This window comes from Archocentrus centrarchus, chromosome 13 (genome assembly GCF_007364275.1).
Source record: "Archocentrus centrarchus isolate MPI-CPG fArcCen1 chromosome 13, fArcCen1, whole genome shotgun sequence".
NCBI classification, from domain to species: Eukaryota; Metazoa; Chordata; class Actinopteri; order Cichliformes; family Cichlidae; genus Archocentrus; species Archocentrus centrarchus.
In genome coordinates, this window is record NC_044358.1 from 26,743,286 (window position 1) to 26,887,464 (window position 144,179).

Here is a 144,179-nt window from a genome sequence, read left to right on the forward strand (position 1 = left end):
CCAAATACCACCTACAAAGCTTTGATGAAATCGCATAAATAATACAGAGCAACTCAGAGTATGACTCACCAAAGAAATTATTTATGCTGCATCTTTTTATTTAGTGTGTGCTCGTGCAGTAGACGTCTGTCCGTTGGTGTGTAGTTTAACTTATTGAATGTCTGTTCAACTATTTATTGACAAGTAAGCGATGACTGCTTTTGGATTAATCTAATCTCTTGTGTGCGGTCCAGATGCGCTGATGATCTCAAACAGCAGACCACATGTAAGTGTCAGCATTGAGATGAGAGAAAGTGAGTAAACAATTTGGAGTGTGTGCTTCATTAGAATGAGTATAATTACCCCTCACAGTCTCCGCATAGCATGACAGAGCTTATTGACATTAACTGGCAGGAATGCTCAGATCAAACAACATGCTGTCTTATCATAAAAGGACTGTGCACTGCACTCTCCTGTATTGCCTCTGATTGAACAACTGCTAGCTAGCTATAAATAAAAGAAGTGCCTTTCTGACAAGTTGAGGCAGGGTGCAATATTTTTTGTCTTATTATTTTTAGTCTCTTCCTTATGACAGCTAAATGCAAAAAAAGAAAATTTTGTCTTTGCCATAAGTGGCTTACGACATGGTTTAGCATGCAGAGTGCCTCCAGCGCTAATAAATTTTTAACTTTTCAACATCAAAAAACTCACAGCTAGAACATTCACCCAGCCTGAACCCAGTCTCCTGAACGTGTCATTCAGTAGACTGTTAGCTGTTTCCATGAGCACAGTGCTAATTAAAGTAACTGATATCTAAAACCCTTTATACGTTTTCTTTGCCTGGAGGCTGGGCGTCACATCATGTTAAACTGTCATAATCGCTCAGTGGGCCTTTTTGTTGACGTGAAAGTAAATACTGTGTCTATTACTAAAAGCCCTTGAATGCAGTTAATTAAATGAGCAAACGTTTAATTGCTCTGCCACTGAGCTTGCACAATAATGATTCTTTTAGGTGTGGCACCTTTGCAGCAATATTGGTTCTTCTTCAGATTCTCCTTGTTCTTCTGATTCTTCTATATCAGAGTCTTTGTCTTCAGATTCTTCTTCAGATTGTTCTCCTTCGGATTCTTCAGATCTTTCATCTTCTTGCATCTCAGCCTTGCCTCTCTAACCTTGCCTCTCTAACCTTGCCTCCAAACCACTAAACTTGAGTCGTCCCTATACTCACTTCTAATCCTGTCCCTCATGGTTACACCCAAGAAAAATTTTAGCATCTTCAACTCATCTTCAACTCTTCAACCATACATTGTAGCAAATCTCACTACCATCTTGTAAACCTTCCCTTTGATTCTTGCTGCTGTTCTTGTACTAATTTTTAGTCAAATTAGCAGCATTTTTTGGTTTTATCCACCAGTTCCTTCACATCAAGGAGTGACTTATCCAGTTAGTTTGTGTTTTAATCTAATCACTGTTGACTGTACCACCTGGGGGTGCCAAAAGTGCCAAATCTTCAACTACTACACACAGTGGCTTTAATTTTCATTACCTATGACTGTATTTTCTTCTGATGTCCCTGAGAGCAGTATTAAATTATTTCCAGTTGTTCTTCATCACAGACTGAATTCAGCGTTGCATTTTTGTAAATCAATGCACTCTTGTTTGAGACGTCAAAAGGTTATGAGAAGAAATGTTAGCCTCTCCCACAGCTTTATCTCCAAATCCCCAAATCAGGAATCGCAGCTTCTCTGGTGGTCTCACAAATCCTGATCTCTTAGTAAAGAGAATGTTCTGGAGAAACCAAGAAGTAATTTGATCCACCACAAGCCTTTCTGGCTAGTTTTATCACCACTTATCGGATAAAAGACCATGTGAGAAAAAAAAAAGTATACAGGAATGTTGATTAATATTGATAAAATATTCATTTTAAGGCTGCAGGGAGTAGAGTGAAATCACGTGTGTTGCGGTGGCAGGGTTATTGCCCCCTGAAGGTGTTTTTGTTGTGTAATTAGCCTGTTTTGACTTGTTAATGCAAATAGAAATGGATACAGAGTGATCAGAAAACTTTCCCTCGTTCATTATTTGAAAGGCTTCAAGAGACTGTCTCAGAAAAGCTCTTTAGCTTTCATGTGTGTTCTGCAAGATGCTCATTAAAGGAGACAGATTTACAGGTGTAGTAGAGACTTTTGGCTATAAACAAGAAAAAATGTCTTTTTCAATTTCTTTCTGTTTTTTTTTTTTTTTTCACCTTTTCTTACTCATTACTTTCCCAAGTCATCCAGGGGTTAAGGTAAGGGCATTTGTGTGTGGATGTGTGTTTGTGAGTGCTTTTCAAAACAAAAGTCTTAAAGCAGGAAGACACAAATGATCCACTGCTTAGTTTCATGGAAAACAGAAATACTAACACAGAAACGGATGGCATGCTTTTTTATTGCCTTATTTATTGTTTATCTGTTCTTCGTCATGTAATTCCAGCTTGCTGGGCAGTTTTGTAATAATCTGAAAAAGGTCAGTGTGTGACCAGACAACGGGGCATCTCAGACTTGTTTTGCGAGTAAACACATCTGGCCGTCCCATTCTTCCCACTCCCACATTCACAAAAACACAAAGCTATTTGCTTGACCACTGGACTGTGAGGAGACAGGCTAGATTTACCAAGGCAGTTGCATCCCTGCCAATAATGGTTGAGAAGTCAAAGGACAGGGGTGAAAGTCAACCTTAAATTTCAGTCCTGCATTTTTGTGTCAGACACAGAACACTCTGCGGCAGAGGAAACAAAGAGTCGTGTCAGACGATGTAAATCTGGACAACAAAACAATCAAACATGGTCGGAGATAAATTTACAAATCTGTGTTTCTTTAATGTAGCTTTTGCATCTTTTGTCTAATGACTTTTGTCTGTTTAAGGCAGAGGTGTCAGACTTAGGTCATCAGTTGCATACAGCAACACCTACCAATGATTTCCTTTCTTGCAATGTAAATAAGCACACCCTGAAAACATTCACATTTAATAAAATATCTATTTACAAACTTACATATGACCAGCCTATGTCTCTGTTCCACATACTGGTATTACATGCGCCTTATAATTTCCAGATCATGGTGGCTCTTTAAAGCCTTCACATATAGAACTATACAGCAATATCCAATATCATTTTACTTCTTTCTGCTTCAGACAACTTAGTAACTTAGAAAGACTTCCAGCTTTCTCCATATTCCCACTCCTGTGCGGAAAAGCCGGCATCACCACTATAGGAGCAGCAGTGGATTATTGTTATTATTTTTTTCATAATTGAATAACCGCTCTGCTGTTTTCACTCAAGCCAACCAGTGCTCTGATTAGATCTTTTGGCATGCTTGTGGCTCATGGCCTGAGGGAGTTTAAGGACTAACTGGATCCAAAAACTCACAGGTTGGCTTCTTTTACAAGCTACGAGGACCTCACACATTCAGCCACAGGCCTCTGAGACACCTGCACTTCATCCTGATAAAACAGGTCTTAAATGTAGCATTTCCATGAAGTCTTCAGAAATTGAGAAAAAAGAGAGGTTTTTTTTAAAATTGCCATCGCTGCATCACCATAATGATTCTGAATGATTTTGATGCTTGACTTGAATGAGAAACGTGGACCTTCACTGAAGGTACAACAGTTTTTTTTAATTTTATTGTTGTTGCAGTATTTTTTTTAATTGGCATGTTAACTTTTTCATTGCTCATATTATATAAGACACATTCAAAAACACTGATTTTTGACCACTATAGGTCAAAAACCCACTTTTAACAGGGAAAAAATGCGCATTACAGGCTACTTTCCACTAGAGCTGCTTTCTCATGCATCATGGCGAAGTTTATTCAGCTGCGTCATTCATCATAATTTCACTTGTCAGCCACTTCATGCAATTTATCTTCTTTTAGGTCACGCCAGACTTTAACTATCAAAGGCAGCTTTGGCTTGAATAAATATCGGAAGATCTGATTTCTAAAGAGCTGTGCACATAGAGGCTATCTCGACTCAAGTATCCATTTCCTTTGTACCAGCATCGTTTAGTTTGCAGTCGTTCCTTTCTGGGCTCCCACATGCAGGCAAAACCTCTTTGTTTAGCCCAGAGTTCTTCTGTCTTGTTACACGTTGTCAGAGATTGGTTTTATCTGAAGCTTGCATGGAGTATTTGTCTGTATTTTTCCTGCAATGTCTTGTTGTTGGTCAGTGTTATGCAAGAATGTGAACTTTATACAGACTTTGCACATGGGCATAGCTGCAAAGGTCATTTGCGAACTGCGTTAATAAAATAAATACAGAGAAATACTGCAGTCAGCCTTTTGTATGTATTACTGACACAGGAGCTGTTGTTTTGAGTTTTTTTTTTTTTCCTTTGTTTAATTAAAAGCTGGACATACAAAAAGGGACTGTCGGTCATTAAAAAAACAACAACAACAAAAAAACAAACACTTTCATGCATTCTCACATCTACAATTTATAGTCTTCAAAAAATAGACATTTACTGCCTGGTTGTTCTTCTCGGGAGGAGCTCTTAAATTAATAGTTTCTCCAGGCAGCACCAGAAAAACACAAGTGAGAGGCGTGAATTCAAAGGACAACCAAACAAAATAAACTGGGACGATAGTGTAATCATGTTCATTATTACTGAATAACTGAAAATATGTGGATCAGTTTATCAACTGAAGCAGAACTGATTGGACAGGATTCGTATTTTTGTTTATGTGCCGCGCACATTTGCTCAGTTTGTCAGAAGTGGTAAGCCCAGTCTGTCAGCTGACATTTGGAAACGCTAATCCCAGCAAATGAAAGAGTCTGACAGTTCTCTGAGGGAGAGGCCCCCACCAGTTTGTTTACAGCGTGATAATCTGGAGCAGGCATCTTGATTGTGTGCTGGCAGAACATCAGCAGCCGTGCCGTGACTGCGGGGCCACACAGCAATTACACTGGCCTCTTATCTGTATGAATAGCAGGCTTGTTACTGCAGAAAGCAGCCCTAATGACAGATGAACATATGGAGTACGGTTACAAAAAAGGCCACCAGCCGGAAGTACCTTGAACTCCCGCATCAGCAATCTCAGCCTGGGTAACAGCATGTGGCTGTGGAATAGTGTAAAGGTTTGGTTGAAATGACGCTAATCATTGTTAGAAAGATCAATTTCTGAGTTTTCCATTTTTTTATAATGGTATGATGTTGTGTAATGATATTGTTCCAAAATACAGTGTGGCTCCTGATAGGCTTTTATCATAGAAAATGCTGCAATATTCTACAAACTTGAAAAATTCACATAACTTTTACCTGCAATTGCTTAATTTTTTTGGTCACATGGAGACAGATACAAAGCAATATCTATGCCTTGCCTAAACCACACTCAGTATTTCCATTAGTGAGAATCATCTATCTCCTGTTTGTGCGCTACATGTAAGAAATGTGTGCAGCTTTTGGACTATGTACCAACTTCATTTTGTTGACAGTGTTTTGGAAGTCGGCGTCTTCCAAAAGCAGTACTGTTAACATAGTGAGACTACACCAAAACAGTAAAGCTGGAACCAAAAGATGCTGAAAGGTGCCGCAACACTGCCTCACTGATCCAGCGCTCAGCTTTCAGTCAGTTTATGTTAGTACTCAACCCACATTTGTTTCTTGTGGCTTACAAAGTCTGCATTCCTTTTATGCTCTCGTTCACATACGTAATACGAGTGACCACGATGTAGCTCGGTTCAATTCCTTGATTAGCAATGTTGGCTTAAGTCTTTTTAAAACTTTTAATAACCTTGGAAACACTGAGAGGAGCTTCAGTGGGACAGCAAAGAAAGTTTTAAACTTCTGACTGAAAATATAAAGTTATTGCATGCTGGAGAATATTCTCCCAACTATGTCACTAAGTGACAGTGATTTATGCTTGTGTTTGATATGCTTATGGCATGATAATTGTGCTGGATGTCACGATTAGCAAGTTGGATATTATCGAGTTGGCTCATTCAAAGTAGATTCTTAATGCCAATTTTACTTTTTACAAGAGACCCATCCAGCAAAATGGATGATTGCCTCAATTTTTAGTGTATTATGCATCAGAGTCAAAAATTTCAGAACAGGACTGAGTTACTTTAGTGCTTTTCTGGTTATATCAGCAAATGAAGAAGCTTTGCACTACAAGACACATTCAGCCAGTCTGATACTCATTTGCTGATGAATGCATCTAGGACAGTTTTAGGAATTTAGGGGTAAAACTACAAATCCCAAGGCAGTGTGCTCCTAGTGCCATTCCCAAGCCCATATAAATGGAGAGGGTTGTGTCAGGATGGGCATCTGGGATAAAATCTTGGCAAACTCAAGGACATGCAGAAAGTTGGTGTGACAGAAAGGGCTGCTAGGGATGTGTTTCAGGGCAGGAAATATTTAATGTTGGTACAATTTCAATTTTAGCATTCTGTTTTAAACCCCACTTTGGCCCAGTGTGGTAACATGTGTATAAAATGATGTTTAATTTCTCAGAGAACTGGGTTTAGTCATTCATGCTTCTGCAACCTTATTAAATGCTCCCTGCTGTGAATTAGCAGGAATTTCTGCTTCAACACCACAGGCCAAGAGTTTAATTATTTTAATATCGAGGAGATCTTTGCTGTATCCTAACAGATGTTTTCTGACTCATGTGACTCCCTAAAACCAAGATTTTAATAAACAGCATGTGATGAGAGCTGACCAAGCACCATCCACCATGAAGCTCCACATTTCCCCACCAATAAAATACACTGATCAAGCATAACATTGTGACTACTGACTGGTGAAGTGAATAAAACTGATCATGTCTTCATCATGGCACTTGTTAGTCGATAGAATATATTAGGGAGCAAGTGAACCTTTTGCCTTCAAAGTCCCCAAAGCAAGCCTGAGGATTTGAGCGAGTTTGACAAGGGCCAAACTGTGATTGCTAGATGACCAGGTCAGAGCAGCTCCGCAGCTCTTGTTGGGTGTTCCCTGCAGTCTGCGGTGGTCTGTATCTATCAAAAGTGGTTGAAGGAAGGAACAGTACAACAAGGCTCACTGATGCATATGGAGGCTGACCCGTGTGGTCTGATCCAACAGACGAGCTACTGTAGCTCAAACTACCCAAAAAAATTTCATGCTGGTTCTGATAGAAAGGTGTCAGAATACACGGTGCATCATGGTTTGTTGTGTATGGGGCTACGTAGCCACAGACCAGTCAGGGTGCACATGCTGACCCCTGTCAGGCACAGAAAGAGCCAACAATGGGCAAACAAGCATCCGAATTGGCCCACAAAGCAATGGAAGAAGGTCTGATGAACTATGTTTTCTTTGCAGGTGCATGTGTTTCACTTAACTGCACCAGGATGCACTGTGAGAAGAAGGCAAGCCGGTGGAGGCAGTGTGATGCTTTGGGCAATGTTCTACTAGGAAACCTTGGGTCCTGCCTTCCATGTGGATATTGCTTTGACACATATGACCTACCAAAGCATTGTTGCAGACCATGCACCCTTTCACAGAAACAAAATTCCAAGATGGCTGTGGCCTCTTTCAGCAGAATAATGCACCCTTCCACAAAGAAAAAAATGGTTCAGGAATGGTTTGAGGAACACAACAATGAATTTGAGCTGTTGACTTGACCTCCAAATTCACCAGCTCTTAATCCAATCGAGCATCTGTGGGATGTGCTGGAGAAACAAGTCTGATTGATGGAGCCCCCACCTCACAACTTACAGGACTTAAAGGATCAGTTTTTAACATCTCAGTGTCAGATACCACAGCACACCTTCAGGGGTCTAATGGAATCCATGCTTCAATGGGTCAGAGCTGTTTTGGCAGCAAAAGGGGAACACAATATTAGGTAGGTGGACAAAATATTATTGATTGGTGTACATGTCTCTAAATTTTGCACCTTAACCTATAATTGTCCTTGAATATAGCTTTAAGTTTGTTAACATCATTTTACACCTTACTGACTGAGAGCATCTGCTTCTGTCAACTATTTGCTGAAACTATATGTGAGAGAAACAAATATGAACTAGGTTTGGATGTAGTGTTTGGCAAACCCACTGCTGGGAGGCTGCTTTCAATAAGGTTAATTCCTTAAAAAGATGGTTGCTTTTCTGTTTATAACAGTTTGTCAGATGTGTACACAGAGGCTAGAATAAAACACATTTCCTCCCCAGATAACCAGGAGTGCATACAGTAGAGGCTCAAAGTATTTGTATTTGAATTTTCTAGAAACAAAGAGAGCGGTAGCTCCACCTTTGCTGTTAGATCATAACAGCTTTAACCTGCCACAATAGGGAACGATAAATGATACGTTCCTACGCCTGTGTTTAAAGTGGGATTGTCTTTCATCGCCTGCTGGGACTCTGCCAGGAAAGATTCTCACTGTGAGGTTTAATGCTCTGAGCTATAAGCCCAAACATGTTTATTTATTTTTACAATTCAAAAGAGCCATTTTTTTCCCCCTGCTGTAGCTATCCCTCAGCCCACCCGCCACCCCCTCTGTCATTAACTTTATGGGAATTTCCATGGAATTCTTTCAGAGTATAGAGTGAGTGATTGTGTAGGGATGAGGAACCACATGCAAGGGTGTAATATCCTTCTCAGTAAGGCAGGGTTTATGTCCCCCTGCTGATGATGACACAGGAACATCTGGATACCACAGTAATACTAAATAATGTAGCAGAATTAAACACCATCCTAAGATTGAGTACTCAAGATTATGTAACGCAATGAATGTAATAAAATCAATATCTGTGCAAATTAACTCACTAGCAAACTAGTGTGAAGTGATTTTTAGTATCATGTAGTATTCACTTTTCATGCCTTCACAGTATGATCTGGGTCAGTTTTGACCTGGACCAAGAAGCTCCTAATCATAAATGTCAATACCAAATTTTAAACTGCAGATTCGATTCGATTCAATTCAGTTTGATTCGATTCGATTCGATTCAATTCAATTCAAGTATTTATTTAGCACCAAATCACAACAAACAGTGGATATATCGCCTGTCCAACATTTATAAATAGAAGATTAATTCCTAATTAATGTTTTGGAGAGCAGGAAATGTGTATTTTTTAAGTTTTGCAACATTCGTTTTTGAAGGAAACCATCAATCAAACAATATAATGTTCTGTTGATAGAACAGCGACAATCCTCATGCATGCATCTGTGATTACCAGTATTAATTCAACATTAATTAATTACAGAGCAAAACTTGCTTATTACAAACTGGTGTGTGCATTCAAAGCAGTGGTAAGAAACCTTGTGTGTGGGACTTGCACATGTGTTTCCCACACTCACTGAAATGGCAGTTCCCCCAACCCCTCTTATGCAGGGCCGTATTACCGACCGGGCGAGTGGGGCTGGCGCCCCGGGGCCCATGGATCCAGGGGGCCCAGGGGGGGGCCCAACAACAATCCAGATACCGATGTCGATGCTGATTGCGATAGAGCCCTCTATTCTAGGATCTTCTTTAGTTGTACTTCTTTAGTCTATAAGGGTTAACTGAAATGGGCTGGGGGGAGTGACAGCAGTCAGAGGGCCCTCGGCCACAGGACATAGGAACCAGAGGGCCCCTGGGCCATGTCGTACAGCAACCAGAGGGCCCCTAGGCCACGGAGGACGGCAATCAGAGGGCCCCTGGGCCACGGGGGATGGCAAAGGGCCCCTGAACCACGGGATATGGCAACCAGAGGGCCCCTGGGCCACGGGGGACGGCAATCAGAGGGCCCCTGGGCCACGGGGGACGGCTATCAAAGGGCCCCTGAGCCACGGGATATGGCAACCATAGGGCCCCTGTGCCACAGGAAACGGCAATCAAAGGGCCCCTGGGCTATGCGGTACGGCGACTAGAGCGCCTAGGGGGACAGCAATCAAAGGGCCCCTGGGCTACAGGATATGGCAACTTCGACTGTTCTTGACTCTGCCAATTACGAACTGTGAAGGGGAATGGTCATTCTCTAGAATGGCTCGAATAAAAAATGAGCTCAGGATGAAAATGACCCAAAATCGTCTGAACTCCCTCTCACTTCTTGCAATTGAATCACAGTTTGTGCAACAGCTGAACTTTGATGAGTTGGTAGATGATTTTGCACGAAGGAAGAGCAGAAAGAGACTTTTGTAGGGGAGTGTGTGTCGGGGGGGGTGGGGGGGTGGGTTGGTATGGGCTCGGAGCGGGAGGGGGGGAGGGGGGGCCCTTGCAATCTCCTTGCCCCGGGGCCCAGACCCACCTTAATCCGGGCCTGCTCTTATGATCTCTGTTTTAATCTCAGTTTAATCTCAGTTACCTCAATTTAAATTGATTGGTTTATTTGCAGATTATTTAGTCTCACTGCATTTGTCTGTGTGAAGGCACCCTCTGACCTCTTTTTGACCTCTTTTCTCTATGGGCACCAAATATAATCACTCCTATACTGTTTTATTGTTTCGCTGTTTTGAGATTCCCTCATGATCCTTCAAACCAGTGTGGCATGTATCTGGGGGCTTCAGCACAGAACATTCAAACTACAGAAGCCAAATACTTAATGAGAGTACTACTTGCTGGAGGGGATAAAGCTCTGACAAGGACGTGACCACAGTCTGATGTACCACAAACTGAGGATTGGCAAAACATTTATGAAATCTACGTAATGGAAAGATTCTCCTTTTCCTTAAAAGCACAGCAGGACAATTTTATGGAATTGCAGTTAAAATGGACTGCATTTGTCACCCCACTTAACTGGAAGCGATAATTTAGTAACATGGAGTCAGTGAAGCTTAAAACTTGGGTGTGAATTACAGCAAGAATGGAGAAAAGACAGGAAAAAGTACATCTTTCTGTTCTAATGTATTTTAATTAGTAAAATAATACAGAAAATCAGGGAAGTTAACACAATTTAGAGGTTTCTACTTTTTTGAGAAAGTTTGCATGGAATGCTCAGTGTTATAGTTAATGTTATATTAACATTGTCTTAGCAGACTTCAATTTGACATATAATTTAAGCTGTAGGCTAATGTATTATTGTTTTATATTCCCAAATAAAAAGGAAAATGTAGAAAAAATTGATAAATAATCAATGTGTTACAATGTGATGACATCTTTTTTTAATTACAAACACAAAAACGGTGGAGGCAGAACAACTGATCACCTTAAATAACAGAAAGAGTAAACATAACATAAAAAGGCAAAGTGTTTAGAGTCCTCCGCATGCCATGATTTATATATTTGAGTTGTGTGCCGCACCTTTTTACACATTGAATTTAAAAACACTTCTAAAGAATGCACCTGTGCATCCTCGATTATAGCTCCACTGGCAAGCTTCCTCCTCCAGATGCATCTCAAGGAACTGAGATGTCCTTCAACATGAGATTAATTTCCAGAGCACAAGCAGCAGGGCAGAGGAGACGAGTAGGCAAAGAAATGGGAACAGCCTAGGGAAACACTGGGAAAACCAAATCCAAACAGGAGCTGAAAAGTAAACAATATCACAAAAATTTAAAGTCATTAGAAAAAGAATAAGAACATCAAGATTCCAAAAAATACAACCAAACCCTGAGACCGTAGCATATGCAGCATATTCTTTACATATACATGTACTTTTGAGTATGTTGCCAGTTACCATCACTATTATTAGCATAATTTCTCTTCTTCTTCTTTCATTTTTTCTTAACTTTCATACAGAGCCCATTAAATTTCCCCTGTATATGAAATGTGTTGTATATAAAGCTCTGCTGTGCTCGCCTCTAGTCATATGTCTCCCCACCATTATCCAAATTTTCTCTTCTCTTCTCTCTGTTCCTCCGTGCAAGCCTGTGCTCCAAAAGGGTTACCGTGGCCCCAGAGCCCCACATGTGTAAGGAGATATCTTCAGCCAGCCTACAGCGGGGAGCTCGCAGAGCGACTGGTTGCTGCCCCAACACACAAAGCAGTGAGAGAAAGAGAGAGAAGAGAAAAGCAGGGAAGCAAAAAAAATATGAAAATATCATCAGAGGAGTGGGAAGCAGCTTCGGCTCCTGCAATCCTTGTGTAAATACTACACATTCTCACGAACACAAACACACACATATACACACAAACACTTCTGGCATCTGTCTCGGGGAGAGATCAAGTAGAGATCAACCACAGAGCTTGGCTCTCCCCCACTGGCTGTCCTCATTCTGCTGCACTACAGACATAAAACATCATCAGCTAGTTGGTCTGGGAGGCTTTCTGATTACCTCTGAATCCTTTGTTTGAGCAAACCATAAATCTGTATACCTGCATGGCAATCAACCAACTCATAATTCAATTAATTTGTTTGGTTTTTTTTTTGGAACCTTCACTATTAAAGACAAGTGATCTACGTGAGTAATAAACTTCTATTCCATGTTACTACATTTTTTAAATAAATGACAAACCTAATTAGTTGCAGAAGGATTGGCCCTCCTCCTCTGCTCAGTTCACTGGCAAAAATTGCTGTTTTGGTGAAAGGAGCAGTCTGGGTGGCACAAATCCCTCGTCAAATGCAACCATTTTAAACAAACTTCACACACTTGCACACACACATATACACAAATGCAACAGGAATGCGACACTAGCACCTGGGGTCAAAGCTGAATACCTTACAAATAAGCACAAATGTACCTCATCAAAAGGTGGAAATGCTTCTCATTTCTAACTGTAAAAGGGGAAGTGCCTGTGTTGATGTTGCCTTCTGGCTCAGACGGATAATGCATAATGAGCTTTTGGCTCATTATGCATTACAAAATCAGAATATATATATATATATAGATATATATATATATAGTTGTTGAGCCAGAATAATCCACTTCTTCAAAAAAAAATCAAGATGAATAATGACAGATACTTCAGATACTGAAAACACATTTAACTATTGCTCTACACGCCTATCTAGGATTAATGCATCACTCGCGGATAAAGGTTTATTGTGTTCCTATTTCACAACTGCACGAGGATGTCGAGATTACATGAAACTCTGTAGCTGTGCTGATAGAAGGAAAAAACAAACATGTTGAGATTTGACATGAGACTGACGAGAAAATACTGCAGTTTCTTTTTCACACGATATGCATTTAGACTTGCATGGAGGAACATCAAGATATGTGAGGTAAACATTGTTCAGAGATGTGTAATGTAGACATGCAAGTCTGATCACATTGTTTGGGTGGTTTTTGCTTTTTTTTTTAAATCTCTCCTCTCTCTCTCACTCACTGCTGTATTGAAAAAAAAACATGTGAGAAACAATACTGATGTAGTTAACCACGAACTGCACATTGTGACAGTAAATTATCACAGGACAGCTCAATTGCAGGTTAATCATAAACAATCATAAACACATTTTGTACACTGGTGAGTTTGTCTGCCTCTGTCACTGTAGGCAAGCCTCATAGTGTCACTGTGGTGTGGCAGAATTACTGTTGCTCAAAATTATTAAGTAAGAACAGTGGAAGAAGATTTAGCTGTTTGCTAACAGCAGAGTCAGTCAGTCATACATCCCATCTTCTTTACTTAGCCCAAGCCACTATGTATTTGGATGCTCTAACTAAGATGTAGCAGGAGAATACTTGAGAACTAACCTCCATCACAAAAGGGTGTGTCGGCCTGACCTCCCCTTCTCTAGTCTATGAGGGCCCAGGGCCCAGTTTGGTCTCTCCAGGCAAACCTAACAATGTTTGCTCTGCTTAATGGCTTCTCTGTTTGTTTTCCTCTTCACTGGAGCGACCATGTCTTGGTCACAGCAGCTTTAGAGTGCTTCCATGTTTAGGGTCACCAAACCGGGGCCTAGCCCACCCAGAATGCAGTGCAGCAGCCAGTGGAGATATCAGAATTACTGCATGGATGTCAAGCTTCCATCTGCAACACACACACGCTTACACACATACAGCGGTAATCTACCATTTCATGTGACGCTGCGATCTTCCCACAGATAATCAGCTTTTATCTGTTTGCCAGCTCTCACCTCAGGTTTGTCAAGCTTTCTCTCGGGGGCATCATAAAATGAAATAATACACGTAAGAGGAATAAAGAAGTGACTGTCTTTTTCCCTTCAGCTGAAACCTGTGACTCAACTACATGTTGTCATCAAAGGCAGTGATTACCTCTAGATTTATTTTAGAAGCTGCTGCCACTGAATTCATAAACACAGGGGGCTACACATGTCTCAGGGAGCTTAGGCAGATGCATAAACAACTGAAAAATTAGAAAGTGAGCTTTAAAAAAAACAGTTTTAAACTGGTTACTAGACTATAGTGCTTCCCTTTTTGCATTGCAATGGACAAAGAAATAAAGTTTAAATTCTATACAAGTTACAGGAGGGGAAAAAATGGAGATTAACAACAAAATATCTGTTTTCCTAATTTGTGAGGTTAATTTTCAAAAATGTGCCAAGATGTTTTAGAGCATTTAATCCAATATTACCTCCGTAAGATAGCATGTCTGCATGCATCCTATTTATTCACATCAAAGGGCTTTTTAACTTAAGAAAGCATCTTGTATAACAATAAGATTGCTTAGCTGCTAGTTATTGTTTGCTTTATGATCAGCACCAGCTGCACAGTGTAGTTTGTTCATGCATTTTATTTATCCCTACATGGCATGAGCGACACGCACAGAGCTATGACTTACAAATCCCTGCAAACACCTTTGTTATAATTGTTGGGGGTGGGGGTGGGGGGTGTTATTAACCCATTTGCTGTGGAGTGCCTGAGGATCACATGAGCCCTTTAGGGGGATGGGCAGAGTTTTCCGAGGTTGGTATGGCTTTAAGAGTTTACTACCAACACTGCACTCTTTTCACTCACACGCCGCAGAAAGTTTGGAGGCCAGGCGAGCAGCGGGATACCGACGGATAGGAAGTGACGGGGACGGAGTTTGAGAAGGAGGAAAAAAAAAAAGAGAGAGAGGGAGAGAGAGAAGACGTGAACATCAGCGCAAAGCAGAATGAGAAGCGACTTGCAATCATCGGACTATTGACTGTGGTGCGGGAGGGAACTGAAGTGCGCATGATCTTATCAACAACACCGGAGCGAGAGACTTTCAATGGAAGGGAACTGGTCCCAGAAGTGAAAGGGAGAGATTCCAGAGAGGACGTTTGTCGTCTTGTTTCTGTGAATGTGCTTGTAATTCTGGAAAGCACTGACACACGGCGGTGGTGGTGGTGTTGGGGGACCGTATGAAAGAGCGACCAATTAAACTTTGAACATGAAGGAAAAGACTTGAGGAAACAACACAAGAGCACAGCTGGGATATGAGCGGAGATCTTTGGATTTCGCCGCGATTTTTTTCTCCTCTGTCGGGTACAGTTTTGCGTCTTTGGGGATGTTTGCGAGTTGCATCTCTGCGGCTTCAGTTCGGATACTGACTCGTTTCTGCGCCCTGGTGCTGGTCGTCTCTGTGGGACTTGCTTCAGAGCTGCGGGTCCGGGTCCGACTCTCTGACGGACTGGTGACCGAGGAGGTTTTGGAGGCGGACAGTGAGAAAGACTCGATATCAGTCGAATTCAAGCAGGGAGATGGGACGCTCATCACCTTTGTGGTGGACTTCAAACGGGTAAGGGGTTGCCCTCCTTACTACTAAACGCATTTTGCTTGCTCGTGTTGAATTATTGAATAGCTGCAAATTTTTCTCTGAATCAGAACTTAACAAAGAGCTTAATTTCATTGTTCCCAATATATTAAAGACCCCTAAAAGCCCCCTCAGTGGTCCTGGAAGTCACTATAGGAGATCCCCACTGTAAAATAAGAAGTTGCATCTTTAAATGGTGTGTTGAAAACTATAATCGGTAGAAAGGTGAGAAGAGGCACTCCTCCTAAAAGTCAGTCCAAATCTCCCAAATCTTACTACCCACCCCTCCCACAGGCACACACACAGAGAGAGAGACACACACACACACTTACTTTGGGAATCCAGACCAGATTGGAGTTTTATTGTTCTTTGCGAAGCAAAATCTGATCAAGGGTTGTGTACCTTTCACATAATCAGAACTCTTGATATGTATTCTCATGAAATTAGCCCCAAACCTGTGTAGCCCATGGATGTTGAAATCAGTTACATTGGCCTCTTGGTTCAAGCTAAATTGTTAACCTTAACACAGGGTCACAAATCTGGAGCTCAAATGAAATCACTCCTGAAACCTAAAAAAAAAAAAAAAAAAATCTTGAGCAGTTACTGTAAACCCTGCATAAGCTGCAGTATAAAGTTTCATTCATCCTCTTCCATCACAGCTGAGTTTCACCGAGGTCAAGACAGCTGTTGCTCCTTAGATGTGGACGCCCACAGACCCCAATGGCCTTCAAACCCCTGCAGCTCAAGGGTCCAGTTTAGAGCTGATCACAAGTGGCCATATTTAGCATTCTTCCAAAAGTAGACAGCAGGTCAAGTGTCCCAAACTGATCAGTCATAATTTTTTTTTTTTTTTTTTGGAAAGATGATACTGGTTTGCTTTTGACAATGGCTGCTTGGGGACTCATGAAATTGTCTGTCCTGCAAGATAAAAAACAACTGCTTTGCATTGGTGGTGGTGGTGGGGGGGACACTGAGGTGCACAGAGCAAAGGCATGTGTCTGTGATGGTTGCTGTCACACAGAAGCTGACAGGCTGGCGAGATGAGAAGGGGGAGATTTACCAGGATTAAGTGGGCATGTCTGACCTTTTTGATCTGCACGTCTGGTTCACTAACCAAAACAGCTAATTTAGAGTTGAAAGAGAAGAGGCCGTCACCCCCAATCGTTGGTGACACCGACAGAAAGCGACGTACAGTGATCTGAGCGCAGGGAGCCTTTTCTTGACTGTGCAGGCGCCCAGTGTTGCTGTATCCCTTCACGCATGCACATGTCAGTACACACAGCGCACATCTGCACATATGGTTTGGTTTATTTGAATACAGCCAGCAGAACCTCTTAGATCGCTTTACTTTTCCGCTGCCTGATTTATCTGTACAGTTGTAGGTCAGCCTCTTACCCCCCCCCCCCCCCCCCCCCCCCCCACACACACACACACACACACACACCACCTCTCTTTCTGTCTCCCTCTGTCCCCCTCTCTGTCTCCTGCTCCCTCCTTGTTTCTTCTGCATGTGGTTTTCATTCAAGTCTTGTGCAGTATCTCCAAGATTTATGGAAAGTTGGATGAGCTGTCACTTCCAGCTGCCATGAATATATAGTTCAGACGAACGTCTGTGGGAAGCGGAGTGTTTTAAGAGGGATGTTAAACACTGAGTTATAATGATGATACATAGAAAATATGGATAGGTAGACTGATAATGTCTCTTTGGAAGAGCAAGTCCTGCTCGCTGAGTGAATGCATTTGTCCAAACAATCATGACATTTGAAAACAAACTCTTTGTAAATAGTCATGAGACAGCAGCCTTCTTACTCTTTGCTGTTTTGTGAGTACGTGGCAAAATGTGATGGTACATGTTATAGCCATTAGACACTGGCGAAGTGGTCTGCTAAATGTGAGAGGGAAGTTTAGTCAACCTTATCCAAGCAGTGAATCACTGCGTATAAAGCGACTGAGTAGGGCTGCTCTGATGGTTTGTAGACATATGGAAAAGATGAAAAGGTGGTTTTAGCTCGGTCGTGACACCTCCGTGTCATGCTGACTGAATCTCAACGTTTCGATGCTGCTGTCTACTCACTTCAAAGCACTGGAGATTTATGATATTGCAGTTGCTTTTTTTTTTTTTATGAAATACAGGCAGAACGGAGTTGGATGGAGTTGATTATCTATCCCCTTGTTCTGTAATTGCATTTGTAGGTTAAACTTATTCAACATGCTGCAAAGGAGTTTTTCATTCCCGCCTGGGTTTCTTGATGAAGTATTTACAGCTGGATCTACTCTAAATTATGTAAAATTGCAGCAATCTGTCTGCAGCTCAGAAATATCATGATTAAATGTTTAATGTCAGTATGTAGTTTGTTGGGGTTTTTTTTGCACCATGAGACAAATCTCAGCATAGATCTTTCTTTGAATAGAGAAGGTAGCTGGTCCAACACAGACAAGTACCATAAACCATTGTCTTAAGGTTAGTGGAAGGGAAATGTCTCTCATATTTGATGACTTGTTTTGGGTCTTCCCAGATTTTGGATGTCTTGTCTTTTATGTCCCATCAAGTGGGTTTTTGTCAGTGCAGGAATGTGAGTGACTTCATGTGCATCTTGGATGAAACAGTTACAGTTACATGCACCTTGGCCTACAAGTGGATGTGCAAAGAGATTTTATTATGTAGAACAATTTCAGAGGAAACTGGTTAGGAAACAGCACTAGGTAGTTTCAACCACCCCTTTATTTCTGTATGTTTGATTTGGCATAGATTTTAAACCAGATGCCCTTCCCGACACAACCCTTTACATTTATCCAGGCTTGGGACTACTGTTAGGAGTATACTAACTTGTGATCCCTTGAGGCTGAGTTTGTGAGTCCTCCTGGTCTTGAACCAGGGATCTTGTTAACTGTTACACCATGGAGCACTCTACAGTTGCCTGTTAAAGTTAAGCGACTTCTAGCAGCTCTGCGAGTAAGTGCATTGCTGTCAAATACTTTGTCAGAACTGGTGGTGTCACAGACAAGTTGTCCTTCGATACATTCAAGGTGTGCCGTCACCCTTCTATCCACCTAACGTGGACATTAAAACTCAGACGGTGTTAACTTTAGACTTTTTTTTTTTTTTGCTCTTTTAAACTAGAAATACATTATTTCAGGTGGTAGGAACAAACAACTGATACGATCATTTAGTTGGAAATTTTGCAAGGCTTCCACCCACGCTAGTGCTTTTACTAGTTTGGGTGAGTAGTTCTAAGAGTATGCTGCTCTCACCAAAATGCTGTCATTGGAAAGATGTTGAAACTAGGGTTGTAGGAGAACAAAGGGAATGTTGATCCAAAACCAACTTCTTTTTTTTTTTTTTTTCCCAACCTTTTTTTTTTTTTTTTCTGTACAGGAAAATTTGAAATGTATCCAAATTACTGGAGACATGAGTGACCCCCCCGTTATGCTGATGGTTCAGCAGCACCTTCCACTATCCTGTTAACTGGGTCAGGATTTTGTAAATGGCGGCTCTGTGGTGCAGATGAGCACATCGGTGCCAGCTTTAATTTTATTTCATTGAACCTTACAAACCAGATTGTCTTTCACTGCACAGGCCTGTGTTACCAGGTCAGTTCACTGCAGTGTACATTGATTGTCTTCAAAACACAGAGGCTTTATTGACACGCCCAAAAATAAGCTTGCTGTAAGAATGAATTGGAGATTTTTTTTTTTTTTTAAACACACCCTCATGTGCAATGTTAAACACAGAAGGAAAGTTGAGGGTGGGGAGGCAGGTTGGGAACCCTTTCTGTGTGCCCTCTCATTGGGTTACACAGTGACCCATTCAGGCAGGTGCTCATTCCTGGTTCCATATGCAGTATGGGCCATTAGAATTGTTTAATTGTATGCGCTATCAGGCAAACTCTTTTTCCTGCGTGGGAGGCTTGCTGGCAGTCCATTTTGTTCTCTCTTTTTGTGTGTGGGCGTGTGTGTGTTGGAAATTCAGAGGTTTGCCAAGAGTCACAACTGCCAGTTGTTGTTCCCGTGTTGCAGGTACTTCACATCAGTTACAAGTCAGTGCAGCGACAACATTTTCTGCTTTTCTTTTTTTTTTTTCCTTCCTTTTGGCTGACACACCTCGCCTGTTACTCAGCCTTGAAACACCATCCCTCTTTGTCACTTGTACAAACTTGTAAAGTCTTTTTTACAGGTAAGTGTCACCTGTTCCAGGAAATGCTGTTGTTTCGGGCACAGTTCAGAGTACAGCAGGCTTCCACGCTGCTGTTGTAAAAGGTGACAGTGAGTCATTTGTGAGTCACAGGCATCCATGTGGCAAATTATGTTTGAGATTTTGTTTACTCTATGGAGTAACTTTGAAGATCTCTCCTCCTACACTGCTTCCCTTTTGTGTGTTTGTGTGTCTGTGTGTGTGTGTGTGTGGGGGGGGGGGGGGGGGTGCACTCTCTACAATTCTGCACTCTTGTCTTGAATCTCAAGAGAGCATTGTTGAAATCTTACTTACAATTTTAGCACATTCAAATCTTGTGGAGGATGGAGGAAAATTTCAATTCATTTTTAATAATTTTAAAGATGAACTTAATTTTTTTTTCTTCGTGGCCACCTTTTATTCCCTTCATTCAAGGCTCCACATGGGCCCCCTTTGGCCTCTCGTGGCCTCTTTGCCCCTGTTGGTGTCTTTACCCTTTATCCACCCCCCTCCCCCTCTGACCAGCAGGCCAGATGTTCATCTGTAATACTGCTGATAAAGAGCTTCCCATTTCAACAGTTTCTCACATGCACACAGGGAAAGAGACCAGAGCAGAGAGATGGCTATCGTCTGCCTTTTCAGATTTTTTTTTTTTTTTCCCCTCCACTGATCAGGACAGAAGACCGCAGAGTGCTGTGGTAGCAGCCTTTGATGGACAGGAAGACAGCAGTTGCGGCTTGCAGCATACATAGTTGTAATTTTTTCTAACTACAGATGGTTTTGGATTGGATTTGATAATGAAACTGACAAAGGACTTAACCGTGCCAGATCTTTTGATGTGATCTGTCAAATTCATGTATATCTCCATTTGAGTAGCACAGCCTTCCCAGTTTTGGACTAATCTATTGTGTTTTAGCTCTGTAACAGTTCAGGTGGTCTTCAATGGAAGGCATTACATCAGCCTTTTTCTTGTCAAACAATCTGACATTGTGTCACATTTCCTGTCATAAAACAGATACTGTTTTCTATGAAAAAGGCAAGGAAAGTATAATGGTTTGAATTCAGTGTTACTGAAATATCTGCTGTTATAAAAAAAAAAAAATCCATTATGAATCTGTGTAGTTTGAATAATGCCATTATTTTGTGGTTCCTGAAACCGGATATGAAAGATGTGGAACTGTCCTAGTGAAGGTTGAATGGGACTGTGGGCATCTCTATTGTTTATGCCTTATCTATCTGCCTCATTTCCTTTCCTGTTAGCACTCACTGTTCGCCTCCTTCTCATTTCCTGGATGCAGAGACCCCGTAAACAGTTTGTGTGTCCACTTAATTGTATCCAGATTCTGTGTGAATGGAAAAAAAATCTTGTGGTCTGCACAGTTTGTCTTTAAAATATTTTGGTTGTATTTTTGAACTCACGTGTAACACCTAAACATTAACGCTCGTGCATTTGGAAGAGTAAGCTCCCTTGCATTGTCAAGGAAATGGCCAACACCTTTCTTTCCATGGCTTCCAGTGTTTTGATTGCCCATTCACTGGTTGTGTTTGCTAATTGGTTAGCTCTTTGGACAGCCAGGTGTGACCAGACCTAAATGTGACTCCGCATTCCTGCCTTTGGGGTGCCTGTAATTAACGTCAACTAAAAGCATGCCTTAGCTCAGTGGCTTTTCCCCTGCTCCTTTTGTCTGTGTGTGTCTCTCCCTCTGATTCCCAAAATGATGTTTAATCCCTGCCAAAAACCTGTGCTTTTTTTTTTTTTTTTTTTTTTTTGAATGGCCCCCCTCACACACCAAGGCAAATACCCTCCCCACCACCAAACATGCTAAATCCACATGTTTCCAAAAGGCAATCAGAGCCATTTACGTCAGTTTGGGATCTTAAAAGTAAATATAAGGTTGCATCACTGAAGACAAATGAATAAACTGGAAGCGGCGCTGGTTTTATGTGCTGTTCACACTGAAATTTTTTGACTTGTGTTACTATGCAAGCTTGACTTAAATCTTACGTTAATTTAAAAAAAAATATATTATGGAAAGTTTTTGGTTCTACCTCCAACAACATTAAAAAAAAATATATATCAGACCCAGTCAAATACCCACACTGATCCCAAATGACTCATCAGAGCGTGGCTTACCAGCAGTCCTCCACAGCCAGCCATCAGCCTTATCAACAGACAGGGTCTTAGTGGGGATTTGAAAACAGGAAGAACCCCCTGCACAGGGGTCACATACTGCTGTACAGTTTGTGTGTGTGTGTGTGTGTGTGTGTGTGTGTGTGTGTGTGTGTGTGTGTGTGTGTGTGTGTGTGTGCTTGCACATTTGTGTGTGTTTGAATATCCATCCCTGCATCAAGTGTGAGCTGGTACAGGCACTATGGCACACTAAGCGAGGATCCACATTTCTTGTGCAAGAAAGAAAATGTGCTTTTTTTTTTTTTTTTTTTTTTTTTTTTAATGGGCTTCATACAATGTCATTTCAACAGCCCATAAACCAGGTAAACACTCTGCAAGCAGACAGAATTTGTCTTGCCGGGTTACAGTGTCTAAGAATGTTCACTGTAAATGGCACACTTCGAGTGTCTGAATGGGCTTTTGTGCACCTCTTAAATAATGGCACCCACCAAAGGTAACCACCAATGAAACAGGCCCCTCTCTCCTGATTAACAGGGCTTGGTGTGACCCACTAATCAGGTTGCATGAATGCAGACTTGTTTGGCTGTTGGCCAGTGGTAGTTTGTCTGCAAATGGACTAAGTCCTGGGTGTAAGTGAGCAATGTTAAGGAATTTGCACTCGTGTGGATTATTTATAGCCACCCTGACATTTACGCAGCTCTGCTAGAGTAAAAAAACTCAAGGCTATACTGCCCTTTTATTATGGTATCACCAGCCTTTTTCAAGATGGGAAAACGTTTCCCTTTTGATTCATAATGCCCAAAGCTGGTATTTTCTATCATGTTGGTCAGCAAATTATTATTTTTTTGTAGGTGTAAATACTCTTTAAGGGGGTGACTCATTTTCAGGATGTGGGCTCCTCCTCTTTAAGGCAGTAGTTTTGAATTTAAGGGACACGTTTTCAAGCTCTAGCAGGGTCTACTTGACTTCACTGTCCTAAAGCTGAATTATTGTTTTTTTTCTTCCCATATTCATTGCTAGCAATTGTTTTGTCTAGTTTTTTGGCAATGTGACATATTTTATCAGGAACTGACTAAATCTTTATTTATATCCATCAGACAGATGAAGCAGGTTTTGTTACAGCAGGAAAGGATTACTCCATACTGTGACCACAGAAGCGCATTTCCTGCCTTTCTCACGTTTGTCTGATCTCCTGTCAGTGCTCTGTTTGCATAATTCGCCGACTTTAAAAACACCTTCCCGCTCGGAAGATTGTAAAAGGAGATAGCGGTTGTTTGATCAGTCAGTCGCCTGCGCACTCTCTCCTAGTGATATTGCCCGTCATCATAACAACAGGTGTAAACCTTCCTTTAATCAGACTACTTCGTGTTTCGCTCTTTTGGCGTGTTTTCTTTATCGTGCATTTGAGTGTGTCTGCACATGAGTCAGTGTACACACACATCCCAGACGGTGCTGGTTTTCGGGCGGGCAGCAACAGCTTCTGTCTGGATGGAAATGTCGAGATGATTTAATTGTTTGACTCTGTTTGGCGTTCAGAATGTATGTTATGTTTTATTTAAGCACCACCTGAGCTGACAGGTTCTCAACACTGGTGGCTGTTTCAACAACTGTGAACCTTGAAGATTTTATGCATACATAAGAGTCTTGATGTGGTGTGTGTGTTTAAGACTCTCCATTGTGCACAGATGGTTTGTAATTTTGATGCAAAGTTGCATCAGTAGAAGTTTGTCACAGTAAGCACCGTTGCTCTACCTTTGTCCTTTTGGCCTAGATCCAGACTAGAAATTAGACAATCATTAATCAGGAGACATAATGACACAACAGGATGGGATCGGTGTCTTCACTTTACTGTTGAGTCACTTCCAAAGAAGCAGAGCTAGTGGAACTGCCATGCTCCTCTGTACTTACCCAGAGGGCCCTGGGGCAAATCCATGTGGCTGACACGAATACCTTCCTCTTCTTTCTGTCCCTCCCTCCCTCTTCCCACATGGTGTCCCAGCATAGCACCATGTGTCTGCAGTATGGGAGGTCTTGAAGTCGTTGGCCTCTGCTTATTCCTGCACTTGAGGGCAAATGGCCCTCTTGTCCGTCTCTCTGTCGGCATTTGTACTCCCACTTCCTTAAATTTCACTCTGTTCACTGTGATAGATTCTTCCTCTACTCTCTGATATTATCTTATTTTCATCTGAGCATAGGAAAAACTGAGGCATATAATTTCCACTGCCTTATTTCTTGCAGCTTGTAGAGAGATGATCAATATTTGCTTAGTGGTTCTCTTTCAAAGGGTCAAATAGGATTGCATGATTGTCTGTGTAATACCCATGCTTGTATTGTTGCACTGCCAGAATCTCTTTTCACAGACAAAAGTGGCTGTTAGAATGAAGATCAAGCAGTCTGTAAAGAACTACAGAGCGTAAACACTTGTGAGGCAGAATGCATGCTTTCTTGCCAGTGTGTACTCTTCTCCATACAGGAAGTGGAAGAGCTTAAGAAGAAACTCAGTGGGGTTATCTTTGGGCTGTTTATCTATTCCAGAGTTCCTCTGCTCGGGGAGTGAAAGCCTTCAGACTGTTACTCCTCAGCAGCCTGTTTGCTTCAGACTTGTGTGTGAAAAGCGGCGGAGGGGTGTTTGTGGGACTCTGTGTGTGTGTGTGTGTGTGTGTGTGTGTGTGTGTGTGTGTGTTGTGTGTGTGTGTGTGTTGAAGCCGAAGCCAAGGAGGGGGGAGTGGGCTTCTAATGAATAGGAGGACAGGTCTACTGCTCTGCTCTCCCACTGTCTGAGCTTCCCATCATGCTTTGCCTTGCCCCTCACCGAACTCTTTATGTGCCTTTGGTGGTGCCAGATCTCTCACACATTTTGCCAACAGCCAACACATTTTTATGTGTGTGTTTTTAGGGTTGGTTTTTTTTTTTTTTTTTTTTTGGTGTGTGTGTGAATTTCCACTCTCTGCATTTTGCTACTAATACAGCTCACTTTTAAGCAGCATGTTAAAATCAGTCTAACATTTGGAGCATGTGAGAAATTCTAGTAGAACTGACAAGAAACAGGCTGGAAAGCTTTAATTTGACAGTGCAGAATACCGCAGCATTATTGGAGCCCCGTTGTTCAGGTCTGCAGACAATAAAAGTAATCAACATGCTGTCATGTGAGGCTTTATGGGTGAGGTGAATATAAACCCTTTGTTTCTTTGAGTAGACAGATGTTTGGACATCTTTGAACTGCTTTAAGTACTGTAATGGAACAATATCTGTTCTAATTTGGATGATCCCTCTCATATAAACAATAAATTATTTTAACCTTGCCTCGTGTAGTACTTTGATACCTTCTGGGAGTCATCTGCTCAGCCTGTCATTTCTCATCCATTGGTTTTTGCAGGATGTGAAAATATTCCGAGCGCTGATCCTGGGCGAGCTGGAAAGAGGGCAGAACCAGTACCAAGCCCTGTGCTTCGTCTCCCGCCTCAACCGCAATGAGATCATCCCCAGTGAGTCCATGGCCCGTCTCAGGCAGGTATGACACAGTGGACATTGTGCTATGAAGATTTTCAGTTGGGGAAAACTCTGATTATATGTGCGGAGAATCTGAGGGTGTTCTGTCTTCCCAGAAAAATCCCCAGGCCATTCGCTTGGCAGAGGAGCGGAGAGGACTGGAGCAGCTGACCATGAGCGTGGCGGTCAATCTAAGTCGGGCCTGGCACCTCAGCTCCCACATCGCAACATGTGTAGCGAGGCTCGCGAGGCGATCTACACCAGGGAGGCAGATGTCAAACACTGGCTGGAAAAAGGTCAGCGGCCACCTGATCTTGTTTATTATTAAGCCTTATGTAAGCTCTGGAGGTGCTTTGAGCAAAATGTTTGTCTGTTTTTGCACCCCCCCCCCCCCCCCCCCCTTTTTTTTTTCTCCTCTCCAGATTGGCTCCATGTTCTGCGTATGCTTCTGAACTAATGCTCTTAATCTTCTCAACACTATCTTCCCTGTTTCTTTCTCCAAGACACCTCTTTCCACTTCAGCCTAGTGATATGACTTCCAGTATTATCTTGTGTGGTTTCGACGATAAGGCTGTGTGACACTGCACGCTATCTAGGTTTCCCCTTGGCTATCCACACGGCCTTCTTCCACACTTTGAAACAGAGCGTGCGTATGCAGATTAATTTTGTTTATCTCACACGTTCAGCGCATTTTTTTTTTTTTTTTATTTAACCATTTGTTTTCAAAAAGCAGTTTTGCAGCGGGATCCGGATCCTTTATAGCCGTGAAACCCAAATTATTCAAGCTGAGGAGAATTCATATGACAGCACTATTGTCAGCTGACAGCTTTGTTATTAAGAAAACAATGTTGATGGTCATGGTTCACCGAGCGCTCTGCGCCGTTATCTGCAGAGGGAATGATGGTAGCATCTCCTTAGCATAACAAAGCTGCCCTTTCACTGCACCACCTCGCCTGTTTTATGCCACTTTGTTTCCCTCTAGATCTACAGCGGCATTTAATTGAGTGAAATCAGAACGGGCGTGATTCACACAAACTTGCGATGGCGTGCTTTTGTTTTAACTGCCACATGCTTCCCTTCTGCTTGTGTTACAGGGGTGGATGGCTCCATATTTGAGGTCCTGCCCCAAACAACAGAGCTGCCCAGCTTTCAGGCCTGTCATTCTACCAAAGACTTGTGGCAGCCATGTCTCTGCACATACAGCCTGCGTCTGGAGTGGTACCCATGTCTGCTGAAGTACTGCCGCAGCCGGGATACAATGGGCAAAGGCTCCACCTACAAGTGTGGCATCAAGAGCTGCAGCAAGGGCTACCATTTCACCTACTACGTTCCCCAAAAACAACTCTGCCTGTGGGACGAGGAGACCTAGAGTTCTGTTGCGGATGTTTAAGAAACGAGAATACGTGTTCTTTTTTTTTTTTTTTTTTTCTTTGTTTTTTTCGCCAGCAAAGCCAATGCTTCTCCACCCATGCTATTCAAAGTAGCCACAGCAACACTGGACCTTGGTTTAGATCACATCAAGTGAAGCTGTGTCAGGTGGGGAGTGCTGAGATCCAGATGTTCGTGCTGAAGCAGAACTAAATTCAGGTTCCAAATGAGACCAAAAACTTTTAAGGAAGATGCAGCAAAGTCACTAATGTTAAAACATTTCTAGTGGAATAATGACACATTGCTGTCAGCCTTAATGTCTTTTTTTTTTTGCCGAGAAGCTGTCACTTTTGTGCCTTTTCTGGGAAAGTGAGTGGAGCGAATGACACAAAACCTCTCAAGCCTCTCAAACAAGCTATGATATGCACAAAGGTGGACGGTTGAACACCAGCAGAGGAACAACACTGTCCCACTCTCAGTCAAAGGAGGTAGACAAATTCTTCCCTCCAGGTGAAGGAAAATTTGGACGGTGGATTTATCGGTCTTCTAAAGCTCTGTGAAAACAATTTTATTGCCAGCTGAATGCTGGTTTATACCATGTAAGCATGCTTACAAAGAAACAAATTCTCCAATGCTGGCTTTATTTATTTTGGTTGCAAAGTGAAATTATGGAGGACTATTTTTTTTTTAATCTTTTTAATATAATAACCTCATCTGTTTTCTTTCCTGTTTGCATTAAACAGTTTCTGAAGTCCATCATTCTAAAACCACACATCCTCAGTAACAAAGTATTCAAACACATTTCAGGGTAACCTCTTGGCTGTTGTTTCTCATGCGTACGCTGTGCTTATATGTGGCCTGTTTTCATTTTTGCATAGATGGTGACAAAAAAAAAAGGCTTATTGTCATATTTAGTCCTGAGTTGCTCTGTCATTACCCATGGGGACACCTGATGCCACGCCGCTCTAAGTCTTTTTAAAAAGTGTCAAACCAAAGTCAAAAGAAATGCTGTCAAATGAGCAGCCTTTCAATTTCTAGACACAGTTTGTTTTTCCCATGTGAGGATTCGCTGAAGCGTCAGTACAGGTAGGCGCTTTAATAATCTACACTGCCATCTTCTGGTTAACCAACATTTTTAAATTCTTATCTGGTCTGTATTTCACTGCAAGAATTCTGCTTCTTGGTTTTCTGGTTTTGTCTGTTCACATCAGCAGTTAAATGCTTATAATTTATGCATCTCGTGCCCCTGATAAGGAGCGCTTCTTAAATTTGTGGGACCAAATGTAATTTGTCTGTCTGTTCTCTAGAGCACTAGGTTCAAGTAGGAGTTTTGGACTGCTTTTCCTCCATCTTAACTTCAGCCTTTTTACTGCCATAGCATTAAAACAAACAAACAAAAAAGTTGTGTTTAGTGTGTTGGTATGTCCTGCTAACTAAAGAACCAAATGAGTTGAAACACTTCTATTGTGGCCTTCTCTGGTGATCAAGTGCCTTAACATTTCCACTGATGTTTTTGCTATGTAATTGTAGATTACATTGTTAAACATATATTTTTTTTTCTATGAAAGAGTTTTTAATATGTTGTAAAAGCTGCCATAAGGAGAAAATGAAGCAATTAGGTAATGTACCATTTAAGAGCAGTTTTACTTGTTTTAATAAAGTCCTTCTTTGCACTGCGTGGACAAGTGGAAAATTATTTGTGGTGTGTTGGGGACGTTTTGTTAAGCCTTTCATTAGACAGTATATGGGATGTAAAGAGGAGTGGCGTGGGCAAAGGGGTAACAACAAAGGCATGATTGTGCATATCCGCTCCTGGGTGCCTATTCAAATTCAAGCCTTGTTCGAGTACACGGTCAGGTTTTGCACCCAGGTGTATTATGCAAGTCTTCCATTTTGTTCCCCCGGGGGAGGGCTCAGGTTGTAATTTCAGCTATTGTCCACACGGTGTCGCCACTGCTCAGGAAAAAAGAGCCTGCCATCGCTTTGGAAAGACATCAAGTAGGATGGAAAACTGCTTTTCCGACAAAAAATTCCATAAATCTGCTATAATCTCTAATTGTGGTATTGCATATTGGATAATATAAGCAGAGTACAATCCATTTCACAAAGCTAGCAGGTTAATAGTGGGACAACATAAAAATGTGACCACATGTAATGGGATACAAAGGATGCTGAAGGAGGCAGTTGTTGCTGCTGCTGCTGCTACCGTTCAGATAAAGGACAACAAATAGCAGCTACTGTGTGTCCAAACAACAAACCTGCCTCGGTCTTCTAGAAGCGTATATTCCTTTCAGGCGACACAAAACAACCAAGATGTAAAAGGAGAGACAGCCACATGTGCACCGTCAAGGTAATGAGATTTTTACTGCATTTATAAACGTGTTACAACCCCACAAAGTAGCGCTTTGTTAGCAGTTAGCTCGCTCCCAGATCCAGCTAACAGTGCAGAGTTAGCCTGTTATGACAGCATCCTCTCGGCTGAGGGACGAGCACTGGCCCTGCTTTGCTGCCCTTTCACTTTATCAGCATCAGATGCCTTTGGTGTCATCGTCAGTAAACTAGTTTGGCAAGGCAAGAAAACATTACAGGCGTTCCAGGTCTCTGGTTGCTAGCTCCTGGCCTTTTAAATGTTTCTGTGGCAACGACATTGTTGTGCTCTTAATCCTTATCTTAACTAAAATCTGCATCCACTATTCTTACAGAAGTAAATACAGCCCTAGTGGCTCATAATTATTGCTAGTTACCCTAGAAGAGCCTCCAGCAGCACACAGGTCAGAGACTCTTACAGGTTGCAAAAGAAATCAATTATATTTTTAAAAATATGTTTTCTGTAACAATTTTTGTATAATGCAACAAAGAAAAAAATAGACACAAAAGCAGTTGTTCAAAAGTGCAAAAGTCTTGAGTCACCCCTCATTAAAAAAAAAAAAATTTTTAGGAAAATGAGAAAAATGCACAGGGATTCATTGAAGGATGTGCAAACATACATGGAAATACAGTGTATATAAGGCAAAATCAGTGTTTGTACAATACTAACGAGCTTGAAAGTCAATATTTGACTTTTATTCTTTTTATTCTTCAACACAACCTGAACTCTCTTGAGCAAGCTTTCATGTAATTTCCTTAAGGAGTCTTTGTGAATAGTTCTCCGGGCTTCTTGAAGGACATTCAAAGCTCTTCTTTGGATGTTGACTGCCTTTTGTTCCATTTTCTGTCAAGATGATCCCACACTGCTTCAGTAATGGTGAGGTCCAGGCTCTGAGGAGGCCAATCCATGACTGATGGTGCTCCGTTGTGTGTTTTTCTATCCAGGTATGCTTTCACTGGCAGCGTGTTTGGGATCATTGTCTTGCTGAAAAATGAAGCCGCTGCCAATCAGTTGCTTTCCAGATAGTATTGCATAATATATCAAAATCTGATTGTACTTTTCTGAGTTCATATTTCCATCAATTTTGTCTAGCTCCCCAACACCAGTGACTGAAAAGCAGCCCCAAACCACAACAGTCCCTCCACTGTAGTCACTCCATCCTGACCTGATTCATACATATTGACAACAAATTGACGACAATTCCAGTTCTTCCGTAATTTGGCATAACTCAGCCTTTTCTCTGTGTTTCCCTTTACTAAGAATGGTTTCTTGACAGCCACATTTCCACTGAGACCAGTTCTGATGAGGTTTCATTAAATAGGAGATGGATCTGCTGAAGGGCCAGGTGCATCTCTCAGGTCCTCTGTCAGGTCTGTGCTGGAGTTTTTTTCCTGTTTCTTAAGGATGTGACTCTCACATACTGTTCATCTGCTGCAGATAGTATTTTAGGCCTGGCACTTCTTCTTTTGTCCTCCGGTTTCTCCAACTTTTTACACTGCTCACCATGCTGAGATATGCCAAGTTTCCAGCAAAAAGCTCTTTTGGAATCACTGTATTGGTGCAAAAATACTATTTTATGCCTATTGAACTGTGTTATCTTTGGCATTTTTCATAGATTCGACAAAAGAAATCGGAACAAATACTGTGTGTTTGTGACAGGCTTCTAGTAACTGAGTGCCTAAAGATACAAATTTGCTAAGTGGTCTGTTATGCATAGACACAACACCGATTCATCCCTTGAGTTAGGTGAAAGACCTTCAGAAAGCCCGGGGAACTATTGCTCAAGACCACTTTTTAAAAAATTACAAGAAAGTCTGTCTGCTGGAAGTAAAATAGAAAGAAATGAGGGGTGCCTCAAGACTTTTGCATAGCATTGTACATGGCACCTTACTTGTCTTGCATGCTATTTATACTTTTGTTTTATATCATTACATAGTTTTGTCATTGCATATTCAGATCCCACGTTTCCTTTGTTTGGTCTTGTTTTTCTCTTTTCCTTTCTTTTTTTTGTGAGTTTTTTGGATGAACTTGCAGGTTTTTTATGACTATAAATTTAGGCCCAGCCATCATATGATCCTCAGCTGTATCCCTACTTATCCATTGTACAAGTGAAACAGGAAAATGATTAGCAGCTCAGCCCATAAACGGCTGAATTACTTAATAACATATTATCAGTTTAAGTAATGTTCAAGCAACACATTTGAAAAGGTTCAGTGTCCTGCCTTTTAAATGTGAGAATTTGATGCTCTTCTGTAGCTATCCAGTTACTGTACTGCAGTAACTGAATAGCTTACAGCAATGGTACATTTTTGTTTACATTTTAGTGCACATGTCAAATAATAAGGGAGAAAGAGCCATTCTTCCTCTCGGGAACTGTCTGAGACCCAGCACCCAGTAACCTCTCTGCCAGTTTTGAAACTAGCTTGAATCTTTGAGAATCACATGTACATCTTGTTCCAGTCCACTGAGGGTGGGCTCGTCCGTCTGCATGGTCTCACCTCCTAGTACAAACGTCACAGCAGAAGAAGAGACGTCCCCCTCACCCCACCAGACCCTCAGCCGTCCTACTATAGTGCTATTATAGTTCAAGCAAAGGCTAATTGTTGCTCCCTTACAAAGAGTGCACAGTTCCAAGTCTTTGGACGGTGATTCTGTCTTTTTCTACTGTAAGTGATATTACAGAGCAAGAAGTTCCTCTTTGCATTTTTCTCTCACTGTGTAATATGGCTCAAAGTTGGCTTAACAACTGCTGAGGAGTTTTGTTTAGCTGATTTTAGCTGTTTTTCTTTGACTTATCTTCAGAGGAGAAGATGGCTCTGCTTGTCGTTTGTGCGCTCCTGTGCCTGTCCTGTTGGGTGTCTTTCTACTTTATCCTGTGTAATGTTAACGGGTCCAGGAGCTACGAATGGAACTGTCGCCTCGTCACACTGGTGCACGGGATCCTGGCGGTCTGCATCACAGCGTACATAGGCTATGTGGATGGACCTTGGCCTTTCACTCATCCAGGTAGGGATGCAGTTTGTCAATTTGTGCGTATATTAAAAACCTTAAAAGACAGCAAGGATGCCGAGACCAAAAATAGACTTTAAGGAACACACAGTCTTACTTCAGTTAGTGAATATATATATATATATATATATTATTGTTTTTTTGGTAAATCGGTTGTTCACGGTGACACTTGTTGCTTTTTCTTTGAAAATTGTTGTAGGCATCAGTTCCTAGTAAGCACAGTTTAGTTTTAGCTAGCAAGTGGAACTCTTTTAAAGGTATTGAAGAGCTGTTTTTGTTACATGTCATTATTAACAATTATGTGCTCATGTCACAGTAACAACTTTTTTATCTATTCAGGAAAAAAAAAAGGTAACTAAAGCCTGCCTGTTTCTGTTTGTGGATGTCAGGTACTAAGAACACCCCTCTGCAGATAAGTGCCATGGTCCTGAGTCTGGGCTACTTTATTTTTGACATGGCCTGGTGTGTGTACTTCCGCACAGAGGGACCCGTTATGCTGGCCCACCACACCATGAGCATCCTGGGAATTCTGTTGACCCTTTGGTTGGGGGAGTCTGGCATCGAGTCCTGTGCAGTGCTCTTTGGCAGTGAAATCACCAACCCCCTACTGCAGGCACGCTGGTTCCTCAAGCAGACTGGACGTTACGGGACTCTGCTGGGGGACGTTGTGGACGTCCTGTTTGTGCTGCTGTTTGTGGTGATGCGAATTTTCGTGGGCGGCACAATGCTGTACTGTGAGCTGATCTCCCCGAGGCCGAGATTCTTTATCAAGTGTGGCGGAGTGGCCATGTACGCTCTTTCCTGGGTCTTTATGGTGGACATTGTTCGATTTGCCATACGGAAGAGCAAAAGCTGGCACAAACAGCAGAGAGACCGCCCAGAGCCATTAGCTGCTAATGGTCACGAAGGGAAGAAGGAGTGATCGGCCTCTGCGTATCCAAAGGGAATCCATTTATATTATGTTGTTTCTTTGCTTTTCACTTTGGACACTCGATGGAACGTACGCAGAAAAGCATCTTTCTCTATGTTAAACTGAGATTTAAAAAGAGGATTTTTTTAAATAAAAATGCTAAGACATCTGTTTGTAAGGTTTAATGGCTGTGCATTTTGCAGCTAAACATGCTAGTTTATTACGTGAAAGGTGCAAAAAACACTGACATAATTTATGTCACTGAAAACCAAAGCACTTTGTATTAACACATAAAGAAAATTTGTGGTAAACTGTGGCCTAGTGATGTGATGGTGTGGTTTCAAAGGGAAGTTCCTATTAGGAAAGAAAGAGTTTACATTTAACACAGTGGTCCTTGTGAAACATTTTCATTGATATCAAAAGGCTAGGATTGGTACTCAGGGAAATAAGTAATATCAGAAAGTCTGAAGTGGGTTTAATGTGTTTAATTCATTTTTTTAATTGTTATTATTATTACTAAGCTTTTGTCTGCTGTCTGAAATCTTATTCCAGAGCCTGCCATAAAAAAAAGCAACATTTTATTTATTTTACATCCCTCATGTAAAAGAATTCATGGTGAAGCTCTAGATTTCAGAGTTTTATTGAGTCTTTTAAATTCTATATGTATATATATGTAAATTGTAAACTATAAATACCTGCTCAAGTTTTCTGAAATGGTGTCCGGTATTGATTTTACTATACCAGATGTGTAAGGATGCCCCCCCCCCACGTGAGTAATCATATTGGCAAGATCTGTGCTCTATACCAATAGCTCCCAGGTAATTTAATTTAATAGGTTGTTTATTGAATGCTTCAGTCTCACAGAGATCTTGTCAGAAATGGTCAAGGCTTTGATTAAATTAATTCTGAGCTATCTGTAAAGTGTGCAAGTCTTGAGATATACATGTTCTACACTCTGTTTGCCTTAATCTTTGAGATACTGTACTGTAAACCACCATGAGATAAAGCAGGAAACATTTATATATAGGGAATATAATGACTGAGCCCAGATTTTATATGTGCATTCTTGTTTTAATTATGAGCATACCTTGCTTTTGTCGTAATAGGTTAAAAACATGCCATCTGTTTGTTTCCCATGTCTGTTCGCCTGACTGCCACAGCTGCAAATCTCTGCATCACCAATACAAACAGAAAAGTACAAATCTAACTGTGTGTGCCTTAGTTATCTGAATGTACCTTCCTAATGTGTTGTTTTTTTGTTTTTTTTTTCCAATGTACTGTAAACCCTTCAACACAAGAGTCAGCGTGCTTAAGAGCCATTTCCAGGTCCGGGTTTCATCGTTCACCTGTATAAAGTGAAATAAAATAAACGTGACATGTTGTTTGTGTTCTCTAAACAGCAAATTTGCAACTAAACTGCGTTTCAATCCAGTGCCAGTAAAAATCAACATGAATTATTGTAGACTGAAATTACCTAAGCTGTCCACATGATGGTGTCATATCAATTATTTATGAATGATCAGCAAGGAAAGAGGACGGTCCTCCAGCACTTCTAAAATAAGAGCTGCAAAAAAGGAAAGAATTGCCACTTTTTTATTTTAAAACGAAGTATAACATACATGTAGACATTTTTTTTTAACATGTTAACATTATTTAGAGTACAAAACATAATTGGGTGTGTGATGCTGTATGTCGAGTGCCAGAAATTTATGGGCAGCACTGCAAAATCATACAAAGTGCAGTAGTTATGAATTTTAGTGAGCTGTGTGATAAAAAGGTTGGAAAACAAACCAATCAAGAATTTGTGCGTATATAATAATTTAGACCAGAAGCACAGGCCATTTAAAAAAGATCAAATGTAGTACTTTGCATCGATAACAACGACTGACCACAACTTTAATGATGCAGATAGGCAAAATGTCATCATTTTTATCCCGCAATTTGGTTTTGCTTTCAATGATACACATGCGCAGCAACTGGAGTCACTGAATAATATGGCTCTTGGGATGGAAAGCTCAATTCTTCAGCAGTTGAGTAGTCTGTAGATGATTTTCTAACAGAATAAATATAAATGCATGAATGAAAGCCTGATGAGCACCTCTTGCATCCTTAAGTCTGTGTCTTGGATACACAGTGACTTAAAACACTCGTCAGACTAAAACGTGTAACTCTTCACAGTTAAGAAGCTGAACCCAACAATTTGTTTGTATTTTTATAAAATTGTTAAATTATAACAGTTTTTGGCCTAGTGGTTACTATTTAATCTCCCGGCCATTTAGGTGTTGCTCTCATTATTCATAGCCTATTATAATTGCATCCTATGCGAATAAAATAGGCAAGTTTGAAATGAATTTAGTATAACTGTTAGTGCTGTTAGTAGTAGTAGGGGTTGTCGTTGTTGCTCTTGTTATCAGTTGTGCAGCAGTGATCCCTGACATTATGCTGAAACCAAATTTTCCTCCGGCGGAAGTGGTTAGTGGAATCGCTATTGGACTTCAAGTGCTAGCTGGCTAGGGCGTTGCTAGCGGCAGAAAGTGGGATTTATTTTTGGTACCTTTCCACAACTTATACTCTTGAACCAACAGTGTTTTTACGCTGGTAAAAAAAGAACGTTTGATGTTCGCTAAAAGTTTTAAGCCCCTCTACGCTTTTTTGTCGTTGTTTACACAGGAGTGGTTGTTACTTTCTTTCCCGTTAGCTGGCGGCCACTTAGCCTGCTTTCCATCCACGGGAATTCTGCCGAGAAACGACGAATTCTGGAAACATGGAGTCAAGAGACGCTGCGTTTTGCTAACGGGCTCCACTGCAATTTCTTTCCTCAAGGAGTCTCTCTTTTTTTTCTTTTTGGAGGACATAACACGGAGACGTTTCGCAAGCCAGTGAAAATACATAAGGTTTTTGTGTATGTATATATTTCGCTCGTTGGCCGGTCATTGTTGTGAACGGGAGTTTGCTTAGTTTGCACTCGAAACAAGAGCACACGAAGCAAAGTTTTTTTGCTGAAAGAGCTCATCTGTTTTGTTAGCTGGTAGCTGGCGAGATTCAACGCCTGCCAGCTTGCCGTGAGAAAGGATTTTCTGAAGACCTGTGCGCCTTTTTTTAATGATAATTTAACCCATTTTGTTTCTTTTTTTAATCTAACCGGCTTAACTGTTAGCTGCAGTTGTTTTGCTAATTTGTAACACGGGTCGTGTAAACTCGGCATTGAGCGATTCTCCTGGTCACGGGAGAGTCGTCCCCACGGCCACAGACAGGCATTTCTGGGAGCAAGGAGCACCAAATGGGACTACAGGAATTTCCAGCATCTTCACGGATCATTTAGACACCGAGGCCATTCGGCCGATCAGGGGTGTTGGCAGCCGGACTGCATCGCAGGGCCAAGGTGTCTGTAACGTTGGAATACGGATTGTTTACATATTCATATCGGCGGAAAACTGGGACGTGAACGCACAGGAGACATACGAGGAGTTCATACGTACACAACAACTTGTGTCAGCTGCACCAGTATATTTATTATTGTTACTAAAATATTGTTTATTGCCAGGGTAGGACTGCTAATTCGACCGAGGCCCCGATTGATTTTTATGGTCTGCACAATCTGTAGATTGTTTGCTGCCATTTCATTTTAACAAGGAGTACTGGTTGCCTGGTAGTGTCTTAGTTTCATCTAGTGTTTGAAGGTGCCTTGCCGCAGCCTATCAGTGAACTGATTTCCAGCATCGTTCTCAAAATCCCTGCCTACTCCAGACGAATGCCAGAGAAAGACGCTCCAGGAAATCGCCTCATCACACTCTGGAAAATGTTAATAGGATATAATTTGCTGCAAATCTAGAACCGGAAGCCCAATGAGTGACACACAGTCCAGCTTCACTGACAGGTACAGTAAACAGCGACTTTTATATTCCATTATTGCGCTGTTTTAACGCCTCAAAGTAATAAAAACATAACATTTTGTTAAAGTCCCTTGATTTGTTCATGCTGATCTGGTCCAGGTAAGGCACTGAGGTATGTTGATGATGCTCAGTAATAACTGTTATTCAATTACTAAGGGAGGGTATCAGATCTTGATGGAAGCTGCTGATCTCAGCATGGATAATGGAGTTCTCTGCAGACTGTAAAGTACTGCTTATGGAAGGGATGAGAAGGGCTGCCACTGTTTGTGTGCTAGTGAACAGTCATCCAGTGTACAGTGATCCCTGTACACCTTTCAACATCACTATTACCTCTAAGCCTTTAAAACTAAACCTCTCCTACACCTATTAAAACAATCTCTGGATTTAGACAAAACCCTAGCTCGTGAAGTAATCACATTATCTAAGGCAGTTGTCACCTTAAACTCAAAGGCTGGACCAGCTGACTAAATGGTGTGTCACAGCCTTCAAGAATACACAAAATAATAGTGAAAGATCTTTCTGAACCATCCCAATTTATTGACGTGTGTTTATCACTGTTTTCTGCCTTTCATCATTACAGTGATTTTGTGTCTGGAGAATAAAGAGGATTTTATTCTCAAATGATGTTCTCTGGCAGTAAAACAGAAGTGGAACTGTTGTGTTGCATCAAGCCTTCCCACCAGAATTTCACATACCTGCAGGGAGAGAAGGCCCATGCACTGGAATGTAGTTGCAGACTCAAAATAGAGGGGAGCTTATTGCACAGGTTGGGATATGAAATATCCTCATGGCTAGAGCTAGAGGCTAAAGCCCAGCCCCATTTTTTTTTAACATGACCCCCCTCCCCCACTGCACTGATGGCAACAGTGGCTGGCACCAACTGCTATTGTGGTTCTTTTTATTGTCTGTGGATTTTTTGTGCGTATGTGTGTATTTTGTGTTATAGTATTGCCATGAAACTGTGCACAGCACAATTGAGTAAACTTGTTTAGGTTTTCTGGTGGATTGGGCTGCTTTTATCAGCAGAATTACTAAACAGTAGCTTAAAATCACTTCAGCAAATATGTATGACAAGCAAATTACAGAAACCTTTACATGCTGCAGCATCTAATCTTAGTTTGTTGTTGGTGGAAGACCATGTTGTTGCAGAAAATCACAAATATTTGCTGCAATGTGTGAAGCCTTAAAACAGTGTTACATTAATGTCTTGTCTGGTCAAATTCCCTTTATGCAGACTGTGTGGATTGACATCTTCAGACTGAGTATTGGTGAGATTGTTGCAAAGCATCCAGTGCCAGTATATGTTGGTGTATGGAAATTCAGTTTATTATTATTATTATTATTATGATGATGATGATTATGATTATTATGATTATTATGATTATTTCCATTTCTTGTTTAGTGTTGTTAATGATCATTACTGTAACTCTTATCAGTAGAGCATGATGCAGGCTGCTGCTGTTATTACAAAAATGCAAAACAGTTTAAGAGCAGACTATAGGTCATGCGTGTATTTAGCCCTATACCTGGTCTGTACTTCGAATTATTCTTCAGGATGCATAGGTTGTTTTCAACAACAGTTGGTGGTAATGACTGCATTGATTAATTGGTTTAGTGTGTCCCTTGCCCCCTCTTGCTGTATGTGTGTGTATTTCCCTGCTCTTGCTTTCTCTCCATCCATGTGCGGTGTTGTGCAGTTTGTTTTTTTGCTCTGTTGGCATTGGTGGGAGGATGCATTCAGTATCTGTTGGGGCTGGGCTGCCAGCCGGTGGGTCAGTTTAGCGTGCAGTTCGCTCTTTGTCATAGTGTTCTGCTGATCTCCACGATTTTCCCACACCCCTGAGGCCCTCCCGGGAAGTGGTACTGAGGGGTATACTACGAATGAAGTTCAACACAGCCAGGCTTCCTTTGCGTTAGCTGGCTTGATAAAACCTAAAACCTCAGTTAGAGATAACGGTGATTATGAACTTTCTCTGATAAGCAGGGCTTTCTGCTTCATGCTCTGTGCGCGCTCATAAAAAAAGGGGCATTTCATGGGTCATGTGACCCTTTTTCTGCAAAATATGATCCCTTAGAGGTCCGCCTACTCCAGTCAGAGACATTGTCATTTGATGGTGGTGATAAAAGAGTGATTAAATATCTATAAGGAACATTAAAAATATAACAGTAAAATGCAACACTGTTGCAAAGAAGACAAAAGATTAATGCTACAGAAAATCATTAATCTGGTGTTTCAGCACAGAGAGCAGTAAAATAATCATTTTAAGTCAAGTTATTTCATTATTTCATCATTGAGTGGTCTCTCTCTGTGCTGCTGTTTATTTCTAAGGTGACAGCTTCAAATTAGAGTTCTGAAACTTTAAACTGGATAAATGTTAAATGTTACTGTTCCACAGTCTAACAACGGAGATGTAGAAATTGCTTTAATTTGTCTGCAGATCAAAGGGAATTTTATTGATTGAATAGGTATTCTTGGTATGTGCCCTGGTAGCTGCAGTTCCAGCAGTGTAAAACAGACTTAGCAGAAGATTAGAATCAAGTATAAAACATTTATACATTTTCTGCATCACCAAATTATTCCCGTGACAATATGGTGCACAGTCTGCAATTTATTAAGTAGGATTATTAAGGTACAGCTTAACAACTCGCACATACAAAACCTATTTCCCTAGCAAAGAATTTATGTTGCACTTAAAAGATGCTGTCAATAAGAGAATCTGTGAAAATGTGGTGCTTCCTGCTGATTTTTAAACCGAAACTTGGACAATAACCTGCTTCTGACCAGGTTATGCGCTCAGCTTAAGTGGTGATTTAGCCAGGTAAAAAGGGAGCCACTTTTGTGACACAGGAAACTTTGACTTTAAGCTCAACATAATTCACTAAGCCATTAATCTTGAGTCATAGTGTACCCCTTTGGTGTCATTACTAATAGATCACAATAGCTTTCAGTGGGGGCAAACTGGCTCTCTGCTGTTTATCACTTTCCTCAGATCTGTCATTGTAGGTCAGGTACTCTCAGGGAGGCTGGTTGGAGTGTGTCTTTATTGTTTAAGCAGAAGTTTTAATTTATGTCTGTAATCAGTTTGCAGCTGACAAGGCTGTCAATAATGCATTCAATATCATTGATTCTTACATAAATAAACTGTCAATTGTAAAGCCAGAATCAGTCACAGCCTAATAAAGCACAAAGTGATGTTTTCACATTGTTTAACCATCTTACAGTAAAATGAGAAAGCAGGTGTGAGATTTCATGATCAGCAAATGGTAGGTTAACTCACTAAATTCTTTAAAGGGTTAACTGTTAACTGTGTATCAACATCGATTTAATATGACTGTGGGCCAATTGAGTAATTATGTTGCCACTAGTTTTTAATAAAAGGACACTGGAGTTGATATTTGCTTCATTGCAGTGGAGTTTGTTTCCTTATGATAAATGTTTTCATGAGCAGTTCTGACAGCTTGGTCTGCTTGTATGCGTCTCCTGTATTTGGCATCTGTCCCTGATAATGCAGCAAGCTTCTGCTCCATCTAGTCAGTGCTGATACCAAGGAAGCTGTGTCAGCTGCTGTCAGCTGTGCGTTAAAATGAGTTTCCAGAAGTCACTTAAAGCTCTGATCATAGGTTTCCAGCTCAGCAAGCAACCCTAACATGTAACCTGCAAGTGAAAAGAGAAGATGCAACCTTTTAGAAGAGCCTTTTTTTTTTTTTTTTTTTTTTTTTTGTTTTTTTGAGGGGGAGTAGTTTCAGCCTACAGAATTAAAGGCTAAGATAGTCTCTAACATCTACATATGGAGGTCAAACTAAATACATTTAAACAGTTTTTCCTGGCATGCGATTTTGGTAAACATTTTCTCCCAAGGGCACTGAGATTGTAGTGAGGTATGATGATCTTGAGGGTAAAGGTGCTTGCTAAATAGATTGATTTACTGCATTTTAAAAAAAACAAACATATACAAAATATACACTATATTGCCAAAAGTATTCACTCACACATTCAAATCATTGAATTCAGGTGTATCAATTACTTCTATGCCCACAGGTGTATAAAACTAAGCACCTAGGAATCTAGACTGTTTCTGCAAACATTTGTGAAAGAATGGGTCGCTCTCAGGAGCTCAGTGAATTCTAGCGTGGTACTGTGATAGGATGCCACCCGTGCAACAAGTCCAGTCATGAAATTTCCTGGCTTCTAAATATTCCACAGTCAGCTGTTAGTGGTATTATGACAAAGTCTAAATGACTGGGAACGACAACATCTCAGCCATGAAGTGGTAGGCCATGTAAAATCGCAGAGGTCGCCAACTTTCTGCAGAATCAGTTGCTACAGACCTCCAAACTTCATGTGGCCTTCAGATTAGCTCAAGAACAGTGTGTAGAGAGGTTCATGAAATGTGTTTCCATGGCTGAGCAGCTGCATCCAAGCCTGACATCACCAAGCACAATGCAAAGCGTTGGATGCAGTGGTGTAAAGCATGCTGCCACTGGACTCTAGAGCAGTGGAGAGGTGTTCTCTGGAGTGACAAATCATGCTTCTCTTTCTGTCAATCTGATAGATGAGTCTGGGTTTGGCAGGTGCCAGGAGAACAGTACTTGTCTGACTGCATTGTGCCAAGTGTAAAGTTTGATGGAGGGGGGGGATTATGGTGTGGGGTTGTTTTTCCTGAGCTGGGCTCAGCCCCTTATTTCTAGTGAAAGGAACACTTAATGCTTCAGCATATCAAGACATTTTGAACAATTTCATCAGCAGTAATTGCTTTTATGTACTGTTTCAGTCGGCATATAGCAGCTGTTGTCCAGCTTTGATGCAGGGCTGCTTATTATTGTTCCTGGATTGATTTGCACTATGAATGATGATTTAATTTTTTTTAATAGAAATGAACACAACAAAGTCCCTGTGTTGTGGTGTCCCCCCCCGGGTCAGATCTGATTTCTTGTGTCCCATGATGTCAAGCAAAGAGATGTCCAGCAGTTTGAAAGTAGGGTTCATCAAACACAATAGTTGTGCAATGAATTTTATATTAATAGAGTATTGCATTAAGAATGGGTTTTGATTGTTTTATGTGGGTGATAATTCATTTCAGTTTCAGTTCAGATTTGGAAGTTGTAGCTTGTAATTGCATATATATATCACACTGAAAGCATTTTTTTTTTCTCAATGGGTAAAACATTACAAAAAGCAAGTATAAAGTGTTAAAGTTTCAATACATTAAGGTGCCGTTTACACGAGACCGTTTTCATTTTGAAACGGTGTCGTTTTGATGCGTTTCGGCCTTGCGTTTACACGACAACGGTGTCGTTTTGATGCGTTTCGCCCTTCTGTTTACACGACAACAGAGTGAAAACAATGTGTTTCAGAAACGGGGTCCAGAGTGGAGCGTTTCAGAAACGCACCGGCTTGCGTTTTCGTGTAAACACTTGAAACCGGGGTGATTTGAAAACGCTCGACTCGCACATGCGTACTATGGTTGAGACGGCCAGTTTTTCGCGCACGCGCAGACTGATAAACAGTACTCGCGGATTCACGAGTGCTTCTTATGCTTTTCCTGTGTTTTTACCGTTTTGTAATTCAGCGTTGTGTGCAGCAGCGATCCAACCTCATCATCTGTCCACACAAAACCTCTCACATTGGCCGTTTTGTAAGTAATGAACAATTTGCCGCACTACCTACTGTGTCACTCCACGCATGCGCGTCTTGCGTAAACAAACTGCAAAGAGAAAACCAACGCCAACTTGTGGCCTGGCATGGGAACTACATCGTTTTCATCGTTTCACATGTCCTCGTGTAAACGCGGATCGTTTCTGAAACGCCATCGTGTAAACGAAAGGCTGAAACGCATCAAAACGACACCGTTTCCAGTGAAAACGGCTTCGTGTAAACGGCACCTAAGTGGCTGCATGTCTAGCATATTCACAGAAAGGGAGAAAGGGAGAAGCAGTTTAATGATGAGCCAAATTGATCACATTTAAAAGCAAGATCACATTTAAAAGCAAGATTGAATATTTATTTTGGTCTCATTATGCACCTATTCTTGATGAGCATTTTTTTTTTAAATTATGAAAAAAATTATGAAAAAGAACATTAATATACTCTGTGCAGTTGCAGCTGTGTTTTCAGCATCTGTGTAGCACTGGCATCCTGCTTTACATAATCACTCCTGCAGCTGTCCCAAATTTTGTCCAATCTGGCACATTTACCCCATCTTCTTTGTAATGTGTTTAAATGTCTAGTGCCGATTAACTGGCATGGCGTCCTGCTGTTAAGGCAGTGCGATTATTGCAAAAAATCATAATACCAATTATTATTCTGGTCAGTTTTGTAATCTTGATTATTTAACTCCATTTTTCATTACCTAAATGCATTTGTTGATCTAGAAAATGTAGTTGAAATGGAAACAAATAAATCAAAAAGAGCTATTGGGGGACACAATGTTGTCAAATAGGACCAAACTGTAAAACCCACCTTGCAAAGGGAATGGCTTCTGTGGGTGCAGACCAGGGCAAAGAAAGCCCCAGGTGACGGCAGGCTTGTGTGCCTTGGGAGACTAGCTTGGTAGCCATGGGGCACTTAACATAGAGCTGAAGCCCACAGCCAGTCTTTGCATGATTGTGAAAGTGAAGAGACAAGGGCAACTGTTAAAAATTGTTCCATGGGTTCACCTGTGGAAACTTTGTGAGTTTTACTTTGTCTAGATAGGGCTTGTTGAGGATTCTCTTTTAGTCTTTATGACTTGAAATACATTAAACAGCAAGTGACTTTGAGTGAATTTTTGGGGAGGGGTGAAAGCACAACCATTGGAAAGGGGAGTGCTTGGTTTAGAACACAAGAAAAATTAAGAACTTCATAGTGAAAAAAATGAATGCAACAAAGCAATCATTTTATCCAGATTATTTTATTTGGATAGATGTTGCAATCCAAAATTATCATTGACATTAAAATTAGATTGAAAAAAATAATAGCTAGATCCCCTACATGCAGTTTTTTTCCTCTTTGTCAATCTGGAGTATCTAGAGTTGCTACTATTGCACATATAATTGCCAGTGATGCATTAAATTGTACAGCAAAACCACAAGATAACTGAATTTTTCTTTATTATGGTTGCACTGTCTACAGTGAACCATATAAACCACCAAAAGTCTGCATATGATGTAAATAAGGATCTTAGGAATACTGGTCACACCTGGATGTCACTTTGGCAGGCACACACCAACTTTCACCACACCCCGTTCTCATCAGGCCCCATTTCACTCTTTTTCACCTATGATTATGTGCATGTCTTGTTCATTTTTAATCTGTCATCACTACATCTTATTGGAGTTCACTGTAAAGAATATTTTACTATTGCACTTTCACCAAATTACTTTCCCCAATTTACCAATATTAATAATTCTTGTTGTCTCAGGCTTGGAAAGAAATATATCCAGGAAATGGGACAGAGATGGCAGAGAGGAACGAAACAAATCCAGGGGTGGTGATGTTGAAGAATGGGTGGAGCCAGGACAATAGCTGGGGCTCTTGAGTGCTGAGGGAGTTGGGGGTCTATCACCCAGCCCTGTGATGTTGATGCATGTGGACACCCTCTACTATCCTGCCCCTTCTGTACTGTTCGCCAAAAAGAGCTTCAGGGCTCAAACATTACTTTCACTTCAAGAAAGCCAGGATCACAACAATAAAGAAAAGGGGGACAAGGAAAGAGAGCTGTCTTACCCAAGTGTCAAGTCCTCACATGCCTTCAAGCTAACAGTGGCAGGGAAGAAGCTCAGTGCTCCAATAGATGTGAAGGGAAACTACTTTCACATTATTTATTTCTCACAATGCCAACTCTCTAAATATAATATAACTTAAGTTTTGGTTCTTTTTGGAGCCCGTCTTTGTCTAAAATAGCCGGAAATGGATAGCTGGCACTAAAACGCAGCATCTTGGCTGTAGCTTATTGGATGCATTTTTCATTGCCATGTTGAGAGTCCTCAGGATGGGGATGCTCTAATTGAATGTTGTCTGTGTATGCTATGAAAGGCTGTATTGTAAAGAGAGCCAGCAACATGCAGCCGCACTGTGATTAATCTTACACTGTCTGTTTCTGCTGATTCAGAGGTGACTCAATAGACTGACACACGCCTGCTTTTCTTTCTTTCTTTTTGACTACAAGAACCAGTCTAAAAACACAAGTTGTATCACCTACCCACAGTTTGTTGATTGGATAACATTGCTTTGATCGCAGATAGCCAAAACAAGAACAGAAAAGCAGGGCAAGGAATATGCAGGGCTACCTTTTCTACCACAGTCTTTTGTTTACATATTCTTGTAGGCCAATGAATGTCCCTAGGATAGGCTCTTTTCCTTGGTGACAAATTATTTTTCAAATTATCTTGCTTTTCTCGGGCTAAATTGCTTTAATGAGCATAATGTCCTTGAATGAATATTTTATGATCTTCAACCTGAAAAGAAAAATAACAGGAGAAAAGTATTGTGTCATCTGTGCATTAAAAAGCTTCAGAGTTTAGAGATGTTGCTCATTGATTAGCAAAGTTCTCAGTTTATTGTAGTAGACCTCATAACTATAAGCATTTTGGCAGAGTGGCATGTTCAACCACCTTCCTTCCTTTCCCAGTGCTCGAGGACAGCAGACAGCATAGCGTGAAGAAATGTCTATCCCCCGGCCTTCATGTCAGGAATCCTGATGAGGTTTATTGGGGCAGAAAGGGCACAGTTTTCCCCCTGAGGCTGTAGCTTGAGCTCCAAAGCTACTGGTCTTGTCTCTTCAATACACACCACACCTCCCTCCATCTCTGTTTCATATACTTACTTAATCCTGTCTTTCTTTAAATCCATATTTCAGTATACACAGTGCCACATGGTAACCCTGCTTAGGTCACATATTGAAAGTGACATCATCGCATCTGACATGAGGCTAGAGTGTAGTGGAGACAGTGGTTTATAAAAGGAAAATCGCAGTGTGGGTGTAAAGAACGCCTTTGTCGTTGGCAGGGAGTCGAAAGTGACGTCAAGCAGACTGTTTTTGTGTGTGCACCCAAATTGTGTGACTCAGGTATATAGATTAGATAACAAGCACTGTGTTTGTATTCTCTCCCATTGGCTGGCTCCAGGCATGAATCAGACTGTTCAAGTGACTGTATCATTACACGGTGGAGATAAAAATCTCACTTGTAAGGAGGTGGGATGAATGGCTGGCTGGTTAAAAAGCAGTTATTGCCAGTTCCATAAGGTACTTGGCAAGCCAGAGCCATAACTTAGCACAAAACTCCAGCTGAGGACATTGTGCTGTCACCACAGACTTGTACTCCAGCTCTGCCAAATTTTCCAAAGTAATCTAACATCTCAGGGAGTGTTGCCGTGTGTGATGGTGTACTTCACCTCCTGGAATGGACACACCTCAGTCTGATCTCCGCAGCCTGCAGGCAACTCCCAAACTGTCCAATCCTGTCCTAGTAACAGACAGGGCTCCACCCCTTGTAGCTCCAACAACGCCTGGCTGTGCTGTGAACTGTATTGCTCTGCTTCTGGTGGGGGACTTTACATTACAGCAACTTCCCTTAGTACAAGTTACAACAGCAGCATTGTATGACAGGGGATAGTCAAGGTAATGCTTGGCTTATTAAGCCAACTGTGTTTCTTAACTTGGGTATGTTAGCTGCAAATTGCCAGATCTTACCTTGAGTTTGAAATGTCTTATTTTTCTGTGTTGGCTCTTATAAACATTGAATCAGTCTCTTATAATTCGTCTCCGAGATAAACTTTTATAATCTGCCAAAATCTGCTTAGATTAATTCTAAGAGGAACTGAGAGTAATCTGAAGTATTTCCTCTGCATCTTGCATTAGTTGGTCTGGTTCCTTACATATTGTTTCCCTTCCTCTTTAGTGTGGGAGACCTGTGCACAGAAATGGCTGTGTGTCAGAGTCCTGCTCCCTCAGGGCTGTTCGTCCTCCCTCCTTCTCGTCTTTCTCTCTCCACGGGCCGGTCTGGTCCCGGCCTCTCTTGCTGCCACTGTTGCTGCAGTTGGCCCAGCTCTGCCACAGTTTTCCATCAAAACACCAAACCTCAATGGAGCATTCAAGCCCAGGCCCGCTCCAGTACTGCCCCTCCCTCTTATCCCACCCTGTTCTGACTCTGCCGTCTTTCTCTCTTTCTCACTTACTGCATATTTAATGGCCCCCTCCAGGAAGAGGTCCTCACTCAGACTTTTATATAGCTGGATCTGAAGTATTGAATGAACTTTGAAACTGTTTCTTGAGTGTTGTCTGTGAGGTTTCATAGGAAAGGGGGGGGGGGGGGGGGCTGTTTTTAGCTTGTTGGTTTTGTAGTTTCGCTCAGATCTGCATATAAGATGTGAAAATTGCCTAACAAAACCCACAATGTAGAAGAATTACAGTCATTGTCACTGTAGTACAAGGATTGACATGGTCCAAGTTTATTTTTTTATTAGTAAGAAAGCTCTTTAGTGTTGCAGCAGTGTACAACCTCTCCAAGTAGAATCAGATGCTGTTTTACAGAGCACTAGTGATGCTTAAACAGTACAGCATGTTTTCTGTTCACATCATTCTGTTCTTTATATTTTCTAGTACTCCAACTAGTGATTATTTTAACTGTTTGTTATTTATATCCATGATTAATTAAAAAAAAAAAAAAAAAAGAAAACCTGTAAACTAATAACCGAGAAACTGGAACCAAGAACTTGACTAATTTTACTCGGCCCCTGAAACTTGACAAAAACTACTAATGAATATTGGAGAAGAAATTAACACCTTGCACAGTTTTTGAAGTATTATTGGGGCAAAGAGAAAAAAACACACTGCTGATATGAACTATCACATTGGTTCTCTGAGACATTTACTGTGAGGTTGTGAGCTTTAGTGTGTGTCAGTAATATTGTTCCATGGAAATTCTGAAGTGAGACCCTATAGTATTACCAAACCAGACATGGCTATTATCAGAATTTGCTTAGTCACAACTACACTATCTCCTTTTCCTAGTTCAACTCCAGCTATGACAGATGATTTTAGATAAACCTCAATTGTAAGCCTGAGCTATGATAATGCACTCCCAATACAGCCAGTTAAGACATTTAGCTGCCCACGTGGTCATGACAATTACTTTTCTTGGACAGTAACCCTTGGGTTTGTGTTATGAATGCGTGCTATTGTCTGAAATCGGCAAACCAAGATAGCGTTGTTTTGGGGGCAGTAGGTTTGTCAGTGATCCATGGTCTAACTCGTATTGCTTTTCACTTTTTATTTTTAACCACTGACATGATCAGTTGATTATGAAGGAAGAATAAACTACACTATTTAATGCATTTCCAGTTTAATTTATTTTCTTAGACATTACAGCCTTCAGTGGACTTGAACCACCCATTTTTGTGTATGCAATTATCAGGCCACTATGTAGCTGTATATAGGCACACACAGGGAATGAGTTCAACTAAAGGAAATAACCATTGCTTGAAAGATGGATTCTCTCATTTAGTAAGTATCATTTTCGAGTATGACCAAATTTTTGTATGATAAATTTATTTATTTATTTTTTAAAATAACGGTTTCATGGTATTTGATGGCTAAAATGGTGAAGCAAACTTTTTTGCATGCGCTCAAGCAAGCACACCTATGGTGCTGCAGTGAAATGGGTCCCCACTGACACTGCTGCATGCGTTCGTTCCGGACGTTGTTTAGGCTTTTCTCCATTCATGTTATCCTTATTTTGTGCATGGACAGTGTTTCTAAATCTTACGGCTACATTTACCACTAAAACCATAGTGCCAACACAGCCAGTGTTTGTTTCTTGAAAAATGTATTTCCAATTTTCATTATGGATATAGTAAGCCAGTATATTATAAACAGACTTGCATACATTGCTACTACACCATCAGTAGATATGCCAGAAACTCATTTGAAACTAGCAAACCTCATTTGTGCACGTGTGTCAATGCCACAACTTAGTTGGTTCATATGGCTTTTTGTTTGTTTGTTTGTTTTTCCTGGTTTGGCGGTTATAAAGCAGATGATTGGCTCATTCGGGGAGGGGTCAAACAAGCACCATCTTTGGTGTGTGCTTTCCTCAAAAATTTCTATTCAGGATTCCTTAAGTGCCACGTATCTCCCTTACAATGTAATATCACATTGTAATCATTGCCACACAGCTTTTACATTCAGCTGTTATTCTGAAGCACTGTTTCCATACCAGGCCTGTCTGTCTCTCAGCAGGGCTGTGCTGTAGTTTTGCTGTGATGCCCGGGCGTTGTTGTTATTCCTTTTCTTTCAGTTTTTTTCTTGGCACTGGTTGAGTGCCAAAACCAATGTGACAGCAGCACTCACATCCACCCAGGCAGAAAGTTGTCCTTAGATGGAAAGTTTTTATTTATTTTTTTATTTTAGCCTATATCTATTTTTATTGTAACTTTGAAAGCGTTTGTTGTAACCGACAACCCAGACCTTTAAATGGTTAGCTGTAGCATAGATGTGCTTGCCAGGGGCAACTAGGGAAGTTTAATGGTCAAGCTCTGAAGTGGTGTATTTTCATAGACTTCCACCAAAAGTGTGGCCGCTTCAGGATTTGGCGCAGCAGGATATTTTTTGATTCAGGAATGGTACCTATAATTTAAAGAATATTATTGTAGCACTGTGTATTTATTATGTTGGCGAAACTCATTGTGTCTGATATCCTTAAAGCTTGAATAGCAAAATAACTTTTTCCAGTACTTGTATTTGTGTGTGAATTAATTTCTTCTGATCCAATGTAAATACATTTTTTTTTTGAAAGCACATCTATTTATTTGAGGCCTCAGTCTCTGGTTTTCAGTCCATCTCTACCCTGTGTTTCAATTTTAGTTGCCTGTTTTAAAACTTCCTATGCCACTACTCAGGTCTTGTTGTTGTTAGCACTTCTCTTGTTTTTATCATTTGTTGCAATCTTCTTTCGTAATTTCCTTCGTCGTCCTCAGTCTTTAAACGTGTCTCAGACATGCTAGGTCCTTTTTCTTATTTCTTCTTCTAGAGACTGTGCTGGCTCTGACTCAGGTTTTTTTTAAGGATGTAAAATAGCACGTTACCATTCTGAACAAATTTCCTTTTTTAGTTCTCTTTCAACTTATTTACCAAGTGAAAGACCCCATGAAGAGGAACAGCAGCATTATTTCATAAGCGTAATTTAGCACAGTCATTGTAGACAACTGGATGCATCATTAATCCTCTTGGTTTGCCTGTCATGTTTTCATTTGCTCCTGTATGATCAACCAAAAACAACATGTGCCTACTCAGTTTTGCCAACTCTGAGCTTGTGCATTCACATGTACCATTTCACTTTGTGTGTGTTTGTGCTGACTTTTCAATCCTTCCAATTCAGAGGTTTCTTAGGGAATGGGTTACTTAAATCTAGTTTTTTTTTTTTTTTTCCCCTGCTGAAGGCTCTGGAACTTATTACAGTCTGAGGCATTTTCATAAACGGGCCATTCAGCTGCCCCTGCATGGCTCTGAATGAGACACAGTGTCACAAGGAGAAAAAGAGTTAATGTGGGCTACTATGTCGTGAGACCTCCCTTTTACTGAAGACTAGTATTCTGAAATGAGTAGTTATTTGTAATACTGTTTGTATTAATGTACTGTGCATTTGCTATTGTTTTGATCTTTTTACTTTTTTTTTCAAGCATTTTGTGTAGCATATAACACATACATAGAGGGTCAAGCCTGAACAAAGACTTTGGGGTAGTACAGCAAAGTGTGAAAATGGATTTCACTGCTGTGTGATTATTTCCACAGTGAGACATCAGTCTTTTCCATGTTTTCCACTTCTTCACAGTAAAAAAATAATAAAACAGAACCTAAATTTGGGCTGGTTGAAGTGGTTTCTCATACTAAATGATGTAAAATGGCAAATTATGGCTCACTCTGTCTAGAGAAAAATGAGTAGTGCTGACTTTGTGGACCCCAACTTGGACTGTTGACAAGTGTTGCAGTGACACTTGTATAATTGACTCAAACACTGAGAGTTTTCAAGATATTTTCCTTAAATTACAAAATAAATCAATATTAAAAAAAAATCTATGATTACTGTGACCCTTCCTGCCATCCTGCTTTGGAATTGATTGTCTTTGACTCGCTTTAATAACTTTCAGAGACCCTAAAACACATTTTATCTTATCTTTGAGTACTGGATTAAAATTTAGTTTAGAAGTACGAAGTGTGAGGTTCAACTGGCCCTTGATTTGTAAGATTGGTACACAAATGCTAATATGCACAATATATCAGGTGACTCTGTTAAGGGTGTATCTTAAGCATGTGAATGACACATTCACATGCACTTCGCATACTATACTGCAGTTAGCAGTATAGTATTTCTTTAAATTGCCTGTCCTATAAATTTCCTTTCATGCTTTATGAAAGCAGAGGCAGATCTCCAGTATCCTGGAAAACATTGCCTTTTCCAATATGGTGCTGACAGTATCCCCTAATTATTTCATCACTGCTTCACTCTGTGGCAGTGATCAGTCTTGGAGCATGCCACTTTGAAGGGAACAGGCCCTGTGTACGATTAGGATATGATTATTATAGTCAAGTTATGATGACTGAAGAACTAGATCACAGCACACACACATGCCCAGATGAGATCTGAGAGGCAGAGGACATTTGACCTGGAAAAGGCTTTAATCTGCAGCTGAAGAACTCTGATGTTTGATCGGGATTATCATGTTTACTACTATATGGGTCTCATGAGAAGCTGTCAGCACGACATCTTGTTTTTTTACCCTCCAAACAGGAATAAGCAGTTCAGCTTTTGTGCTCTACATTACATTACATTAGAATTCTGTCAGAGCATTTCTGTAGGATGCTAATAGTTATTCTGTTTTATCTTGCAGGTTTCCCAAGAAAGTAAACAGGTAAGAATCTTTATCCTATTGTATTGCACACTTATGGATAGGAAATCGTGTGGTAACACACACATACATACATACATACTAGTCCTTGGCATGCACAGAGTTCTGCATGGGGGAAATGAGGCAGATTTTACTAGGCCTGGCGTGCTATAACACAGAAGTCTTTTGGGTTTGACCCCCCCCCCCCCCCCCCCCCCAACAAAAAAAAAAAGAAAAATGCATGTGTGTACACACACACACACACACAGAGTGACGGACAAAGGGGTCCCTCTTTTAAGGGCGGCCCATCGCTGCCTTTCACTGTGAACAGAACAGTGGCCTTTCACAGTTGGGGCCAGTATAGGCGGAGGCAGCCATACATTGCCTCCCAAGGTTCAAGCTGGAGTCCGGCCTTGTGGTATCTCCACTGAGAAGCATCCTTTCTCTGGCCCTGCTCTTTGGGCACTCAGGAGAGCGGTTCCACTTCCTCTTGACATGTCACATTATACAGTAGACATACTCAGCATGATTCATAGACTAGGAGGTCCTCCTGCACATTATTCTCAATAATAAAATGAACAATAGCTGGTTCTTGGTGCTGCTGCAGTTACCCCGGATTTTTACTTGCCTGAAGGCTGTATTTATTCTGTAGTAGTACAGTAAGATATGTATGCGTTACAATGACCTTTTCAGTTAAAAAAAAAAAAAAAATGTGTAAAAAATGTGTAAAAGTCTATATTGTTGTATGCGATTGCTCTTACAGGACTAATGCTGGTCTTGTGATCTTCCACCACCTGGTTTACCACTTTCTCGTGTTCCTCTTTCTATAGAACCAGCATCATTCACCATAAAGACCACCCCCCAGACAAGAAATCCAAAAGTGAAAAACCCTTACCTCCCTCCAATGAGTTTGACCCTACAGGTAACTTCACACTTTCATTTCTATGCTTGAAGTCATGCTTTTCTCACTCACTCTGCTTCTGTCTGTCACACTGTATCTTTCCATCTCTTCATTCGGTGTCTGAATGCCTCCCTGACTGCCTCATATGTTTCTGTCAGACGATTTCTATTTCTTTCTTTCTCTCTAACTCTCACACTCACAAATTGTCTCATAGAACCAATGTGTTCATGATGGCTTGTTTGGCATGTTTGTATCTTGCTCTATGCTTTGTGCTTGATTAATGAATGAGTTTAAAATGGCAACTTTATCTCAGTCTTCACGGGTGATCTGATCCGAGATAACTGTTTATTTGGTTATCATTAGAATTTGGTGATTTATTATTAGCTGGAGTTGGAATTGTCTTTCTCTGGTAGTTAATTCACTATAATGTGTCTTTACTGGTTACGTTGGCATTACGGCTTTATGACTGTTTGTCAGAAGCTTATATTTCATTACATGTTGCCAGTGTTAAGCTGATAAGCAGAGAACGGTTTGATTAATGGACTGAAAAATCTGTAGCTGTGTGCATAATGTTCACGTGTCTCACAGTTTTACATAAATCAGTGGGTTTTGTATGCCCGAGTGGTTGGGTGGTCTCATGTGTGCATGCATACTTGAAGGGCACAAAAAGCCACTGAGCCTGTTATGCGCTCCAGTTTCAAGTTTATTGCAGGGTGAAATTGTTATATTTCAGAAACAGACTCGTCTGATATGGTGACAGTCCCAGTGGTGTTTGTCAGCAATCAGTGCAGTGTGATTTGAGATATGACTGAAGCGTCTGTATTCACAACAAGAGAGAAAATCCTCTGCACCACATGGTGGCTTATCTCTGAATGATGCAACAAAACACAGACAAGATGAGTTCTCTCTGTTACTTAAAACATTCACTTTGCTGCTTTGCTTTTGTCTAGCACCAGACTAAAATCTTTTCACATTCATTTCTGTGATGTTTGGTGATGTGGTAATGAAACAAAATGTATCAAATCCATCAAGAAACAAATATTTCTTAAATATGCTTTTTTTTTTTTTTCTTCTACATCTTTAGTTTCTACTCTGTTACATCTATGTCCTGAAATATTGCATGTCTGCATGGTCTGTATCACTGCTCGTACCTTTTATTTGCCTGCAAGATGCATGAACTCTAATAATCTTTTCCTAGATTTTCTCTATAAGCACTCTCTTTCTGTATTTTTGAAGTGGTTTGGGTTTATTAGGGATTGCCAGAAATTGTCAGACGCTCTGAAGATAGGTTGTAAAACTGACTTTTTATATATTTGATTCCAAAAAAAACTGATAATTTGTTAAAAATAAATAAATAAAAGTCAGTGCTCGTTTTAATTACTGGCCTAAGAAATGTTTCTCCTCTGTTGATGGAAACTTGATTTTGGAATTATTTTTAGCATCGTCCCCTTTGCCACAACTTATAAAACCACCCTTGTGGTGGGCAGGCACACCCAAAATTGCATGCAGTTTCACTAGCTGCTTATTCATCATGATAAAACTGAAGGCAAAATTGAATATTACCAGACCTAAATGAGTGCAAGGTTTAAGTGTACAGCTGCACTTTTATGGCCATTGTACTATTAGGAAAGATTTTTTTCATTAAAGAAGTCCCATGTGAGCTTGGCCTTTTGTAGCCTTCTTTATTTTTTATGAGTATTTGTATGTTTAATATAAACTCAAACTTGAGGTTATTATTATTTTAATGCCATTTTGGTTCTTAAAGCATTTGGCCTCTGTAATTACATTTGCAGTAAATATTTCTATAGATACGTAGGTAGTATAAATAAAAAGATACTTAAAAACAAGAGAGTCAACCTCTCTTTTGATGCTGCTAGTTAATCTTCAGTGCCTAATCAAATCAAATTTTTTTTTTTTAAATTAAACTGCCTATTTGTGCATTTAATTTTTCATCTCTCATGTTTATTTCTCCCTCATGATTTTCTCTTTCCTGTTTTGTGTTTCCTTTCCTTGTGTTGGTTGTTTCTTTATGTGTGTGTGAATGTGTGCTGTCTGCTCTGCGTTCTGTGTGGTGGGGGCTGTGAGCAGAAGCTCTGGTGGTGCAGAAGAGTGGCAGCAGCAGTGTGCTAACAGAGGGGAAGCCTGAGTCCTGTGGTAAGAAGCTCCTGCTGGAATGGCTGGTGTGGCAGCTGCATTTGTACATGCTTCCTGGTGTGAGATTGCCTCTAGATGTTTGCCTTTCCCAGATTAACTTATTTGATCATGCAGCCTAATATTAAAATAAGATGGCCACATAATCACTGCCAAGAGATCAGCTCAACTGCAACCAAAATCTGGTTTATCTGCTTAATTTTGATAAATGTTTAGATTCAAGGATGCAGTTATATAGTCAACCTTCTCCTGAACTTTTGAACCAGTGTGTAATGTTGTTGTACATTTTCAAATGAGTGACAGTTTCGAACTAATTTAAACCCTTATAGGATCTGCTTACATGCTTGCAAGAAGTAAACAAACTAAACATCAGATTTAGTGACATGTTTCTTAGAATCTATATTAGCGAGGTCATTATGTCACTTCATTGTCCCTCTGCTCCTTTTAACTTTGTTCAACTTAGCTTTCATGCTTGTCACTTAATGTACAATGACATGAGTACATTTACAGGCAGAGACAGACGTGGTCACTGCAGCCAGCTTGACTGCATATGGCTTACCTCACATGCAATGAATTGACAAAACAAATTCTTAAAGCAGCTGTCAGAAATGCCAGTTTGAGCTGAGGCAGCCTAAGCTCTCTATAGGGTACAGTTTAGCAAGATAATCCATTATCATATTCAACAAAGCATTGGTGTGCACTTATCTCCATTGTTTCTGGTCTGCTGCAACTTTAGCAGTGATCTTAAAAAAAAAAAAAAAATCACGTGGTCTGTAACTTGTGTTCCTTTTTTTGTGTGTGTTACTGTGATGTTACTACAGTTTATTCTCTAGTATAAATTTTGCTTCCTTGCTGGATGCAGATTACATTTCAGTTTAATCTCTGAATTATTCATTAGTTCAGATCATGTCAGCATCCCATTCCTCATAGTTTATAAATACCATCCAAAGACTATTAAATACTTTAAAGCATTAAGAGAGCGTAAGATCAGCATCTAGAGGCAAATTCACACCAGGTCTTGAATTCATATGGCTTCATCTGCTTCCTTGACCCCCCCGCCCCTTCATTTCTACCTAACCCTCTCTCTACTCCCTTCCCCCCAACCTGGGGCTTTTGGCTCCCCTAACCTCTCTCCACATATTGCTGCTGTTCCTTCTATTCTCCAACCCCCAACCGACCTATCGGTCGACTTAATTCTCTTTTGATGCTGCAGAGACCAGGAAATCTCAGGACACAAAAAGAAAGCACTGGACACCTCTCTCAGTCTAGATAGTGTTGAAATGACAATTTAAGAGAGTTTGTTCTTATTGGAGAGTCTTCTATAAAAAATATGAGACTACATTTGTTACTGAGCATTTGCATACATTGCATTTTTTTTTTTTTTTATTTATTTATTTATTTTTTTATATATGTACTCAAGTGCTGGTCAGATAAAAGATAAGGTCTAATCTTGCCTTTCTTTTTGTAATGAAACCCTGTACAAAGAACCTGAAAAGTATCATTCCTCTTTCTAATATGCGAGATATCCATCCATCCATCTAGAGAAAAAAAACTGACTTGTCAGATCAGTTTTGAATATGACCTCATATACAGTACTGTTTCCAAAGAAAGGTGGGCCCCTGGGTAAAATGTAAATGAAAACAGACTGCAATGCTTTGTCTGGGAAACGGGTGGATATCAGCATGTTTTTCAGACATGTATTAAATGTAAATAAAATATTATATGTAATATTTTATTTTATTTTAAATTTGAAGCTTACAATATTTTTTAAAAAGTTGGGACAGGAAATCTTTTTTTAAACAGCACTCTAACTTTTTGTAAATTGAGAAAACCAATTGCAGTTTTAAAGTGAAACATTTTCTCAGCGTGCTTGATTCAGAAATTTAGTTGTAGTGCTTGTTTAAAATATTTTCAGTGCATTTTTGGTCGGGACTGCAGGAAGGCCAGTTCAACATCCAGATTCTTTTCATAGCAGGTTGTGTCTCTGAACTGTTTCTAAGTAACTTGAATCTATTTTCTTTTTAGATTACACAGCTTTTTTTTTTTTTTTTTTGCCTCTGTACCAGCCTTTTGGAATCTGCTGTTGCTAATATGAGGAGACATCATTTTCTGATGTCTCCTACCTAAAAAGATTATGTTGGCAGAAGATGAATTTTTTCCACCAAAATTCCTCTACCATTACCAGAGTGGTTAAAGGGATGCAATTCAGTACAGAATTGCTCTTGCACTCCTTTGTTTTACAGTAGTTGAGTGTTCTGAAGGCCCATGGGAAGAAACTGTTTTTAAGTCTATTTGTCCGGCTGTTTGTGCACCTGTACTGCCTGCCAGAGGGCAGGAGGTTGAACAAGTGCTGTCCAGAGTGGGGAGGAACTTTGATTATTTTCTTTGCCCTGCTGAGACAGCGAGAGCTAGAGATGGCCTCTAGGGAGGGCAGTGGGCAGCCGATGGTTCTCTGGATGGTGTTGATAACCCTCTGCACAGCTTTCCTGTCTGCTGCTGAGCAGCTGGTGTGCCACACTGTGATTCAGTATGTCAGTACACTGTCAATGGTGGAGCAGTAGAAGGCCACCAACAGCTTTTTCTCTGTGTGATTCCTTAGTAGCACTCTCAGGAAATGTTGTCTCTGATGAGCCTTTTTAACCACTGCTGTTATGTTGGCAGGCCAAGAGATTGTCTGAGATGTAGGTCCGCTGGAAATGAAAGGAGGAAACCCTCTTGATGCAGTCCCAGTTGATGTAGAGCAGAGCGGGGCAGTGTTGGGTCCTACGTGAGCCTCCTGTAGTCAGTCATCATCTCCTTGGTTTTGCTGATGCTGAGTGCCAGGTTATTAACAGATCAGACAGCTTCTGCACCTCATTTCTGTACGCAGACTTGTTGCCTCCAGATTTGAGTCCAGCCACAGTAGTGTCATCTGCAAATGTAATAACTGTGTTGGTGGAGTGGATTAGGTGGCAGTCATATGCGTACAAGGTGTATGGGAGAGGACTAAACACACAGCCAGAGAGCCAGTGCTAAATGGGGAGAGTCACATAGTTTGTCAACCAGTATGTGTGGGATGTTTGTGTTGAAGGCAGAAGAAGAAGGCAGAAAATGTAAATGTAAAATTTTATTATTGAGTCCAGAATACATAAAATCCCATTTTGCCTCTTAGTTTCCAGGCAGTCAGCCTTGTTTCTTGGGCATGTGAAATTCAACATACCTAAACCATACTTCTTTGTAATCTAAGATGACACCCTGGAACTATTCTCTGCTAAGCCCACTGCTGTGTTTTGCAATTTAAAAATGGGGAAAAAAAAAAAAGTGATCCAAAAATAAATAGGTCTTCTTTTTTTTTTTTTTTTTGCCCATCCACTTCCTTAAGTGTCATGACTTGATGTTGTCTTTGAGGTTTCTCAGTAACCTTCACACACAGACAGCTTCAGCTTTTTGCATTGGCAGAAGAAAAAGTGTAAAATTTGCAGTGACTTTTTTTTCTCCCTTTTTTTTTCTCTCCCTTTTTTTTCTTTTTTTTTTTTTTCTTTTTCATCACCTTCCCGGTGTGATTATTGTGGAATCCCCTCACAGTACAGATTAAGAGTGAACTAACTGGGTGAACTAAACTTTCTTCAGTGACTTCCTGATCCTGTCAAAGACTGTGTTCTCTCTTTTCGGTCTGTCTCACTTGCAGGTCTGGTCCAGCGATGTGTAATAATCCAGAAAGATGATAATGGCTTTGGGCTCACTGTCAGTGGTGACAACCCAGTGTTTGTGCAGCTTGTCAAAGAAGGTAAGATTAAGTCTCGAACCTTATAAGAAAGAAGAAGAAGATGTCACCACAGTAACCACCTTTATTTTGAGCTTTTGTAATGGACATTTTTTTATGTCATGCACAGACATCAGAATATCATGGCAGTTTGCTAGGAATTTGCCAATATGAGTGGTAATTGGGACTCAGTAACCACCACCACGCATTTATTTAGACTACTGACGTTATTGACTGTAAACTATTTCCTCCTCAAGAGTTTCACTGTAGCTGCAGCTTCTGCTTTATCATGTTGTCTTGTTAAGAGGGGACTTTGACAGGATGCTTCTGTGGTCCACAGTAGTCTCTGACTGTAGAGGATTATGTAGGCTGTTATCAGGTCACACTACAAGGTTTATAAGTAGTGGATAGAGACTGCAGAGGAAGGAACTGATCGAGGGCTTTTGTTGCACTGTTGTTGGTGCCTGACAGTGTTTAGTTTAATCTGAATAATTTATCAACTTGCTTTTCTTTTTGACTTCATTTTAAGCTGAGAAGCAAACACAATGTATTTGTAGTATCTTGCTACTCTTTTAAAAGTCGTCCTATTGTGGTGAAACTGAAACGGATCACATCCAGGTATCATATCACAAATAAACAAACCATTTCGTCACAGGTTATAAATCCTGTTTGTCCCGTATTGGAACAGACCAGGTTATGTTCTTCATTGAGTGACCCCAGGTTACATATCCTCACTACTACAAACATGAGGACACAAAATCTATTTTAGGGTTGCAAAGTACTTGAACTGTACTCTGCTGCCTTTAGTCAGACTTGCCTCTTATAATAACCTGTCTCATGCTTAAATCCCTTTGTTTGGGGTGGAGCTGTGAAACAGGTCCTTCTCGTAATATAACCACTGTTATGGTCTTTCAAAATAGCACTTTAAAATAGTCACTTTGTGACATCTGCTCTGTCAGAGATTTATGATGTATTCATTGTGCAGAAATGCCAATATCTGCATCATGAAAATGTATCATTTGTTTCCTTCTTATTTTCTATTTTTCCAGTTGTTCTATTTCATTCTCTCTTTTCTGGTTCTTTAATGTTTTTTTTTTTTCTTTCTTTGTGTTTACCAGATGGGGCTGCTATGCGAGCAGGTGTTCAGACAGGAGACAGGATCATCAAGGTATTCTGTTTGTCTGCCTCCATGTCTTTAAACTGCTCAAGTCACTGTTTTCTAATCTAAGGCCAGTACAGAGGCTGCCACCTTCTGGACACTCAGTAGATCTACTCACTTCACAACTGGGAATAAAATGCAATGTCATAATGTAATGCTGTGCTTAGAATATGGCCACTGCTGTCTTGCAGGTTAACGGGACCCTTGTTACACATTCTAATCACACAGAAGTTGTGAAACTCATTAAATGTAAGTTGCACTTTCTGTGTTTTCACAAATGCTACATTATAAAAATAAATCCTTAAAGTGACTGTGTGTGTGTGTGTGTGTGTGTGTGTGTGTGTGTGTGTGTGTGTGTGTGTGTGTGTGTGTGTGTGTGTGTGTGTGTGTGTGTGTGTGTGTGTGTTTTTTAGCGGGCTCCTATGTGGCTCTCACAGTGTTGGGGCGGCCTCCTGGCCTTGCCCAGATCCATTTGCCTGAAGCAGAGCCTGAAATTAGCATATCCTCTCCAAGCTCTCCAGCACCAGAACGCCCCTACAGTCCTCAGGACCACCTCTCATCTATGCAGCCACCATGGGTACTAAAGACATTAGTATTGTCTGTTTCTATTTTTTGTCTTCTTTCTTTATCTTCCCCATCTTGAGGATATTCCCTTGGTCTGTCTGGATCCCCCCCCCCTTAAAGATGCTGTCATATTTGTGATACGTCACATCCTTTCAAATCTTCTCTGGCCTAAATATCTTTTATATGAATATCTGTCATATGAATCTGCTTGAATATTTCACATCTGCAGTTCTGTATATTTTTCAGCTTCTCCTTTTTTTTCTCCCCCCCTCCCTCACAGGATGAGAATGTTATTGTCTGCAACCAGAAAGCTGACATCTTGCAGGTGAGCATAGCACTATCTGTCTATAGGTTCTGGTATTGGAAAGGTGATTTGTCCTCTTTATTGCACAGCTGTATAATTTAACCATTAAAGCATCCTCTATCAGTCCTTGCACACGCTCATGCTGCTGTTTTGCACACACTCATGCTGCTGTTGCTGCTGTCATTCGCACAAATCACTGCTGTTGCACCACATGTCACTACCTTTACTCCACATCTTAAACTGTTTTTTTTTGTTTACTTTTTTCTTTTTATATTATTGTTACTTTCTATCGACTATCATACCTGTTACAAGGGCAACACTGGGACCTGAGGACAGAATTTTATTTCACTGTATGTAAATATGATGCGAATGACAATAAAGAGTCCCTGAATGTTGCTTTTTTGACATATTTTACCACTTTCAAGCAAATGGCAGGTCCCTGCTGTTCCTGTTCTTGTGTTGATTTCTTTCTTCTTGCTGTTCAGGCCATGAAGGAGGAGTACAGCAGAAAACCCTCCCCTAAACTACTGAAAGACATCCAGGAAGCTAAAAAACACATTCCTCAGCTGCAGGGTCAGCTCCCCAAGGCCACTGGGACAACACAGGTAGTTACCATAACATGCCCAGAGACTTGGAATATCTAGGGACACGTATCTAACAGCAACATCCAAGCAGTTGTTGTGTGATTTGTGTATATATATATTTTTTGTGTGTGTGTAGAACATTTAGACATTGTGCCAGACAAACATTAATCCAAATCCCATCAGAGGATTACTTTGTCTGTGGGAAGCCACTCCATTGTGTCTGTGTGACAATTTATTTTATACACATCACACACTGAGCCTTGTGCTATGTGCGTCAGCTAACATGTAAGTCTGCTGCCTGTAAAATTTTCAATATTTATATTTTATGAGGTTCCACTGTTGAAATACTTTATTAACTATTACCAATGCACGTAGTTTATTTTGCAAAGGTGATTGAACATATCTTATGATAAACTTATTACCTTTATGTAATTATATACAGTACCAGTTAAACCTTCTCATTCAATGTTTTATTTTTTCAATTTTTTTCCTACATTGTAAATCAGTGCTGTAAATTAATACATCTAGACTATGAAGAGACACATAAGGAATCCTGTAGTAAACTTAAAAGTATGTTTTAGATTCTTCAAAGTAGGCACCTTTCACTTTGTTTACAGCTTTGCACACTCTTTGTATTTTCACAGTCAGCTTTATGAGGTAATCACCTGAAATGGTTTTCCCAGAGGTGCTTAGTACATGTTGGCTGCTTTGCCTTCACTCTGCAGTCCAACTTATCCCAAACCATCTCAGTTGGGTTTAAATCAGGTGATTGTGGAGACCAGGTCATCTGATGCAACACTCCATCACCCTCTTTCTTGGTCAAATAGCCCTTACAGGTCATTGTCCTGTTGAAAAACAAATGATGGTCCTACTAAGTGTAAACCAGATGGGATGACATGTTGCTGCAGAATGCTGTGGTAGCCATGCTGGTTAAGTCTGCCTCTGATTTTGAATAAATTGCCAACAGTGTCACCAGCAAAGCACCCCCATACCATCACACTCCCTCCTCCATACTTCACAGTGGGAACTACACATACAGGAACCATCCGCTCAACTTTTTGGAACCAGCTTCTTTGCAGCAATTTAACCATAAAGTCCAGATTCACAGTCTTCTCTGAAGAGTTGTTGTTGAGATGTGTGTGCTACTTGAACTCTGTGAAGCATTTAGGTGGGCCCTTATCTGGGGTGCTGTTAACTTGCATTTTCTGAGGCTGGTAACTCTGATGAACTTATCCTGTGCAACAGTGGAAACTCTTGGTCTTCCTTTCCTGGGGCGGTCCTGATGAGAGCCAGTTTCATCGTAATGTTTGATGGTCTTTGTGACTGCACTTGAGGATACTTTGAAAGTTCTTGAAATTTTTCAGATTGGCTGACCGTTAAGTAATGATGGATTGTCATTTTTCTTTCTAAAGGAATCTAAACCATATTTTGGTTTGTTAAAATCTTTTAAGTTTACTGCATGATTCCTTATGTACTCCTTTATAGTCCAGATGACTTCAGTATTAATTTACACTGTAGGAGAAATAAAACATAAAAACACTGAATGAGAAAGTGTGTCCAAACTTTTGGTACTGTGTATATATATTCTTTTATAATTGTTAACAGTGTATTACTGAATCCTCAGGAGATTGTTCCAAGTGACGATGCAGATGAGCATGCACTTGTCTCCAAGGCAGAGAACAACACAGACCTGACCTGGAGCAGCACCCCTGTAAGTAATCAATTTTAAAACAACACAATCTAAAAATCTTTCTAAATAAAATATTTAAATCCAATTCCAAAACCTGGTATGCCTTAGAATATTAATGCTAAATAAACACAATCAGCCCTGCTTAGCTTTGGGGCTTATTTAGTTCTAAACACCACGAGTGCAAGGATGATATTTGTGTTTACCAGTTCTACATTCAAATGACTCTCAAGTATAACAACTAATATATAATTTGTTGTTGTTGTTGTTGTATTTTGTGTAAAATTTGGATACTTTACAAAGGTGCTTTGTTCCATCCCACTTTCAGATATCTTGCGTATTTGGGCCTTCATCTCCAGAGAGCCAGTGTCTAAGAGAGTTCGCCTGCCCCAGCCCAAAGAGCACGCCCAGGAACAGCTACAACTCCTGCCACTCCCCAGAGACTGAGGACACCACTGATCTGGTAGCTATAAACTTTGCCTTTTATACAAATTAGCTTTATGCTTATTATTTATCTGTCTTTCCCCTTGCTGGTGTGTGTAGATAACTGACAAATACAACCACACAATAAGGTCAAGAAATTATAAATGTACAAATGACAGATGCATATTCACAATACCCCAACGTCTCGTCGACAGGACTCTCTGTCTCCTACCACAGTCAGCAGTCCCTCCTCGTCTCGCCTTGTCTCGCAAATCATTGGAGCTGAAGATGACTATTTTGACTCAGACCAGGAGCAGGTATTTTTTTTTCACGGGACACTGTTTCATCTCTTTTGTTTAATTTAACGTCAGATTCAGATGTCTTGTCAGATTACTTATTTCAGATTAAGACGAGAGGTAAACTGTTGTACTGACTGTTTTTCAGACAAACGGCCAGTGTAACAGCTTTAACAGTATTGAGCTGCTCAAGTCTCGCCCCGCCCACCTCGCAGCCTTTCTGTATCATGTCATCTCTCAGTTTGACCCTGCTCCTGTGGTAAGACTTTCTTTATATTTGTTATCTTTTGTGTATTATTTACTATTTTTGTGCAACCTGGAATACTCCACAGTTCCTAGTTTTATTTTGATTTGTAATATTTTGTGCCTTCAGCTTTGCTACCTCTATGCTGACTTCTATAAGCAGACCAACTCCAAAGAGACCAGGCGGGTGTTCATGGACCTTCACACCTTCTTCATTGACCGGGGAGCAGTGAGTCTTCATCTGTCTTTATGTCACACAACATGCACACAGTATGGCATTGGTTTAGATTTTAGTAAATTATTGTAACATATTGTCACATTTCTGGGTATTTACAAAATTATACTAATTAGACCAAACAAAGTCCAAACATGTTATCTGTGTCTTAAAACACTCACATGAGCAAAAATGGAGCATTTTCACAGTTAACGCTTAACTATTAAGATGGTTGCATTTACAGGTCCGAAAAGGGTGGTTTATTTGTTCCTAATTGTCTGTTACGGTTTTATCATAGGTGATGATAAAAGAGGTTCAAGTGCACAATAAGACTAGAAAAGCACTGTAAATGCCAGTCCATTTACTGTACCATTTAATGTGCATCTTTATTTATGACCTGTACTCAGGCAGAGAACGCTTAGCAGTGTTTTACTTGACTTCGGTACACTCAGTCCTTTATTACCCGATTTGCTTTTAAAATATCAATCTTTCTTTCTTTCTTTCTGTCTTTCTTTCTGTCTTTCTTTCTCTCTTTCGCAGAATTTAAAAGTTGCCGTTCCTGAATCTGTCTCGGCTGATCTCGGTAAGTATTCCATACAGGGCTTCTGCATCATTTAGTTACCCATCATTTGGAATTGGTGATTTTTTTTTTTTTTGTGGCCATTTTAAACATCCTCATTATACAGTCCCTATAAGTTGATCCTCAGCCAGCCAAGCACACTCTTTGCCAAGGTCTTAAGAAATCAAATGCTCTGATGGTTCGGAAAGTATTGCTTAGCTTTAATACCACTTATTTAGTGTGGACATGCTGCAATCCTTTGATATTTGTGTGTGTGTGTGTGTGTGTGTGTGTGTGTGTGTGTGTGTGTGTGTGTGTGTGTGTGTGTGTGTGTGTGTGTGTGTGTTTGCAGACCGGCGGCGGACAGAACTGATCCCTGAGGAGATAAACAGACAACATGTTCAAACGCTGCAGGACTCTCTGCTCCCTGACATTCAGAAGAACCTTGAAGATTTCAGGTAAATTCTGAATTCAGTTCAGTTCTGAATTTGTATTTTTTTATGATGCTGTAGGTTCTGATCAATTACAGAACTTAAGAATTTTTTCAGCTCCCACATCAGGTATATAGAAAAGAAATTAAGGTTTTGCAGTCCACTGTTTACTCGTTTCTCTCTTAAGACATTATCAACCTGGTCACAGTAATAACAGTATACTGCCTGGTGTGGTGGTACATGTAGGCAGAAGCGCAGTATGGGTCTAACAGTGGCTGAAGCAGAGCTGGCCAGACTGGACCAAGAAAGAGTCAGAGACCGCGTCACACTCGAGCGGGAACGCTCATATGCTGAAAACATCATCACAAAAATAGACGATATCCTGTAAGTATCACATAGAGACACATACAGTCACACATACAGGCACATGCTGGTTGGAACACCATATATTAGCACTATCAAATCTCATCCATTTTTATTCTTTGGACTGTTAACAGGTTAACTACTCAGCTCACAGAGGAAGAGAAATGGTAAGAAAACTTTGGTTGCAGTTATTTGAAGCGAGTTTCTTAAATCATGTAACGGAGATTTAAATTTTTTTTAAGAGTTTAACAACTCCCATGGCCCCTCCAACCATCTGTGTCTGTGCTATATTTACATTCTGTAATATGCCTCTCAATTAACTAAGGGAGTTGTTGTGTCATGGCTCATTTTATTAAATCTTTTCAGTCCTTGAAATTATCATTAGAAAGCAATCTGCTGCAAAATGAATAACTTGCCAGTGGTAGTAATTATTCACCTTTAAAGCACAGTCTTTGATGTTTCAACCAAGAATACATATTGGTGTCATCCGAGCCCCATTCTACATCCCCCACGATTTACAAATTAAGCGGAGGAGCAATCTATTAAAGAAAACATGTAATTTATGCAGTATGTTTATATTAAATAATTCAAACGTGTGACTGATTGAAACAGTCTTGTTTGAAATGCCATATGGTCACAGCACAACCCAGATGGTTTGTGTAGACTTTGCGTGAGAATGACTGGTATGACATATGGTACGGATCACAATATGGATACTTGCTCTCTTTAATTTTAGCATTGTCTTGTTTTGTTAATTATAATTCAGCAAGCATTCAGACTCAAAGGTTGTCATTTTTTTAGCACTACAATGCAGTATGTTATATATACATACATGAAGCACCTTGGTGTGAGGGTCAAGGAACCTCGCAGTTTGGAGTCCAAACGTGTTCGGATCAGCTTTCTTCCCAAGATTAAGGTAATCCAGTTTTGTCTTTACACAATGAGAGTTCTTTCTGTTCCGCCTATTACCTCCATGACACTTTGTCTTTCCTTTTAATGAACTACAGAGAAGCATCAAGACGGAAAAGGAAGGAGAAGAGAAAGTGAAAAAACCTAACAAGAATAATAAATTTAATATTCTTGTACCTCAGCATCGGAGAATCCGCCCTGAAGCACCAGGTAAGATGGGAATTTAAAATTACCAAAAATAATGACATAGCTTTCACAGCTTTTTAAAATTTTGATACTCCCTATCTGTGTATTCAGCAGGTAAGACCCAGGATGGAAGACCCCGGCCTCAGAAACAGATGTCTCAGCCTGCAAGTGAGCACACAGAATCCAGTCGTCTCAGAGGCAGCCAATCAAGCGAGGGCTCTGAACTTAAGCACTCCATGTCTGTTAACTCATCATCTCCAGTTAGCACCACCTACAGCTTTGACACTAGCAGAGATACTGATATAGGTGAGCATGCAAATGACTGAATTAAACAAGAGTATGCTGGAGGAAGCGATGGAAGCTATTAACTTGTTATCTGGTAGGTGGGACTCCAACGTTTGGCCCCTGCAGGGTGAATGAAGTCCTTCAGTCCGAGTCTGTGGATGGGTTGCCATACCCTGCTACGCACTTTGACCATCTATATAACCTGGATCAACTGCCAGAGGATGACAAAGAAAGTGACAGGTGCATTTAAAGTCTCATCTCCACAAACACGACTATTTCTTTTCATTAAAAGTTCTTATTTTTATCACTGATTTCTCTGTTGGCACTTTGTGTAGAGCTCATGAGGGAACACCAAAGGCCATAAGAAGGTAAGAATACCAGATTATTTGGACTTTCTCATAAAGATCTTAAATTTAAAAAAAAAAAAACCTAGATGAAAAGCTAAATTTCTGTATTGCTGTAGGATTGAGGAACTCCCTCCTGCTGATATCCAGAGTGAGGATGACCAGGGAACAGATTCTGAGTGTGATCCCCCAAACTGGCAGAAGCTGGTGCCTCCAGAGGTTCTCGCTGGTCTCAGGCCTCATGAAATCAAGAGACAGGAGGTTATCCACGGTGAGGACTGGCACTGTTTTTAAAAAAAAAAAAAAAAAAATGTGAAGCTAATGCTATATTTTTCAAGGGGTGCTCTCCATGTGCTTTAAAATACTATTGCAGAATATAGTGAGTAGAAGAGAAGAGAAATATGCAGCAGAGCATTTGTTGGGATCCAATCCAAGCTGCTGTCAGATGTATTTTTGTTGAAATGTGCAAATATCTGCCAGCCTGAATTAACATCTTGTGTCGTGGCTGCAGAGCTGTTTTATACAGAACGTGCGCATGTACGGATGCTGAAGGTTTTGGACAACGTTTTCTACCAGAAGCTCACCAAAGAGTCCATCCTGCCTCCTGCTGATATCAAGAATATTTTTACCAACCTGGAAGAGGTTCTGCAGCTGCATGGTATGCACAAAAACATACATATGCTCAGTAAAACACCTGAAAAGTAATGTAGTACAAATTTAATTCAAGTTTAAAGTAAGGCCAAACTGTATTCTTCTTTCTTCTTCTTCTTCTTTTTTTCTTTTTTAATTTCATACACACGCATGCTGACTGTCCATTGGTTCCTCCCCTTTAAATTTCAGTTAACATATCAGATCAAATGGCAGCCGTTCGGAAGAGAAACGACTCTTCAGTAATTGATCAGATAGGAGACGACTTGCTTTCCTGGGTGAGTACAATTTTCATGCTAAAATTGTATTTTCTCTTTCATATAATTCCTTTAATTGAATAAAATTCAAGATGACTGATGTGGTGGAGGAAAAAAAAAAATATTGTGTACAGTGAAATTGAACTGTTGCCCAAAATTGCTTCATAACGAGAAGAAAATGTTGGCATGAGATTGCTTTTCTCAGCTTTATAATTCTTCTATCTTTTGGCATGTCATATGCACATGAACATGGTTGTGTTCAGTTTATATATGACAGAGATGGTAATAGGAATTTTTCACCGCTAAAATCCGTTTAAAAGAAAAAATAAAACATCAAACACGACACAGTGGAACATCTGCCCAGTAAGTAAGATGAAATGGAAGCGAGTGAGAGAAATGGAAGCCCTGTCCTTTGTAAATGGTAATGTCAGACAATACCCTAGATCTGGGTGACATCTCAGCATCTTAATATTATGTGTGATATATGAGATGTGAGGTAGGGGCGCATGAGATGGCAGCCTTGTATAAAATCTCTCAATGGGAGAGGTGGGGGGAGTGGGCTAAGTAGGCTAATCAGTCCCCTGAGGGTCTAACTACTGATCTAGTCTGGACTGAAACTTAAGCTGTCTCTGCTATAAGGACATAAGCCTGGCCCCCCACTGGGAATCAGCAACTCATTGTAGCGGTTAAATGCTACGTCTATTACCCCTGACCCACACTGACTGAGTTTCTGTCCATCTCTGCCCTGCCTTGTTCTGCCTTGGGTTGTGTGGCAACAGTTCAGTGGTGGAGAGGAAGAGAAGATCAAGCAGGCAGTGGGGACGTTCTGCAGTAACCAGCCTTTTGCTCTGGAGCTCATCAAGACCAAACAGAAGAAGGACTCGAAGTTCACTTCGTTCATTCAGGTACGCATGTTAGTGCACACACAGTGCATACAAGGTGTTCACAGGAGATAACAGTTCGTGTTTTGAAACGTCTGGTTAGCTTCGTACTGAATAAAGGCTCAGAATTTGTCAAAGAGGTTAAACAATGGCTGTGCAGAAGATCAAGCTTACTCTTACTGTAGCTTAGTTGCCATTTATACTATAAATGATGCATTAGGGTTGTTTCATGGCTATTTGAGCGTACCCAACTTGCATTTTGCTGCTTTGCAGGAGGCAGAGAGTAACAGACAGTGTCGTCGACTGCAACTCAAGGACATCATTCCTGTAGAGATGCTGCGGCTCACCAAGTACCCTCTGCTGCTCGACAGCATTGTCAAGGACACAGGTGTTGTAGTGTTTTCTTAGTAATCAGAGCTCTATTGCCACAGGTGGATTTGTTCACATTGTAATTACCTTTTGTGCACAAAGCTGAGTTAATGCACGACTTGACAATGATCTAATCTGATAATTGTGATGCGTCATCACTTAAATGAATAGCTGCAACTGTTTTTATTTCTTTTTTTTATTCTAGCATGTTTATTTTCCTTTTTTTTTTTAACTCTAAACTGTAAAATAAAATACTTGAAAAATAGTAAATGAATTAATAATAGATAATATATGCATTTTAATATATGTGCTTAACACATTTATTAGACTATGTGTCACAAAAATGCCAAATATTTTAGAAAACTGTTAAAAACATTTAAAACTAATAATTATATTGTTATTTATTCAGCAACTAACAAACTGAATTCCTGTTTTTATTCCCAAATTTGGGGAAATTTAAAAATATTTTGATTAAAGAGCTTGTCCATACAGGTGAATTAACCATTACAGAAACATGATAAATGATTTTGGTAATTACCAATACTGTTAATTTAGAGCAGCTGTGGCATAAACCTTACAGTGGGTGGTGGTCTAATCAATTTGTTAAGCACTGTATATCCAGTTCATCACAGTAGCAAAGTAGCTGTGCAGTCTGCTTCACCAGTAAAAGTGTATAAAATATCTGATTAAAATTAATTCTTGCTTTTAAGTTTGGCTGCTGTGCTGTGAAACCCCCTCAGAGCTTTTCTCTCATGTTCATGATGTCATGATCCTTCACGTCAATTAGTTCTTATTGGTGACTTAATTCAGCATGTAAATGAATTTAGCCATAACCATGGCCGCAAACAAAATAATAATAGAGCCTAATTTGCATTTAATAATCGTAATGCAACATAATAGAATGGATTGAGTTACAGAGACAAATGGAGAGATTATCACTGTAATGGTCCTGCAGCAGCAGTGTGCATTTTGGGCAATGTCACACCCATTATTTGGGCCATCGTTTTAGTCTTCGGCGGCCTTTGGGTCTCACACGAGACAATGCACTAACGATAAAGAATAACCAGCCATTAGGGGACTCTAGTGTTCTCCCCTCCCCCCAAAGCTTGGTCATAATTTTTAAGAATGATAGCGTGTTAATGGCCGGAGGAAATATCAATTTGTCGGACAGCCCTCTGCAGAACTGAGGAGGTCTTACTGGTTAATGCCATAATATCTTTCAGACAATGCTGTGGAGAAGGAGAAAGTTAAGCAGGCGGCAGACTGCTGTAGAAAGATCCTCAGTCATGTCAACCAGGCTGTGAAGGAATCTGAGGACAAGCAGGGGTGGTCTCTCTTTTTTTTCTTTTTTTTTTTTTTTGTTAATCTCCATTTTTACAATTATCTGGATTTTTTTTCTGACTTCCTCTTCAGTCCTCATCCCTTGCTTTTTTTTTTCTAGCTGTGTATTTTTTCCACTACCTTTGCTTCACAGGCAGCAGCGTCCTCTTAAAGTGGACTTACTTATCACATTTCTTTTTTTTCCCCCTGTTTTTTTCCACTCCCTTCCTCTAGAGGTTGGAGGACTATCAGAGAAGATTGGACCTCTCTTCTCTAAAGCAGACAGACAACCCCATGATCCTGGAGCTAAAGGTGAGTTTTCTGCCCAGCCCTTTTTAGCTTCAGTTAAAGCATACTCACTTGTTGTACACCCACACAATGCTGTTTGAAATGTCTACTAGACAGAAAAATAGCACCGTGTGGACCAGAAGCCAGTAGTCAGAGGCTCTTGTTTTTATTTCCTCTTCCATATCCATCAGAACTTGGATCTGACCAAGAAAACTATGGTGCATGAGGGTCCCCTGTCATGGAAAGTGAACAAGGACAAGACTATCGGTTTGTGCTGATTACTTCACATGACTTTGACTATTGTTGCTTAGCTCATAGCTGACCACTGCTTACACCACACCTTTCTATCTTCTTTCAGAGTTGTACACACTCCTCCTGGAGGACATCCTGGTTCTCCTACAGAAACAAGATGAGCGTCTGATACTGAAGTGTCACAGCAAAAACCTGGCGGGCACTGCAGATACCAAACATATCTTCAGCCCCATCATCAAACTCAACACGGTGCTGGTGCGCTCAGTGGCCACAGGTCCGTTAACACATAAACTCTCTCTCTTTGCCAAACCATAACCTAAGGTTTTATCACTGGAAAAGGGTATCAAATAATATCTGGCTCTGTGCATAGAGGGCAGAGTAATATTCATTAATAACCCTCTCTCCTGCCAGACAACAAGTCCTTCTTTGTTCTTTCAATGTCGGAGAACGGAGCCCAAATCTACGAGCTAATGGCGCCCACTGTCTCAGATCAGAGAACGTGAGAGCAAATGACCTTTGATTGATTCATTTAATTCTCATCGTTCTGGTTGTTAAATGAGCTGATAACCATTTTATTTTCCTGCACAAGGTGGCAGCGTCTAATCACGCAGAGAGCTGATGCCATGAAAGTCAAGCCTCACAACGTCATACCATTACCTCAGACTGAGTGTGTTGCTTAATGAATTTCTATAATTTCAGCACATCTAATGTTTTTGGGTTTAAGCTTGTTATTAACACAAGATTGTGCTCGTGTGCCAGTGGGGAGCGAGACGGAGTGGAGATCATTACAGCAGGAGTTTCTAGGTTGAGTAGAGACCCAGATCGCACATCCACAGGCAGCACCCAGTCCACAGGTAACCGGAGCAACTCATTTCCTTAATCCCTTTTTTTTTTTTTTTTAATATTCTACTTAAATATGTGTAGCCATACTTCTGTAATTAAACCCCTCTGATAACTGTAATTATGCCTTCTTAGATAAAGAAAGTAGTCCAGCCTGTAGAAGCGTGCTGCAAAGTTCGCTACCTGGCAGTAATCCGTTTGAAGGAGTGAAGACAGAAGAGGAGGAGGAGGAGGAGGAAGAACGCTTTGTGGACCCAGAACTTTCTTATTCAGTGGCTGAGGATTGCAGAGGAGGCTCGTTTAACATGTTTCCCTTAAGGGCAGACGAAGCACTGAAAACATGTAAGCACACAGAACTGATGAATCAAAGCATGCAAAACATATGCTGAGAATTATACATCTGTACTCATTTATTAATGTGAAATTAAAAAAAAAAAAAAACGTGTTCATTTTCTGTCACCTTTTCGCTCAGTGGCAGCATTAAAGCAGGTGTTAGTGACCCAGCTGATGTCCCAGGAAGCTGCAGAACAAACTAAACGCTCCACGGGGGCTCGCCTCCTCAGGACCACCTCTCTGCGGACCCCCGTAGACTTTCGTGCACGAGTGATGGTCCACAACGGCTCAGAGAAGAACAGCTCCCAAACAGACGACCTGGCACAGGACCTGGGTTCGGGGGACACCGGCTTCTTTGACTCACCTGATGATTATGGTAGGCCTGGGCAGTCAGAACAACTGATCTGTCCACCGATGTTACACTATTGGTTTAAGTAGAATAAACATGCATATAACATCAATGTTTGTTAAACCAATTAGTGTAAGGTTTCTTTTTATCTGCACTCTTTGGCTCTTCCCAATCTTCACCGTTTTCTTTTGATTTTCTCAGCAGCGTATTTAGTCCTGGAGGGTTACGGTGGCCCAGGGGAGAGCAGCACAGATGATGACATCTTGGCAACAACCACAGGGAAGCAGTTGAGCACTTCACAAGGCTGCGCTGCTGACTCGGGCATCAATTTGAGATTTTCTTCAACCTCACAGGCCGGCAGCCTCTCCTCTTTCAGCAGACAGGTCCTCTCTCACCTTAGAAATCTTCAGGCCAACCTTAACTATTTGAAGGTAACCAGCACTTAGTCCTTTACAGCTCTTTAGCACACACATATTCACAATAACTAGTATTATGTATATACACAGTAGTCATTTTTATTGTGTAATCCAGCAGCAAATTGTTTTTCTCTCGCAGGAGGTTGAGGCCAAGTACAACAATCTAATACAGCAAAGGACAGAGAGATCAGCAGCAGACACAGATGGAAACAAAGGTACTTCACTTCATGCTCAGCGCTGACAAATGAATAACTGGTTCTTAATTTATGAATCACTTCCTGTATCTCTTCCTTTTCTGATCCCACATCTTATTTTTTTTTCTCCTCAGATAAGAGATAGTGGAAGTCTGCGCAGCAGCTTTTGGCTCTGGTCCCAAAGAGGAAGTACCGACTTGTAGTCTGTTCCTACTTCTTGTGTCCTGGACTGTCTGGACGTCTTATAAGCTTGTCCTCTCACTGCTGAGCCCTCTTTTTTGTTGTTGTTTTTTTTTTTCCATCAGTCGCCACAGAGAATGAGAGACTGAGTGTGAGCAAACGTTTGAAGGGAGGAGTCATCTTTTCGATGCCGTGCCCCCCTTATCCTCCTCAGCACAAGGCAATCAGGGAAGTGGGATTGCCCCAGAACCTCACCCCTTTACCAATTAACACCCGTTTTCCCTTGAATCCCTGCAAGAAAGAGAACTTATACCAAAATGTACAAAGATGTGTGTTTAGAATATATATATATGAAACACAAAACAAGAAAAGGAAAATTTTAAGATAATGTATTAAGATTTTTTTTTATCCCAAGATGTATTTATTTTCTCTCTCTTCATTTTTTTTTTTTTTTTTTTTTTAAAGTGTTTCCCATATTGCTTGCATGCTTCAGGCCATGGTGATACCGTTTTGGCTGCTTCTCCTGCTTCAGTCACAGGGTTAGTGGGAGCATTGAGTGCACGCTAGCATAAAAGCACCCTAGCATACCTTGGTGAATTGCAGGACTATATTCAGACTGAAGAGGCCAGAGTTGCACTGCTGATGGATAGATCCCATTGTGTTAAAAATGACCTGTGTTCGAGTCTAGGATTTTAGATAAATTCTAGGCGTGGTGTTAACTAGAATGAAGAGTCTGCAGGCTCTGATCTGGTCCTGTTGCATTTCTGTGCTGACTCCTTCGTCCTCCTCCTCCTCCTCACTCTGAGGGGTGTTTTGCCTCTCGTCCGCTCCTCTTCTCCTTTTGCGTGTGATTTTTTTTTTTTTCTTTTCTTTTCTCCTTGTGACCATGTTTGAGTGTCTTCCCTCCCTTCTTCCTCACAGCCTAGTGGCTTTGATGCTTATTTATCCCCTCCAACACTATATGTCATGTTTCCTCATCTGCCTCTGGGTGTCTTGCCCTGTTTCCCTCTTCTCCAAGGAGCGGTCATGCTTGTTCAGTGTCAGCTCCTGGCAAATGCTGCTTCTTTCTGCTACTATTGGCAATGCTGATCTGACTGCCTGATATTCTAATAATGTCATGAAGTTCAACATATTCTGTACATTGACCAAGTTGGAAGGTTTATGCATAACTTTACAAAATAAATGGTGCCATGACACATTCAAAAAGGAAACCAGATTTTTATTTAATTTTTTTCCTTTCTAAGAAAAGAAGTATGATACCTAGTATGCTGAATCTCAAATGAATAGGCTGATGGTCACTGAAACAGTTAATTACTGAATGATTGAAGGTACCTGAGAAAGATTGAGGACTATTGAGGGAAAATTATACTATAATATTTGAAGGTCTAAGTGACATGGAAATGATCAGTTATTCTACTTGTATATAAACATTAAATAACAAAGACATGAGATTGTAACTGTAAACCTTCTCATGCTCATTTTAAATCTGTGGTTGAATTTTAGGTCCTGTTGAAAATACTGCGCCTTCTGTTCATCATCTGTCCTCTGTCCTTACACACATGGTGTGCCCTCCCTTCTGATGTTACCTCCAGACATCTTTATGTAAGATTATTGTGCACAATTCACACTCATGGTAATTTATTCTCTTGTAATATAATAGTTTTGCAATGATGGGTGCTAATTGAGTCATTCACTTACAATAATGTGATTCCCTAGAATGGATTTAAAAAAAAACAAAAAAAAAAACATTTCAACCCACCTTAAGCAACTTTTGCCACTTTGAAGCAACAGGACATACAGGGGTTGGACAATGAAACTGAAACACCTGGTTTTAGACCACAATAATTTATTAGTATGGTGTAGGGCCTCCTTTTGCGGCCAATACAGCATCAATTCGTCTTGGGAATGACATATACAAGTCCTGCACAGTGGTCAGAGGGATTTTAAGCCATTCTTCTTGCAGGATAGTGGCCAGGTCACCACGTGATGCTGGTGGAGGAAAATGTTTCCTGACCCGCTCCTCCAAAACACCCCAAAGTGGCTCAATAATATTTAGATCTGGTGACTGTGCAGGCCATGGGAGATGTTCAACTTCACTTTCATGTTCATCAAACCAATCTTTCACCAGTCTTGCTGTGTGAATTGGTGCATTGTCATCCTGATACACGGCACCGCCTTCAGGATACAATGTTTGAACCATTGGATGCACATGGTCCTCCAGAATGGTTCGGTAGTCCTTGGCAGTGACGCGCCCATCTAGCACAAGTATTGGGCCAAGGGAATGCCATGATATGGCAGCCCAAACCATCACTGATCCACCCCCATGCTTCACTCTGGGCATGCAACAGTCTGGGTGGTACGCTTCTTTGGAGCTTCTCCACACCGTAACTCTCCCGGATGTGGGGAAAACAGTGAAGGTGGACTCATCAGAGAACAATACATGTTTCACATTGTCCACAGCCCAAGATTTGCGCTCCTTGCACCATTGAAACTGACGTTTGGCATTGGCACGAGTGACCAAAGGTTTGGCTGTAGCAGCCCGGCCGTGTATATTGACCCTGTGGAGCTCTCGACGGACAGTTTTGGTGGAAACAGGAGAGTTGAGGTGCACATTTAATTCTGCCGTGATTTGGGCAGCCATGGTTTTATGTTTTTTGGATACAATCCAGGTTAGCACCCGAACATCCCTTTCAGACAGCTTCCTCTTGCGTCCACAGTTAATCCTGTTGGATGTGGTTCGTCCTTCTTGGTGGTATGCTGACATTACCCTGGATACCGTGGCTCTTGATACATCACAGAGACTTGCTGTCTTGGTCACAGATGCACCAGCAAGACGTGCACCAACAATTTGTCCTCTTTTGAACTCTGGTATGTCACCCATAATGTTGTGTGCATTGCAATATTTTGAGCAAAACTGTGCTCTTACCCTGCTAATTGGACCTTCACACTCTGCTCTTACTGGTGCAATGTGCAGTTAATAAAGATTGGCCACCAGGCTGGTCCAATTTAGCCATGAAACCTCCCACACTAAAATGACAGGTGTTTCAGTTTCATTGTCCAACCCCTGTAGGCTGAGAATGCAATGACAGTTATTTACATACAAAGCAACATTAGCACTTATTTGCATTAGTTATTTAGAAAACTGATGATTCTAAGTATTCACTCTCCTTATTTCTCCTTTTTATAACAGAAATCCAGGTAGAATTAAAATAAAATTAATCTAAAAGTACTTTCAGCTGCTCCTTTATTGACAAGGGGTAGCTCCACGTGTTTGCTTTGTACAGCAGATGCCTTTCCTCACGCAATCCCAAAGGGATTGTTATCTCCTCCTGTCTTATCTAGGAACGTTCAACATGTTTGGCAAATATGTACACCACTTAAGCCACTTAAATGGGGTTATAAAATAATTTTTTTCAGATATAACATGCCAACTTTGCAAGAAAAAACATTCTCAGTGAATAAGGCGGGGGGGGGGGGTTAATATACCTAAATTGGTCCTAATGCAGCATTCGAGTTGTAGAATGTCGTCACAGAATTTAAGGATTAAGTAGAGCTAGCTTCATTCATGAAACTTCATTTATTTCAGGAAACAAATAATTACTACCCAAGCGACATGGCAAATTAATTTATTAGTTAACTAATATGAATAAATTAGTTTTATCAAATGATTTTTGTAAACAGCAGTGGAGAGTAAATTAATTTTGCTAAAAACTGAAGACTAAAATTTTCCTACTTTTGCTACTTCAGACAATTTAGAGGCTCATTATAATTTTCACTCCAGTGCAGTTTTTTTGTCAGCTGCAGATTCAGATTATGTACAAACCTGAAGCAGCTGTTCTGTTACTGTATGTTATCTGGATTCCATGTGTAGTGTAGTTAAAATGTGTCTGGTTTGGTAACAAAAATAGTAACTTGTGAGAATGCTCCTTAACTCTTTGCATTGTCGCCTTCTGCCATGTTACAGTTAAAAGTCTCCGAAGTGGCTTTTTCATTAAGCGCCATCAATTTTTGTGTGTGTTATAAGCTACAGGTATGGTCTCTGAAGTCCCTTGCTTTCAAAGACAGCTTAAATAAACCAATTTAAAGTTAGTCAAATCAGTAAATTGGACTTGGAATTTAATCTGACAGCAGGAGCATTTGGATTGAAAGTATTCTTGTAGGAATTCACTGAGCTGCGAATGAATGCGAGGCTCGAACCTTCAAAACATTCAGCAGATGACATCCTGTATGCGAGTAACAAAAACTGAATGACGCATGAAATGTTACAGATCTTTTACCCCATGAAGAAACTTGACAATTGAAAACTGGGTTTGAAATGTGGATGGCATAGACAGTTTGGACCACTTTGATGTTATCTTCTTAGACAAATACACGTCTGACTTTTAACGGAATCAAATATATTTTTCTAGACATTTGCCAGCACTAAATGTCAGAGTGGGTGAGCTGTCGTAAAGAAACCATTAGAGAGATTTGATCAAGGACACCAGAGGAGGTAGTGTTCATTACCAGCAGGTGGCAAACTTCCACCATTAAACTTCATGTGGAGAAGACCCACCCTAAAACCTGCAGTGACATCAGTGTTTTAAATAACCTAGGGTGCCTATTGATTTCCCACATATATTTGACTCCAGCGTCTGACAAATAAATGGCCCAAGAAATGAATCTTGTTGGCCCCCATAATGAGACAAAGCCGCAGTCAAGAGGATCCCACAGAGGATTGTTGCGTATTTATTGTGACTTTGTTGAGGTTTACTGCTACCTGTAGTCGTCTTGTGTCTGGCAGTGATTTTGCAAAGTGTGTCTGAGTGGAAAAACAGGATGAAGCCTCACAGTCTGAATGACACGCTCCCTCTTTCTCTCTCTCCGTCAGCCCGACTGTCAGCTTGCTGCAGTGAGAGAGAGGAGAGGGAAAATGAGAGAGAGGATATCTTATGAGGAGACAATGTGAATCCACATGAGGTATAAATGGTAAAAAAAAAAAAAAAAAGGGAGAAAAGCCAATAAATTAAGAGTAATAGAAAGGAAGTGGCGAGGGCAGGGTGTGATAAAGACAGAGGGAAGATGAGGAGAGGACAGAGACAGACGAAAGGGGATGGTAATTGATTGTCTCGTTTCTCCACATGCACCTGTCATCGAGCTAATTGGAGTGGCGAAGACAAAGAGGAGAGAGGTGTCACTCACAGCGGAGCCTTTCAGGAGGGCAAATCAGGTCAAGCTCCGATAAGACGACCCTTCCTCCTCAGTGCCTTCCGCTATGCAACAGAGTTGCGAGACAGGCAGGAAAAATGAAGCTTTATACTTTTGCAGGAAACCAAAATTGGCCCTGCTGGCAGCCAAAAGCAGAAGACCCACATTGTTGTTTTTCTCATTTTTCACCCACTAGGCCTTTCAAGTTGTGTCATCCTTTAAATATAGTATAAAAACCTAACAGAACACACTCACCCACATGGTTTCGGATGCTGATTTGCATACATTTTGGATACATGCTCAAGGTTGAAAATCAAGTTGAGGATTTGATGTGTTTACCTGATGCCGTGTAACACAAAGAACTCCAGCTCATGATTATAGTGGAGCGCATCATTATGGTTGTTGCCACGGGGCTTAATTCTAAGATAAGGATGCTTGACTAAATAACTCGGCTGTGACAGGAACAAACAGGAGCTTTTTTACCCACACTTCCACAAACGGCTCTGCAAACATCACATTCTCAACGACACCTGAGATCAAGGTCCCGTGTGAACATCTACACATGCAACCGATCTGTCGTACACCACCTGACCTGTTGAGGACTCGTTTCTCTAAGACCTCTTAAGACGTCCAAGTAATGTCCTTGTAAGCTGAGAGGCTTTGATGAATCTGACTTGGTCTTCCAGCACATCCCACAGATGGCTAAATGGATTGAGATCTGGGTAAGTTGAAGGCCAAGTCTTGAATTCCTCCAAGCTCATTTCTGAACAATTCCTGAATGAGAGCCCACTGCCATTAGTAATACAGATAACATGGCGGGGTGTCTGCAGCAATGTTTATGCAGGTGGTGCATTATTCACATGAATGCCAGGATTCAAGGTTTCCCAGCAGAATATTACTCACACTTTGCCATTTTCCCACAGTTAATCTCTTCCCAAAGTAAACAAAGCACAAACACAAAGCTTTCCGCAAGATGTTAAAGGAAGATCGACTCAGAAGACCAGCTTTGATCCTCGTGTGCCTATCGTAAGTGTTTTCGATGGCGTACAGAGGTCAGCATGACCCCTGAATTATCCTGGTGTTCTGAAACCTTTTTGTTAGAGCCAGTACTCACATCATTGTGCAAGTTGTCCTTCCTTGGTCCACCTTTGGCAGGTGCTAACCACTGTAAATCAGGAACACCCTACAAGACTTGCATTTTGAAGTCAACTAACCATCAGAATCTGGCGCTTGTCAAAGAGAGTCAGTCTTATTTTTTGGTCCACTTCCCATGCTCCACACTCAACTGACTGCTTGCTGACTAATATACCCCAACAGACCCAATACATGGCAGCGTGAGATAATGTCACTGTCCCCAGAGATTTTCTCATGTATCTCAATAACGTTTCTGTTGAGGATATATACTCCTACAGTGTTTACAGCTCATCTGTCACCAGCCAGTGCTCAGTTTATATCACTGTATGGGACTGCCCTAGTTAGTTGATGCATAACTGGTTGCTACAGCTGGCGGTATTCAGCGACACCACCCAATCAGTGTTGAAGTTTTCGCGCGCTGAATGCTGCTCCTCCTTTAATGTCTGCGCTTCATTTGACGGGTTTGCTCGGATGTCGGATGTTCATCGGTATTCATTCGCAGCGTGACGCACGCGCACGGCATCATCAGCTGCTGTTCCTAACAATACACAGTCAGTCACCAGTGTGAAGATTGCGTGAGGTCAAACTTGAGATCAGTCAACAAAATAATTAGTTATCTTCCTCCATTACGTCTGTGTAGCTGTTTTCTAGCGGAGGCGCAGCAGGGTTGTTTTTCTGTGGCAATATATCACTGACTAGTTTTGTGGCGCTCATCAAAGGCTATTACATTTCAAACCGTGGAGGAAATAAATAAATAAAGAAGAAAAGAATGTGAACAGCTTAGAAAAAAGTTATGGTGGAATTTTAAAAAATCAGCTATTCAGATTGTGATTTATGGCTACGGCTATTCTCTCTCCTCTTTTCAGGGGAGAGAGGGATGGTGTTTGCACCTGCTTGTCAAACCAGAATAAGTAGTTTGTTTTTCTCACCCCCTCCACTGGGCTTTGACAGTTTATTTTATCTTAAACATTTGCATTATATATATATTTTTTTTTTGCATCAAATCCAAACAAGATGTTTTTGGAAATGATTTAACTCGATCAAAGACTTTTTTTTTTTTCTTGCCAAAAAAGTCACCTCAATAATAAGCTGTTTCTCAAACAGTGCCCGTGACCTTATGCGATTGATTCTCATGCTGCTCTTCTCCCCTTCCATCGAGCAGAAGCCAATATCAGATGGATTGGGCTGAAGATCAATGCACCATCCGCAGTCTGGTTAATCCATGGCCTCTCTGGAGTAATTTGTGTCCCAAGCACAACAATGAGCCAGGCAAGCCGTGGAGAGGATGCGTTAAGCCAATGCTGAGAGATGAATGAACTGACTCCTTTTAAATGTGAGCAATATGTTTAAAAAAAAATGTGCTACTGAGAAAGCAGATTCATGCATGCCTAACAATGAAGAGGATACCTCAACCTATTCAGTGACTGCTGCTGCAGCGGGACACTTTTTAATCAACCTGTCCAATAATGAATAGGCACCTGTGGCTTGGCGTTGCTTGGCTCGGTGTTAACCCTGTCTAATTACGACACCGCAATTTGATGGAGTATCTGGCTAAAAAGCTTCAGGCAGGCCAGCTGGCACTGGGCTCCCCGGTTCAGTCTGCTGTGAAAGAGAAACCGGAGAGAGCAGCACACAGGCGTTGAGCTGTTGAGCTGTGACCTGGGACCACACCCGGGCTTAAAGTACCTCAGAGCCACGGCAGAAATCGATGGCACTATTGGCAGCCACGCTTCTGCTGATTTTGATAACCAGAGCTGACGAAGTACACAGCTGCTGCCTCTGGTTGGCCAGGTCAGTAAGGCAGCAGACTTTTCTCTCAGCCATGAAAACAAAAGCAAGATGTAAAAGCTTTAAGTGGGGCTAATGGACATATGGCTGGAGTCAGCTGCTCTGTGTCCTCTGGGCATGCAATAGGCCCTCTCATACAGTATGTGACAGCAATGAACGGCGCCTGCCACACTCGCACTGATGCTTGATTTGGTTGAGAGGAGAAAATGATTACTCATTCATTATTCTTAATTCATTGCTTCTATAATCAAAACACATAGGGAGGGTGGTAATTCAAAACAGAGCACCATGGTAGAATTAGGCTTTATTTTAGATATTAAAGGAAGATTGTGGTTTTTTCATTCCCCATCTTACCAAGACATGAATAGGGAGATTGATGTCATAACCAAGTCTGTATGTTAAATAGATATCCTACATCAGATCAGCTTAGCTTGAAAAATGTCAGATTATTTATTTGAAGTATGTATCTAAGGTATTTACCTCGATGGATCTGTCTTAGCTGAATGCCAGCAGGTACAATATATTTATGGCTTCTTTAAGCAGCTGCTGGTGTGCTAACATTTTATTAAAAAGCATACTTAGAAGTGAAGGGTTATATGAGCATTACGTATATATTGACTGTGCTGAAAGCAGAGTGTGTGGCATCCTCCCCTTTTTAAAAAAAAAAAAAAAAAAAAAATGAAAATATGAGTACAATCCTAGTCATCATGAATCACTAAGCGTGAGTCATCTAGGAATCATGAGTCTTTCCTTCTTGCATGGAGCCTACATTGCTTCCTGAATTGTGCGTTCATTCCTGGTGAGCGGGTACAGTACAAGCAGGCGCTGGCAGTGTTCTTTAAAGCCCACATCCATAATTACAACATGCTGTCCTCTTATGAGTTGCTGCTACCCCACCACTGGCTCGGTTTATGTTTTAAGCATGAGCATGAATTTTGCATGAGCTTTGAAGCAGAACAGGTTTGTTTTACATTGGCAGTATTTGTAAACTGTGGATTAAAAAAAAAAAAAGAGTGAGAGAGAAAAGGTCATGTAAGATGTAAGAGAGCATATTTCCCGGGTAGCGGTGAAGCTGCTTAAGAAGCCAGAAGCTAATTTCTAAGGTTAAATTAACTGAGATAGAGAGAGTTTAAAAATGTGGACCAGGAGAGCTTCTTCTGACCTCAGTCTAATCCTGCTTATTTCCTATTATCTCTCACTCTGATGCTATTGCAGAAAAGTATTATGATGGGGTATTATGAACACTGATTGCTTAATTTTTTTTTTTCTTCAAAATAGAACCACCATCACAAATTTTAAAGAAACATTTAAAAATTACACAAACTTTATCATCAAAGGGCATTTTAAGGCAAATCTGAGCCCTTGCTTCATTTGAGTTGATGCAGCAGTGTGACTGGGAAGACTGGCCTCACCTCACCCAACTTTCCACAACTCCACCTGCATCTTAGCTTTAGATAAGCAATGCACAACTGAGAGCCCAGCATGGATGCTCAGAGTCCAAGCTGGGGTCAGGTGATTTAATCTACCAGACACGCTCCTGCAGAGTGCTAATCAATAATGTTCCTATACTAATGCCACCATCAGGAAGGAATGAATCTACTTCAAAAAAAAAAAAAACTAAGTAAGCAAAGACAAAACCTGACTGGAATTGAAAATGACTCTTTTGTTTGGTCGTTTGTTGGGATTCTCTCCACGGGCTGGAAGCCCCTAAACTAGTCGTTTGGAACATCCAAGAGGGTCTCCTGCCGTCAGCTTTAACACATCTGACAGCATCCTGCTGGCTTTTGAAAAGGGCATGAATTCAGTGGACGCTAATAATCCCTGGTAAGGCCTGAAGGTGAGCTGTCTCTCAAGACCTACTGGAGCAGAAGTTCACCCAGGGGTTCGGCGAGAGAATGACTCCAGTCAAGAGCCCTGCTAATCTGGCCAAACTAGTTCACAGGGGCAGTATTTGACGGGGGGTAAGGAATGGATTATTAAGTTGTGGCCCACAGAGAGGCTCCTGCATTACCATTTTCACCTTGAAAACTGAATAAAAGGTTCTTTCAGCTCTGAAAATAACTCTGGCTTCGTATGTATTTATCTGAAATGATACGCTTCATATCACTATTCCCTTAAACAAGCATAGACAACGTATTTATCTGATATGGAATGGTTCTTTTTGATATCTCTGTTTATGGAAGTCTTGACTTGGCAGTCACAGAGTGCAGCTGGCTATTGCATTGTTTTCTGATTACAAAAAAAAAAACCCTCTCTCCACAGGGAAGGGAAAATAGAGATGAGAGTCAGAACTGATGCATCTGCGTGTTAACCTGTAGGTGAATCTTACTAAATTCAAACTGACTTTCTTTTTTTTTCTGGGTCAAAGATGCACCTACTTGAGTCATGCACAGATGAACCGCGAGTTTTTGACCACGTAAAAAGATGAAGTGAATCACGTTTGTCATCTCTGTGATGCGTGCCAAGGATATAACTACTAGACAGTAGGTGAACAGTCAGTTCTCATTGTAAGTGTGCTGACCCCAAGAAAATAACAGAGTTCAAATCAATAAGGCCAGACAACTGCATGCCTTGAGCTGTTAGGCAGCATGGAAAGAAACAACAGCATATTAGGCAGGTGTGGTCATAATGTTTTGGCTCGTTGGTGTAATCTGATTATTTGTTCCTAAAAAAAAATAAATAAATAAAAAGGGCAGCAAAAGCTGAACAGCACTCATAACAAAATTATTTTTTTGACTTATTAATTTCCCAGACATCACTATTTGATCTTACTCATTCACAAGGACAGTTGTGAGAGTTTTGGGCTTGTGTACAAACTCAAGTATGGCCTCCCCACTTGCCAGGTGCCCTCGAACAGTGATTGGAGCTCTTCCTCAAACTATTACCGTCACTTAAACGCTCCCACCTGTCCTCATTGCTCATTTCTCCTGCCAGTTAAGCGAAACACTTAACTGCCCATTCTCCTTAGCTGAGTGCAATATAGCTCTTCTGTGTGCTCCGGTAATGGTTTGCTACAAGCGACAAAATTGTCAAAGCAGAGCACGTAACCCTGGGCGGCCCTCCTCACACTCCACAGCAACTACTCTACAAGGAGACATATCCGCTGTAGCATGTGCAATTCAGATGTGGGCGACGTTGGTATTACTGTATGATTGCTTTCAAAACTGTCACATACAGTCAGAGTTTGGGTTACCCTGACTTTGGCACTAAAATGGACAAGGAGTCAGCTGCTCCACATTCATGTCACTTAACTCTTCTTCACTGTTTTATCCCTTATTACACACGCTTTCTTTTTTTCCTCTCTCTCTCATCCCTCATGTTATGTCTTCTCATCTCTCACTGGCCACTGGAAGAAAGCCAGAGCTATTACCCTGCTGTCAGTCTGAGAGAAGAGGAGGATCTATCCTGTTAGCTGATGTGAAATGAACAGCACCACTTGGTCACACAATGCACAATACAGGCGGTCTTTTGGGGATGGAAGGTGATGCGGTGTGAAGAGCATTCGTGTGCACGCACATGGGCACCAACCCACACAAACTGACACATCAACAAAGCAGCGCTGCACCGGTGCAGCAGTGGTCTGATTCATAGCTGATGAATATTTACCAGCTGGCCGTGCCATGTCTAAAACTGTACTGGCACATGGGGGAAACAGAGGTGTTGAACCACTAGGGGCTGAAAGTTGTAAATCTCTATTGCAAACAGCTGCCAAGGTGGAGGGTTTACTTGCTGTGCGTGTGTGGTCACGCACAGGTGGATACTGAGGGTTTTGCATTTACAATATATGCAAATAAAGACAGGTGAGAAATTTAAGGAAAACCCTTAACCCTTACAGTAAAGGCAGTCTCTTGATGGTGTGTGTGTGTGGGAAAAGTGACTGCAAATCATTTCAAAGTTATTCATCTTTATCCTGTTATTAAAAATAAATAAATTCTAACCTTGTTAGTTAGTAAGTTACTACTCACGCAGGGTCACTGATATGCAATAGCCTTTGCAGTCTCCAGATCTCGAAGCGACACCAATGGGAGATTTTGGACCAGTGTGTCATCAAAACACCTCCAAGAATCAATTAAACTGCGGCTTGAAGCTGTTCCAGTGTCCTGTGGTGGCACATCAACTCCCTAAGAAATATATGATGGTGATCTTTCCTTTAATTTGTCACCTGTTTGTATTTATGGATGTGTTCTTATCTATGAGGCACCAGATACATTTTCTTATCCTTTTATTCCCAAAGGGCTCTGACAGGTGGAGTGTGACTGAAAGCTGATCATCCCTGAGGAGTATGAAATACAGAAAAACCATCTGTGCAACAGGAGACTGATTATTTATTTATTTGCAAAGATTCTACTGGAACAAATACATGCATGCCTCAATAACACACATATTGACTGCCAGGAAAAGTAAAACATCCCAGCTCAAGGATGGTTGGGGGAGTCTGTGTGTCATAAAGTCAGCGTGGCATTTCAGAATGAACTTCTCTTTGTACAAGAAAGGACGTCAACTTTGTACAGCATCAAAAGAGACTTCTTCCCTGCCTTTCTCCAAGCAGTATGACGCATACACTCACCGGCCGCTTTGTTAGGTACAACTGTTCACACAGCAGTAACTCCATGCATTTAGGCATGGTCAGGATGACCTGCTGAAGTTCAAACTGAACATCAGAATGGAGAAGAAAGGTGATTTGAGGGACTTTGAATGTGGCATGGTTTTTAGTGCCAGACTGGCTGGTCTGAGGATTTCAGAAACTGCTGATTTATGGGGATTTTCCCACATTACCATCTCTAGGGTTTACAGAGAATGGCCTGAAAAACAGAAAAATATTCAGTGAGCAGCAGTTCTTTGAGTGAAAATGCCTTGTTGATGCCAGAGGTCAGAGGACACTGGCCAGACTGCTTAGAGCTGATAGGAAGGCAAGACAGCAGAAGACCACATCAGGTGCCACTCCCATCAGCTAAGAACAGGAAACTGAAGCTGCAATTTGTACAAACTTACCAGAAAAACATTGCGTGGTCTGATGAGTTGTGGTTTCTGCTGCAACATTCAGATGGCAGGGTTAGAATTTGGCACAAACAACACGAAAGCATGGATCCACCCTGCCTTGTATCAATGGTTTGGGCTGCTGCTGCTGCTGGCGGTCTAATAGTATAGGGGATATATTCAGCATTGTTTAAATGCCACAGCCCATTTGAGTATTGTTGGTGAACATGTCCACCCTTTTATGTCCACAGTGTACCCATCTTCTGATGGCTGCTTCCAGCAGGACTTTGTATCATGTCAGAAATCTTAAACCATCTTAAACTGGTTTCTCACACATAACGGTGAGTTCACTGCACTCAAATGGCCTTCACAGCCACCTGATCTCAATCCAACAGAGCATCTTTGGGATGTGGTGGAACACATCGTGAATGTGCAGCTAACAAATCTGCAGCAACTGTGATGCCATCATGTCAATATGGACCAAAATCTCTGAGGAATGTTTCCAGCACCTTGTTGAATCTCTTTCATGAAGAATTAAGGCAGGTCTGAAGGCAAAAGGGGGTCCAACCCAGTATTAGCAAGACATACCTAATAAAGTGTCCAGTAACTGTTTACAGTGCATTCAAAAGCTATAAAAATTTGGTTTAAACACTGAAGTATTTCTCAATAACATTAAAAATTCATCACTAAATGGTCAGAGTTAACATTCTCAGAGGGTGGGAGATGGGTTTTGCCAGTTAAAAACTCAAATATCAAATATCCCTAAATCCTCACAGGCAAACAAAAAGTGACTTTTTTCCGAGCCCATTTCAAACAAGTGAGAAGAGCGCTAAGTAAGAAAATCTGTTAAGCTCAGCAACCAAAACTGCATGGTCTTTGTCAGTTCATGTATGCACCCATTGCTCGTAGTGAGAAGCTGTTTGAAAAGAACACAATCCACCCGCAGAATGAGTGTGCACCAAATTTACTCAGCATGATGAGCGGTATTTGATTCTAGTTAGCAAAGTTAAGTGCAGAGTTCAGTCCTCACAGAAAAAGAACCTCTCAGGCTGACGAGTGTACAAGGGAGTAGATGCCAAAACAGTTGTCAATAGAATGACGCTTTGAATGCTAATGAGAGAAATTGCTGACAATCCATGTTCTGATTTGTCAGTAAATTTTATTCCCTGTTAGTGCACCTTGCCAGCTTCCTTCAGTCGATACACCAGCAGAAATGCACCCACAGCCTGGCTTCAGCATAAATGTGTCATTCTTTGTGTGTTGCACCACGCACCCTTGTTCGCATCATAGTGAGGTGACTGTACCCTTGTCCTGCCATATCAGCATCAGCAGCCTTATTCACATCCCACCCACACTTTGCTGCAGCTCATTGGGGATTTAAGACTATCAATAATGCTTATTGCAGTGCTAGTGTACTGTCTAATTACAAAATGGCTCTCAAGCAAATATGGCTAGTTTGGAATCACACATGAGCGTGCAAACATAAACAAAAGCATACAGAGTCCACTTGCATTGATGACAGCTGGTTGAGACTCTCAGATTGCTTGAATCATTATATTTATGAACAGGTCTCTTTTTACATGGCTGATTTTCCATCTCACTCCAGTGACTTGTTCCAGAGTGCCGGTGCAACGCTAGATGTTAGTCAGTAAAGCATACTTCACAGTGTCTTGGCAAATGTTATGCAGCTGTCAGTGTGCCGGTTCCACAAGTCAGACTTTCAGCCACAGTTAAGGATTTTTTTTTCTCCATGCCGCGTTAACATTCTGTTTCACTTCAGGAGATGCACACCTCTGTGGCTGTGGCTGAAATGGGACATCAGATATGGCGGTTCAAGTTCTGAGCACTCTTAAGCCGCAGCTCCGCACAGAAAATTTGCCTTGTTCAGTGGTTGTTTGGACACTGAATAGCTATCTACCACTGCGCTGCTCTGACCTGTGCAACAATTGACTGCACGTTTTCATGTGTCTTCAGTGCTTGACTGTCAGCAATGCTGGAATTGCTTCATCTCATGTCCTCTAATATGAAGTGGGTGTGACTCCACTAGTATGTTCACGAACCAAATTTGAAAACGGAAAATTTAAAGCAGTAATATCTTGCTTCAAAAATGATACATTTGAATTTATATTTTGCTTTCATAAAATGTCTTTTGGTGGTAGTTGGAAGGGGAACTCAATGTTGACACACAGTGTGTAAAAAAGTGACTGGGCAACTTTTGGGGGGTATATTTGGACTTTTGGTATTCATACGAGTTGTTCTGAAGATTTAAAGTTGTAAATTAAGTTGTTATTTAACTCATGCTCTGACTTCAGTATAAATTTTTAATCAAACTCTGTATGAGCTACTGCTTTACAGCCATAGCATCCATTCTGGATTTGGAACCAGCAAAAGAAAGAAAGAAAAAAAAAACAACTTACTAATAAATGTGATTCACATTTGCTTTTTATCCAAACGTGATTTTTTTCTATGAAAGCATGAAAGCCAAATACAACAAAGAAAAAAAAGAAAAGAAGAAGCAATATTAGAAGATTAAAGGCATCCCTCTTCTCTTTTTGTGTTCAGTTTAGCCTGAGGAAATTCAACCCCAAAGACAAGAGACTACCTCACATGAGGTTTAAAGGTCTGAAATACAGCAAAAGAAGACCTACGGATATTTTAAAAGTGATCAATAAAATATTGAAATGGCTTTTGACAGAATGGGGATGTTAAAATTTCCTAAAAATATAATGGTGCTCTTTTTAAAGCTTTTGATTAGATGAACTTTGAAACGGGCCAACTGTTATTAAAAATCATAGAATCAGAGTGGAGGTTTTTTCTCTCTCTCTCAGGTGGAAGTAGACTGCAGTGTGTTGGAAACCAGTGGTCAGTATAATATTAATTAATAGCAAAACTAAAATGAAATCCAGCAATGTGAGCAAAACAGCTCCTTAAACCTATTTTTTTAAATATTTTAGTTTATTCATTTATTGAACTTGTTGCAGTTATGTTATTTTCTGTGTATAAAACCATTGCTCTGCATTTTATGCACATTTTGAAGAAGTCACCCCACACAACAGGAATTTCAAAGGGTACTCCATCAGTTTTACCTGCCATAAATAGGAAGTAGTATTACATGGGCTATGTGAGACAGCAGTATTAAGGCTTCAGTGGTTGTGGAGGAACTTCCATGAAATCTAATAATTGCCTCAGGAGATGTCAGTTTAGTCAATTGAGGATGAGGACTACAAGTCTGAAAACCAACAATGTCTCCAGTGTGGAGTAAGACCAGACCTCTGCAGCTCGCTCATCACCTCCATCTCTGCTTGAGGCTAGTGGCTCAGGGCTGTACTAGCTGCTGCTAGCATGAATCTCCAACCAAACTGTTGCTGATCGAGTTGCCTTGTAGGTATTGTACAGTAGGCATCAGGTTCACATCATTATGGCCCTTCCTCTTTCTGTGGTCCCTGCAGGGTTTCCTCCTGCAGGAGTCTGCAGGAATGGAGTGCCATTAGGTCAGTATGGGCACACATACATACAGTAGAGCTCCAGTAAATAAACATTCTGCCTCCTTCCTAAAATCTCCACCTCCTGGTTTTGGTTTTGTAATTGGCTTTCCACTGACACCTCCACCACATTCTTACTTATTCATTCACCACTAACATTCCTGATACTGTGACTCCTCACACGTTGTGTTTGTTTTTGTTTGTTCTCATCTTGTCTTGTCTCCCCTCTTTGTCACTAACTACGAGCTGGCTTCTGACACAGGAAAGAAGTGTGCCTGGAATTTAAAAAAAAAAAAAAAAGGATGCAGGTTCTGCTGCATCTGTATATCTCTGAAGAACTGCTTGGCCCATGCTCCTTGTTGCCGAATGGCAGATCAGCCTGTGCTGATTGGATTTTGTGTTGGCAGGTACAAACCCCCGATGGGCAAGATAATAACAGTGATTTAGCCAATGCGTTTAGAGTGTAGCAAATACATATTCGGCATAGCTTTGTGTTTGTCCCGCGGGGCTTATGAAAAATTAATATCAAGTCTCAGCCCGAATTACTAGACGTAAATATCCTATTAGATTTCCATTCTGGCCACATATAATGGAATGTGGATGATGGGTACCACTTCATTGAGTCCCACTTTAAGCATGCTGATTTCATTTTTCATCAATAATAGATCATAAATTACTCAACACATAGCTGACTGTGTGGTATGCAAATGACACTAGTGATAATGCACTTCGGGATATGGTAACTGTGCTACGGTATTTGTGCATAAAATTCATTCAGTCGCTCTTCTTCCTGGGCCTGGATCTAAACACACCTCCAAGTGATTTCTAAGAAATGCAGCCCCCGAGAATCTGAAATCCGAAAGCAATGCAACTAAAAAGTATCCCGTTGCTCCTATCATGGGAAAAAATTTCCCTAACTTCTCCCTCTCCCTCCCATGTGACTGTACGTGACACAATTGTGAGAGTGCAGGAAATTCTCTTTTATGGCTGCTCTTCAGCATTTCTCAGCAGCCTCTCCACTATGATGACAATGTGGCATGATTGGTGGGCGCATTGAGGGTGGGGTTAAAATGTCAAGACATTATTCTCATCTGTCCCTCCTCAGCTCCCATGAGCAATTACATCAACCTTCACCTTGCACTAAAGCGTTTGGTGTTTAAACAGACATTTAAGTCCACTGCACTGCCACCGGGCCCGTGATTCATCTGGGGTGGGGGTTACAGAAGTGACATCCTTTTAAACGCAGCTCGCCATTTCTCCCACTGCGCAGTGAACTGGTGACCACTGTGGAGTGTTGATGAGTGGCTGAGATGTTTGAAAAACATCCTAACCCACCAGCCAGACAAAGGGCAAGGCAAAGCAGCAGTGTGACCTTATTGTTCACCCATTAAAACCACACACACCCTGACAGATGCAGAAGTGCAAGTCGAAGCTGTAGACCGTTAGTGGATTGGCGATAAGGTCAGTAGAAACTCTTCTACATACTTTTCACCTGCTCAGGAAGTGTGGAAAACTTATTGCCGGTCTCATGTTGATGATTTATAGCTGAGTGGGTTAAAATCATATTTTTAAAGGTTGTTTACATTGTAGCACCCCCCAGAAACCAGTGAGCAGATAAGAAAAACAATGATGGAGAGAAAAAAAAAGATCATTTTCACATTTATGCTTTTTGCCTATTGCATTAATCCTACCCGGTGTTAAAATTATATTATTGCAGTAACATAAATAAGATAGACTTTCCCTCTTTATGTGTAATGTCAGATGACCCTTTCGTTGTCACACGGATTTTTTTTCCACGCTGCTAAATGCATTAAGAGTCTCGAGCATCTTCCTTTTCACGTCTGATCAGCCGCTGTGTGAGGAGGGCACAAAAAAAAAAAAAAAAAAAAAAAAAAAACCCTCTGTGAACGTGTGCGCGGCGGCGCGTATGAGGAAAAGGGGAGACTTCGCCCGCACCTCTATCAGTCTGCCCTGCATCTTTCCACCGGACCGGAGTGGATACAGCCGACTTTACATGAATACGTCTAGCATACTGCACAATGTAAAAGAGGTGTTTTCTACAGACTGTGTCTCACAGGTACGTTTGTTTGGAGGAACACCGCACAAAGCGCAATCATTCCCTGGCTTTTTCTCCGCGCTCTTCCCTCAGCGGCAGCCCCTAAGTGGGATGCGGGATACGCAGCATCACCGGTGCCGTTAGAATAATCCCAACAGACAGACCTTGCAGTTCAGCCGGCCTATCAGATTTTAAGGCAACTGGTTTTTAAAGGCTGAGCAGGGAGAATAAAACTGCTCGCCGGTGGAGGGGGAGAAAAAAAAAGACTGCTTTTCTTCGGGAGATAAAGTGAGGAGGAGGGATTTTCCAACTAATGGGGATGTGGCTGCTTTTCCACTGAGTACTGCAAGTGTCCTATAAAGCGGGAAATGATTTGGTCATCCAAAGATCAGATTTAACTGGACTGTTCTTGATCGTATCGGTAACGCATTTTATCTGCCCATTTATCTGCCCAGGGAGTCTCGGTGGTGGAGGGAGACGCGGAACAAGATCCAGTGAACTATACAGAGGAAAATTGAGTTACACTTCAATTACGCTTTTCTTGCAAATAGACGTATTTCTGGGCAGCGGACATAATACAAAAGTAAGAGAGAATATTGGAAACGCTGACAAGACGCAGCACAGGTAAGGGAAACTGGTTATTAAGATTATTTTTTTGAAAGCGTTTGAGGAGAGCAATAAATACAGCACAGAAACCCTTCTTAACGGGTTTAACGGCAGTTTTAAAAAGCTGTAAGCTGCGGCAATGAATGACTAAACATTTAATGCTGCTGGGTCTTTGTGCAGAAGTTGAGACGCTGATTATTCTATGGTCACTACTTAAACGACGTTTTCACCTGGCTGATTCCAAACACTAAAGTTGGTAATATCTACCCCCTCACTAGCCTGGCTTTTGCTGGGTTTTTGTGAGCCAGTCGCGTTGGTGAACTGTAGCCTAATTGTTGCATGCTGTGCTGAATGGAAACTGTCCTTGTGCAGCAGTGACTTGAGAGCGCGGCTTAGTGGCTCAATAAACAATCACAAATCATTGTGTTGGTAGGAGGCAGAAGTCGCAGACGTTTCAGTCGTGACGAATGAGAGGAAGGCTCGCAGATAAAGTATTCACTTTAAGTGAGGGTGATACAGATCAAGTGTTAAATTCGCCTAGGGTGTGATCAATAGCCTGGCTACTGTGAGCTAGTTAAATGTTGATTTATGCTCTTAACAGACTTGGAGTGTAGACTTGAACTCATTTATTTATTTGTTTATTTATTAATTATGACGATTGAACGTGATGCTGAAATGAGACACACACACAGAGGGAGATGGCTGAGGAAACACATGTACTCATTTTTAGCACCACCTTGTGGTTCAGTTTGGTGTCTATTTTTTGGCTCTGCCCGTAGCAGCTTCAGATTTTGATGTTACTTACAGCCTGATGGTTGAAAAATGTTACTTATTATCGTCAATTATGATCAATATGATGTGCAGTGATTCATTGGTTAATATAATATAATTTGTACCCTGCTTTTTACCAACTTTTTAAATATTTCCCATAAACCTGATTGGCAGGCACAAGGTAACCACCTGTTAGTTCCACGCTTGTGCCAGCTGATGTTTGCATTTCTGCAAGCTCAAGTACTTTGTGTTGATCTCAGAATAAATAAATGCTGCATCCATAACCACAAACTGCTTTGCTGGCTGTCTCTCTTGTTGTAAGTCAGATATTTGCTCAACAGAATCAATTTCACATTCACAAGTTTATCTGTAGCTTGGCAATTCAAGTTCACACAGTATTTGATGCCAAGTGCTACAGCTGATGCCTGAAAAGAACACTTTAGTTTGACAGCTCATAACTGGGATTGGTGATAGTCTTGGAAAAGTTTATATATAATCACAAACTGGGTACATATGAACTATTTATTGTGCTGCAATGTGAGTTATAATGGAAGTTTTGTTCCAAGTGATTTAGTGTTTGGGGACAAACATTGACACAAATTACAGGTCTGTACTGCCAGGTAGTTAAAATACAGATATCCACCCACCTTAGACAGGTTGCCAGTGTTTGTACAATTTGATTAAGCTTGAAAGTAAATATTTGGTATGACCGTCTTTATTCTTCAACTCAGCCTGAACTCTCTGAGGCAAGCTTTCTTTAAGCAGTCTTCAGGAACAGTTCTCCAGGCTTGTTGAAGGACATTCAAAGCTCTTCTTTGGATGTTTGCTACCTTTTGTTCTGTTCTCTGTCACAATGATCCCGCACTGCTTCAGTAATGTTGAGTCCAGGCTCTGGGGAGGCCAATCCATGACATTGGCAGTGTGTTTGGGATCGTTGTCATGCTGAAAAATGAAGCTGCTGCCAATCAGACACTTTCCAAATGGTATTGCATGGTGGATCAAAATCTGACGGTACTTTTCAGCATTCATAATTTCATCAATTTTGGCAAGATCCCCAAACACCACTGGCTGAAATGCCAAACCATGACAGAGCCTCCACTGTGTTTTACAGATGGCTGTAAGCACTCACTGCTGTACCTCTCTCCTGACCTCCTCTATACATATTGCTGACAATTTAAACCAAAGATTTCAAGTTTGAATTAATCACTACACAAGACCTGTTGCCACTGATTTTAAGTAAGCTGGCTCGTCTCCCCGTTTCTCTTCCTCAAGAATCGCTTCTTGACAGCCACACTTCCACTGAGACCTGATGAGGCTTCAGTGAACAGTAGATGGATCAACTGAAGGGCCAGATATATCCCTCAGGTCCTGTGTCAGGTCTTTGCTGGATTTTTTACTAGTTCTTGAAGACATGGCTTTAGACACTGTTCATCTGCTGTAGAAATTGTTTTAGGCCTGACACTTCTTCTTTTATCCTCCGCTCATCCACTTATAGCTCTTTGGGAATCATCTTGCTTAAAGAATATGGAGAAAATGATGTGTTTTTGTGTTTGCAGGCTGGTAGTAACAAAGTACCTAATGATACAATTAAAAACTAGTTCTTTGATTGTGCGTTGGCAGTTGTGTGTTATGTGTTGAAACAACACAGGTTCTTTCTGAAAGTTAGGTGCCTTTTATGTGCTTAAGAAAGAAAACTTAAGAAAATGATTTTCAGCTAAAATATGCATTTATTAAACTACTTGAAGTATACTCTATGTATGTTAAATTAATCAAAACCCCTTCACTGAGTTATGTAATTAATTCCTAAGCTTGGGATATAACCTTTTCTCCAATTTGCTTTACTGTTTGAGTTTGTAATGTTAAGTGAACCAGGTCATATCCAGGTCCTGTCAACAGACTAGGTCAGATTTCCAAGTGTCATTTTCACCAAGATTATGTGAACACATAATAAGTGTGCTCGTTATGCACGTTTTCAGTGGAAAGCTTAACCCATTAAGCTGCATTTATTTAATGTTCAGCCTTTTTATTACACATGTATCCCTTCTTCACCTGCAGACTAAAGTTTAATGTGAATTTAGTAAGTGCATAACTGTCCATTCTGACTTCCTTTTATACTCCAGTGATTACATTAGCTGCAGGCTTTCTGCTGGGGTACTGCTAACATTAGCCAAAATGAGCATCTTGCTAAGTATTTAGCTAAGGTCGAAAAGGCAAAGCTAAAAAAAAACTAAACAAAACAAAAAACAAAGACAGGAACTACACATCTTTTGACCATAGTGACTTCAATATATATGTTTTATATGTTACAGTGGAAGGTTCGACATCATTTATCTTATCAAGTGGTCTGATTTTTTAAAATTAATTTCCTAAAACAGTGCTAATTGCTTTTACGGATTAAAAGAAACTGATGCTCATCAATGCTTGTTTATTTTATTATAATTGTCTCCTGCATACAAACCAGGTAGAAAGGGTCTAGTGGAATAAATGCTGAGATAATTGCCTTATGTTTCACCCTCATCTCTTCTCAAAATGTTTTAATGTTTCTACCCTGCCAACCACAGCTAAACAGTGCAGCTTCTGTGCTTTTGCATAGGTTTGGTATTTTTTTTTTTTGTTATGACGCTTGTTGCTTGGGAGGACTTTAGTAGTGCTTTCAGGTTTTTTTTTTAATGCCTCCATTTACTGTTATTCTAGGTCCTATAGCAGCTGCACCAGAGTGGCCACCAGGTAAAGTCTCTGACAGATGTTCAGACCGGGGGTGGGGTAGGGGGGTGTCTTGGATTCTCACACAGATGCCGGATTTCTATTTTTAGTGGCACAGGTTGGGCTTGATGGCTCTGTTTTTTGTGCTGCACTAGGCAGAGGTGCAAGTGCTGGTGGATTACACAATTTTATTTGGTCAAATTCAACTCCTCTGCTTGCGTTTGTAAATTTCATGGCTGTGCTTCATGGTTTCATTTCTGAGATGGGTAGAATGCTGCTCACTTCACCTCTGACTGACTTCTATTTATTTGTTTGTGTTCTCTGGAGTTCGCTTGTTTGCACTGGGGTGCATTACAAAACAGTTCCATTGATTATATGGTGCACGGTGGAGCGATTTACAGCAGGTTTTCAGTATATTTTGGGCCTACACTGGCCTATTGTTGCAGTGGAGACTCAGTGGAGACCTTAATTTTAATTTTGGTTATATCTTATCATTTGCAAAGTTCTTTTAAATAGTTCTCATATTATCCAGTTTATATGCATACTTCTTGTAATTTATGTGACATTTACAGCTGGACCATGAGCCATATTTTTCTCACACACTGTAATTCACTGACCTCTGGACTAGGATAAGCAAATTTATTTTCTACCACAGGCACCAATTATTAAAAAGGCACCACAGTTAGCTCCAATACTGATAATGCTCAAGTAATTCCTAATTTAAGATAGTATACAGAATTTTGTAATGATAAATATTTATGATTATGGAAATTTAAGTGCCTTCTTTTGCTACAGCTTTTTAAAGGGTACATGATCTAGCAAAACCAATAATGATAATTAAGGTAGCAGTGCTTTAGAGAGAAGGGTGAACAACTCATTTGCAGAAACAAGAGCCTGGTATTTATTGAAATGTTCATTGTATTCTGGCAGATAAACACATCAGCACAACTGGATACGAGTTCTGCTCAAAATTGCTGTGACTGGATTGGTGAGAGGCCGGGCAGAGGAAGGAAGTACATCTGCTGAAAGATTTATAATTGTTGATTCTGTAATTTATCTGATGACCTGTGTTTCCTCTGTGAATGTTTCCATTTCTCCAGAATTTCTGCTTTCAGACTGTGGTCAGTCAGAATTTATACGGACAGTGTTTGAATCTATTGGACTGCTTGTGTCTGCTGGTCTCTTCATTAGGTACACATGTTCAACTGCTCCTTAACACAAATATCTGATCAGCCAGTCATGTGGCAGCAGTTCAACTCAGTGCATTTAGACATGCAGACACGGTCAAGATGACCTGCTGAAGTTCAAACTAAGCATCAGAATAGGGAAGAAAGATTTAAATGACTTTGAATGGGGCATGGTTGTTGGTACCAGAAGATCTGAGTATTTCAGAAACTGCTGATCTACTGGGACAGAATTTGCATTAGGGTCAGAATTTGCTATAAACAACATTAAAGCATGGATCCATCCTGCCTCATATTAACTGCTCAGGCTGGTGGTGATGGTTTAATGGTGTGGGGGATAGTTGCTTAGCACACTTTGGGTCCCTTTGTTACAAATCAACATTGTTTTAATGCTACAGCATACTTGAGTAATTTTGCTGACCATGTCCATCGCTTTATGTACCCATCTTCTTATGTCTGCTTGCAGCAGGATAACACTCCATGTCACAAAGCTCAAATCATCTTAAACCGGTTTCTTCAACATGACAATAAGTTCACTGTACTCAAATGGTCTCCACAGTCACCAGATCTCAATCCAATAGAGCACCTTTGGGATGTGGTCAATCATCATAGACATACAGCTAACACCACTGCAGCAACTGTGTGATGTCATCATCAGAATATGCACCAAACGTTCTGAGGAATGTCTCCAGCACCTTACTGAATCTATGCAATGAAGAATTAAGGCAGGTCTGAAGGCAAAGGGATGTCCAATGTGGTACCAGCAAGGTGTAACTAAAAGTATCAGTATCAGCTGTTCAGCAAAGTGCAATGCTTTTTTTTTTTTTTTTTTTTAGGAAAAGATCCGTTGATGAAATATTTATCAGATGCAGGAAAACAGATTTTTTTCCACTCAGGTTAAGTGAACTAATTTTCAGTTATGCAAAAGTCAGTTTGGCTGTTTGTTAAACAGCTATGGGAAGTTGTATTAAACATGCTTATGTTAAACAAAAGAAGGAAGCAGACTTGTGTGCTTAGATAACCCAAATTAATAGTCAAATGTTGTGCAACATTTTATCTTTTTATAGATAATAGCAGAGAGGTTTTGGTTACATTTCATTTAGTTTACAGATGTGTTGCATCGTGTAATTGCATACATGGCCCAGCTCTTATGGTTTGTATGATATTACTTTTGAGGTCTTACCTGATTGTGTTGAAGGTTAATTATCATCAGGTACTCTCTACCTCTCAGTGAGGGATGGAGTGACAATCATTAGTCTTTAACAAAGTCTCTTTTCCTGCGAGTGGGAAGGAACAGCGCTGTCGTGCTCTGCATCTGCCCTACTTCATTTAGCCAGTTTTCACTGGAGCTTGCTCACACAAAAGACTGAATGCTCACACATAGTTGCCATATGTATATATGTATATGTGTATATATATTATATACACACACAAATATATATATATATATATATATATATATATATATATATATATATATATATATATATATATATATATATACACACACACACACAAATATAGATAGATAGATAGATAGATAGAGAGAGAGAGAGAGAGAGAGAGAGAGGTTACATTTTGACTGTCAGCTGAGCAGGCTTTCTGTTTTCATCCTTGGAACCATGTCATGTCATATTTAGCATATTCATTGTGCTTATTTAGCTGGACTTGTTCCCTCAAGGTTACATCAACAATGTCCTTCTCATAATAAACTCAGTGTCCTAATGGCACTCTAGTATTCCTCTCCACTTTCTTAATTTCCACCCATACTAGTGGGCAGTATTCAAGGTTGAATATCAAGGCACATCCTGACAAAGATGCATTTGAGTGTGGCTCCACATTATTATTGAAGTGGGAGAAAAGTGACCTACTAAGTACTTCTGATAGTATGAGCACACTGCCTTTTACTAGTAGGTATTTTTTTGGACCATCTTCCCTCATTTAGCCTCCCTCCATCACCATTTTCATTTAAACTTTACCCAGCCTGAGAATTAGATTAAATTCCCATTTAGCTTAACTAGATCATTCAACCTGACATCGAATTCTTGTTTTCTCTTTCTGTTTGTGAGGATGTATTTTGCTTGGTTTTGCTCTCTAAAGCTCTCTAATGTTCTCTTTCAAACAAAGCAGAAGGTGTGAGAGCAGTTTCTCAAATAAATGAATTCTAAAATCTTCAACAGATTTTAAAGAAATGTTTGATGATTTAAAATTGGCTTTATAAGAGGTGGCATAAAAAAAATCATTAGTTTTTTAAAAATCTTTTTTGCTTTTTTAAGTCAGTGTTCACAGGCCATGATTGCTTTTAAACAAGGAAAACAAAAGGGACAAAATACCCGAACACCACGTCAGCTGAAACTGCTGACATTTACTCAGAGATTCAGAGGTTCGGTTTATCCTGTAGTTATTTTTTCCTACACAATACACCATAATACAAGTATTAAAATCTTGTTTGGCCTGTGAGTAAGCCAACTTAAAGAGAGTAGGTTATTGATGGTGTCATTGATCTCTGTGAGTTAGCTTATTGAACAAAGACAGCTCTCCAAGCCAATATACACATCCAAACTTGGCCTGAATGGACACTTACACAGTGCACCAACAAGCTTTGTAATTACCAAATCTTAAGGTACTTTAGAAAGTTTAGAGGTTAACTGTAACTTTGTCACCTAAGACTAAAGAACAGCACAACCAGCTTTCCAAATAAGTAACTTCTAAAATCATAGATTTACCTTGTGATACGAAGCCTATTGGTTATTTCTCCCTAGTAATGCCATTTTTTTGTGAGATGAATGGCAAAATGAATTCTTTTCTCATCCAAGCACCCACTGGTCAGCATAGATGTAATTATTACAAATGTAGAAAGTCAAAATCAGTATAGTTTTAGTCAGACTTGCTCACATTCAGTCAGACTGATTTATGTTCAGTCAAAACAAAATCAAGGTCACAGTTAGAACACAAAAATTCTAGCTGTGTTTTGCTAAAATATAACACAGAGACAAATCTTGCTGCTAGCACGCCGTAGGAAAGCTCAATTTGCAGCCACCTTTGCAGGGATCAAAGGCAGGTCACACTGAGGCACATCCTGCAAGCATGTAGCCTTCAGCTCAATTTCATAGACTTTCCAATTCAACAAGCAGGAAAAAGCAGTGAATCTTTTAATTACAGCTCACAACATGCTGTGAACTGCTGTGTAGCAAGATTTCATAGTAAAACAAGAATTATAATTATAGATGACATAAAGTAATTAGGAGGAAACAGCTTGTGCGCAGCCTAGTTCATACAAAATCCTATGATTGGAGATTTCCATCTATACTTAAAATGGAGTACCTGGTAGTCCTTAATCATACTACACAACTATTTGGACTACGTGCATCTTTCTTTTGTCTGTACAGACATCCTTAGACATTATCTATTCATATAAATTTTTAAAAAATGTATATTGTGGGTATATTCTCAGGGCCACTTTAGAAGTACTTTAGTGTTTCCCCCTACTTTTCAAAAGAGGGAAGACAAAAGACGTTATTTCAGTCGATGTGTACTCAATAAAAGTTCAATAAAAGTTTCCCATCAACAGATAATCTAAAACAAAAGCGGGACAGACGCCGGCCCCAGATGTCTGAAAGTCTGATAGCAAAGCGCTAGCAGCTCTCCTGCTGTGCTACAGCTGAAGCACTCATCGAGCACAGGAGGACAGGCTTTGACCCATGACTCATTTAAGACGTGGAGGAGGAATAACAGGTGTTATTAATCCTGACTGCCTGCTTTTCATTCATACTGAACAACATTTAAATTAGAGAAGATGTAAAACTTTTTTGCCCGTCTCCAGTGGCTCCCCGTGGCTTTGACAACAAAACTAGATGAACATGAAAATGAAAGCGCACAATGTTTATTTCTTTTAACCTTTTCCTGTATAGTAAAAAAAGATGGTGTTTTAATGTGTGCACCATAGCCTGCATTTGTTAGTACTACTGGCTTACTTGACATGAATGAAATTGAATTTTTTTTTAACCTTTACTATTTTTAAAGCTATTTGTCTGCTATATGTTACAAATACTATCACATCTGGCTACTCTTAATGTAAATAATATGCACATGAGGAGACTGCCCTGCATTGTTTGAGAGCAACTCTTTTTCAAAGTGGGCTTAAACATGCTAATAGATATATTTTTCCCCCCTCCATCATGCAATTGTTCCATTTTGTTTGTAACTGAAATAAACATTTCAGTTTCTTTGAAGTAGCACAAAATTGTATTTTTGCAGTGAAAATGCAACTATGTCGCACTGAAAAGTAGCTACTTGTGTTAAAAAAATTTTTTTTTCTTATACCCTATTAATAATGTTGATAGGCTAATTTATAGATTGTGATACATTCATTATAGGGCACAAAAATGTTTTGTGGCTCCATACAGATTTTCTTTGGTTGAAAATGGCTCTAAAATAGCTCTATTGATCGTAAAGGTTATCAACCTCTGACTTAGGGGAAACACTGCACCTCTAAAAACAGCTCAGCTATTAATTCTGATTTTCCAGTTAATAAATTCAGCTTTGATTGATGCTGCTGGTGAAGTATATAATATAACTATACGAGTATGATTGCAGTTGTAGGTTGCAGTGTTATTGCGCCAGACTGCATCATATTGAGAGCTGTGTTGGAAAAAAAGGTGAATAATTTTGGAAGCCTGTTCGATGTGGCGCATTAACACTAGCAACTAACTGTGACTTGTTAAAAACCTTAAAAAAAAGTTTGAAGATGATTTGTTGTACTGGATTTACATTATGCAGGTGTACTCAGAGAGTGCATTTTCTAAACTAAATCTTTAGCACACATTCCTGGGTTTCAAGTAAGTAAATATAGAGCAAGGCTGTCTTTTGAGCTGCCTGCCTGAATCTATCCATTGGAAAGATTTCTACAAAGTCAGACCAAAGAGTCTATAAACAGTGAAACTCTGTTATAAAGAACTAAGTTAAAGAAGAAAAAGACTAAACTGAAATTTCTGAGTGTATTGTGAATAAGTACGAGGCTGAGCAAACACGATATTACATCTGCAAGGGCCATTTGCGATGTGCTGACAAGAAAAGTGAAGTAAGATTCATCGTCTCGTTGCGTTCTTGATCAAATGATGGATTGGACAGGGGACACCAACTCTCCAAAGTTGTGAAGGTTAACCAGCTGCCACACATCCATCGTTTAGCCTTTGAAGCCTTCACACGGCAATGAGAGACAGTGAAAGGCGAAGACGTGCCATTTACTCGCATGCTGCTGTTCTCAATGGGGTGTATGCACAAGGCATTTGACAAGCTAAGAATACACTCAAGATAAATCCTCCTTCAGATGCTCTTCAGTGTTTTCACAATGTAACAGCAGGAAACACTGAACATGAGAGACCTACTCTGAAAACATAATCATTAGGGATAAAAGCCCAACAGGCTGCATATAAATAAAGTTTTTGCAGAAAATTCCTGCTCCAGTTGTGTCTTTGTGGCCCAGCTGAAGCAATGCATGGAAAGGTACTGTTTTTCATATTTGTATCTACTTCTCTCAATCTTTTCTATTTAAACAGTTTTCTTACAGTTTGCCCATCTGTGAGCACAGTGTGACTTTGAGAGCGGTGCATCTGTCTGTCTAAGATGATCCATATCAACTGCACTACTTGTCAACTGTTTAGACAGTGATAAATGAGATACAGAACATGTGCAGAGCAGGCTGCCACAGATGAAACGCTTTCAAGAATCAGAGCCTACCTGTTGTCAATGGGAAAGGGACCTGAATGGATACAGCATATTTATATATGTGTATATATATATGCAGAGCAGTGCCACAGTTTTACATCCGTAGCAGGCTAGTTCTAAATCAAAGTTTAGATCAAAGGGTGCATTTTCTAAATAGGGAGTCGCAGGCATTCAAAGCTATAACTGTCAACTTCATTGCCTAAGTTAAATGAAGTGAAAGAATTACTGTGCGAGTGTTGATTTCATAGGCTATGACAACTGTGGGTGGCAAACTCAGTCTGTTGCAGCCATTAAATAAATGTTAATTCTGTGAGTTGGCTCAAGTACAAACTGAAAATATTAGCTGTCTGGTTATTGTATTCTCAGTCAGGGCACTAGTTACACTCAGCCACTGATTGTGTTGTCAGCAGGAAAAATCCCCTCATTATCATTTTGATTGTTTTAAATGCAGATGTTATGATTTACCATCTCTTTATTTTTATTTTATTTTTTTCTCGTGGTTCTCATTTTTCTTTTCCCGATGTCGACTTTGTGCCTCTGTTAGTCTTCTTGTCACTTTTTGTTATATTTTGGTAGTCATGTATCTTTTGTGCTAGTTGATGTTACTAATTATTTTGTTAGACTACTTTCCTTGTGTGTCTTTTTAAAAACAACCTGCCTGATGGTGTCTGCGTGTTCCCTATTAGCTCCCAATCCGCCATCTGCATATACAGTCTTGTCTTTCTCCTTGACTTTGTCTCTGTTTCCTGCCTTTGTCTCTTCTCTATGAGCAGGGAATTCCTGCATTCTCAGGTTTTGCTTAAGTTGTGTGTAGAGTGCAAGCTGCAGTATTTTAAGTTTACCATTTATTTGCATTCAGTTGGTGTGTGCATTATCGTTGCACAGCACAACAGGTCTCTGTCTAGTGGAGGCATCGCATTTTGGTATCATCATGCCAGTGAGCATCAATTGAAGTTAATAGCCTTTTACGTTTGTGCACATCATAACATGTTTTTAGTCTTCTTACAAAACCTTAGTGGGAGTCATCGGAGGACAGTCTAATGGCTACGTTGCATATAAGTGTTGCTACATGAGCAAAAATGTCTGTATCAGCTGAATCACCGGTACTACGAAGCAGAATTTGGACCTTGAAAAAGCCTGGGTTTGGAGTGTCACAAAGGTGTTTAACTTTTTCACTGGGTGCCATGGTAACTGCTGTAAACCTAACCTGCTGTGGAGATAAGAGAGTATCACTGCTCGCTGAGCAATCGGTTCTCTGAGAAATAGTGTCACCATTCATGGAAGAATAAAATAAGAAGATAAATAGTTTTTAGAGGTTGTCAAAAGTCGCCCTTCCCTGACAAGCAGTGAATGTATTCTTAGCAGCAGCTTTATGCCTGGCTTTTATCTTATTGGCTGCAATTAAAAGCAATTTTATTTTTCTACTAATCCCACAAAAATTCACCTACTTTTGGATCTTATGTAAAAGTAACAACTGCTAAAATTGTCGCCATGAAAAACACTGTGTTTATGTAACTCATTCATTTAGTGGAATGCACAGTTGTGAATGTAGCTCTTCCTGTGTCTTAATGATTTGGCAGTGACACTAATATGTTTAAAAACAGACACAGTCGGGATATGTTTGTCTTGCCAGCTCTCCTTCCGGGCTTTAAATAGACTTAATTTCTGCTTTTGTTGTAGTAGCTTTGGCTGAAGCAGCTATGTTGCAATATACCATGCATTCAACCTCTTTATATATATTTTTTTCTAATTTTACAGTTTTGTCTTTGTTTGTAAAATATGCCCATCTACTGCCAGTATAGCTGTCCATGTTTGTGAGTGCTGCTATCACTGCCCCTTTTATGTGAATGCTAGTCATATTGAAAAACTCTGGACTGAGATATTTTACCAACATCTTTATTACTTAAGGTTTTTAATTCTATTAGTCCCTCTGTGGTTACTTTGATAAATTGCTCTTTGTTGTCAGGCTGCATCCTCTGCTACTATAGTGTTCAACCCCTTTTGAAAAACAAAACCCAAACCAGGACCCTTCACTACCTGGGAGCTAGAGGCCCAGCTCAAAGCTTCCTTTTATCTTTAAAATATTAGAAAGGTTGTTGGGACAAAACACAGGAAAGTTTTCGAGAAGCATAATGTACTCAATAAATTTTAGCTTGGTTTTCAGAAAGATACATCCCACTGACATGGCTTTCCTTAAAATCTCGAATAATCTTTTGTTGGGTGCAAATGAAGGTGGCTGCCCTTGTTTTACTGGACCTCAGCTCAGCCTTTGATACCGTCAACCATCAGATTTTAATTCACAGGCTGAACCATGCAGTAGGGATCTCTGGGCCTGCCTTGGATTGGTTTACTACATATATTGCTGGTCAATTTTTTTGTCAGCTGTTGTTGTTCTCTCATGTGGCATTCCGCAAGGATCTGGGTTAAGTCCACTTTTCTTTTCATTATATATTCTCCCATTAGGTCACATTATCAGTAGTTTTAAAATCACTTTTTATCATTTGTTTGCTGAGGACTTTTAACTGTACCTTTCTTTTAAACCTCAGGGACTGACTAAGTTACCTATTTTAAATAAATGTCTATTTAAACAACTGTCTATCCAGTCAAAGACTGGCTAGACTTTTTATAATAACTTTTTGCAGCTCAATGTAGATATGAGAGAATGTCTTATTATTGCTCCTGAAAGCATTATTACCCTGGTCAGACAGAGATTGGGGTCTTTTTCTTGCACCGTAAAAGACTTTCACCCGCTATTGCTCTTTTTCCATCTTAGAAATATTGCTAAACTCAGAACTGTTGTCTCAAAATGTGAATTGAAGATGCTTATCCATGCTTTCATCTCTTCACATTTTGATTATTGGAACAGGCTCTTTTCATGTCTGATCAAAGCATCTATTAATCACCTCCAATCTGTCCAAAATGCTGCTGCAAGGCTTTTAACTCACTCTCATAAATCATCACACAATTACCCCTGTGTTAAAGCTTTTGCACTGGCTACCTGTCAAATTTAGATTTCATTTCCAAATTTTCAAGTTTTTTACTTTTATGGCCTTATAGGGTGAGACACCTGTCTACATTAATTAATTACTCCACTCCTATACCACAAGTTGGGCTCATCGGTCCTCAAATAGGGGCCTTCTTATGATTCTAGATACCTGTCTTAGAACTAAGGGTTACTGTGCTTTTCAAACCTTAGTTCCAAAACTGTGGACTCGCTTACCACTCTCTATTAACTTTGACTTTGAGGCTTCTTTTAAAAGGCAGCTTAAAACTCATGTCTTTAGACAGGAATTTGGGTAGTGCTTGTGTTGTGTGTTCCTTTTGTTTTCTTGTGTGCGTCTCTCTCTTGCGTTATGCTGTTGGTTGGTTTTAGTGATATTATTGCTTCGTCATAGTTTGTCACTGTTCTTGTGTTAAAAAGTGCAGTACAAATAAACTTTATACTTATTTACTTAATATTTAACTTAATCAAATAAAGAAAACATATCTAACTAGATATGTACAACTTGCATTGCAGTATAGGCACCAGTTCAACTCCTGGCCAGACTCTTCAAACATATTATTCCCATGCTTACTTTCCATACATTTCCTGTGCATCTGTATTACAACTGTTCAATAAAGGAAAAAAATACAAAAGATTAAATAATTTAACTTTTTACCTTTGTGGTAAAAAGAAAGTACACTCTCTTTTAATTCTAAGGGTTTATGAATCAGGACATAAAAAAGTCAATGGTCCTTACCAGTCATCAAATCAGCTAAACACAACCTGAGCTGAACTACACAATTTACTTTATTTAACAAAATTTAAGGAAGGACATAAAATTAAAGGAATGAAAAAGATAAGTAGCAGATGTGCTGCTAATCAAATGCATTTAATTAATTGAACATCAGCAAGTGGGAGCACCTCTATAAAAGCAGAGACTTTGATAGTTTCCTGGTCTGGAAGGTGCGTTCAGGAAAGACATCGGCAATGTTTTCAAAGATGCAACTATTGCTCCCCATCAATCTGGGAAGGGTTATGAGTTCATTTCCAAGCAATTTGAAGTCCATTATTGTGCAGTGAGAAAGATTTTTCAGAAATGGAAAATATAAAAGACAGTTGCTGGTCTGCCCAGGAGTGAACATCTCAGTAAATTCACCACAAGACTACATCGAACTACATCTCAGACTCTGTAGGTCTCAGTTAGCATGTTCCATAACAGCACAATTAGAAAAAGACTGAATAAGTATTGCTTGTATAGAAGGGTTGCCAGAAGAAAGCCTCTTCTCTCTGAAGAACATGGCAGTGCAGCTTAGGTTGCAACTGAACAGTCCCCAAGACTTCTGGAGCAATGTGCTTTGGACAGACCAGCCCAAAGAGGAGATGTTTGAATGAGGCGTTTGAATGGCGCAAACGCCTCATGCCAACTGTCAAGCACGGTGGTGGAGGGATGAAGATTTGTGCTTGTTTTGCAGGCACAGGACCTTGGCATGTTGCAGTCATTGAGTGAACCGTGAGCTCCTTTGATAACAAAGTATTCTAGCGACAAATGTGAAGCCATCTGTCCGACAGCTAAAGCTTGGCTGAAAAAGTGTCATGGTGCTGCTGCAAAAAAGTGGTTGTACAAGCTAGTGAATCATGGAGTGTAAGTTTTTCACACAGTGCTTCTGACTTTTGGCTTACCTTCTGTTGAATAAATAATGACACAGTGTAGTGTGTCATGTGCTGTTGTTAGTCAGAGGTCAAATCCGACTAATTTTAAGACCTTGCAAGGACCAGATGATTTTTTTTTTTATCATGTTCTGATGTGTAAACCCTTCAGACCAACAAAGAGTATGTTTGATATTATAATGCAATTCTTTTTTTTTTTTTTTTAATGTAGGTGGATATTGATGCTAGCATTTGAAAATATAATGCTTAATTTGAATGCCATAATTTAAAATGATTGAAGTGTATCATTAATGGAATGTCATACAAAATGTGAACTCAGTTTTTCTAAAAAAAAATGTTGTTAAACCAATGCAGCGCAGAAGCACTGCGATTAGAAGAAAGAAAAATTAAACATGTCTTAAAAACAGTCGACTTTTTAAAGAAAAAAATTGAACTTAGGTTGAGACTAGAAGGAAAAGCTTGTTCTTAGTTCTAAGTAGTACGTGTTCCTCGTGTTCTACTTAGTGGCATGCAGTGTACAAATTAGAGGACATATTGATCATTTTCTTCCAAGGTAAACTAAAGCTGTTGCATCGACTTAGGCAGCAGACAGTCATTTATTAACACAGTGTCACAAAGCGCTTTAGGTCACGGTAGTTCACAATGGATTTCAAAGAGGACGCTTATAATGGGTTCAGAAATGGCCTGAGTCACAGACTAAAGCTCATGTTGAGAATATGATTGTGCCATGCTGAGGCAGGTAAATGGCTTTCTTGTGTTAGCCTCATCCTCATTATTATGCTACAAGGAAAGTTAGATTTTCACCACTACAAATCAATAACACATTAAAGTTGTGAACCGATAAAGGACACACAAAGTGGACTGAACAAATCTTGCTCACTTTTTTTTGAGGTAATCATCCATGATTAACCTCTAATTTCACGGATGGCTTAAACCGCCAGGGATTTGTGTTTGAGATGAGCACAGTGTGGTGTCATTTGCATGATTGAGAGGAGCTCAATCATGCAAATGACACCAACCAGATGATTTTAACTCAAACCAAGTTAAGTTAGAAATGAACATAAGAACCTATTCAAAGCCCGATTTGATAATGAAAGCATGTCCATTATTAAAATATTAGCCAAAGGTAAAGTTGCTTGCTAAATGGAGTTCATCACTTGATGTGATTTGGAAGAGAATTTTGCCACTTACTGAGCTGGGATGTCAGCAAATACAAAAGACCTCTAGTGTGTTTGAATCCAAGACTTTTAACCTTTGGGTTATAGCTGCACTGGTGGACTGACTGGAATTGAATTAGCTACTAAATAAATTAAAACTTTACTTACACTAACAGCATGCGGACAGGGTCTGCACAAAAGCAGACAAAAGCAGGCTGCATCTTTGACTGTCAGACTGGGAATATATCAACCGTGATAGGATTAAGTCTAAAGCCCCTTTTAGACATGCACTCAATTCCGTTAATCTGAAGGCATCAGAACATCTCAGCTTCATGTCTGAATGCACACCCTGGTCACTTTTCCATAATAGTTGTGACAGCAGTATTTCTTGGGTCATACCTAGTAACGTTTGTGTATCACCTTCAGCACTACATGAATGTAAAGTCATGCTGTCACATTAATGGACACTGCAACTGTGTCTCTCCTGCATGTTGAATTGGTCAGCTTGCTAAAAGATCTGATTGTTTTGGGAAATGAAACAATAATGAATTCAGGCAGGAAGGGGGGGGGGGGGGGGGTGTAGTTTTTGAGTTTATTGCTGCTAATAGCATCAGACAGAAGCACAATGTATGCCTTAACTGTGAGTAAAAGTGAGAGAGTTGCATATATTTTCATGTGTGGCACAGGAGCAGTGTACTGTGTTAAATATCACGCTAATTCTCAAGTTTCAAGTCTACTGTTTGCATGCTCTTAATAATGTGAGATGGATCATATCCTTTCTCTCACATCTTCTGTATGTTTGAGTACTTTGACTGACCTACAGTTAGGGTGGGGCAATTAAAGGATAAAGATAATTATTGTGAAATAAGTTTCTTTTTAAATAAAAATACAAATAAAAGCATTTGCTTAACTGCCTTCCCACACTTATGAACCTGATTGACATCCCATTCTTAATCCAAAGGGTTTAATATGATGTCAGCTCACCCTTCGCAGTCATACCAGCTTCGGCTCTTTGTGGAAGGCTTTCCACAAGGTTTAGGAGTGTGTTTTGGGGAATTTCTGACCATTCTTCCAGAAGCGCATTTGTGAGGTCAGGCACTGATGTCAGATGAGAAGGCCTGGCTCCATTCTAATTAATCCCAAAGGTGTTCTATTGGGACTCTCTGCAGGCCAGTCAAGTTATCCCACATGAAACTTGCTCATCCATGTCTTTGTGGACCTTGCTTGGTGCACTGGTGCATAGTCATGTTGGAACAGGAAAGGGCCATCCCCAAACTGCTCCCACAAATGTGGGAGTATGAAATTGTCCAAAATGTTTTGGTATGCTGAAGCATTAAGAGTTCCTTTCACTGGAACTAAGGGGCCGAGCCCAACTCCTGGAAAACAACCCTATACCATAATCCCACCTCCACCAAACTTTACACTTGGCACAATGCAGTCAGACATGTACTGTTCTCCTGGCAACCACCAAACCCAGACCCGTCCATCAGATTGCCAGATGGAAAAGCGTGATTCTTTGCTCCAAAGAATATTTCTGCACTGCTTTAGAGTCCAGTAACGGTGTGTTTTACATCACTGCATCCAACGCTTTGCATTACATTTGGTGACGTCAGGCTTGGATGCAGCTGCTTGGCCATGGAAACCCATTCCATGAAGCTCACTATACACTGTTCTTGGCTGAGTTTCTGACTAGAGTTTGGAGATATGTCAAGTTAAGTTGCTGTACAGAGCGTTGGAGGAGCAGCCAGCAGCAGCACATGTACTAATGTTTGTGCTACTGCACCTGTACACACCAGTAGCCTAGTGTGAGTGAGATAAAAGACAAAATGACAACAGAACATGACACCCCAACGGATTATAGCCCGAGGCTCAAAACACAAGTACAGCGTTGAAAAGAAGGGGCAGAGGAATTTGGTAGTGTGGAGATACCTTTGACTATTTAAAGTCCGATAAAGAAGTAAAGTAACATGCATCGCAAACTGAGTTGAAAGCATGTTTTCACAAAGGGAGGTAATACCACGAATCATTTTTACTATCTGAAAGAGTTCCATCCTTGCACAGTGCACAGCTGACATTTACCTGCACAATGCAATGCATACACAGTGCAAGATACTTGGAGAGTGGAGAGACACAGTGACATCATGAATGCAAAAGCTTGCTTTGTAAAAAGACATTTTGTAAAAGACATGATGCCAGTAAGCAGAGCCCAAAATGTCAGATTTAGGTGGCTGATGAAAGTAACTGACTCTCGTTAACAACTGCTTCCCTGGCTATAAACATTTCTCTCAGACAGCACTTTCCCAGCTGAACGCAGAGTGGAGAGAGACAGCTGAACAGCTGTGTCACACTCTGCCACCACATCGGATTGGTGGTCAAGATGCACATGAGATCTATATATGAGTCTCACTGCCCACTTCATTGAGACAGTACTGCACTTCTTGTGACTTTAACATTTTTTAATTAATTGATAAATCAGTTAATTATTATTTTTATTTGGATATATGACTTTGTTCTCCTTTGTTTACCGTGCTTAACAAATTTATTACACCGCCTGTCACAAAGCCTGATATAAGTTTTTTTTTTTTCCATATTGCCCAGTCCTAACTACTGTGTAATTCAAAGATAAAAATATATTTCCATCTTTTTTTTAAGAAGGAGTATGCTGAAGATTGCACTAGAGGATGACATGGATAGAAATGACAAAGGACAAGAGCAGGAAGGGGGGAAACATAAGGACGAAACCCCAGAGGGCAGAGATGAAGACACAAGGCTGCATTGCTGTGGAAGTAAAAACAATCTTGCATGCTGGATGTTCTCATACCCTCTCATTACTTACAATATCAGTTAAGATATAGTATGTTTGTGAAAGTTTAATAGCTGTTTCTTTGAGGCATCTTGGAAAAACACTGCACTCAGACAGCACCAGATTGGTAGTGATGAGTGAATAAGTTTGCAGTTTGGTATGCTGCTTCTGTTGTGCATCATTAAGAACATTGTGGAACTGTGTGTATCAGTATAATGTTAAAAGAAATGTGTTATATTGGTAGATCTTTTATATATTGTATAGATGATAGGAGGAGGGCTCTCCCATGCCACACTGCCTCCAAACTATTTAGTGCCCCCATTGCTGCTTCAGATGAAAGTTGTGTTTTGACCACACTTTATAATTCTGATCTTCAAGGTCATCGTCAAGCAACCAAACAAAAAACAATTGAAATGTACACAGAAAAAGAGTCTTAACTGACACTTTAACTGACTGCATAATGTAAAAGAAAAACTGTCAATTTGTGTGGATATCTGATGCCATTTTGTACAAGTGCAGGACACACACACACACACACACACACACACACACACACACACACACACACACACACACACACACACACACACACACATACACACACAAGGTAAAACAGTTGCTGTCAGTACAGTGAAATCTCTAAGCTCTGTAAGTTTTTATTAGTGTAACTTTCTGATCTCCAATGTGTTTGCCAGGCAAGTGAGTTTGAGCATGTTTTCCCAATGAAGACCTCTAAAATTGAAGTGTTGCAATAATAAAACCTTAGCTTGGGCATTTTAGTGTGGGATTGCCTTTGTATGATACTTGTTGCCATAGCAGCCAGTACCTACCTACCAGTTTGTGTCATTCTGGTGACGAGCCATAAAATCTAAGTTAACATATGAGCCCCATTAATACATACACACTGCAATTACGCCCTGTCATATTGTCAGTCTGTGGTTATTGTCTAGTTAGATCAGAAAATAACATGGATGCAGAGAAGCACACTCAAACACAAACTGACAACTGCTCTTTTTTTTTTCTCCAGTAGAAAGAGTCTCTTGTTGAATCCTTTATCTTCCTACTTTTTATATAATGAGTAAGGCCATGAATATATTCAGACACAAAAGAAACTTTTATGATATCCAGCCAGCGGTACTAATTGCATATAGTCACACACAATGTAAGTAGTCAGGGAGCTAGACAAATCTGAGAGCACTTTTTATTTGCTAGGAGGGAAAGTATCAGAACACCTTCTGGTTCAAAGCAATTTCCCGCTGGCCAACTATATGGGTAGTATAAATATTGGGCAAATACACATTGCTTCCACTTCCGATATATTGCTAAAACAGTGGTGGTGAAAATTTTTTTTTTTATTAAAAGTTAACTAGAATCACTACTCTGCTAAATTAAACTCCATGACTCAACAACTTCACATGGCTGAACTTATTAACTGTTCTCATGGTGATTAGAACAATGGTAGAACGTAGGACATGACAGGACCCCCCCTCCAAATTGTATACAGTTTCTGCTGGGCCCAAGTGCCAACAGATGGCAGACCAGAAAACATGGAATGGACTGCATTTGGAAAAACGAGTGCAATTTGGCAGTGATTTGAAAATCTGATTGTGTTTGTAGATTATATCAAATCACTGGCTTTTTCCACATTTCCTGAATGCTGTATAAGCACATTCTGCACAAGCATCTGAGTATTAAAACCACAATGAAAGAAAGCTGCTGATCCCAGTGATATCAGTATATTCACTGCTGAAGAAATCCATACATTTTCTTTCCTGTTACAAGTATGATAGCTTCCATGTACTGATAACAAAATCATTACACGCACTCTGATGTCAGATGCACAGAGTCAGTAAATAGTAAAATATTGCATTACATTAATATTTGTTCTGGGAAAACTCAAGCTTTCCACTCCAGGTCTCAGCCCTGAAAGCTATCATATTAATCTATCTCTGTTTGACTGCTTTTCCCAATGGTGCGTGCAGAAAATGAACATTGTTAGAATTGATCCTGGTACATCATTCCTAAAGCTCCCCATCTTGTGAACCAGCCCTCCGTGCCTTCCTAATTCCCCCTCTCTGGCCCGTATGCCAGCCAGCTCAGCTGGCAGCCTTGCACTTCACTTTGATTTGTGAATGTGAATTTTATCAAACATCAATATTCTCTTTTGAATCATATCCAAATGGGTATTTTATAGTGCTACAGACAAAAAAAAAAGAAAAAAAAAGTGCTCTCTGCTCAGTACTATGCCTTTCCTATTACTGCCAGACCACCTCCTCTCTTAAGTCCTTTAGGAGGAAGATTAGAAATATACCTGCCTTTTGTTGGCTACAGCAAGACAATTGGAGTAGTATACTGTATATTCATTGTGTTGTTGTTATTAAAGTGCTACTCTGCTGTGAACTTGGAAACAGTTCACAGCAGAGTAGCATGCCTCATGCGGACTGAGGGAGACATTGTTGTACAATACATTCTTCAGGCCCATGAAATCCAAAGCAAAACCCCCCAAAAAACTCAGGTCAGGAGAGGTCCTAGTACTGAAACTAAACATTGTGGTCTTAAGTGCACTGCCTTCCATTACTTATTTTCTCCTGCCAATCTTACTGTTTTATTTTTCCTTTTTGCTGTTCTGTAGCTCATTCACTGTGAACACATCAGGCACAGCTGCATTACATTCTCAATCCACGGGAGCCGATCTCATCCTCTTTAGACCATGCTTGCTATTCCACCAGACATGCAGCAGGAGGGCAGGAAGTCAGGCAAAGGAACTGCATAAAGAATCTGCCGACTTTCAAAATAAAAGACCCTATGCAGATAAAAGAGTGTGCTCCTGAAATGCTCCTGGTATAATTTGAAACAGTGCAAAGGATGGAACAAAGTCCATTCGAGGTGTTCTTCTCTGTTTTACCTTTCTTCCCTTCCTCATTCTGATTGGTCATAACTAGGCTCACCATTTCCATTTTGCTGCTTTTACTGTTTCAGTGTCTGTACTTTCACTTGTCCCTCAGGAGAAACACTTAGTGACTTTGCTTTCCAGGTTTATAACCCCAGCTATATCTGGTTGCATGGTGGAGCGCCCTGCACCAATTTTATTTTCTTTCTCTCTCTCTCTCTCTGTCTGCTTCTTTCTCACCTACTTCTTTCACTTGAATTTCCTCTTCCTGCTATTTCTTTCCACTCTCTTCTGGCTTATCTGTTTTTTCCTTACAGGAGATTTAGGCCTCAGTTGTTTGCCACTGATGAGTTGCCACTGATTTCAGCCTTCCTCCTGGTCAGACGTGTAGAGCTGTGTCTGTCCCCATAGTCTTCATCAACATAGACTTGCAGCTTTGTGCAACCTGGCTATTTCTGCTATGACCGCTTAATGTACAGCATATGCTATGTGACTTTCCACTCTAATTGGTTGGGGTCAGGAGTCATTGCAAATCTGCACCTCTCAGCTTGATTGACATGCGGCAGGGAAGACTAATCATATCCCAGGTGCAGAGGCAGTATGTCCTGGCCACTTTTTAATCATGTTCTCCAGGCTGGGGCTGATAAGAGATGTAAGGGTGATTATGGTTCAAGGAGGACGTCCTTGCGCAGGGGCCTTGGGATTATGGCTCTTCACTGTGTTCTGACGTGAGGAATGAATACATCAGTATTCAGATGGGGGCCTCCTCAGGGGTTACAGAGTTACTGGAGAGATTTGGAATGGAGAAGAGAGACTCACTCCATCAGGGAACTCAAATCGAATGCCTTAGGATTGTGTGTAATCTGTGAACTCATTCCATTCTGATGAGCACAGCAGATGACAGTAAGGGTGTTAATAGCATTTTAGATGTGATAAGCTTGGTTGACCTTAAAGCTCTGTTCTCTCTTCATTTTCAATATATGAATAGCGCAGATATGAACTGAGGCAATGTTTCTGTGTAAAAGGTATAAAAAGAAGTGGCTGCATGCCCTTTTCTGATACTTTCTAGGCTTTCTATCAGATTTGAAGAGAAATGGTACTAAATAGAGAGAGAGAGAGAGAGAGAGAGAGAGAGAGAGAGAGAGAGAGAGAGAGAGAGAGAGAGATCAGAAAAGCCCCAAAATAGCACAGCCATTTTGCATGTTAGGTCATGCAAAAATTAAATGGCTGGAAAAGCAGAACTGGGGTCAGTTATCTTAATGTTCATGAAAGACAAAGTTCATGACAGCCTTGTACTCATAAAAAAAAAAAATCTACAAAATGCTTTTTTTTTAATGTACATTTTGTCTACCTTTACTTCATAAAACAGCTTGAAAACAGAGCAGATAGCTTTATTGATCACATCTAGATAAAATGGTAATGTTGTATTAAAGCCACAGTTTGTTTTAGAGCTCTAAACACACCAGGCTGCACTGATGCAACAGAACAGCTCAGGTCAGTGTATGTGTTTTGCTGCACAAAAAGAGACCACAACGACTGCAGCTAACAGCCAGCTAACCACACGCTTGCACAAATATTTTGTGCCATTTGCAGAGAAAAAATGAGAGTGTGTTTAGCTTGTGGAAGAGGCCTGGAAGAGGCAAGGGTGAGAACTGATGAGCAATAAACACTAAATCATTGTAACTCACTAGCCTGAAGAGTCAGTAAATCAAGCAATGGTCAGCAACACTTATGCAGTCCCTGTGATTGAATAACTCATTGAACTTATGAGTGGAAGCTTTTTGCATCTATTTTTCTATAAATAACCCATGGCAGGAGGAGACAGGCTCCAAAAAAGAAAAAAAAAGTTAATTGGATGTGAGTTACTTGGACAAATAGTTATCTCCATAAACTCCAAACCTTAGACATATGCTGGTCTTACTGCACAAGGATGGGGTGTGTGTGCAATACATGCAAGTCAGTGTGGGGGTTTTTTTGTATCACAGGACACATTCAAAGAGACATCTGCTAATTGTGTGAAGTCCAACAACCCAAAGATTTCACTCCTACATACATCCATATGTGCCCATCCATTTAAAAGACTTTTTTTTTTGGCTTGCCCTTTCTGTCATACCTGTCTGGGTTGTTACAGCTTTCTCTTTCATCCATGTGTTTCATAATTAGAGATGCAAGGGAGATAAAAGGGTGCGGAACAGATTGCTTATAATTACCTGTATGCTCATGCTGATCACATTATGTAACCTGCAAGGGGAGGAGACTGGAAAATTAGAGTCTTGCAGCCTGAAGCTTATGATTTAGCCAACACTGTGGGCTACACACACACACACACACACACACACACTTTGCTCCTCTACTGCATAAGATCTTTTATCATTACAGAATCATTTTTCCTGACCTTTTCAAGCATGATATTCATGAATGCATGGATAATTTTTCTCCATAGTATGCATTAAGTCTTCACTGTTGCATTAAGAATAGTGTTGCAAGAAAGAGCTTCTAATGTGTACTTGTCAGCTCGCTGGCTAATTGGATTCTCATTCATTTCAAATCATAGCATTTCCATCAGATTGAGGTCTGGACTGTGACTGGGCCATTGCAACACCTTGAGTCTTTTCATTTTCAGCCATTGGGTTGTAGAGTTCCTGCTGTGCTTGGGATCATTGTCCTGTTTCATGACCCAGTTTCGGCCAAGCTTTAGCTGTCAAGACAGGTGGCCTCACATCTGATTCTAGAATACTTTGGTACACAGAGGAATCGGGCTGTATTATGCCCGTGTGTGGAGTAGACCAGAGTGTCTGATAGACCTGCATGATAAGAAAGTCTGCATTGTGTGATGTACCTTTTCTTATTTCTGACCATTAGGGCAGATAATGACTGGTTGGGTTGGTGTGGCCAAAGAACTCCAGAATTTTCATTGCTCTGTGAGCAGGTGCATGTGTCAAATCTCATTTTCAACATTTGTTGTCGTTTATGCTGGATTTATGGTCCTTCATTGGTGTCCCTTCACAGGTCTTTGGTTGTATAGAGAGAGGAACTGTGGGATTCAACCTATCCAGAGCGTACAGAAGCTTCTACCCAGTGGTACTGACGTTATGTTTAGGCCAAATGTGGATTCACTGAAAAGCTGGATTAATGAGGAAGGGGAGCAACAACAGAGTTCACAAACAATTGTTTACATACGTAAGCAAACATTAAAAAGGATGGATGAGAAGATTAAACAGTGCTGCATTTCAGTGTTTTTAATGAGTTTGGTTTGTGCTGTCATACGAACCAAATTCATACCGACAAGCTGAGAATGTCTAAAAAGAACAAGCCTGCTCCTTGTTGCACTGCACTTGGGCCTGAGCATTAATATACTGTTCAACTGAAAACTGCTATTTGGCCTTTGGATTGTAATGAGACTAAGTACTCATCACCTGCGATAATCAGAACCACCAGAGGGAAAACAAAGTGCTACTGCATCAGATGTCCTTTTCACTTTTTATGGATCAAGGTTTTTAACCAGACATTTTATCAGTCAGAATGGACTGCTGCCTCTGTGCCTTAAACAAATATTTGAGTGTAAAATGTGATGAACTTGGTTGGTTTGTTTCTTCCACACTCACCAAGATAGCAAGACATAAGCACAAAAATATGATGCAGAATGTGAAAACAAGGCTAAAGCTATCAATGACATCAAGCTGTTTTCAATCTTTTTTAGCATTGTAGTTTAGTAACAGTGTAAACAGTTAAATGCTTGCTTCTAGCACATTCATAATGATTAAACTTTTGATAAAAACTCCAATAGGTTTACAAGAAACTGTCAGTTGATCAGTAACACAGCATTTTTCTCCACACAGCATTTTCTCCACAGGCTAAAGTTGTCAGTCTCCCTAAGGGGGCAAATTTCGCTGGCTGACTGGCCAGGTTGCACCCCCGGGTGTGTGTGGCAGCGCATGGGCTCCCTCCTTATAGCTGAGAGGTTTGCTGAATTTAAAAAAAACAAAAAAAAAACAAAAACAAAAAAAGTGCATTTTTCATTTGCAGTTTATGCATCAGAAACTATGTTTCTGATAATTGTTGTGAGAGACATTTACAGTCAGTGAAGTTAAGATAACAAACATAGAAAATATTAGAAAGTAAAATTGTGTCCTTCACCCTTCAAAGATGTGCAACACGGTATTTGTATTCCTGGAGAGTAAACAACATGGAGGATTTCAGGGTGCTAAAGCTATGACAATATATGCTAATGAGATGCAGCCTCTTTCTTGTGCCTGATTGGCTGAGCCTAATCATGGGATCATATTATGCTGTGTCATTGGCTATGCCTACTTGACCATTAGTGACTGAAATGGATAAAAATGGGGATTCCCCATATCCAGCCTAGGTCAGTAGCTAGACAGTGAAAAAACAGGGGAATTCCAAATTTCAAACATATTTTTTTTTAACCCAGGGGTGACTAAATGCATTTGGATAAAAGTTTAGGGTAAGGCCTCCAAATTAGGGCAAAATAGTTTTGCAGAAGGTAAAAAGATGTCTGCTCAAGGGTTTTCTATTATTAAATGGAGCTGTAGTATTATCCTGATACATTTATTTTGTATTTTTATTAATCATGGGGGGGGGGTATCCCCATTGGTGATGGGTCTTACATAAGGCCCGGGAGTCTTAGTTTACGTTAGCTGACTTTTCCCAGGTAAAAATAAAGGAGTATAAAAATTGGTTTTAAGATGCCTCTTGAGTTAGATTACATGTAAACAGCTTTTAGTTACACTTTTGCTCTTAATTTATGTTTGCTTAACAAAAGTGTGTAACATATGCCTTCCTCTTGTAGGACGAGCTGAAAGGATCTGTTGTCTTGCCGAACAGGTGGTATGAAAAAAGTTTCTTATTGTGATTTTGCACATTTTTTTTTTTTTTAACCACTACAAAAGCTTGATATTTCACTTCACCTGGGCTTGCTGGCTCGCCGCCACCACTTTGCTGCTAAATGAATCTTTGCATTCCTTTGTTCTGACAAAAATGCTGGGCTTTCATTTCATAACTGTGCATACTGCTGTGGAGAACCACATTTATTAAGATAGTAAATTTTAAAAAAAATCCTCTTATGATGTTCCTCATGTTAATAATGTCTGCTGCACAATGTTAATTAGTTGTTTTTAATCAGATCACTTAATCCCAATTATTTGATGTGCTATATATATGTGAGGTTTGTGTAATATCTTAAACCATAAATGCTTTGAAGTATTACTTCTGAAAAGTGAGGGGTCGGCTTGCTCTCAAAACTAGTCCTCAAAGCTGGGGAATCATTTTTCATTAGCAGTTACTAAGACTTCTGATTTCCTAACATGCAAGCTGCAAATTAGTCTCTTGTAGGACTTATGGGCTCGACACACGGTGAGCGACAAACGACAGCGACGAATGGGTCGCATCGCCACTGGGGTGAAACCGAACACACGGGACGCGATAGCGACGGCAGCTTTGCGAATCGCGCTCTTACGTCACTCGTCTCCAAGAAATGTGATTGGTTATGAAACTGGAGGGATTTAGACATTTTCAAAGCAGTCCGTGTCAGACACGGCAATAAAGATGAGGAGTCTGAAGATTTTATTGGAACTGACAGAAATCTTGCTGTTAAGTCTCCTCTACAAAAGAAAAAGACAACCTCGCGTTCATCCTATATTAGCACAAAAGTCCTCTCTATCCGTCTGTTTAACGTTAGTCTTGCACCAACACGTTCTCATATGGCTGCCTTTTATGTTTAACTCGATAATCACTGCGTGAAGTGTCATATAATATAGGAAAGTCAAACACAGCTAAAACGATGCTTTCCTTCCTGCTGAAAGTGGTTGCAGACTGCAGTGTGTAGCATACTCTTCGCTCATTGGTCAGTCAATGAAACTCTTGCTGATTGGTTTAGTGCCACGCGACAGCGACAAAAGTAGAACATTTTCCAACTTTGTTGTGTCGCGTCGCCTGGTCGCGTGTGCACGTCTACGTGTACGAGCTCGAAATTTCACATGCACGAACGTCGCCGGTCGCTTAGCTGGAGGAGGGCAAGCGATTGTCGCCTCATCGCACAAGCTCCATAGGAAATGAATGGAGAGCGAGCGACGTCGCTCCCCGTGTGTCGAGCCCCTTAGACTGTGATGAATTAATAAAGATTATCAGTGGTTTGAGAAAGGTGTGACACAATTTCCTCTACTAAATTTCATGACTGCTGGTGGATTTTTAGGAGAGTCTGAACCATTTGCTGGACTTGGAATTGGGATCCCCTGAGCCCAAATTCTTCTTTATCTGAAAGTACTAACCATTGCACACTGTTTTTCCAGTATCCACCTTGCAAATTTGTTCTTAACAGCAAGTTTAAAACAGCTTCCCTCTTAGTTGTTCTCTGTTGTCATCCTTATATTATCTGATTGACTCTTTCCTTATCTCTTCGCTGAGTCACTTCAGGCAGCAGGCAGATGCAGGATGGCTTGTGCAGAATGATTTCTTTGCTTGAGATGCAACTCTGTAAACTTGCTGATGGACGTCTATCATTCCCATCAATCTTTGCTTGGTCCTGCTTAAACAACATCTGTTTTGAGAAACTACCTGCCTTGTTTACATGATACACGCCCACATCTGTTACTGTGCTGTCCTTGTCACCAGCAGGAAGCACCAGCTTCTTTACCTCCTGAAATTGTTGCAACAATTTTTCTCCATTCCTCCACTGAACAGCAATATTGGGTATACCATCTGAAACACCTGTGGTAATTATGCTAGGCCCTGGAGGCAGCCTGGGTAACTGGAAACATAGGTAACTGAGATGAAAAGGTATAGGCAGGGGAAAGGGGCAGAAAGGTTGAAAGATGTCTGTGTGAGAGAAAGATGATCACAAACAAATGGTGTTCAGTGGCATTTTATGTTGCCTGTTGTGGTTCAGAGTAGCTGCTAGGTCTAGTTTCACTAGACTTAGCAGGTTTCCTCAGATCTTCTCTTCCCTAATAACATCTTAATTAGCTTAATGAGTTGAGCTGGGAGAAAAAAAAGAAAAAATCTGACGATTTTGTTGCAGGCAATTATTGTACTGTCCTTCCTGTACCGGCCTTATCTCCTGAAGGGCGGAGATTGGGATCAGTGGACCAGCAGCCTGTTCGAACCTGGTGTGTGCTGTGGAGTCTGGTATTGATTAAACGAGCAGAGGAAGAAGAAAAGGAAGAAGGTGCAGACAGAGATTAGTGAGCCCTGGTGTCATGTGCCTGTGGGATGCTTGCAGCAACTCCTGCTGTGTTTGCTTCAGAACTTGTTTGTCTCTATAGTGGCCGTAGAATAGATATGTCACTGTTAGCCTGTGCAGCTGTTTAGCTACTCATTCATCCTTCTCTCCTGTCACCTGAAAAATGAATTTACATGTGGCAGTTGATTTAATGGCAGTCCTTGGCCATGCACTGTGACTACATTTGGTCTTTCTTCCTCTCGTCCACCACATCTACTCCAAGGTTTCATCATAACCCGACACCTACAATTTCTGGCAATTTTTCTAATAGAAATACTGTTTAAAAATTTTCAGTTGGTGACTGTTAATCAACCACTGGTTGGGCAATAACGGGGGAAATGAGTGGTCAGATTGATAGATAGTCAAAAGTTGTGTCATATATTTGCATGTCCGGATCATATCCCAGTAAAATGTTACATGCCCATGGACAATAGTGATATGCTTCTTACTGCAGCAAATGAAGACGATGCGTCTTTTTCAGCTGAGATATGGCCAAAAATGTATTAAATGGAGTTTGCCATGTTATATTCAAGTAGTCAGAAAATCCAGAATCTGGATCAGATCCAGATGATGTTGAGTTTGATACTAGTTCTTGGCCCTTCACAACTGTGTACCAAATATCAGATTAGGGGGATATGATATTTTAAAATTTTGCCCTATGTGGAATCTAGGGTATAATTGGCTTTTTTTGATGTTTTACCTTAAAACCTGTTTACCTTGCCTTGTTTGGTATCATTGTTTTTTCAGCACAGCCTCACATGTGTGACTGCAGTTATTTTTTTTTTTTCATTTTGACATACTGTATTAGCACATTGGACCTAAAAATCACACAAAAAACATAAAATGTAATTAGAAAAATTTTTTACTGTGAAAACCACAAGCATGTTTAACAAACTATTTTTATAACTTAATATAAAAATATAACTTGTAATTTTCAAAAATGTATGTACAAATTTAGCAAACTATTTACATTAAAATGCAGGCGTTTTTGTAAACAACTATTTACAGAACAATCAGGTGTCACAATAAGATGCCACACAAATTATTTGTGACACTCCAAAAAAAAAACAATTTTTGTCCACCACAAGTCAGTGGGGCACATCGCAGGCCTGACACTTCCACGTGTGTGCCTCCTTCTACTGTACACCAGGAGACAGCATTTACATTTGAGTCTGCCTTTGGTAGCTACACAACACACTAAACATACTACACAACACACTAACTATACACTCCAAACACACTGAAATCTCTCAAATTTGAACACTTGCAATCATATCGTAATTGCTCTTTTGCCAAATGCCAGGCATTACCATATAATTTTTGACTGGTTGATGTGATGCATTGATGTCGTGACTTTTTTCATTTGTTTGCTTGCAAGCACTTTCTGCTACCAAATATCCAATTTTTACCGCTCTACTACTGGAAAGAAGTGCAAATAATTAACTACACCCACCTTTACCTGACATATTTTACCAAACAAAAGCAGGTGCAACAGATTTATATGACAAAGCAAAGGTGCTTACACCAATTTCCAGTATGTTTATAACATCGCCAGATAACAGAACATCGACCTGTCCTCTTTTTCACTCATCTCCAGAATTTTGCTCGTAATGACTTTGATCCTTCTAGCTTGTGGCCAGCCCTAAGCTTTTGCTAGCGTTAGCTTTATCCACTGTTCCTTCTTTAACATGCCCACGTTCAGCTGGGTGAAGACGATTTAAGTGTCTGATCAGGTTTGTTGTTATGAGCATTTTTGTGTTGCTCCCCCTGCGGTTTACTTGGCAAACTTTGTGTTTTCACTCTAACGACAGGTTAAGTGTGCGGCTGTGATTGTGCACACAACTTTTTGCGTGCATGTTGCCAATGCACAAAATGGACCATCTCATAACACTATAAATCAGCTGAGTTTGGTCTCTGGCTGGTTGATCGGTGTGTCTGTAATTTCCTCCATTGCAGTTTCCTGTGTATATTTGCCAGAGAACAGTGATTTGGGCAGATGTTAAGTGATAACACCGGTGAAATATCAATCTTGCTGCTGAAAACTGTGAAGTTCCAATATTCCACTCTAGAAAATTGATTAATAACTGTTACTGCAATTAGGACTTCTAGTGTGCTCAAAGAAATTCACAGATGAATAGCAAAAAATAAACTAATAGATGCTCTGAAAAGGAAAGAGAGAATTTACTCACACCGTTTCATGTCACATGTTGCCTGTTAACACTTTTTACATTAACATTCAATTTGATTTGATTTCGTTTACTTTCTTGTTAACTTGCCTGTGTCAATAAATGGTCTGAAACATAGATTGCATGTTATTATTCATTCCAAGGATGCAATCCAAACTAACAGTATTAAGTTGATTATAGCCACATTAGGGGTAATAGCCACAGTGTAATCAGTCCACAATAAATAGATTTTCTTATCAAGTTTTATGTTTGTATTACCAAATAGTTTATTCATTCTGTCATTACGGGCTCTGATCTGTCTGTTGTGAAAAGGTCAATTTATGTGCATGCACCACATTAAGCAATCCTTCTTTGACTAATTCATTAATGGCTGACAGTTCTACTAATATTGAACTTTTTTAGCATTATTGACAGTCCTGTTTATCAAATGAGTGAGACTGTGTTTTCTTGAACAATGTTTGTTTTAATTATTGACCGCTCAATAAACTTATCAGTAGCACAGAAGAAAAGCCCGTGCAGAAAGGAGGAGGACAGTGAGGCCATTAGAACACAATATTTTATGAGTCAACAGTTAAAGAACAAATTAACAAATATCTGAGAACCATCTGAGGGAAGGTTAAACATCCAAATGAAACACATGGCCTGCTGGAAATAAGCTGGAACAATTTATACACTCATAGGAAAACCACAAAAAAAACAAAAAAACATTGCTATTCTTGGCATAAATTATTTTGTTACTGTTATTCAAAGTTCATCATCATGTGATCAAAACCATCTGTAGGAAAACCTTTCAGTACAACTATAATGTTAAACAGTAGCAAGGGAGCTTACGGCCATGTACTAATTTTTATGTCCCTTTCTGCACTTTGTCTGATCATCAGTTGCAAATTGCATGTGAAAATATGCAATATTTTATGTCAGAACTCTAATGACTTGTAAAGCTTCTGAATGGTCAGGTCTTATCCCCCCCCCCCATTTCTTGGCTCTTCATCACAGTACAGAGTTGTATTAGTAATGCCATAATGAATCACTTTTGAGTGTGATTGCCTGTGGGCCTTCTGGGAAAGGCAGTGTGTGGTTTAGAGGGCATTCGGCCAAGTTTTGCTATAAAAAAGCATACCTAATAAAGCCAGAGTTCAATACAGGTCAGGTGCGTTGTACAATTGACCCCCAGATACACCAACCGTTCTCCCGTGAATATTTAATTCTCACAAATTTACACACAAACAGGGATACATTTAACCTTTTATGTTCACATTTACAGTATTAAAGGTACATGTAGTGCTTATGAGAAATACGTTGAATATCTTCACAAAATCATTAAAAGGGGTTACGAGGTTGTCTGTATGGAGTACGGCTCTTTCAGGCCAGCACTTCATCTGGTACATGTACTGAGGCAAGTGTACATCCAGCATCTTTCTCTGCTCCTTTAGCTGACATCTCATTAGAAGCATGTCAGGTCCCCCCGCACAATGTTATAATGATTATATTGCAGGGATGGTGTGGTTTACCATGACGGGAGAGAGAGAGAGAGAGAAAAAAAAAGGAAAGAAGCTCCTAGCTGCCTTCTTCTCACATAGTGTGCAGTGATATTATCCTGGGGTTAATTGTAATGCCAGTGCAATAAATCAAAAGTGGTGTAAAACTCAGAAAATGGCATTTGTTAAATGAAGTTCTGAATAAAGACTTTTCGGTCCTAACAAAGGGCACAATTTTAATACTGTTGGAGACAAATACCTTTGAGGTGAGAAGCCACGTTTACACACATGTATTTTTTTAAATTAGTACTAATATGTATGTTGGTCATAGCCCTTAAAAGTCATGTACCACATGCTTTATCAAGTCACTTGTGCTTCTTTTGTTGTATGATGTAGTATATGTGATGACTGTTTTACATGCTATTTTCTGGTGTAAACTACACCCACTATTCATTATAGTCCATTTTTATCTTCTGACCAAAGGAAACACACCTTGACCTACCTCTCCCTTTTGGTAAACAGCACCTAAAACAATTAAATTCAACCTTTTTATTGGTAGTTCTTTAGTGAACCATTATCTAATTATTACATTGGCACAAATCCCCTAATGACAATTCAAGTGCCCAAGTCAGGTTAGGCACCAATACTGCAGGAACCAGATCAGGATGTACAGGCAGTGGTTTGTGTTAATGCCACTCAGCTCAAAACTGGACTAAAATGGACTTAACACTATCAGAGTGCATACTGAGTTCTTTGGCCCCTTTGTTGCACAGATATAGCTGCTAATAATAAATTGGAGTTATTAAATCTAAATCATTCAAATCCCTAATGACGGCCTTTTTAGAGCAACATATCCTAACCAAGTAAAACATTATCTGTTTGGAATTTAAACAATATTCTCTCACCCTTGCTTTGATTTACAGTATTTAATGTGATGCCAGTGCACTGGCAAGTTTGTATAGACTAATCAGTTCATGACAACCAAGAGGGTTTATTGCCATGATTGTTCATTAAAAATGTAAAAGCATTGTCAGCATGCTGTCTAACCACATTTACATTACACTCAGTACAATATACAGTACTGTGCAAAAGTCTAATTTCTTTATATTTTACCAGGAAAATTGGAAATAGGTGCAACAATTTATAGAACTATGCAAACATACATGGAAATACAGTATGGAAGGCAAAAAGGAGTTTGTACAATTCTAATGAGCTTGAAAGTCAATATTTGGTATGAACACCGTTATTCTTCAACACAGCCTAAGATGATCACACTGCTTCACGAATGATGAGGTCTCTGGGGACCTCAACATTCTGGGGAGGCCAATCTATGACTGATAGTGTTCCGCTGTGTGTGTTTTTGGTTTTTTTTTGCCCTGCACTGGCATAGTGTGTCTATTGTACCTGTCTCCTGGCCTACATATTGATGACAATTTGAACCAACAATTTGAAATTTGGATTAATCACTCCACGAGCCCTGATTTTCAGTCCAGTTCTTGTGCATACCTCAGCCTTTCCTCCCTGTTTTCCTTCCTTAAGAAAGGCTTGAGACCATTTCTGATGGTTCTTCGCTGAACAGTAGCTTGATCAACTAAAGGGCCAGCTGCATCTCTCAGGTTGTCTGTTAGGTCTTTGCCTATTTTTTTTTTTTAATTTTCTTATGGATATGACTTTCAGATACTTCCACTTCTTTGGTTCTCCACTTGTCCAGTTTCCTCAGTTTTTTCAGGACACCATGCTGTGATGTGCCAAGTTTCAGCTCAATAGCTCATCTTGTTGGTGCAATCATACTGTTTCATGCCTGTCAGACTGTATTGTCTTTGGCAGTTTTCATAGACTTAACTAAAGAAATGGGAAACAATGATGTGTTCATGTGACAGACTACTAGTAACAGGCTAAAGATATAATTTTGAATTGGTTCTTTGCTAAGTTTTCTGTTAAGCGCAGACACAACACTGGTTCATCTATTGAGTTAGGTGCCTTTTTATGTTTGAATGATTGATAGGTCCGTGGAAAACTATTGCTCAAAACCACTTTAAAACATTACAGTTATGTATGGCTCCTTGGAAGCAAAATGTAAAGAAATAAGAGGTGGTTCAAGACTTATGCACAGCATTGTGTATAAGGTAGAATTGACCAGTCTCAAATCCAGGCTGATTTAATTTCAAGACTCTACTATGCCCTGCATGCTTGCACTGTATGCTTGGGTTTTGACAAGGGTACCATGATGCAACCACTTTTAGACCGCTGCACTGTAAAGCCTTAGACAGCACTTCAGATGTATCCTCCCAACTACATTTGTCTGCCGATGAATGTGTTCGTCCTAAAAGGCTTAGTGTTTATGTTTCTTGGACCTCTTCATGGTGGTATTTCTTATGCTTTTACATTTCTGAAGGCTCCCAGCCAAACACAACACAATGACTTTAATTAGGAAGAGTCTCTGCATACAAAGATAATTGTGAATAATGTAGTTGCGGCACCCAAGGGTGAATGAACACATCATTTGGTTCATGCCTTGGTTTCTCCTTGGGGCATTTCAAACCATTTTTTTCCCCCACTGAAGGTTAACTGTTATAAGGATGGCACACAGAGGTGAGATAAGGCCGCCTGATCACATTGACCCAATGATTCATCTTACCTACCCCTGTGTTTTGTGAATTGGGTTTAGTTGTGCTGTAGCTTTGTTGTAAATGGGTGGACAAGGTGACCCGTGTTGTAGATCAAACTGCTGAACAACTGCTTGGGGACTGGGTCCTGCCCGCCTGACTGGACATCATTTTTCTCCATTTAGCCCCATCTCACACCTGTAATAGGGTGGTCGTCCACATGAATGCTCACGGCACCGCTGGGATAGAGACATGTTTTCGCTCACATTGCTTTGTCATTAGCAAGAGTCAACAGGTTTACGCCACTTCTCTGCTGGCTTGAAAGGACCCTAACTACTGATTTTTTTGTTTAGACTTTTTTTAATGGTTTTCTTTTGGCTTTGAATTGAAGCACTTTATGATAAAAGAAGCTCAAAGCTGTGTCATTATATATTAGGTCTTGAAAACACATTGAGGATTGACAGCTGTGAAGTGCATAATGGAGAAAAATGAAAATAATCTCAACCTCATGAAGGCTCCTGTGAGTGAGGCTGCCATTTTAGCGAGAACCTTGGTGTTTCTGCAGACACACTGACAATTTCTTTGCTGTGTCAATGCCTAACTGTCTTCTACCGAAAAAAAGTGCACACACAAGACACACAAATAATGGAGACACGTCTGTGTCTGCTGCAGGAAAGGTGGATGGGTGATGTCTATTGATAGAATTAAGTTCTATTTACAGTGACTTAAAGATTCATGAGTTCATTGATGAGCATGAGAGCAAAAACTAACAAAGCATTGTGTTAACCCGTGAATATAAATGTCAAAGTCAAAGCTTGAACATAATCATGCACAACGAAATATGTAGAAAACTGTAGGTTTTCTCCAAGCGGTGCTTTAGCTATTCAGCACTACAAAAAGCACGGCGTGGCTCAAATGTCAGTGTCTGAAAGCAACACCAAAATAGACTCTCTCACAAAAAAATACTCACTGCCCTATCTCACTCACTCAATCTCACTATATGTTGTTGCACAGGAAGAAAAAAAAAAACCCTAAAGCTCCTAAAACTTTTGCACTTAACTTATCCAATTTGCATTGGATGTCATTGTATTTTGATTACAAAAAAAAAAAAAATCAAAACAAATGATGTGTTGGGGTGGGGGGGCAAAAAAAGAAAAATCATATTTAAATGAATGTTTGAGGCTAGAATGCAACAGAGTGTGAAAGACTCCAAAAACGTTAATGCATTTTTCTCTTTAAAATGTATATTGTTTGTATATGAAAAGTATTTCATATGCATGCGGGTGTGCGTGCACATCTGTGTGTAAATAAGTGCATGTGTCGTTCACTCTCCCTCAGATTCTGGCATGTTAATACACACCAGGCAGCAAGATGTGCCCTCTCTCCTTCTCAATGAAGCATTTTGAACTTTAAGAGTCCGTTAAAATCCCAGCGCTTTGACTCGTTAAAGTAAATGTTCATTATATGTCTCACCCTTACTTGTTGAACAGTGGCCACTTTTTCTGTTTTCTTTTGGCTGCAATTTTTGTGTGTATGTGAAATCCTTTTTTGATTTGTGGTCATTAAGCTTGTTGTCACAGAGGATCTTTTTCTGCTTTTTATCTCTGGCAGTGGAGTGATATTTTGCCAATTCAGAATGTCTCTTAGCACAAACTAACATTCCAACCAGCTTTTTCTTTTGGTTTCTTCTCTTCAGCTTTTTAAATAGGCTTCTGTTGTTTGTATTAATTTAGTTTGCTGTGATTCATGTTTGGACAGCACTGCTGTTGTGTGACTGATTAGAGTGCGTCTGAGAGGGGGGGTTATCTTTTCTGGGCTCAACATTTGGGGCAGATGGCTTTGGCATAAAGGGTGCCTTGGGATGGGTGAGGGGCTGAATTTCAGGTGATTAAAAAATATGAGCGCTCTCTCTTAAAAGTTAATTGTCTGACTAATTTTTCCCAGCATACATCTGCACATGCAGAAAACAGGATGTAAAGATGCTGCTTGGTGTTTGTCCAAAAAGGTAACACTATAGCAACTGAATGGATGCCATACGTTACTGTGCAATGGACCGGAGGACACTTTAACGCGTGAATTTCGATTAATTAATTATGAGAAAAATAACGAATTAAAAATTTTAACGCATTTTAATCGCGCTTTGCACCGTGGAACGTTTCTCAGTGCACGAGTTCAAGGCATACAGATTATATCGACGCACAATGTCCAAATTCAGGGGCCGCATCCTTCGAAGGACCCGGCCCACGTGGTCCTTCGCAGCCCATGAAGACCACAAAGACTGGAAGTGAGTGGCTAGCCATCACATCAGCGTCACCTGCCCTCACCTCGGCGTAGCTCACGTCGCCTACTGTAGCAACCGTGAGTGTAAAAGCAGCTGGTTAAACGGACAACGGACTTTTTCTCCTTTTTGTGGTTTAATTTTAGTCTTTAATTCAAAATAAGCTGTTAAAACAAGCATAACACATTTCAGCATCAAGGAATACAACTGAGCGAATGATTAATTTCCAGCTATATTAAGTGAGACATTAATGTTGAATAAAAATATCCAGTTATGATGCTTAAGTTTAATTTCAGGAGTTTGCTTATCACAGGAGCACTTCGGCCCTTCGTTGGTCTGTGTAGTAGACTGGTGGTAAAATAAACAAAATTTTGAAGTTTAAGCTTATGTATATTGATTCATTCATCAACCAAACTTAAATTAATATTTCTCATGTTAAATATTCAAATGTGATTAAAATGCAATTAATTTTGATTAATTACAAAGCTCCTAATTAATTAGATTAATTTTTTTAATCAAGTCCCACCCCTAAAAAAAAATATATATATATATATATAACTGTTATATAACTGTTTTAGTCCATTTACTAATATATTGAAACTGATGTGTTTATAGTTAAACCATTTAAGTTTACTGTGAAGATAATTTATGTATATTTGTGTGTGGGTACAGTATGCACATACATTATGTATATCTATGCAATGTCTGCGTTAACGTTCTTCTGTTGGTTTGCTGGTTTGTTTATGTCTATTTTAAACAGTGACTTTGTTCAGTGATCCAGATTTTTTAAATATGTTTTTATGTCTTCGAAACCCTTTGAACATTTACATGTGATACTGGGCTATTCAAAAAAATTGAACTGAATATTTATTGTGGAATTTGTGGTTCATCCAGCTCTTCCAACTGGATGAACCACTTTTGTGGTTGGCTAAATCCAGCTGTTTACCACTTCCAACCCGGAAGTGGCAAAACTGTCGTTTGAGGCTGGCTTCAAAAGGCAGTCAGTCCTCGTGGACTTCTGTGTTAAATTCGCAAACTTTATATATTTACCGTCTGGTACAAAAAAATGGTTTGGGCCATCTACCTGGTTACTGGAGTAAGGGGCGTGACCGGTCTGATTCACAAGCGTCAGCAGATGTCAAAATAGAAAACTGTTTTCCCACAGACTTCTATAGGACCTGAAGTCTTTTTGCAACCACAGCTATCACCATCTGGTGGTCTTGAGAAAATGCAGGTTCACGGCGCTTCCGCACTGGCTTAATTTTTTTCATCTCAGAAGCTACATCCATGTTTTATACTGTCAGAATTATTAAACTAGACCTTTTCACTTTGTGTGCGCTCTCTGTGCCTTTTGGATTATTTAATGGGTTATCTGTTTGTTACTATGGCTCGCTGTGTCATACAGAGTAGGTATGTTACAAAAAAAAAAAAAAAATCAATGGCTTAAAAATTCACACCCCTGGATAGAGCAATTATCTCCTATTGTTTTAAGGCTTAACTGAAGAAAAATTTGTGACCTTTAGAAAGCTTTCTTTGAATGGCCATAACTTCCATATTTCCCAACAGAATCAAATGAAATTTGAAATGTAATTAGTTTTTAGTAAGGACATGTCAGTATAATTTTTAAACCAAATATATATCGGATATGTTGACTTATATCGGATATAAGGCAACTCAAAGAAATTAATTACCAAAAGAAATTTTAGAAGAGTTGCTTACATTACAAGTTGTATGATTATAGTTAGTAGGTGACGAATAATAAATATTTTTCAATATGGATTATTTAAATGACAAATACTCAAATAATACTCACATTTTAATTTCAGAGAGTGAAATGCAGAAATTATGTGCATTTTTCATTGATTTTCGGGCTGCCATGATGAACCAACCGGTCAGACCTCCTAAATTCCGACTTTTGCATCGACAGATTTTAAGGAAACTTCGTCAACAGAAAGAAAAAAGGCTGGATTAAATTCCTACATACCTTTGAACCAATACCATAAGTCTGAAGTGTGACTTTATGTCGATTGAATTGGGGCCTAATTTTCAACGCGAACGAAATCTTGAAGAACAAAAAAACCGAAAACAAGACAGAGGAAGACGAATTCCTCCACGTAATACCAGGAAATTCAAAGGAAAAACCCCTTGCAAGCCAATCAAAAACCCGAATTTCAGAGCGACCCCTGTGCCTTAGTCGAACGCTATATGCGCAGGCGGATTGGAAAAAAATCCACTGAGTGCATAATCGGGATCCTAACATACCTATACAGAGCGTCCAAAAAGTTTGCGCTTCAGTTTTGGTGAGTGAAATCCAAGATTTTTACTGGCTTATTACTTAGCGCGTGTGTGTTGCACATACACAGTTTGTGAATGTTGCTTATTATTACGCAGATTGGGTGTTGGGTCATGTCTTTGTTGTTGTATTATCTGGTAACGATCAACATCAGCCCTGGACATTTGATTGGTTAAACCATCTATTTATCATCACTGACTAGAGGTGAATTTGCACAAATCAGATTAATGAATCACAAAGATTAAAAAACAAATAAATGAAAAATACTCCTTTGGTACTTTGTCCTCTGAAACAGAGAAAATATGAGGTGACAAATTATACACTTTTTTAAAACCTTGTTTGACTTTTGAAAAAGATTCCTGCCAAGGGTGCTAAATGGCTGCTATATGATTAATCTTTGCTGGCTTCCTTATTGCTGTGTAACAAAAGATGGCCTCGTTGAGAGAGCTGCTTCACTTGAATCTTTCACTGAAAGACCAGAGAATTGTGTTAACCAGATTTGATGTCAAGAGTCATGTAAACATATGGAGATAATCTGATTTATCCAAACATGCAGCACTGCATGTTTGCAGATGATAATCTTTCTTACTGTTTACAGTAGATAATTCAGCCAGCGCGACAAAGAACTAACTCCCATAAATACTCTAAGGTCACTACCAGGCAGATAGATATTGCTACTTTGCTATCTTGATGTGTGAACCTATATTTTTGGCCTTATTTCAAGAAGTAATACAAATAACAGTGAACTAGTGCTCCTTATCCAAGCAAGTCAGTGTGTTTCAGACATGCACAGAACCTTCTTGTTAGCTCTTGATGCTCGGTAGTCCAGGGCATGTGCCTGGGCTTGTGGGAGTATTGATTGAATTGACAATGTAGCCAGAGTTCCATTAAGACACATCATACATTCGCACTGGATAAAGTATAGAGGAGGAATGACCTATGCTTGCAGAGTCTGTGTGTGTATGGGTAGCAGCAGTGGAGCTGAGGTTACATGTTTGTGTACACACTCATTTTCTCACCATCTGCAACTTAAAAGGACATAGATGACAATGAACACAGCGTAAGTGTGGAGAAAAACCCCCACATTGCCAAGGCCCTCCACTTGAGTGGCATCTCTTAGTGATTGCCATACACGCTCAATCAAAACATCAAAGAGAGTTGCTCTGCTATTCAACTCAAAGAGACTGACTTGGTGTGGTAGATGATCGTAATTGAAATTGCTCCTCTCTTCACTCCAAGTTAGTTACTGTTCCCCTTTTTTCTTCATCAGTTACCCCTTTTGTGCTTTCTGCAGTCTCTCTGTTGCTCCAAGCCCCGCCCTTCTCTTCTCCCCTCTTGCCCTTTCCTTTTTTTTTAATGAGTTTCTCTTCATTCACCACTTCTGTCTGGCCCCCCTAGGTTTCCATGTATTTTTTTTTTTTGGCTCCCATCTCAGAGCAGAATGTCAGTGATTATTGGAAACTGTGTTTAGGATTCACAGTCTGCTGGCATAAGCTTATAAGAGTAATTAGATCTTCACTCACTGTTGTTCTTCACTTAAAATGGAGGCTATTGTTTTTGTCTCTTCTCCTCCCCAATCATTTGACATTCTGACGTCTGCACGGGCACACAGAGAAACAAAGGCAGAGAGAGAGAGGTTTGCAGACAGAGAAAGAAACATAAAGAGAGGGCACAGGGAGGGGGAAGAGACCTCTGAACGGTGCAGCGCGCAGAACTTGGCCAGAGTAAAATGAAATGGAAGCCTGTTAGCTTCTGATATACCGTCCACACAATGATTTATTTAAGGACGTATAACAACAAATAGACCTACTGGTGTCTACACAAGGTCTGCCGCAGATACATACGGTAGCATGTCAGAATCATATATACAGCACGCTTATCTGCGAGTACACACGTAAACACCGGCTGTTCCTTCTTGTGCTCTAAATGTGAACTTTTCTCAAACAAGCGCATACACAAAGTGTGCATGCTGTCCAAAATGCATGTACACAGAAATACGACAAATCCTTTATTCACCGTTCAAATGTGGTCTGATGAGTGCGACATGTCCTTGTCAGTGTCTTTTCTCGTCAACAAGACTTCTCTTCAACTTCAAGCTTTTTCCACACTAGCGGAATTCTAATCCTAAAGTGTTGCTGGATCACGTTTGGCAAACAGACAGGCAAAGCGCAGCTTATGGCTCAAGGGTCTCAGAGTAAATTTGAAATCTGTCTGCCTTTTTCAGCTTTGATAATATAAGCTTTGATAGACCAACTGCATTTATCCAGGCATGCACAAGTGATCAAAATAACTTCTTTTTTTTGCCACATCTATCTGTAATTAATTAATAATTCCTTTAAGGTATGCTGTAAATCTAAATTTGAGGTCAGCTCTGTTAGTTTCAAATGGTAAAAGTAAACATTTTAGATTAATTGATGACTGTTCAAATTATTGAGCCACAGCCTGAAAGTCTTTTGTCCAAAACATGTTATCAACACAGCACTGCTCGGATTCGACATCCCTGCTATAAATTTAGTAGTACATTAAGCACGTTTTAAGTGATGCCCTTGATTTGTGTTCTATTTTATCTGGCTTCTTACCAGAATAGACTATCTTTCTGCCATAGTTCACCAGGAAATGTCTCTTTAAATCTTATCTTCAGAATGCCAGGGCTGCAGGTCATAGGTGTCTGGATATTTTTATACCTCAAAAGCAGGTTTCTCTTGTTCCACCATGATAGCTGCAAGACCGCAGAAGAAGACTTGATGTCTCTTAACAAGGGAGGAAATCAAAATACATGTGTTTAAATGGGCCTTGTAAGGAAGAAAGTATGAAGGGAAAATTGTTTTTCTGGTTTCCAGAGTCAGAACTAGAAAATAGGACAGTGGAGTCTCATGTTTTGCAGTGTAGTGTCTACCTGTGTTACTATGCTCTTAGTAGTGTATTTACATTGCAAGAACAGGGCTAGCTGTATAGGGACCTGAATCTGGTTGATTTTAATGAGTTTAAAATTAACTTGTGGTATATCAACATTTCAAGGTACAACTGTATATTTTTGCATTAAAGATAGGATGGAACAATACGGTTAATATCAGTACAGTTTAATGTATTGAGGTTTTGCATACACGTGACCACCAACCACATGATGATACCTTCTCTGCTTTTTTGGACCTGTGAGAATGATGGTGACAATGTAGGCTCACGTGAACAAGGTCCCAATCACACAGGCTTATAGGGTGGTCAGTGATTGCTCTGGTTGCCAGTATATTGCTCTGGTCATAGTTAGAATGGAAAAACTAAAGGCAACTGTGGAAATCTGGTAGCAACCAAAGCTAACACTAAGAGGTTTTTGGTACAGCACCTTCTCTGCAACTGAGTTCACCCAGTGAGAGCCAGAGACCTCAAGAAACCACCGCTAATCAGTCAGGGAATACACATTCATATTCAGCACTATTTTTTACACAGTTGTGAGATCTGTCATATTTAAAAAACAAACAAACAAAAAAACCCACTTTCTTTCCCGAGAATTTAAGACTTTATGCCACTTATCACCACAATCAAATAAAGAGTTATTGTGAGGAATTGCCAAGATTCAACTGATATAGTATTACATACTACATAGTAATACATACTTGATTTTAAAAAAATATATAATAAAGAACCTCCCTGTGTAGAACCAAAGTTAAACCTTTTCTTTTTTGTGCCTTATGATGACAAGGAAGACATTTGAGTGATGCACTAAAAGCACGATTATAGTTTTGCCCTTCAGGAAGAATTACTCATCTATGATAGGAGAGGAGAATACAGGTGAGGTCAATATTGCTTGTTCTTGTCCTCAAGACTGAAAAATGATTGATGCTGAAATCCGTGTCTGGCTGAGTAGATACTGAATTAATCTGGTCCTGCAGTCCAGCCAACCTGTTGGCTCATTCCTTGCTTCAGAGACACAGATTTGGGTTAGTGGGTTTAATGCATGTATATATCAACTTGTGGACTTCTTGAAGTGTGCTTTTTGTTGACTGTCACGCTATAGAGATAGTCACATCATAGTACATAACACAACCTGTTCTTTTCTACCAGTAAAATTTGGGCTACAATGACTGTTTCAAAGATGATGACTAAATTTAATTGGGCAAAATTTTATTCATTGTTACATTTTTGGTTAAACCCATTTTGTTTTATACTGAAATCAAGTAAAATAATGTGTCTATATGATTTTTCTGCCTGTTTTGCAGCATTTCTAGTATTTGCCTTACTACAATAAACCAGACTTGTTCCTGTCTGAAATGTGTGTGACTGAGATAAACCCATTATAGGTCTAAGTGTTCTGATTTCTGTTTTCCAACAAATGATTCATCACAAAATCATAGCAATTGTGCTAAAACAGTCCATTGTGAAATTACACATGCATATTAAATGTCCAAATGCATGCAAATGGGACTAATTATGATACAATAGAAGCAGAAAAGCCCTGAGGCAAAACAATGCAGCAGATACTATTAAAAACAAAATCAAATTAATGTGAATTTGTTTTCAATATTAAATTTAAATTCCAGTGTTTCTAAATGGATAAATGTGACATATATATACTTAAAATAAACTTTACAAAGCAATTAGCAGTGCCAAATCACCTGAATATAAATTTTAAATATTTGGCAAAATAAAAATGAACGTGTATTCTTTGCAATGTTGTTTTTAAATGTATTTGATACTCATCCGATTGGTAAATCTCCTTTAGGGCTTTTTAAAGTTCCTTTGGTTTGTCCACACTTGCTGGACATTTGCAAGCCGTTTATCAACCCATCTCCACCCCAGCTCATTTATTACTGTGTGTCTGAAATAATCAGTGTCATATTTGCTGTCTTGCTCTCCCCAATTCTTTTTATGTATGCACATGGAATGATGGGGATGTATCAGAATAGAACCATACCACAAATTGTAAATTACTGCAACTGGAAATAATCTTTTTCTCTGACTATGGCGGCCCTGTCATTGTTTTGGGTTTCTGTTAAAGTTATACTACTTAGGACTACTTGTACTGATATCTATCTATCTATCTATCTATCTATCTATCTATCTATCTATCTATCTATCTATCTATCTATCTATCTATCTATCTATCTATCTATCTATCTATCTATCTATCTATCTATCTATCTATCTATCTATCTGTCTATCTATCTATCTGTCTATCTGTCTATCTGTCTGTCTGTCTTATTTTCAAAGCACTCACTTTCATGCATTATGATTAGTTTTTTCAGCCCTCTTCTTTATTCTTCCACTCAGTTATGTGCACCACCTATCACTAATCATCCACTCAGTCTTCCCAGTATATACTGTATACTCCCTGCTGTTTATTCATCACTTAACAGATTGTATTGGTACTCTTTGCAGTCAAGCATTGCAGCCATTCAAGTGTGAATTTCTTGTGTTTTCTTTTTACCACTTTAAATATTTCCCTGTGAATTCTTGTTAGTTTGCTTGTGTGTCAAGCAATTTCTTCTTGGCTTAATGACTGTTTTTGGTTTTTGCTTCTGCTCCCTGCATGAATTGTTTGCCTTCTGTTCATGACCCTTATAATAAAGACTTTTTCAAACCTCATTCTTGGTCTCTGAAGCCCAGCAATTGGGTCCTGAACCTTGAGCTGTCACACACACAGTTTTACCCTGAGATTTTAAGTGTGGTTTATTTTGACTCTTTGCTTTCTTTTATTATTCTAAATTCTGTTTATATATATATAATTTTTTTTCTTTTCACTATTTTAATTACACCTGCCCTCTAAGAGTGGATGCATTAGCTAAAGCTAAAGAATTTCTGAGTTATAATTTTGTGCCACTTAGCCTCAATTCTACTCCTTCCTCCTGTCTGTAATCCAGAAGTTGATCTCAACATATAAAGTAAGTTATCAGCAACAATACTCAGGTAGGCTGTTGTCAGTTGGAACTAAGGGGCCCACACCATGACACTACCAGCAGCTTGAACTGTTGAAAGAAGAGAGGTTGGATCCATGCTTTCATGTTGTTTGTGCCAAATTTGGACCCTACCATCCAAATATTGTGGCTCATCAGACCAGGCAACATTTTTCCAATTTTCTATTGTGCACTTTTTTTTGTATTTGTAGCCTCATTTTCCTGTTCTTGACCTATTGTGGTCTTCTGCTGCTGTAATCCACCTGTGTTGTGCTTTCAGAGATGATCTTCTGCATATCTTGGTTGTAACGAGTACTAACTGTTACCTTCTTATCAGCTCCAAGCAGTCTTGTCATTCTCCTATGACTGCTGATATTAGCAAGGCATTTTTGCCCAGAGAACTGCCGCTCATGGGATATTTTCTGTTTTTCGGACCATTCTCTGCAAACCCTAGAGATGGTTGTGTGGGAAAACCTCAGCAGACCAGCAGTTTCTAAAATACTCAGACTAGTCTGTCTTTCACTAATACCCATGCCACATTCAAAATTGTTTAAATCACCTTTCTTCCCCATTCTGATGTTCACTTTGAACAGGTCAGCTTGACCATGTCTACATGCTTAGATGCATTGATTTGCTACTTTGTGATTAGATATATGTGATAATGAGCAGTTGAAAACCTGTGCCCGTGACTGTAAATAGTGAAGAAAACATGGACAGATAATGTACCTGTGCTGCATGTAATATTTACATGACAAAATGATGTCTCATGTTTGTTGCTTTGTCTCATCTCTTCTTGTGTTTCTACCCTGCCTGCTTGCACATCACCTGAGAAGTTAATTTATGAGCATGTAGTAGCAGATACTAGACAAGTGCATAAGTACCTAGTGTAATAAGCCATAGATTACACAAATTTGTCTAAATTCCAGTCTCCTATGTAGTTGTATTGTGTCTCTTTCAGCCTCCTCCTTATCAGTTCTGAACAGGTTACAAGCTAATGAGCCAGGCTAAAAAGTAATGACACAGCAGCATTTTGAACTTTGGAAGAACCTTAAAAAAAACTAGATGAAAACTCTGTGAGGAAGAATTAGCATCTTATTCAACAACAATAAACGTAGAAAACTACTTCAAATGAGCAAGTGTGTTCCTATCCCACAATGCTGTTAATTACATGTAATTGTTTCATATTTGTAGCATTGTTTAGAGTGAAATAAAATTTTTTAAAAAGCTGAAAGAGAACTTTTTTAAAAATAGAAACACATCTGCTGGGCTGTCTTGCACATTGTTTCTTGTGGTCCTCTAAAATGCTACATTCCAATCATTCTGAATACAGTTTTGACACTAATGCAAACCTTGCTGTGTACAGTGTATTATGGCCTCTATTGGAGTCAGAAAGCATAATAAAGTAGGGTCTGCTTATAGGGCGAGTCTATCCCAACAGTCAAACTGCAAGTGCTTTGGCCTGACAGGTGATCCATTTCAAATCTTGTTCCCTGATTCTGGAACTGCTACTCCACACGTGAACCACTCTTGCATTTAATTCATTATGGATTTAAAAAGTCTTAATTTGATCTTGTTGAAACCCAAAGAAACCCTGTTAGGAAAGGTAATGAACATTCAAGCTGTTGTAGTGAATGGTCAATCTAATTCAGCTGAAGAAAAAAAAAAAACTTGGTGGCAAGTTTAATTTTCAACCAACTGTTTTATGGTTCCTTTTGTCCCTCACTTTAAAAAGCTGGTTTTAAGAAGTGCATCATGCATGTACTTCATTATAATATTAATGACTCTATGCAGCTGTAATAACTGTGTTACATGAAAGGACTCTTTGATTTTGAAAAAACAAACAATCCATTAGCTGTTCCAGTAGCCCGAGTGTTCTGTAACCGATTAGTTGGACTTCCCTTCCACTTCAACCCAGCAGAGCACTTGTTCTTCCCTTCTCTTATATGTCTTCCCTTCGCCATCCCTCCCTACTCAATGACTCAATTACTCAGAGCTCTTAAAATGGCCATCAACACATGTCCCTTAAAGTTAGATCAGCCACAAATCCCAGATTTCATTATAGATAAGCCATACATACATATGGAAATACTGTAAAAACAGTTCTGCTACATTTAGTCTTTCATATAATGCCTGACTTAATCTGAGGAGCACAATGATCACAAACTGAAAACACGTGTCTGATAGAGAGAGAAAGAGAGCTGAAATGAGCATTTCATGGAAGTTCCAGGCTGCTGCTTCTAATCCCCCACAGTCAGTGCTGCCAATCGTCGAATCCCAGCTAGTTGCTGCTTATGGGGCTTGATGTGAATGTGGTGGGAGTGACGGTACACTCCCATCAAGAGGCAGAAGCAGCAGCAGCCACTGATTAATCCTCATGGTGCAGCCACTAATGATTTATTTATTTGGAAATTACGGAGCCCTGGGAGTGCTGGGCACGATTGATAACGAAACCCAAGAGCGAGGGTGGGGACGAAGGGGAGGTAGGCACAGATATTTAACACGTACCACTTCCTTCCACCTCAGGGGTTGTCAGTCCCTGTGTCTACTTAATAGTAGCCCTATGCTTAGCACAAAAAATAAGGAAAATTGTGTTTGGTCAATTATGTTTTTGTTGTAATAATGCTTCTTGGCAGTAAATCTTAAACCATTGGAAAACTCTGTTTATTTCCCCTTAAATAGTGCCACATATGTAAAGAAAATTTGTGGGTTGAGTAGCAAAGTTGAGTATGTGGGTTGTGCCCATGGAAAACTTGCCAAATCGTCTCTTGTTTGGTGTCATTTACTGGGTTGGACAATTGGAGTCTGAAGAATCAAGACACATTTTACTTTGAGGGAGATGCTGCCCGACACCATGACCTCCTCCAAAAGCTGGTACCCCATTGGTACAGCAAACAGCATAGCATTCTCCGTGTTCACACCTTGACCCTATGATTTAACAGTTGTAGGCAGAATCTTGGAGCAGAAAACCAACTGACCGCTGTAGCAGGGTCTGTGCTTACTGGTGCTGCTAATCAGGCCCCAATCGGACACTTGGGGTACCAGAAGCTCAAAACAAGAGTTGAAAGCAGTATAAGCTGTTTGGCATTGGCAGAGAAGATTTGGCAAGTTTTTCATGGGTGTAACCTACATACTGAACTCTGCTGCTCAACTCATGAAGGGAAAATAAACAGGCTTTCCAATCACGTAAGATTTATTGCCAAGATGTAGTTACAATAAAGAAATAATTAACCAAACACAAATGTCCTTAATTTTGTGTTAACTTTATATGTGTGTGGGGATTCACTCATGGGGGAAGGGGGGGGCTCAAAAGGCTAATTCTCAAATTGACATCAAGGAAAAATTTATAGAAGAACATTTTTTTCAGATGCAAAATGTTGCATGGGGCTTTTCTGCTGCAGGCAGGAGTTTAGCAGCAGCACAAGACTCCTGCTGTGAAGATATTGATGTTTGATCACAGGGCGTCTTGCTCTAAAAGTGTGGGTAGATATTTTGTGCAAGACAGGCAATTAATACATTATTTTCATCTTTGTCTCACATTGAAATTGAAGTGTTTATGCAGTAGTTAGGCAACAGTTTATTTACATCTGCCTGCTGTTTTTGTCTGAAGAAGAATGTGGCTTTAGAGCCTGGGGTGGCAGATTCCATTGAGACTTATTGTTACACAGCCTCTTTTCACCCATAAAAACACAGGGAAAACATACAGTGCAAATTCAAGCTAAATGAAGCTGGTTTTTAATATCTTACATTACTGACATGATGCTTACTAATGTGATTGTTCTATGGTAAGCTGTTATAGCGTAGTATGTGATTATGTGAACTAAGGCATGGGTAATGATGAGCTTTTTTTTTTTTTTTGCTTTGTGTTAAAAGCTCCAGTCAGTAAATCACCACCAGGGAGCTCTGCTACAGTAACATGATTTATTTTACCTCATTAACGTTAACTGAAGTTGCTTTCTTCATCTCACTGAACTTTACATAACCACTGTTGGGATCAACTCTCAAAACTATGGTTGGACTCAGACTATTATAAACAAAATGATCATGGTCCTCGTTGTTATTGCAGTATTCTTAAAATATGGTGGATAATGTTCATAAAGCACTGTTACAAACACTGATACTGTTGCACCAACTTGTACACACTCGCATCTGAGTAAAACTGATAATTTATAGGCTCAGCACCTGGAGCCATAAATTTCCAGCCAAGTTTGATACCAAGTCTTGTTTTAAAAGTCATTAAATACACACACACACACGCCCACACACTCTTTCGTGCTGCATTTCAGTTTATCAAATGACTACAAATGAGCCTGAAGAAGGCCGTGACAGTAATGGCAATAAGCCCAACAAGTGACATAAACACTGAGGTGTTTTATATAGGAGTCTATAGTATTCCTTTTGCTAGAACACTTACAGTCAATTTGACAACCCCCAGTGATTTTAATCTAAACTGTCTAATGTGTTGTCATTAGCATTTAGTGAACATTTGCAGACACACAACACACACTACAGCAAATTGTTGTGTAGAGCACAGGAATCAAACTCATTGACTTCATGGGCCATATACAGCCTAAGTTGATCTGTAGTGTGTCCAAGGATATAACCCAGTAACTAAAATGGCTAAGAACCCCTGCCCACAAAAAAAAAGTCTTTTTCCTTTCTTTTTATGTAAAGAATTTTAAGTATATATTTAATAAACTATCCATTTATAAAACTAATGATGAACATCCTGAGAGAAATAAGTACAATTTCAGTAATACAAAATAAGAAATTCTACTGTAGTAAAGCAAAGATACCAGCCAGCATGTCTCTTTGGGATTACACTTTCAGAAACAAATTAACTTTATAGAAAATGAAGCAGTGGCTCATTACTCTGACTTCTGTTAATTCACAAAAAATGTCTTATTTTATTTACTGTGGACCCACTGTGAAAGCCAGAAAATGTTATAGTAAATTGTAAAAAGCAGGACCTCTTTGTGTTATTTAACAGAGTACAAACAAAAAAATTTGGTCATTTATTTGTTTATATTTTACTTACTTTGATGTAGTAAGCCAGGCTCGGTAATAAGACTGTAAAACCGACAAATTTATGCCCTTCTTTATTGCAATTTTCACCTTTTCCCAAGCTTTCCAGTGAGTTGGATTGGAGCCCTTGCCAGACTGGACCATATGTTTGACACACCTGGTGTAGAGGAACTTTAACAACTTTAGTTTACAATACTGAAAAACCATCAACAGGCTTGTTAGGAAGGAAAAACATGAAAATTTCCCCTAATCTGAATTCCTACATTGTGCTGGAATTTCATACTGGGAGCCCCTTTTCTCAGTGATTTTTTTTCCTTTCTAGTACATTCTTGAGAGCTTTGTACTGTTTTGTGGAAACCAAACAATAATTTTAAATAAACACGTTCATGACTTGCAGCACGGTGGCACAGTGGTTAGCACTGTTGCCTCACAGCAACAGGTTGCATTAATGGCCTTTCATTGGCCCTGCATCTTCCAGATTCCAGATTTCATTCTGAATGGGTTTTGTTTGCATGTTCTCCACCCTGTGTTTGCTTGGGATTTCTTCGAGTACTCTGGTTTCCTCCCACAGTCCAAAGACAATCAGTTAGTGGGGTTAGGTTAATTGGTGATTCTAAATTGCCCATACGTGTGCTGGTTAGTGTGTGGTCATTTCCCCCATTGCCAGGTTTCAAAAATGGCGGGCTTG

General features: G+C 40.1%; 3 protein-coding genes across 9 annotated transcripts; all 3 read left to right on the forward strand.

Annotated features, from left to right (window-relative positions):
* Window positions 1-14,704: 14,704 nt before the first annotated feature.
* Window positions 14,705-28,329, forward strand: oafa (OAF homolog a (Drosophila)). Its single transcript, XM_030744512.1, is given in 5 exon segments — window positions 14,705-15,498; window positions 25,192-25,326; window positions 25,421-25,526; window positions 25,529-25,600; window positions 26,399-28,329. Coding segments are annotated over 5 exon segments (819 nt in total). The 5' UTR covers window positions 14,705-15,267; the 3' UTR covers window positions 26,674-28,329.
* A 320-nt stretch (window positions 28,330-28,649) lies between these two features.
* On the forward strand, window positions 28,650-34,303 carry tlcd5a (TLC domain containing 5a). Of its 3 annotated transcripts, none has more exons than XM_030744757.1 (3): window positions 28,650-29,022; window positions 31,843-32,046; window positions 32,439-34,303. In XM_030744757.1, the coding sequence occupies exons 2-3, from the start codon at window positions 31,851-31,853 to the stop codon at window positions 32,969-32,971; spliced, it is 729 nt and encodes a 242-aa protein (XP_030600617.1). In that variant the 5' UTR covers window positions 28,650-29,022; window positions 31,843-31,850; the 3' UTR covers window positions 32,972-34,303. The 3 variants fall into 3 exon arrangements, with proteins under 3 accessions (XP_030600617.1, XP_030600619.1, XP_030600618.1); XM_030744759.1 differs by having other exon boundaries at window positions 32,532-34,303; XM_030744758.1 differs by lacking the exon at window positions 28,650-29,022 and adding an exon at window positions 31,636-31,706.
* A 1,151-nt stretch (window positions 34,304-35,454) lies between these two features.
* Window positions 35,455-74,580, forward strand: arhgef12a (Rho guanine nucleotide exchange factor (GEF) 12a). Of its 5 annotated transcripts, none has more exons than XM_030744457.1 (41): window positions 35,455-36,836; window positions 51,719-51,739; window positions 52,546-52,637; window positions 54,705-54,770; window positions 58,435-58,533; window positions 59,628-59,677; window positions 59,860-59,917; window positions 60,082-60,245; window positions 60,513-60,557; window positions 61,022-61,141; window positions 62,745-62,831; window positions 63,136-63,270; window positions 63,446-63,547; window positions 63,675-63,785; window positions 63,900-63,998; window positions 64,524-64,566; window positions 64,895-65,000; window positions 65,220-65,357; window positions 65,471-65,503; window positions 66,138-66,252; window positions 66,344-66,455; window positions 66,543-66,737; window positions 66,815-66,956; window positions 67,052-67,084; window positions 67,180-67,331; window positions 67,572-67,718; window positions 67,901-67,986; window positions 68,745-68,870; window positions 69,120-69,234; window positions 70,439-70,541; window positions 70,772-70,847; window positions 71,015-71,090; window positions 71,182-71,349; window positions 71,487-71,574; window positions 71,665-71,742; window positions 71,835-71,929; window positions 72,051-72,257; window positions 72,388-72,624; window positions 72,799-73,028; window positions 73,153-73,228; window positions 73,342-74,580. In XM_030744457.1, the coding sequence occupies exons 1-41, from the start codon at window positions 36,805-36,807 to the stop codon at window positions 73,350-73,352; spliced, it is 4,269 nt and encodes a 1,422-aa protein (XP_030600317.1). In that variant the 5' UTR covers window positions 35,455-36,804; the 3' UTR covers window positions 73,353-74,580. The 5 variants fall into 5 exon arrangements, with proteins under 5 accessions (XP_030600317.1, XP_030600319.1, XP_030600318.1 ...); XM_030744459.1 differs by having other exon boundaries at window positions 72,802-73,028; XM_030744458.1 differs by having other exon boundaries at window positions 66,546-66,737.
* The last annotated feature ends 69,599 nt before the right edge of the window (window positions 74,581-144,179 follow it).

Excerpts from the sequence above, each read along its gene's own strand:
- arhgef12a (XM_030744457.1), top strand. The coding sequence starts at position 36,805 with ATGAGTGACACACAGTCCAGCTTCACTGACAG. Across the intron at positions 63,271-63,445 it reads CTGAGGACACCACTGATCTG|GACTCTCTGTCTCCTACCAC; the intron begins GTAGCTATAAAC and ends TCTCGTCGACAG. Across the intron at positions 63,548-63,674 it reads TTGACTCAGACCAGGAGCAG|ACAAACGGCCAGTGTAACAG; the intron begins GTATTTTTTTTT and ends ACTGTTTTTCAG.
- tlcd5a (XM_030744757.1), top strand. The coding sequence starts at position 31,851 with ATGGCTCTGCTTGTCGTTTGTGCGCTCCTGTGCCTGTCCTGTTGGGTG. Across the intron at positions 32,047-32,438 it reads TTGGCCTTTCACTCATCCAG|GTACTAAGAACACCCCTCTG; the intron begins GTAGGGATGCAG and ends TGTGGATGTCAG.